Source organism: Pyrus communis, unplaced genomic scaffold (genome assembly GCF_963583255.1).
Source record: "Pyrus communis unplaced genomic scaffold, drPyrComm1.1 SCAFFOLD_19, whole genome shotgun sequence".
Lineage (NCBI taxonomy): Eukaryota > Viridiplantae > Streptophyta > Magnoliopsida > Rosales > Rosaceae > Pyrus > Pyrus communis.
Window position 1 is genome coordinate 860,460 of NW_026908883.1, and position 144,179 is coordinate 1,004,638.

Sequence of the window (144,179 nt, forward strand, 5' to 3'; positions counted from 1 at the left end):
CCCTTGCATTCATTCATTCAAGATCATCTCATTCACAACACAACACACCACAAACACTTCCATTCCTTCTCTTTGCCGTGAGTCCCCTTAGAATCCAAAACCATCTTTCCATTTCCACCACTTCCCAACCCTCCAAACCACTCCTCTACCATTTCCATAATCCCCCAAACCTCACCTTAGACCTTGTGCTACAACAACGAGGAAGATAAGAGGGCCTAAACGTTCATACAATTCAAGTTTGAGTTGTTGGAATGTTTAGGTGTTTCTTTGATTTCAAAGTTTAAATTCAATTCTCTTTGTTTTGTACGTATGAGGAATGGAAGAGAAGAGTGCCTAAACGTTCATACAATTCAAGTTTGAGTTGTTGGAATGTTTAGGTGTTTCTTTAATTTCAAAGTTATGAGGAAATAAACCCCCCCTTTAGCTAGGGGGTGATTCGAAATAAATGTTTATACTTGCATTTTGATTTGATTACCTTTCGTTGGAATTTCATAAGTTTTGAATTCAATTTGTTTAACCGTTTGATTGATAACTTATTTATGAATGTTTATTAAGAATGCGCGCTTAATTTTCATGCATAAATATGACGCTAGAATATAAGTGAATTTCACCTAATCGTTATGAACTTATATTTACAAGTAGTGGAGGTTGCTTATAAACAATCGCGTTAAACGAAGTCTTGGCATAAGTTTCATGCGTATTCCATAGTAACGAATGCCTCGTCAACACTTATAGTTTTCATAATGCTTAATGATCTTTGATTGTATCTTTATTGTGCTTTTCACGTAAAGGACTTTTGGAGAATGTGGTGAATTGCGTTGCGCTAACCCATCCAATTCATTAACTTAAGGAGAACTTGACGGTTAATTTAAGCGGACCTAATTAACCCGGGGCGTTGAGTTTCATAATTTATCGAAAGACCAACTGAGAATCAATCTTGTATGCAAGTGTAACATGTATGGAGATGAACCCCTTAGCTAGCATTCATCCATAAATTTCATATTTACATTCTGTCTAGTTTATTAACTTGTTTCGTTATTTCAATTTTCGTAAAAACCTCAATCCCCCTTTTGCTTTAATGTTCATTTTAGTTAGAATTCAATTTAGTTTGTGTTTTTAAAGCATTTTGAGTTTTTGGTTTGTCTTAATGTTTTAAACTTTAATTTTGCATTCTTTGAGTCTAGTTTAGTGTTTTAAACTTTATTTTACGTTTTTGAGTCAGTTTCCAAGAGATTTGCAAGCCCTCCTAATCCCCGGTCTAGAACGATCCCTCACTTATCCATTCTACTACAATTGTCAAACGAGGGTTTAATTTGAGTGTCAAGTAAATCACGCATCAAATTTTGGCGCCGTTGCCTGGGATTAGAAAATTTGCTAATCCCTTGGATTGTTTGTTTCTGTATTGTCTTTTAGATTTATTTTTTTTTATTTGTGTTTTGTTTGTTAAGAACAAGATGGCACTTGATAATGCTTCTCTTTTGTCACAACTCATGGAAAGGTCTCAAATGCAAAGAGTTGATATATTGAATCTTCAATCAAGGAATAACGTGTTTTCCAATACTTACAATTCGGATTGGAGTGATCATTCAAACTCTATGTGGTGGGAACCTCAAAATGCTCAACAAGGAGGATATTGGCAGCCACCACAACCTCATATTCAATATGCCCAACCAAACTTATGTTCGTCAATAAATTATAATCAAAAGCTTGATGAATTAATTTGTTTGGTGCAGGGCTTACAAAATCAAGACAATGAGGCTCAACAAGAAGGATATTGGCAGCTGTATGAGGAGTTCTATTCAACGCCTATGCAGCCACCACAACCTGCCCAAAGTAATGTAGGTAATTCAAATGATAATGATACGATTTTTCAATTACTTACTACTCTGGAAAAGCAAATTGGGCAGATAGCGGAGTTCGAAGGACAATTTTGCGACCAAGGCGAACTCCCTAGTTCAACCATTGCAAATCAGAAGGGAGAATTTGAAACCACCAATGCTATCATGTTGAGAAGTGACAAGGAGGTTGGAACGGACCCTCAACCATCAAAATCAAATCACAAGGAAGAGGAATACACCCAACCCACGGAAAGGGTGGAAACACCTTTACCGGAGGCACCTATTGCTCCTATGCCATCTAATACAGGTATGGTTGTTCCAAATTTCATTATTTTTAACCCCGTTCTAACAAGTATCCCTATTCCTTGCAGATTCATGACTTCCAAGGAAGAAGAAGGTGAAAAAGACATCTTGGAAGCCCTTTCAAAAGGTGACAAGTAGGGAATGTCATGAATTCATCATAGAGGACGTTCTTGAAACCACAAAATCCAAAGAAGTTAAATTTGATGACATTGGACAAGTCATAGCCATCACTTGCAATCTGGCCAAGTCTAATATCCCTGAAACTTTCAAAGGAGTGGTGTTTGTCATTGAGTTCTTGTCAGACAAAACAAGTAAGTCATTTTTTTCAAATTCCATTACATTTTATACTAACTTGTTGTTTTTTATGAATCAGGCACCTACATTAGAATTCAAACCAATGCCGGTTCACTTCAAGTATCACCTTCCATTCAAGGACCAATTCCATGCCGTTTGATTTTATTTATATTGAAAAAAAAAAAAAAAAAAAAAAAAAAAAAAAGATACTAAACATGGAGAAAGGTGGAGCTTCACAAAGGTTGTTTGCGTGAAGTCCCACTACGAGGCGCAGAAGCGGAAGGCGCAGAAGCGGGAGGCATAGAAGCGGGAGGCATCGAAGCGGAAGGCATCGGAGCGGGAGGCATCAGAGCGGGAGGCATCGGAGCTAGAGCATTCCAGGCCTCAATACTTGGCCAAGCGCTGGATGACCCAGGAAAAAGGTGCCTCTGGAGATAAGACGCAAGCCTTTGACGGTCATTGTGAATTCGACCCTCAGATTCTTGCAGCTCATCAAGCTTCCTCTTCATGCCCACCGAATAGTTATTTGCAAGCACATGCAAACTTCTATTCTCGTACTTAAGCTGTTTGATTTCCTGCTTAAGACTTTCCACCTCTGCCATCAACGATTCCACTTGGCGGGACCGAGCAAGCAGGCGTAGGCCCATGTTGGACACAGAGCTCGCACACTGAACACTAAGTGCGAGGGACTCTTGAACGGCCAACTCATCAGACCGTCCTGACAGCAGCCTACTATCTTTTGGAGTGAGGAGGTTCCTAGCTACTATTGTAGCTGTTGTGGCGTCCTGCATCACAGAGTCTTCACCTGAAAGAGGACCGTTAGAAGATAAAAAAGAAGGGCGCCATACATTACCTTGACGGGGCGCAACCGGATCGCTGCTGAGACTCAAATCTAAGCTAAGGTTCGATGAGTTTGCCATTTTCTTTCAAAAGTGTTCAAAGAGAAGGAGTGGATGGAGTTAAATTTCGAAGGGCCGGAGACAATTTTCAAGAATGGGAGATCTTCAGAGTGTGTATGTTGGCGGTGATCGATAGCTCTATAAAAAGCCAAGGCGACGCGTCCACCGATTCAAAGAGCCGGATTTTCCGGCGTAATTTAGGCGACGCGTTCTCGGCTTTTCAGAAGACGCGTTCAACTTTGTCAAAAGATTTCTGACAAAGCTGAAAACACGTGGAGGCCATCATCGCAACTACACATCTTTAGCCGACAAGGGCAAAGTCCGGCGACGCTTTCTCTGCTTTTCAGAAAACGCGTGCAGCTTTGTCAAAAGGAGCCGCATCTGCACTACCGCGTGTCGTTCAGAAAGCGAAGGGGCGTCGTTCAGAAATCGAAGGGGCGCCTGCTCAGAAATCGAAGAGGCGTATTCAAAGATCGAAGAGGCGCCACTATTTCAAAAAGCCGGAGTTGCGGGATCAAAACGTTTGTCGACAAAGGTAAAAAGTACCACCACTTGCTATTATCTCTATATATGTCGACCTTCGTCTTTTATGGCAGGGCAAACCTGAAGAAAATGCCCAACTCTCCCTCACCTCTGAGGGCGCACTCCCAGCAAAGCCTTTCGAAATACTCAATTCTTTCTTCTTCCCCAAAGATGATACCAGATGCCTGGAGTATAGATGACCCAGGAGGAAACAGCACAACAAATACATGTGCTGATTCATTCACCGCTTCTTCAAAAGCAAAGGTATCTCATATCATCAAGGTCAAAAGCAACAGTATCTCATATCATGCTCTTTCCCTGTCTTTTTCTTTGTCCTTGTTCTTACTCGCATGGCAAAGTAAAAGAAGCAATCAGCCGGCACTTGGAGTCAGTCTTCCGTTCTGGAGCCAACTGCCTGGAATCTATTCCTGATTGCTTACCTAGCGTTGCTCTCGAGTAGTCATCTTCAACGGTTGATACACTTCCAGAGAAGGGACCACTTCTGCAAAGGGGAGCGAGTAAGGCAAGTGAAAATGATACATTGAAGCATGTGGAGACAAACATAGGCTGAGTTATCCTCCAACCCTTTTCAATACGAATTGGAAAGATTGAACAAAGAAACAGACCAAAAGGGTAAGCTCAGACCTTCGGGGGAGACCAAAAGAACCATCCTGCTGCCCAGTTCAAGAAGTAGCACAAAGGAAAATCAACGATGGGCAGAAACCAGTTCAAGAGTAAGCCTGTGGAATCACAAAGATCAAAAGCCTCAATGCAATTACCAAGGAGAAGATGGAATTTACACTATATAACCAGATTTGCGTCTCTAAACTCTTCTCTTTGTTAATTACATTCTGCCATGTTTAGTATGTTTAAGTGCTTTTTGTGTATTTACTTATGCTTTGTGTGAATCTATGCTTAAAACATTGAGGACAATGTTTGATTTAAGTGTGGGGGGGTAACTAAGTATGTTGATGCAAATTCGTTGAATTTTATCACCCATAACTTCAAGTGTTGTTCCTTGCTGTTTTAAATGTTTTTAAGGTGTTTTTAAACTGTTTTAGCGTGTTTTGTTTTATAACTTCGAAAATCACTTAAAAATTTGAAAAACATTTTTGAAAAGCCTAAAAAGAGTGTTTTGAGTTGTTTTTTTGTGTCTTAGGGAACCTTCCAACGTTATGATGAGGATTTGGTTTGTAATTGCATGACTGTTAAAAAGAGTTATAAACATGGATGAAAGTTTGATTTACTCTTGGTATATGTTTAGTTATGGTTATAATGTATGACTTCACATGCAATCATAAAAGAAAATTTCGTTTTTGTAACATGCTTGAAGGAAGGAACTCATAATAACGCTACATCCCTGTGAGACTCGAGCCATTACCTTCTTTGGAGAGTTATATTATGTGATTCTTTGTTTTCTAAAGTTGTTGCATGATCTCATTATTCCTTGCTTGGTTGCTACTTAGAATGCAATTGTATCATGATAGAACTAAATGCTAGAACTTATATCCGTTTCATTCAAAGCATGACATTGAATTGCATAACATATATCAAGATGAAGTTGTGTAGTTGCCACCATAGCCAAATAGCCTTACTTCCCATATTTCGTATATGTTGTAAGTTTTAACCCCGTTGAGCCTTGTTTAGCCCATGTTCTTTGTTAACCCATATCATCCTCACCTAGCCTAGATTAGGACCATCCGTACCCTTGTTCTTGAAGCATAGTAAGCATGACGGATAATGAATTCCTTTTGATTAATATGTTGCAGAAAATAAGTGTGGGGGAAGGGATTTTTTTTTTTGTGTATGTATGTGCCTAAGTCTTAAAGGAGGCACGGGAAAAAGAAAAAAAAAATGTGAGAAAAAGAAGAAGAAAAGAAAGAAAAAGAGTGAAAATAAGTGAGAATGGACTCACAAGTGTGATTGTTGAAGAAAGGGCCCAAAAAAGTTGAATATGGCCCTAAGTTTTGTGACTTCCCCTTGGGTGTTCAAAGTTGACTTCTGCGTTCTAAAGGGAATTCTAAGTACCTAATTCAATACTTTGCTCACTATTGCTTTAAGAAATGTTTGTTTATCCTTCACCTTTCATTGTTAGCCAATACCCTAGCCCCGTTACAACCCTTTGACTTCTATCTTGATTGTTATGTGTTTCAATTTGTGGAGTTTGAACTTGGTATAAGCTTATGGTGTCACTGGTTCTCGCTTCTAAGTAGTAGCATTCCATTCATGAGATCATACCTAAACATGCTTATTAACTCCAGAAATTGCTCTCTTTATGATACATATATGTGAGTGTTCGTTTTCATGTTTACATCAATCTTCTCACATATGACTAGATTAGGGTGTGTAGTTAGAAAATCTGAGTAAAAATTGAGTGCATATCTTGAAAGGAATTGAGCAAATTCTCTAAGGCATGTTACTACATTCAAAACATGGTTTTAAATGCTTAATTGTGAACTAGTATATGGTGACTATGATTAAGAATGTACTTAAATGTGAAGATGACTAAAATCTGTGAGAATGATGATTTTTAACTTGTCATGTGCATTGGAAATCCCTAAGACGGTTGTTGGAAGGTTTAGGTTGTGTTTTACGTGTTTAGTGTCGTTTTGTTTATTTGTTTTTATTCTGTTTTGCTCGAGGACTAGCAAAAGCTAAGTGTGGGGGTATTTGATAGGAGCATATTCATGCGACTTAAATGGCTTGTTCTCGTGCATTTACGTTATGTTTCTCTCGTTATTTTAGTCATTTATGCTTCTTTTGTGTGTTTTCAGGTTCTAAGGGCCTAGGGAGCAAGAAAGTGCATTTTGAGGCCATTTGGAGCATTTTTGGGCATGGATTGGATAGCTTATCCATGGAGCCAAGAGGATGGACGAATTTGAAGGCCTTGTATGCACTTGAAGACACAAAACAATGGCTCTAGCTCAATCAAACACATTATGCCATACAAACCAACCTATTTTAGGCCCATTCTATGTACTTAAACCCTAGCCCTTTAAACTAATTCATTTATCACTTATCAAACCATTCACTTATCACTCACCACATATCATTCACTTATCACTTAACATATCATTCATTTATTTCACTTCCATACTCCTCTTAATTCCACATGCATTCTCACACATGCACATCATTCACTCACATTTCCACCATTCATTCTTTATTCCTTTCCAAACATCTCACATGCATTTCCACCTTCCTACTTCATCATTTCACCACATTCTCCCTCTTTAACTCACATGCATTCATCATAATTCACAACACAAAACAACTTCATTGCCGTGGGTTCCCATTTCCTTTCCAAACATCTCACATGCATTTCTTCATTATTTCCTAACCCTACATGCATTATTTATTGCATCAACACATGCACTTCCACCTTTCATCCACAATGATTCATGATTCATTCATTTTGCATCCTTTAAATCACATACTTTTCCATCATTAATTAGCCACTTGCATCTTAAACAAACAACCATATGTTCCCTCCACTACTCCTATAAATACCCTTGCATTCATTCATTCAAGATCATCTCATTCACAACACAACACACCACAAACACTTCCATTCCTTCTCTTTGCCGTGAGTCCCCTTAGAATCCAAAACCATCTTTCCATTTCCACCACTTCCCAACCCTCCAAACCACTCCTCTACCATTTCCATAATCCCCCAAACCTCACCTTAGACCTTGTGCTACAACAACGAGGAAGATAAGAGGGCCTAAACGTTCATACAATTCAAGTTTGAGTTGTTGGAATGTTTAGGTGTTTCTTTGATTTCAAAGTTTAAATTCAATTCTCTTTGTTTTGTACGTATGAGGAATGGAAGAGAAGAGTGCCTAAACGTTCATACAATTCAAGTTTGAGTTGTTGGAATGTTTAGGTGTTTCTTTAATTTCAAAGTTATGAGGAAATAAACCCCCCCTTTAGCTAGGGGGTGATTCGAAATAAATGTTTATACTTGCATTTTGATTTGATTACCTTTCGTTGGAATTTCATAAGTTTTGAATTCAATTTGTTTAACCGTTTGATTGATAACTTATTTATGAATGTTTATTAAGAATGCGCGCTTAATTTTCATGCATAAATATGACGCTAGAATATAAGTGAATTTCACCTAATCGTTATGAACTTATATTTACAAGTAGTGGAGGTTGCTTATAAACAATCGCGTTAAACGAAGTCTTGGCATAAGTTTCATGCGTATTCCATAGTAACGAATGCCTCGTCAACACTTATAGTTTTCATAATGCTTAATGATCTTTGATTGTATCTTTATTGTGCTTTTCACGTAAAGGACTTTTGGAGAATGTGGTGAATTGCGTTGCGCTAACCCATCCAATTCATTAACTTAAGGAGAACTTGACGGTTAATTTAAGCGGACCTAATTAACCCGGGGCGTTGAGTTTCATAATTTATCGAAAGACCAACTGAGAATCAATCTTGTATGCAAGTGTAACATGTATGGAGATGAACCCCTTAGCTAGCATTCATCCATAAATTTCATATTTACATTCTGTCTAGTTTATTAACTTGTTTCGTTATTTCAATTTTCGTAAAAACCTCAATCCCCCTTTTGCTTTAATGTTCATTTTAGTTAGAATTCAATTTAGTTTGTGTTTTTAAAGCATTTTGAGTTTTTGGTTTGTCTTAATGTTTTAAACTTTAATTTTGCATTCTTTGAGTCTAGTTTAGTGTTTTAAACTTTATTTTACGTTTTTGAGTCAGTTTCCAAGAGATTTGCAAGCCCTCCTAATCCCCGGTCTAGAACGATCCCTCACTTATCCATTCTACTACAATTGTCAAACGAGGGTTTAATTTGAGTGTCAAGTAAATCACGCATCACTCCACCATACATTAATAAGTAGGCCAAATGAACTAAATCAATACAAAGTGATATATCAGTCAGAGTCATCTAAAATGACTTGTACATCTTATCTATATCTCATCAATCATGGCTAGCATATAAGTCGGAGTCACCTATAGTGACCTGTACGACTTATCCATATCTCATCAATCCTGGCTAGCATATAAGTCGGAGTCACCTATAGTGACCTGTACGACTTATCCATATCTCATCAATCATGGCTAGCATATAAGTCGGAGTCACCTATACTGACATGTACGACTTATCCATATCTCGTCAATCCTGGCTAGCTAATAGCTCAATAAGTATACCTGCACACGTGTCGGAACCACCTAAAGTGGTCTGTACGACAGGACTGGGTGTAAATAAATACGCTCAAGTGCGACGATCACGTGAAGACTGGGCGAATAATCGCGGGTCACCTACGAGTCGGAACCACCTAAAGTGGTCTGTACAACAGGACTGTGCACCTACCTTGAATCCAAGGTGAGCGTAAGGTGCGGGAGGTGAACATCACGTGAAGGATTGTGCCCTGGCCACGGGCGGGAGCACTAACACCGGGGTGCAGGTTTATGAGCTCTCAATGCATCTCAATATAACATGTGCAACTCATGGCAACCAGTACGACAATATCGAAGTTGCCTAACTCATAACTGTAGTCATGCTATAACGCAATCGATTCAACTATTACCATAAACTCACCTGAACTTACCTGGGTGTCCTGAGTTCACCTTTGCACTTGAAAGCATTCCCAATAATTATATGCAAGTAATATACATATGGATATATCATGATGCAATCTACTACTTAACCATGTCGTAGCATTTTCAATTATAAACAATATGGTGTGAAGTGTACAATCAGTAACGCCCTACTCCCAAACTACTTATTTTCAGGGATAATTATCCATGACAACCCAATTAACTCTAATTTAACTAACTAATTCACAAAACTAAAACTTGCCTTTACAAATTTCCTTCGCATTACTCAATTTCCCAAGCAAGACTTTTGTCTCAAATATTTTATGGCTGCATCTAACATCTCGTTAGACTGCCTACGTACCCTAGACAGGGATCAAGCCATTCGTAGTTCATATAGTACTTCAAGCATTCACAATAAATATGTATGAAAGTAATATGCCTAATCAATTTAAAAGTGTCGATAGAACTCTCAATAATATGTACGATAAAAAGGAAAAGATGCACTCACCTGGAGTCCACGCTATGATTCTCTAGCGCACGCATCGAGGCGTCCTGAATGATTGGTCCCTGTGACCAATTATCAAATCACATCTCAGAACTCTTATCCGTAGAATATGTAATTCACATAAAACACAACCTCAACAACATTCTAAAATAGTTTGATACCCATTGACCACAAGTCAACCGTCGATCAAAGATCGACGGTAGGGTTTACAACCCTATATAACTTGACCCGGAAGATCCGCATATCAGATTTCCAATCCGCAACTCCCAACGATCCACAATATGTTTCTAGAATAACATATTAAAATTTTATTACAATCCAACGGTCAGATCTCCGCCAATTGCCTAAAATAAGTGGCCGTGAATATTTATTTTACTAACTTACAAATCCAATTCAGGAAGATCCGTAAGTCGGATTCCCGATCCGTAAATTCCTATAATCTTTAAATATTACGTATTATAATGTATCCAATTTTGGTGACGATCCAACGGTCGGATCATCGATTCACATTTTATCAAGTAACGTATCGTAACGAATTTAGGTTCCAACTATCAACCTACGTCATTCAAATGACAAAACTGAATTCAAGACATTTGACATAGCCTAAAAGTGGCATTGGCGGCCCACTGGCCACGCGCCGCCGCGGGTGGCGGTCGGCCGCCCCGACTCGCCGGAAAATTCAACTATTTCCAAAAATTCTCAAACTTCACAGAAATGAAGATCTCAGTGAGTGGAGCAACTTTCATACCTGCCACGAAGTCCAAAAATGGACGGAAGATGGTCAATTGTTCCCACGAAGCCGGGGGGTGCCTAAAACTTCCCGACATCGATTCGTCGTCTACGGTGGTCCAACGGGGTCAAGGTTGGTTGGGTTTTTCTCCTGGGATGATGGGCTACAAAGCCCAAGTGGTGGCATCGGCCATTGCTTTGCCGATTTGCCGGAAAATCGAGAAGGGTGGCCAGAGCACCATTGACTTTCGTCAACTTTCGTGGCCTCAAACCGCCTCATACCATGGTTAATCAAGGTGGTTCTTGGGTGGGTTTTGTAGAGGGGAATGAGAGCTTCAAGATGGTGGTGGTGGCATCGAAAAACTCCACCGGAGTTGGCCGGAATCGGCCTTGGAAAGTGGGTGGTTGCGAGTGGGAAAAACCCACGGGAAAGCTGGGATTTTATTTATTTTTTTTTTTTCTTTTCTTTCCTTTTTCTGATTGGGCTTCACCTTAAATAACCAATTTCTGATTGGGGATTTAATTTAATCAACACTAAACCTTGAATAACCAATTTCGAACATCCGTAACTATACCGTTATAATCCGGACTCGCAAACGGCTTTCGCCTATGCGTTCACATCCACGAGTATTACGAGAATATGTTAAAAGAATAAGTCATACGTCTCTCTAGACGATGGTTAACAGAAGTCAAAGTCCTTGCCTCTAGGGCAATTTCGTAAATTCACGCTTTTTAAATAAAATAAAAACGTAAAATTTGGAACGGGTTGTCACAATGAACCTGCAAGAAATAAGGACATTGGGTGGAATGGGGTTAGAAAGAATTAAATTTGGAGCAACCTTACCTGAATTGGATGGCATAGGAGCAATAGGTGCCTGCGACAAAGGTGTTTCCACCCTTGCCGTGGGTTGGGTGTGTTCCTCTTCCTCAAATTGCAATCTTTCATCTTCCGTGTAATTTGATTTTGATGGTTTAGGGTTTGTTCCAACCTCCTTGCCACTTCTCAAGATGATTTCCTTGGCAGTTTCAAATCCTCCCCTCAGATTTGCAATGGTTGAACTAGGGAGTTTGCCTTGGTCTCGAAATTGTCCTACGAACTCCGCTATCTGCCCAATTTGCTTTTCCAAGTGGTCCACCCTTTTGTCTTGATTTTGCATTGTTTTTTCTTGATTTTGCATCACTTTGTTTTGATTCTCTTGCCCCTGAGACAAAGTGGTGAGTAACTTAATAAGCATATCATTATACAAAGATGTACCTGAATTTGTTTGGGTAGGTTGTGGTGACTGCATAGGTGTTGTATAGAACTCCTCATATGGCTGCCAATATTCTCCTTGTTGAGCCTCCTTGGATTGATTTTGTGAGCCCTGCACCAAAGAAATTAATTCATTAAGAATTTGATTATAATCTATTGACGAACCTGAGTTTGGTTGGGCATATTGCATATGAGGTTGTGGTGGCTGCGCAGGTCTTGAATAGAACCCCACATATGGCTGCCAATATCCTTCTTGTTGAACATTTTAAGGTTCCCACCACATAGAGTTTGAATGATCACTCCAATCTAAATTGTAAGTGTTGGAAAACACGTCGTTCCTTAATTGATTATGATCTTGATAACCCCAGGTATTGATATTATCCCAACCTCCATTCTCAATTAATTGAGGATGTTGATTAGTTTGATATTCTTGCCTAGAGGATACACCAAATTTACCAACTCTTTGCGTTTGGGACCTTTCCATGAGCTGTGACAAAAGAGAAGCATTATCAAGTGCCATGTTGTGCTTCTCTAGTACCTAAAATCAACAAAACAAGACAAAACACAAATCAGAAATGAAGGTTAAAGTACATGAACAGAAACAAAGGAAAACAACGGGGGATTAGCAAAGTTGCTAATCCCCGGCAACGGTGCCAAAAATTTGATGTGATAAATAATAGCACTCAAATTAAACCCTCTTTTTGACAATTGTAGTATAGATAAAAGTAGGGATCGTTCTAGGCCGGGGATTAGGAGGGATTGCTAATCTAATGAAAACTTACTCAAAGATACAAAAATATGCTTAAAAACACTTAAACAAACTCAAAGACTCTTAACTAAACTTATATGACTCAAAACAAACTTAAAAGACTCAAAACAACACAAAACAATCCAAAAGACTCAATTTAGACTCTAGGACTTAATTTGGACGAAAATAGAATTGGTTTTGACTCAAAAGATTCAAAAACACACTTTAGGATAGATTTGAAACAAGTAAGTAAAGGGGATTGGGTTTGGGACGAAATTAATGTAAAAACAAGCAACTAAAAGACTTAAATGAGATTTGGACGAATTTGGGAAAAACTATGGATGATTAGATAGCTAACGGATACTTTTTCACACATGATACATTCAAACACAAATTGATTTCCAGTTGCTTTTCCGATAAACCATGAACCTCAACACCCCAGATTAACCGTGACATCACTAATTAATCCTCAGATTTTCCATTAGGTATTGGATTGGATGACATCATACGACAACCCAAAGCATTCTTCAAAAGTTCCCTACATGACATCATAATAGAGATACAATCAAAGATCATTACATTCTATGAAAATCCTAAGTATTGACAAAGCACTTGTAACTATGACATCATGATAATCATGCTAGGAATTTACTTAACATGATTGTGAAAACAACCTTAACTACTTGTGAATATAAGTTTGTGACGATTATGTGAAACTCCCTTATACTCTAGCACCAAATTCATGCATGCAAATTAAGTGTGCACCCTTAATCAACAAACAAGAATAAGTTATCCATCGAACGGTTAAGTAAATTGCATTCACAATTTATGAAGTCACAACTGGAATTAATCAATTCATATTGCAAATATAATCATGGTTTCAAAGTCTCCCCTAGCTAAAACAAGTTTAGCTCCTCATGTTTACAACAAAACAAAGAGAATATGAATTAAACATTGAAAACAAAGATTGAATACACCTAGAAACGCTCCAACAATCCAAGCTTGAATGGCCAAAACGTCCAAAGCTTCTCCTCTCTTCTTTCTCCTTCTTTGTTGCAGCACAAGGTTGTTTGGGTATGAATTATGGTGATGGATGGATAGGTTGGATGGTGGTAGAGGGTGGATGATGGCTGAATGAATGGAGAGAATGAGAGAGAATGCGAGAGAGCTATTTTGTGCGGCATTTTTGTGTATATATAGAGGGAGAAAGGTTAACACATTAAGTAATTAATTTGGGAAGGTTTTAAGACTTCAAATCCTCCAAGAAAAGGGCAACAAATCAGAATCCTAAGAGGAAAAGGGAAGGAAAAGGTGCGGCAGCACCTAGGGAGAAAGGGAAAGGTGTTTTCATGCAAGGAAAGGGGGAATAAGGGAATGTGGGGTGCGGCACATCTAGGAAAAGGAAGATATGTGGCAGATTTTGGAAGAAAAGGGTAAGGAGGGTACGGCAAAGACTAGGAGAAAAGGGACCTTTGGTTTGTGTCCTAAAATGCATAAGAAACCTTCAATGTTGCTGGAATTTAGGGACATTTAGGATTAGGAAAGGTTAAACCAAAATAGGAAACCTTGGCTTAACTTTCCTACTTTGATTAGGAATCCTTCTTTGACTAGGAATCCTTCTTGGATTAGGAATCCTTCTTTGATTAGGAATCCTAACATCTTTAGGTCTTCAATTTCGTCCATTCCTTTTGCTCCAAGCATATGCTATCCATTCCAAGTCCAATTTTGCTCCAAAATGCACCTTTTTGCTTCCTTAGGCATATGAACCTATAAACACACGAAAATAGCTTAAACTACTAAAATAACTATGAACTAACAACATAAATGTACGAAAACAAGCTAACTAAGTCGCCTAAATATGCTCCTATCAATATGCTATCCATTCCAAGCCGAAAACTGCTCCAAAATGCACCAAAATGCACTTTCTTGCTACTTTAGCCATTTGGACCTACAAACACACGAAAATAGCTCAAAATACTAAAATAACTATGAACTAACAACATAAATGTAAGAAAACAAGCTAACTAAGTCGCCTAAATATGCTCCTATCAAATTCCCCCACACTTAGCTTTTGATAGTCCTCGAGCAAAACAAAACAAACAAAGCACAATCTAGACCTTACAACATTTACCTCAGGGATTTCCAATGAACATGACACATTAAAGAACACTACTCCCACATATTTTAGCTCTCTTTACACTTGAGCAAACACTTAACCATAGTTACCACTTACTAGCTCACATTTAATCGATTAAAACAATTTTTTGAATGTAGTAACATGCCTTAGAGAATTCCCTCAATTCCTCACTAGATGTACTCTCAATTTTCACACAAATTTTCTGACTACACTCCCCACACTAGGTATATGTGAGAAGATTGATGTAAACATATAGACTAGCACTCACATATGTTATAACAAAGAAAGCATTTTCTGGAATTATTACAATGACATGTATATGATCTCATGAATGGAATGCTACTACTTAGAACGAGAACCAAGGATTCCATATGCTCATACCAATTTCAAACTCCACATATTGAACACATAACATCAAGATAGAAGTCAAGGGGTTATAATGAAGCTAAGGTATTGGCTAACAAAGAAAGGTAAAGGATAATCAAGGGTTCTTAAAGCAATAGGAAGCAAAGTAATGAATTTGACACTTAAATTCACTTTTGATGGCAGAGATAAACCCTAATACAAGGGGAAAGTGATAGAAGCATATTTGTGCGACTTAGTTAGCTTGGTCTTGTGCATTTGTGTTGTTACTTCTTAGTTAATATAGTATTTCAAGTCATTTTCATGTGTTTGTAGGTCCAAAGTGTTAAAGTACCAAGAAAGTGCATTTTGGAGTAGTTTGGGCACTAAATGGATAGCTTGTATATGGAGTAAGGTGGATGGACGAATTTGGAGTCAAAAGAGGCTAGGAACATGCTACAAATCAGAAAAGGAAAATTCAAGACAAAGAAGATAAGGAAAGAGCAAGAAATATGGAAACTTATCCTAACAACCTTATCTTATCCAAACCTTATCCTATCTTATCCTAACCTAATCTTGTTCCACCTTAATCCTAGCTGCAAGTGGACCTAAAAACATGATTTCTAGAAGCCTTATCTGACCCTAAAAGGGTGCCGTATCCTTCCCCCTTTTATCTCTTCTAGAAAACCCAAAATCAGCCATAAAACACCTAGTTTCTAAAAGGCCCAATTTTGGACGAATTTCCTAAACCTTTTTCCTTTTGGATTCTGATTTATTAGGCCTCATTCCTTGTGGATTTGGGTTATACAAATCCTTTTCTGAAATTAATTGGGCCAAACCCTCTCCTAAGTGGATTTAACTAATTGTGCCGAACCCTAGGGCCCTAATCCTTAAAATCTGCTAAGTTGTAACCCTAATCTAATTAACCCTAGGGTTGGCCGAACCTATATATTCATATTTTCAGCCACAAATTTGCATGAACCCCTTATGCTATTCAGAAAATCCTTGCCGCAAGCCATAGACACCATTCTCCATCATTCATTCAATCCGTTCAACCCCATACACATCCTGCCGCACCCTTTCACCCTCACTAGCCATCATTCATCATCCTAAGCAAGAAGACACCATTCAAAACCCCCAAAACCAAAAACCCACATCTTGTGCCACAGCAAGGAAGAAGAGGTGAGAGCCCTTAGATGTGCATGCTATTCGACTTGGAGTTGCTGGAGCGTTTTAGGTGTAATCTTTCTTGTGTTTTCAATGTTTAAATTCAAGAATCTTTGTTTTGTGAGTATGAGGAACTAATCCCCTCTTAGCTAGGGGGAATTTCGAAACCATGGCTATATTTGCATTATGATTTGATTACTTCCAGTTGTGATTTCATGAATTGTGAATTCAATTTAGTTATCTATTTGAATTAAAACTTGTTTGTGTATGTGGGTTGAGAGTGCACACTTAATTTGCATGCATAAATCTGATGCTAGGACATAAGGGAGCTTCACCTAATCGTTATGAACTTATATTCATAAGTAGTAAAGGTTGTTAGTCACAATCATGTTAAGTAAATTCTTGGCATAAGTATCATGCGCTTTCATAGGTACGAACGCCTCGTCAACACTTATGATTTTCATAGAAATTAATGATCTTTGATTGTTTCTCTATTATGCGCTTTCATGTAGAGAACTTTTGAGGAATAATTTGATTGCAATGCGCTAATTCCATTCAATTCAATGACTTAAGGGAAATATGAGGCTTAATTTAAGCGTACCTAATTAACTTGGGGTGTTGAGGTTCATAGTTCATTGAAAAAGCAACTGGAGATTGTTTTGTATGCAAGTATGTCATGCGTGGAGAAAGACCTCCTAGCTAGCCCATCATCCTTCTACTTCCACCAAATTCGTGCAAATTTGCCTAGTTTTTGTTTTTGTTTTGTTTACTTTAATTTCGTCCAAAACCAAATCCCCCGTTATTTTAGAGTGTCTAACTAGTTAGGATCTGTTTAGATTGTGTTTTCAAGTGTTTTGAGTCAAGTTAAAACCAAAATTTGTCCAAAATTGTGATTAGAGTCAAATCTGCCCAGTTTGTGTTTTTAGGCAGTTTTGAGTGTTTTTAGCTTAGTTTGAGTCTTGTGAACTTGTTTTGAGTCTTTTAAGTTTAGTTAAGTGTTTTAAAGCTTAGTTTTATCTATTTGAGTCAATTTAAAGTGTTTAGCAATCCCTCATAATCCCCGGTTTAAGAACGATCCCTACTTACATACCTACAATTGTCAAAAGAGGGTTTATTTTGTGTGTTAAGTTAATTTTCGCATCAGAAAGTTCATACAACACTTAGGGTCAAATTCAAACTTTTGGACCCTTTCTTCAATCAACCAGTACTTGTGAGTTCATTCTCACTTATTTCTTAACTCTTTTTCTTTCTTTCACAACTTTTCTTCTCTTTTTTCTTTTCTTTTCTTTCTTTCTTTTGTTTCTTTGTCGTGCCCTTTTAAATTCCCCCCACACTTGTTTTCTGCAATATGTAAGTCAATCATAGGAGCATATTTATGCTACTTAGTTATGTTATTTCCTTGCATTTAGTGTGCTAATTACTACTTATTATAGTGTTTTAAGCTATTTTCGTTTGTTTGTAGGTCCTAATGACAAAGTTGGCAAGAAAAGGCAATTTTGAGCCTTTTAGAGCAGTTTTGGGCTTATTTTGGATAGCTTGTATATGGAGCTAGGTGGATGGACGAATTTGGAGTCAAAAGAGGCTAGGAACATGCTACAAATCAAAAAAGGAAAGTTCAAGACAAAGAAGATAAGGAAAGAGCAAGAAATATGGAAACTTATCCTAACAACCTTATCCTAACCTAATCTTGTTCCACCTTAATCCTAGCTGCAAGTGGACTTAAAAACCTAATTTCTAGAAGCCTTATCTGACCCTAAAAGGGTGCCGCACCTTTCCCCCTTACACCCAAAATCAGCCACAAAACACTTAGTTTCTAGAAGGCCCAATTTTGGACGAATTTCCTAAACCTTTTTCTAATGGGATTCTGATTTAAATTGGCCCTTTTCCTTTTGGATTTGGATTCTATAAGTCCATATCAGAAATCAATTGGGCTAAGACTTAAATTCCAAGCAATGTATATTTAAAACTTATTTAAAACTTAAGGTGCCGCACCCCTTACACACCCTAGGCAGCCATTCATCATTCATTTCATTCATTCATTCACACCATACACCATCCATTCAGAAACATAACCTTGTGCCTCAAACCCTAGGGAGAAGAAGGAGTGCCGTGGCTTCCATAGGAGAAGGAGACCCTTGTGCCACAAGAATCTACATCCATTGGAGACTTTGGGAGTTCTTTCTTCCCTGTTTTCGTTTCCATGTTTATTTTAATTTGCTTTTCAATTGTTATGAACATGTGTAACTAAGTTTTTCTTAGTTAGAGGTGAATTCGAAGCCATGGACTTATGTTTTATATGAATTGATTTCCTCCAAATTTTGTTTCTTGAATTGTGAATGTGATTTACTTAATTGATTTATTGAGAACTTGTTCTTGTGTGTTGATTAAGGATGCATACTTAGTTTTCATGCATGAAATTGATGCTAGGATATAAGGGAATTTCACCTAATCGTTATGAACTTATATTCACAAGTAGTGAAAATCACTAGTCGTGATTGTATTAAGTAAATTCTAGGCAAGAGTATCATGCAATTCATAGTTACGAATGCCTAGTCAATGCTTAGGGTTTTCAAAAAGCTTAATGATCTTTGATTTTATCTCTATTATGCATTTCATGTAGGGAATTTGATAAGAATAATTTGATTGTCGATGGATATTCCATCCAGTTCAATGAAACTAGGAAAATCTGAAAGTTAATTTGTTCTTTTCACAATTAATTTGGGGCATTGTCATTCATGGTTTAAAGGGATAAAATCTGGAAATCAATTTGTGCTACATATGTGCATGTGTGGAGAAGCACCCTCTAACTAGCCTTTTTCCCATTCAATTCACCTAATTTAGTACCTAATCTGTTTAATTTACAATCTGTCCAATTTAATTAATTTCCCATTCAATACCCTAGTGCGGCTCAAGGCAAGACCGATGAGTTCGAATTGAAGTCAAGCTTGCTACATCATATTCCCAAATACCATGGGCTGTCCATGGAAGATCCAATCAAGCATTTGAAGGCGTTTGAAGTTGTATGCTCAAGCATGACACCCATTAACGTCGATGGGAATATTTTGAAGATGAAAGCTTTTGCATTCTCTCTTGTGGAAAAGGCTAAGGATTGGCTTTATGAATTGGCACCCGGGACCGCTACTTCTTGGGAAAGCATGAAGAGAGCATTCTTGGAGAAATTCTTCCCAACTTCAAGAGTGATTCTTTTGAGGAAGAAGATTAGCGAAATCCAACAAAATCAAGGGGAGTCTTTTCCAGCGTATTATGAGCGTTTCAAGACGTTAGTTGTATCATGCCCTCAATATCAAATGAAGGAAGAGCTCTTAATTCAATATTTCTACGAGGGACTCCTTTCAATTGAGAAGCAAATGTTAGATGCTTCAGCGAAAGGTGCTTTGGTTGACAAAACACCGGTGGCTGCCAAAGTCTTAATTGCAAACCGAGCATGGAATGCACAACAATATGAAGGTGTTGGACAAAGAGATACCCCACGGCAAAAAGTGAATGAGGTAAGTGTAATTTCTGAAATTCAATCTCAATTAGCTAACCTCACTATGCTTGTGTCTTAGGTGATCGATGGATCCAAAGTGCGAGGTGCATCCATTTGTGGAGTGTGCTCCATGCAAGGGCATCTCAATGATCAATGTTCTCAATTGATAGAGAATGGAGGATGGGAGAGTGCCCATGCCGTGGGGTACCAAAGTCCAAATCAACCAAGGAATGACCCGTACTCAAATACATACAATCCGGGATGGAGAGATCACCCAAATTTCAAGTGGACGGAGCCTCAACAACCTCAACAACAAGGATGATATAGACAGCCACCCCCTGGGCTCTATCAAAGGCCATATGTACCACCACAACTTCCAGCATAATCTACCCAACCAAATTCAGGTACGTCTTTAGACAATGATACACTTATTAAGTTACTTACCATTTTGTCTCAGGGGCAAGAGAATCAAAACAAAACGATGCAAAATTAAGACAAAAGGGTGGACCAGTTGGAGAAACAAATTGGGCAGATAGCGGAGTTTGTAGGACAATTCCAAGACCAAGGCAAACTACCTAGCTCGACCATTGTCAATCCAAAGAGAAGCTTTGAAACCGCCAAGGCTATTACGTTGAGAAGTGGTAAGGAGGTTGGAACCACCCCAAAACCGTCCAAAACAAGCCAAGAGGAGGAAAAGCTGCTGCAAGAAGAAGGAAATGGAGCAAAGGTGACAAGGGAATCCAAAACCTTGCCGCATCCCCCTAGTGCACCAAAACCATCCCAAACCACCAAGGTAAGTCCCAATTCGAATTTGTCTAGTTCTATTCCACTAAATGTGCCCTTTCCTAGTAGGTTTATGCAATCTAAGACAGAGGAGGATGAAAAAGACATCTTGGAGATGTTTAGGAAGGTGCATGTCAATATCCCGCTCCTTGATGCAATAAAGCAAATTCTGAAGTACACTAAGTTTTTGAAGAAGATTTGTACAACAAGGAAATAGATTCGGGAGAAAGAGGTGGTACATGTAAGTGAGAATGTCTCTACAATGTTGCAAAGAAAGCTGCCACCTAAATGCAAAGATCCAGGTAGTTTCACTATGCCTTGTGTAATTGGTAATACAAGGTTTGAACATGCTATGCTAGATTTAGGTGCATCAATTATTCAATTAGCCGATCGATCTAATACATACTCAAGAGGAGTTTTGGAAGATGTTTTGGTGCAGGTGACTTGATTTTTCCTACAGATTTCTATATGCCTGACATAGAGGATTCAACCCACTCTCCACCATCGCCACTCTTACTTGGATGACCTTTCATGAAAACAGCCCACACCCAGATTGACGTGGCCAAGGGATCCTTAACTATGGAATTTGGTGGTGATATGATTAACTGTAAAGTTTCTGAATCCATTGAGAATACTAATGATGTTCATTCTTGTTTTGCCATTGGTATAATTAAAAATTTAGGGCAGGAACGTTTAGTACCAATCAAGAAGGATGCATCTAGAACCACCAGCGAGGAAGGAATTGGAGTGGAGCATAAGGAGCACGCCACTACCCTAAAAACACCCAAGATGGCCGTGCCTAGTGATAAAATTGGCGAGATGGTGGTTGCCCTAGGGGCATTGCCACAACATCCTAGTAAGTCTCCAATCCCCATTCCAATTCCCATTTCAACTAATAGGTTGTTACCTTCTTTGGTGCAGGTACCCAATCAATTTCAAGTTGGTGGGAGCATTTACATGGACTTTAGGAACCAAAACACTAGAATCAGGGAGGATCACTATCCCCTCCCATTTATTGAGCCATACTATGAGCACTTTGAGCAGCATGGAGTGGAGGATATATCCCTCCATGCCGTGAGCCCTAGTGAACATTAAAAGGAGGTATCATCTGGCAGGAAGACGTTAAAGCAAGCGCTTCTTGGGAGGCAACCCATGTGTTCAAACGAGGAGACGATGGAACTCTAGCTCCATAACCAGATTTGCGTTCTTAAACCCTACTCTTTATTGCTTTTACTTTGCCATACTTGTCATGTTGTTAGTTGTGTTATTTGTTGTTTGCTTGTGAGTCTATGCTTAAAACATTGAGGACAATGTTTGGTTTAAGTGTGGGGGGGGGGGGGGGTAAACAAGTTATTTTTGCATGATTTTCATGGGATTTTATCACCTATCACTTCTAAAGTTGTTATTCACTGTTTTTAAGTGCTTTTAGTGTGTTTTGAAGTGTTTTTATGTGTCCTAAATAGAAAAGCCGAAAATTTGAAAAAAAAAAAAAATCGAAAAAAGTGTTTTGAAAAACCCAAAAAGAGTTGTTTTTAGAGTCGTTTTTGTTTCTATGTTTGTTTGTGTCTTAGGATACCTTCCAACACAATGATGAGGATTTGGTTTTTAATTCCATGACTATTAAAGAAAGTTACAAACATGGATGGAAGTTTGATATGCTCTTTGGTTTATGCTTAGTTGTAGTTGACATTTACGAATTCACATGTAATCACAAAGGAAAAAAATCAGTTTTTGTAACATGCTTGAAGGAAGGAACTCAAACTAATGCTACAACCCGGAGAGACTTGAGCCTAAACGTTCTTTGGAGAGTTATCAATCTTGATTTCTTGTTTTCTAAAGTCGTTGCATAATCTCATTATTCTTTGCTTGGTTGTTACTTAAAATGCGTTTTATCACAATAGTTCCAAATACTAGAACTCATACCCGTTTCATTCAAAGCTTGAAATTGATTAGCATAACAAATAGCAAGATGAAGTTGTTTAGTTTAAGCCCAGAGCCAAAACGCCTTACCCTTTTTTCACATGTATTGTAGGATTAGCCCTTTGAGCCTTATGTAGCCTATTCTCTTTGTTAACCACATTATCCTTACCTAGCCTAGCATAGGGATACCCATAACCTTGTTCTTAAAGGAATGTGAAGCATTACTTAGAGGGAATTCCTTTTGTTCTACAGATTGCAGAAAAACAAGTGTGGGGGAAGGGTTTATATGAAAAAAAAGAAAAAAAACAGAGAAGAAAAAGTTGAAAATAAGTGAGAATGAACTCACAAGTATTGGTTGTTGAAGAAAGGGTCCAAAAGTTTGAATCCGGCCCTAAGTGTTGTGTGAAGTTTCCCTTGGTGTTCAAAGTTGATTTCTGCATTCAAAAGTGAATTCTAAGTGTTCCATTCATTACTTTGCTTACTATTGCTTTAAGAACTTTTGCCTTTCTTTGTTAGCCAATACCTTAGCCCCGTTACAACCCTTAGACTTGTATCTTAATTGTTATGCATTTCAATATGTGGAGTTTAAAATTGGTTTAAGCATATGGTATCCCTTAGTCTCGCGTCTAAGTAGTGGCATTCCATTCATGAGATCATATACATATACATGTTAATAATTCCAGAAAGTGCTTTCTTTCATTATACATATATGAGTGCTAGTCTACATGTTTACATCAATCTTCTCACATATACCTAGTGTAAGGAGTGTTGTCAGAAAATCTGTGTGAAAATAGAGGGTATATCTTGTGAGGAATTGAGGGATTCTCTAAGGCATGTTACTACATTCAAGATCATGTTTTTATTGATGAAATGCGAGAGAGTGAGTGGTAACTATGGTTAAGTCTGTGCTCGAGGGTAGGGATAACTAAACTCTATGGGAGTGGTGATCTTTAATATGTCATGTTGCATTGGCAATCCCTGAGGTAATGTTGGAAGGTCTAGGTTGTGTTTTGTTTGTTTGTTTATTTCGTTTTGCTCGAGGACTAGCAAAAGCTAAGTGTGGGGGAATTTGATAGGAGCATATTTATGCTACTTAGTTATGTTATTTCCTTGCATTTAGTGAGCTAATTACTACTTATTATAGTGTTTTAAGCTATTTTCGTTTGTTTGTAGGTCCTAATGACAAAGTTGGCAAGAAAAGGCAATTTTGAGCCTTTTAGAGCAGTTTTGGGCTTATTTTGGATAGCTTGTATATGGAGCTAGGTGGATGGATGAATTTGGAGTCAAAAGAGGTTAGGAACATGCTACAAATCAAAAAAGGAAAGTTCAAGACAAAGAATATAAGGAAAGAGCAAGAAATATGGAAACTTATCCTAACAACCTTATCTTATCCAAACCTTATCCTATCTTATCCTAACCTAATCTTGTTCCACCTTAATCCTAGCTGCAAGTGGACTTAAAAACCTAATTTCTAGAAGCCTTATCTGACCCTAAAAGGGTGCCGCACCTTTCCCCCTTTTATGCCTTCTAGAACACCCAAAATCAGCCACAAAACACTTAGTTTCTAGAAGGCCCAATTTTGGACGAATTTCCTAAACCTTTTTCTGATGGGATTCTGATTTAAATTGGCCCTTTTCCTCTTGGATTTGGATTCTATAAGTCCATATCAGAAATCAATTGGGCTAAGACTTAAATTCCAAGCAATGTGCCGCACCCTAGGAGCCCTAATCACTTGTATCTGCTAGGTTTAACCCTAATTCTGATTCCTAGGGTTTTTGCCATGCTATATATATAAAACTTAAGATGCCGCACCCCTTACACACCCTAGGCAGCCATTCATCATTCAATTCATTCATTCATTCACACCATAGACCATCCATTCAGAAACATAACCTTGTGCCTCAAACCCTAGGGAGAAGAAGGAGTGCCGTGGCTTCCATAGGAGAAGGAGACCCTTGTGCCGCAAGAATCTACATCCATTGGAGACTTTGGGAGTTCTTTCTTCCCGCTTTTCGTTTCCATGTTTATTTTAATTTGCTTTTCAATTGTTAAGAACATGTGTAACTAAGTTTTTCTTAGTTAGAGGTGAATTCGAAGCCATGGACTTATGTTTTATATGAATTGATTTCCTCCAAATTTTGTTTCTTGAATTGTGAATGTGATTTACTTAATTGATTTATTGAGAACTTGTTCTTGTGTGTTGATTAAGGATGCATACTTAGTTTTCATGCCTGAAATTGATGCTAGGATATAAGGGAATTTCACCTACTCGTTATGAACTTATATTCACAAGTAGTGAAAATCGCTAGTCATGATTGTATTAAGTAAATTCTAGGCAAGAGTATATCATGCAATTCATAGTTACGAATGCCTAGTCAATGCTTAGGGTTTTCAAAAAGCTTAATGATCTTTGATTTTATCTCTATTATGCAATTCATGTAGGGAATTTGATAAGAATAATTTGATTGTCGATGCGTATTCCATCCAATTCAATGAAACTAGGAAAATCTGAAAGTTAATTTGTGCTTTTCACAATTAATTTGGGGCATTGTCATTCATGGTTTAAAGGGATAAAATCTGGAAATCAATTTGTGTCACATATGTGCATGTGTGGAGAAGGACCCTCTAACTAGCCTTTTTCCCATTCAATTCACCTAATTTAGTATCTAATCTGTTTAATTTACAATCTGTCCAATTTAATTAATTTTGTCCAAATCAATTCCCCTATTTTTTAAGTGTGTTTGATTAGTTAGAAAAGTGTTTGAATCTGTCCAAATTAGTGTTTTGAGTCTAAGTTAGTTAAATTTCGTCCAAATCATCCTTTATTGTCTAGTTTGAGTCTATTTGATTGTTTTGTGCTGTTTTGTGTCTTTTTAATTTGTTTTGAATCATATAGGTCTAGTTAAGTGTTTTTAAGTTTAGTTTTGTGTTTTTAAGTCAGTTTAGAGTAGATTAGCATCCCTAGGTAAGTTAATTTGTGTTTTTAAGTTAGTTTTGTGTTTTTAAGTTAATTTGTGTGTCAAGTTAATTTTCACATCAGTCAAAAGGAATTCCTTCGAAGTCATGCTTCACTATCCTTTAAGAACAAGGGTATGGATAATCCTAATCTAGGCTAGGTGAGGATAATGTGGTTAACAAAGAAAATAGGCTAGATAAGGCTCAAAAGGGTTAATCCTACAATACATATGCAAAAGGGTTAGTCTTTTTGGCTTTGGTTTAACTATCATGCTTTGAATGAAATGGGAATGAGAACACTTCAAAACAAGGCTTTGGTTTTCAAATATTTTTCAAATTCTCGTATTTTCTGTCTAAGACAATAAAAACACTTCAAAACACACTAAAATCACTTAAAAACAGTTAGAAACAAAATTATAAGTGATAGGTGATAAAATCCCACGAAAATCATGGAAAAACAGCCTGTTTACCCCCCCCCCAACACTTAAATCAAACATTGTCCTCAATGTTTCAAGCAAAGACTCACACTCAAACAAACAATATAAACTAACAAGCACAACTATCATGGCAAAGTAAAAGCAATAAAGATAAGGGTTTAGGAACGCAAATCTGGTTGTGGATTGTTGGATGATGCGAAAATTAACTTAACACACAAATTAACCCTCTTTTGACAATTGTAGCATATAAATAAGTAGGGATCGTTCTTACACCGGGGATTAGGAGGGATTGCTACACACTTTAAACTGACTCAAATAAATAAAACTAACCTTTAAAACACTTAACTCAACTTAAAAAGACTCAAAACAAGTTCACAAGACTCAAAGCAAGATAAAAACACTCAAAACTGCCTAAAAACACAAACTGGGCAGTTTTAAGCCTAAACACAAACTTGGACGAAAATTGGTTCTAACTTGACTCAAAACTCTTAAAAACACAATCTAAAACATATTTGAACCAATTAGACACTCTAAGACAATTGGGGATTTGGTTTTGGATGAAAATCAAACAAAGAAAACAATAATGTAAACTAGGCAGATTTGGACGAATTTGATGGAATTAAGTGGATAGTGGGCTAGCTAGGAGGTCTTTCTCCACACATGGCATACTTGCATACAAAACAATCTCCAATTGCTTATTAAATGAATCATGAACCTCAACACCCCAAGTTAATTAGGTACGCTTAAATTAACTCTCAGATTTCCCTTAGGTCATTGAATTGAATGGAATTAGCGCATTGCAATCAAATTATTCCTCAAAAGTTCTCTATATGAAAGCGCATAATAGAAAAACAATCAAAGATCATTAGACTCTATAAAAATCATAAGTGTTGATGAGGCATAATGATGCTTACTAAATAAGCACACAAATTAAAACCCTCTTGTGACAATTGTAGTATATGAATAAGTAGGGATCGTTCTAAACCGGGGATTAGGAGGGATTGCTAAATCACTTGGAAACTGACTCAAAAACTTAAAACAAAGGTTAAAACACTAAACTAGACTCAAAGAAAGCAAAACTAAACAATAGAACACTAAAACAAACCAAAAGACTCAAAACAGCCCCAAAACACTCAAAACTGCCTTAAAAACACTTTCTGGGCAGTTTTGAGCACTTTGACTACTTTGGACGAATTTGGGAAGTAAATTGATTCAAAACACTTAGAAACACAAACTAAGACACTTTCTAACTAAACTAGACACTAAAGTAAAGGGGGATTGAGTTTTTGACGAAATTAAATAAAATGCACAGATTGTAATTAAGGGCAGATTGTAAAGATGAATTGGATGAAAATATGGATGGAATGCTAGCTAGAAGGTTCTTCTCCACACATGTCACACTTGCATACAAGATGATTTTCAGTTGGTCTTTCGATGAATTATGAAACTCAACACCCCGGGTTAATTAGGTCCGCCTAAATTAACCTTCAGATTTCCCTAGAATCATTGAATTGGATGAATATGCATCGCAAACAAATTATTCCTAACAAGTTCTCTATATGAACAGCATGATAAAGATACAAGTTAGAATCATTACGTTCTTTGGAAATCATAAGTGTTGACGAGGCATTCGTTACTATGATGAGCATGAAACTAGTGCCAAGAATTCATTTAACGCGATTGTTTATAAGCAACCTCCACTACTTGTGAATATAAGTTCATAACTATTAGGTGAAATTCACTTATATTCTAGCGTCATATTCATGCATGAAAATTAAGCGTGCACTCTCAATAAACATACACAAATAAGTTATCAATCAAGCAGTTAAACAAATTGAATCCACAATTCATGAAATTCCAACCAAAGGTAATCAATTCATATTGCAAGCATAAACATGGTTTCGAATCACCCCCTAGCTAACTAGGGATTTAGCCTCTCATGTTTACAGAAAGAGAAATAAAATTGAATTTAAACATCAAGATTAAAAGATTGATTACACCTAGAACGCCCAACGAATCCACTTGAATTTCTGCGCGTCTAAGTCCCTCTTTCTTCTTCTCCTTGCTGCGGCAGAGAGGTTTTATGGTGTTTTTGGATGATTTTCTGGTTTAGGGATGGGGTTATGGTGATATGGTGGTGCGGCAAGGTGGTGGAGTGATGGAGGAAGGTTTGTATGGTGGCTGGAAGGGTGGGGATGGCTGCGGCAAGGTGTGGAAGTGGCTGGAATTGATGGAGGAGGCTGCGGCAAAGGTGGGAATTAGGGTGATGGAGGCTACGGCTTAGGGGGAAATTAGGGTTATGGTGGCTGAATGATGTGTAGAATGAAAAGTGAATGAAATAAGAGAAAGCTAGGGTGAATAAAATGGTGCGGCTGATATGGATTTTTGGGTTCTTAGGGTGAATGATTGGGGACTTGCGGCTGAGATGGAATTTTGAAGCTTAGGGTGAATGGATTTGCGGCTGATATATTTCATGGATCAATGGGAGGCTACGGATTCAAGGGAAGTATGGAAGGGTGGCTGCAAGATGAAAAAAATGAATAATAGAGAGCTAGGGTTTAAGAATAGGTGCGGCTAAGATGGTAAAATGTGTAGGGTTTCAGAAAATAAACCCTAGCTTATTAAAATTAAATTAAAGTTAATTCAAAGGCTGCTAGAATTAGGGAATTAAATTAGAAATATAAAAAGGGATGGCTGCAAGGTGCGACTAGGGTTAGGTTAGGAGAGGGAACTAGGGTTTAAGTGAATGACATTGGACCTAAGTATCCCCCCTTGCACGGCAAGGGAAGGAAAGAAAGGGATTGGGCACGGCAAAGGGTTTTAAGGGCCCTAGGGCCTTCGTTTTGTGTCCTAAAGTGCCTACAAGGCCTTCAAAGTAGCTAGAAAATACGGACGTTTAAGATTAGGAAAGGTTACCAAAACGGGAAACCTAGGGTTAACTTTCCTACTTCAAGTAGGAATCCTTGTTTGAGTAGGAATCCTCGTTTTGGTAGGAATTCATCGTTGGAGTAGGAATTCATCGTTTCTTCAAGTCTTCAACTCATTCATTCCTCTTTTGCTCCAAAAAGCTCCAATTTGCATCTTCTTGCACACTTTGGCCTTATAATCTGAAAATACACAAAAATGACTTTAAACACTAAAATAACTAAGGAAACACAACATAAATGCACGAGAACAAGCTAATTAAGTCGCATGAATATGCTCCTATCACATAACTATGAAAGCGCATGATACTTATGCCAAGAATTTACTTAACATGATTGCGACCAACAATCTTTACTACTTATGAATATAAGTTCCCAACGATTAGGTGAAGTTCCCTTATACCCTAGCATCAGATTTATGCATGCAAATTAAGCGTGCACTCTCAATTCATATACATAAGAAAGTTTTAATTCAAATAGATAAGTAAATTGAATTCACCATTCATGAAATCACAACTAAAAGTAATCAAATCATAATGCACATATAGCCATGGTTTCGAAATTCCCCCTAGCCAAAAGGGGATTAGTTCCTCATGCTCACAAAGCAAAGATTCTTGAATTTAAACATTGAAATCATAAGAAAGATTACACCTAAACGTTTCAACAATTCCAGGATGAATGGCATGCACAGCTAGGCTCCTCTTCCCCCTCCTTGCTGCGGCACAAGGTGTGTGTGGTGGATTTGGGGGTTTTGGATGGTGTGCTCTTGTTTAGAGGGATGGAGGATGGCTGATTATGGTGGTAGGGGTGCGACAGATGTGTATGGAGGTGTATGGAGGTGTATGGAGATTGAAGAATGGAGAATAGGGGTTGCGGCACAAGGTTTCTGAATAGCATAAAAGGTGGTACGAATTTCTGGCTGTTTTATGTTTATATAGTCCTAGGGTTAAGTAGATTAGGGTTACACTTAACAAATTTTGTGGATTAGGGCCCTAGGGTTCGGCTATAGGTGATCAAATCCACCTAGGAAGGGGTTTGGCCCACTTAGTTTCCTATAAGGCTTGTGTAACCCAAATCCAAAAGAATTAGGCCCTAGAAATCAGAATCCAAAAGGAATTAGGCCTAGGAAGGTGCGGCACAAGTGGGGGAAAGGGTGGAATGGCTTGCAAGGCAAGGCAAGGCCTTCTAGAAGGGTTTGATGCGCTAGCTTTGTAGGGTTTCTAGAAAGAATGGGTTTTGTGGCTGATTTGGACGTTCTAGAAGAGGATGCTTCTAGAAATAGGTTCTAGAATTATCTATTTAGGTCCCCTTGCAACTAGGATTAAGACATGATAAGGTTTGGATAGATAAGATAAGATAAGGTTTGGATAATGTTTTGGATAATGTTGGATAAGGTTTTAGATAAGGTTTTGGATAGGGTTTCCTCTTTTGAGCTACTTCCTTATCCACTTTGTCTTTAGCTTAGTTCCTTCCTCTTCTTATCACATTTCTAGACTCGTGAAGTCCAAATTTGTCCATCCATGTTGGCCCATATGCAAGCTATCCACATAGTGTCCAAAATTGCTCCAAAATACACCAAAATGCACTTTCTTGGTACTTTACCCCTTAGGACCTACAAACACACGAAAATGAGTTATAATACGACATTAACTAGGAAATAATAGCACAAATGCACAAGAATAAGCTAGCTAAGTCACCAAAATATGCTCCTATCATTGGAGTGCCTAAAGATTCTTTCTTTTGAGGAATGATTTGATTGTAATGCGCTAATTCCATTCAATTCAATGACTTAAGGAAAATTTGAGGGTTAATTTAAGTGTACCTAATTAACTTGGGGTGTTGAGGTTCATGGTTCATTGAATAAGCAACTGGAGATTGTTTTGTATGCAAGTATGTCATGTGTGGAGAAAGACCTTCTAGCTAGGCCATCATCCATCTAATTTCACCCAATTCGTGCAAATCTGCATAGTTTAAAGTTTTGTTTTTGTTTACTTTATTCCCATTTAGTTTAGAGTGTCTAATGATGCGAAAATTAACTTAACACACAAATTAACCCTCTTTTGACAATTGTAGCATATAAATAAGTAGGGATCGTTCTTAAACTGGGGATTAGGAGGGATTGCTAAACACTTTAAACTGACTCAAATAAATAAAACTAACCTTTAAAACACTCAACTCAACTTAAAAAAACTCAAAACAAGTTCACAAGACTCAAAATAAGCTAAAAACACTCAAAACTGCCTAAAAACACAAACTAGGCAGATTTGACTCTAAACACAAACTTGGATGAAACTTGGTTCTAACTTGACTCAAAACTCTCAAAAACACAATCTAAAACATATTTGAACTAATTAGACACTCTAAAACAAATGGGGATTTGGTTTTGGACGAAAATCAAACAAACAAAACAAGAAATTAAACTAGGCAGATTTGGACGAATTTGATGGAATTAAGTGGATGATGGGATATCTAGGAGGTTTTTCTCCACACATGGCATGCTTGCATACGACACAATCTCTAGTTGCTTATTCAATGAATTATGAACCTCATCATGCATCTTTGAAATGTGGCAGGTGCATTGCATAAACCAAATGGCATGCGACGATAAGCAAATGTACCAAAGGGGCATGTGAAAGTGGTTTTCTCTTAATCTTCCGGAGCTATCACAATTTGATTATAACCTGAATATCCATCAAGAAAACAATAAAAAGCATAACCCCCTAACCTTTCAAGCATTTGATCAATGAATGGCAAGGGAAAATGATCTTTCCTTGTAGTGGCATTGAGCTTCCTATAGTTAATACAAACCCTCCAACCTGTTTGGATTCGAGTAGGAACAAGCTCATGTTCGGCATTTGTCACCACAGTTTTTCCGGATTTCTTTGGAACACATTGAACCGGAGACACCCAACGACTATCTGAAATTGGATAGATCACTCCACAATCCAAGAGCTTGATTATCTCCTTGTTCACAACTTCCATCATTGGAAGGTTGAGTCGGCGTTGAGCCTCTCGAGATGCTTTGGACCCTTCCTCCAAAAGTATACGATGCATGCACGTGGTCGGGCTTATTCCCTTGATGTCGGCCAAGGTCTAACCAATTGCAGTTTTGTACTCCTTTAACACCCTTACTAACTTACCTTCTTCTTGTGTCGTGAGTGAGGAGGATATAATGACGGGCAAGGTCTCTTGGTCTCCCAAGAACACATACTTTAAATGGTTCGGCAATGGTTTAAGTTCAAGGGAAGGTGGCTGCACAACTGAAGGAATGGGCTTATTAATCGAAATTGGAATTGAAATTGGGTCCGAAGACTTACCAGATTGTAGTGGCAATGACTCAAGGGCAGCCACTATCTCAATCATATCAACACTAGGGGGCACGGCATGGTGTTCTCCATGCATGCCGTGGGTAGTCAATGGGCCTAATTCCTTGTCTTTGAGTTCCATTCCTCTTGTAATGACCAATTCAAGTGCATCTTCGTTCAATTGTTCAAAATGGTCCTGCGCCAACGAATCAATTACATCAATAGAAAAACATGAATGATCATCAATAGGGTACTTGATAGATTCAGAAAGATTGAAATTAATAACTTCCCCATCAAATTCCATTGTCAAAGTCCCATTAAACACATCAATCTTAGTGCGGGCAGTTTTCATGAAGGGGCGGCCAAGAAGAATTGGCAACAAAGGGGAATGGTTTGATTCTTCCATTTCCAACACGTAGAAATCCGCCAGAAAGATTAAATGATTGACCTGCACTAAAACATCTTCCAAAACACCCTTTGGGTAGGCATTAGATCTATCGGCCAATTGAATAATCACACCATCATTTTTTAACTCACCTAGGTTCATAGATGCATAAATTGAGTAAGGCACAACATTAATAGATGCACCTAAGTCTAGCATGGCATGTTCAAAACGATTATTGCCAATAACACAAGGAATTGTAAAACTACCTGGATCTTTGCATTTAGGGGGCAATTTACGTTGCATGATGGCTGAGACATTTTCACTTACCTTTACAACCTCTTTGTTCGAAATTCTCTTCCTAGTTGTGCAAAGTTCTTTTAAAAACTTAGCATACCTTGGAACTTGCTTAATTGCATCCAAAAGTGGTATATTGACTTATACTTTTCTAAATGTCTCCAAAATGTCCTTGTCAACCTCCTCCTTCTTTGTTTGCATAAATCTACGAGGAAATGGTACATTTGGAGGAATAACATTAGAAATAATCGAATTTGGAACCTCCTTACCCTTGGAAGTCGAATGGTGTAGTTTGGGTGGCTGCGGCATGGGTGGTGCTACCCTTGTCGTGGCTTGCTCTTGCTCCTCCTCCTCGAATTGCAACTTTTCATCCTCCGTTGGGGCTGATTTAGAGGGTTGTGAGACTGTTCCAACTTGTTTTCCACTTCGCAACATGATTGCTTTGGCAGATTCGAATCCTCCTTTTGGGTTGACAACGGTTGAACTAGGCAACTTACCTTGCTCTCTGAATTGGCCCATGAACTCCGCAATCTGCCCTACTTGCTTTTCTAATTGATCAACCTTTTTGTCCCTATTTTGCATTCCTGATAGGAGCATATTTAGGCGACTTACTTAGCTTGTTTTCGTGCATTTATGTTGTTAATTCATAGTTGTTTTAGTAGTTTAAGCCATTTTCGTGTGTTTTTATGTTCATATGGCTAAGGAAGCAAAAATGTGCATTTTGGAGCCTTTTGGAGCAAAATTGGGCTTGGAATGGATAGCTTATGCTTGGAGCAAAAGGAATGGATGAAATTGAAGACCTAAAAGAGTTCGGATTCCTAATCACATGAGGATTCCTAGTCAAAGAAGGTTTCCTACTTGAAGTAGGAAAGTTAAGCCAAGGTTTCCTATTTTGGTTTAACCTTTCCTAATCCTTAAAGACTCCATGTTTCAGCAACATTTACGACTTCTATCTATTCTAGGACACAAAACAAAGTTTCCTTGCAACATAAATTCCTTGCCGTGTATCCCCTTAGTGTTTCCCTTCCTTGCCGTGCAAGGGAGGGCCTTCTTTCCTATTCTAAAGCATTCAAACACATTCCTTTTTCATATCAAACTCAGCCATAACTCACATTTCCTTTTCTATTCCAAAATCCTTGCCTAAATTCAGAAATAAAGAGCATTCCCTTTCTTGCACTCCTTTGCCGCAAGTTACTTCCTTTTCCCTTTAATTTCTGACTTTGTGTTTCCTATTCTTGAAGGATTTGGAGTTAATTCTTTTCCTAAACTAAGTAATAAAGCCTTATGATTCTTTCTTCCTTATAAAAACCCCTATGCCGCACCCTTATTGAACCTAATCACCCTTCCATACAACCTGCCTTCATTCACTCAGAAAACCAACCTTTGCCGCAGCCTTCCATCCAACTTTCCACCATTCCCCTACTTCCAAACCTTCATCCAAGCCTCCATACACCACCCATAACCCTTGCCGCACCACCCTACCTTCCTAAATCCATTCAAAACCCAGAAAATCATCCACAAAACCACCCTAGACTCTTGTGCCGTGACTTAGCAAGGAAGAGGAGAAGGAAGACGAAGCCTTGGACGTTTGTGCATTCAAGTTGGAGTGTTGGAACGTTATTAGGTGTAATCTATCTTTTATTTTGAATGTTTAATTCTATTTTCCTTTGTTTTGTTATGAACATGAGAGGCTAAACTCGTTTTAGCCTAGGGATGCTTTGAAACCATGATTACGTTTATAATATGAGTTGATAAATTCCAGTTGAGATTTCATAAATTGTGAATGCAATTTACTTAACCGTTTGATGGATAACTTATTCTTGTATGTTGATTAGGGAGGCCTACTTAATTTGCATGCTTGAATTTGGTGCTAGAATATAAGGGTGTTTCACATAATCGTCACAAACTTATGTTCACAAGTAGTTAAGGTTGTTTTCACAATCATGTTAAGTAAATTCCTAGCATGAGTATCATGATGTCATAGTTACAAGTGCTTTGTCAATACTTATGATTTCCATTGAACGTAATGGTCTTTGATTGTATCTCTATTATGATGTCATGTAGGGGACTTTTGAAGAATGCTTTGGGTTGTCGTATGATGTCATCCAATCCACTAACTTAAGGGAAATCTGAGGGTTAATTAGTGATGTCACGGTTAATCTGGGGTGTTGAGGTTCATGGTTTATTGGAAAAGCAACTGGAAATCAATTTATGTTTGAATGTATCATGTGTGGAGAAGTATCCCTTGGCTATTTCATCATCCATTGGTTTTTCTTAATTTCGTCAAAATCTGTTTTAAGTTTTTAATTGACTTGTTTTTCTTTTAAATTCGTCCAAAATCAAATCCCCTTTACTTGTTCTAAATCTGTCCAAAAGTGTGTTTTTGAGTCATTTGAGTCAAAACTAATTGTATTTTCGTCCAAATGGAGTCCTAGAGTCTAAATTGAGTCTTTTTTATTGTTTTGAGTTGTTTTGAGTCTTTGAAGTTTGTTTTGAGTCATACAAGTTTAGTTAGAGTCTTTTGAGTTTGTTTAAGTGTTTTAAAGCATATTTTTACATCTTTGAGTCGATTTTCATTAGATTAGCAATCCCTCCTAATCCTCGGCCTAGAACGATCCCTACTTAAATCTATACTACAATTGTCAAAAAGAGGGTTTAATTTGAGTGCTATCTATTATCACATCAATTCCCTGCGCCATAAAAGTTAGTAATTGAAAATTTTGGTCATTATTTATGGACGAACCTAATTTGGGTTGTGTAGGTTGTGCTTGGGGTGGTGTGGGTGCATACGGCCTTTGGTAGAATCCTGGAGGTTGCTGCCTGAATGTGCTTTGTTGTTGGGGTTGTTGTGGCTCCCTCCATTTGAAATTTGGATGATCTCTCCAACCGGGATTGTATGTGTTAGAGAAAGGATCACTCCTTGGTTGGTTTTGGCTCCCATAACCCACGACATTGGCAGATTCCCACCCTCCGTTCTCAATCAATTAAGGGCACTTGTCCGTGAGATGTCCATTCATGGAGCACACGCCACAAACAGCCACACTTTGTACCTTTGGTATTTCAACCACCTGCGAAAGAAGAGAAGTAAGATTAGCCATTTGATTTTGAAGTTCGGAAATAGCACTTACCTCATTAACTTGTTGCTGCCGTGGTATGTCTCTTTAACCAACGCCTTTGTATTATTGAGCATTCAAAGCTCGGTTGGCAATGAGAGTTTTGGCGGCCATAGGTGTTTTGTCCACTAAAGCTCCACCCGCTGAGGCGTCTAGCATTTGACGTTCAATTGGTAGAAGCCCTTCGTAGAAATATTGAAGAAGAAGCTCCTCCTTCATTTGGTGCTGTGGACATGAAGCAACAAGGGTTTTAAAACGTTCATAATAAGTTGGAAATGATTCACCTTGATTTTGCTGAATGTCACTAATCCTTTTACGTAAAAGAATGACTCAAGAAGTTGGGAAAAACTTCTCCAAAAACGCCCTTTTCATACTCTCCCATGATATGACAGTTTCGGGGGCTAGTTCATACAACCAATCTTTAGCCTTTTCCAAGAGAGAAAAGGGAAAAGCCTTCATCTTCAAAATGCTCCCATCAACATTCACTGAGGTTATACTTGAGCAAACAACCTCGAACTCCTTCAAGTGTTTATTAGGATCTTCCATGGACAACCCATGGAACTTAGGAATATGGTGCAAGAAGCTGGACTTGAGTTCGAACTCGTCAGTCTTGTCTGGGGCTGCCCTTGGATATTGAATGCATAGAGGCATGGCATTATCCAATCCTGAAGCGGAAAGCTCCTTGATTGTTCGGTTGTCGGCTGCCGTAACTTGTTCTTCCTCAAAAACCCTTGCCGTGGCCTCCTCTCTCACTTGTATTTCATCCTCTTCAAGCTCAGGTGCAGGTTGAGGTGGTTGAGGCTCTTGTTGATTCTTCTTTCTTCCCAAGGCTCGCTCAAAATCGTCGTCAAAGTCTAAGATATGCGCATGAACCGGTTGAGAACTCCGAGTCATAAACTAGTGCCTAAAACAAGAAAACAAACAAGTCAGAAACTAAAACCAATAACACACGAAAATAACCAAAAAGAAATAGCAAGGGATTAGCAACGTTGCTAATCCCCGGCAACGGCGCCAAAATTTGATGCGAAAATTAACTTAACACACAAATTAACCCTCTTTTGACAATTGTAGCATATAAATAAGTAAGGATCGTTCTTAAACCGGGGATTAGGAGGGATTGCTAAACACTTTAAACTGACTCAAATAAATAAAACTAACCTTTAAAACACTTAACTCAACTTAAAAAAACTCAAAACAAGTTCACAAGACTCAAAATAAGCTAAAAACACTCAAAACTGCCTAAAAACACAAACGGGGCAGATTTTACTCTAAACACAAACTTGGACGAAACTTGGTTCTAACTTGACTCAAAACTCTTAAAAACTCAATCTAAAACATATTTGAACTAATTAGACACTCTAAAAAAATGGGGATTTGGTTTTGGACGAAAATCAAAGAAACAAAACAAGAAATTAAACTAGGCAGATTTGGACGAATTTGATGGAATTCAGTGGATGATGGAATAGCTAGGAGGTTTTTCTCCACACATGGCATGCTTGCATACGACACAATCTCCAGTTGCTTATTCAATGAATTATGAACCTCAACACCCCAAGTTAATTAGGTACACTTAAATTAACTCTCAAATTTCCCTTAGGTCATTGAATTGAATGGAATTAGCGCATTGCAATCAAATTATTCCTTAAAAGTTCTCTATATGAAAGCGCATAATAGAAAAACAATCAAATATCATTAGGTTCTATGGAAATCATAGGTGTTGATGAGGCATTCGTAACTATGAAAGCGCATGATACTTATGCCATGAATTTACTTAACATGATTGTGACCAACAATCTTAACTACTCATGAATATAAGTTCCCAACGATTAGGTGAAGTTTCCTTATACCCTAGCATCAGATTTATGCATGCAAATTAAGTGTGCACTCTCAATTCATATACATAAACAAGTTTTAATTCAAACAGATAAGTAAATTGAATTCACCATTCATGAAATCACAACTAAAAGCAATCAAATCATCATGCAAATATAGCCATGGTTTCGAAATTCCCCCTAGCCAAAAAGGGGATTAGTTCCTCATACTCGCAAAACAAAGATTATTGAATTTAAACATTGAAATCATAAGAAAGATTACACCTAAATGTTTCAGCAATTCCAGGATGAATTTGATGCACGACTAGGGCTTCTCTGCCTCCTCCTTGCTGCGGTACAAGGTGTGGGTGGTGGATTTGGGGGTTTTGAATGGTGTGTTCTTGTTTAGAGGGAAGAAGGATGGTTGATTATGGTGCTAGGGGTGCGGCAGGTGTGTATGGAGGTGTATGGAGTGGATGGAGGAAAGAGAATGGAGAATAGGGGTTGCGACAATAGGGTTTCTGAACAGCATAAAGGGTCGTGCGAATTTGTGGCTGATTTTATGTTTATATAGTCCTAGGGTTAACTAGATTAGGGTTACACTTAACAGATTTAGAGGATTAGGGCCCTAGGGTTCGGCAATAGGTGATCGAATCCACTTAGGAGGGGGTTTAGCCCACTTAGTTTCATACAAGGCTTGTGTAACCCAAATCCAAAAGGAATTAGGCCCTAGAAATCAGAATCCAAAAGGGATAGGGCCTAGAAAGGTGCGGCACACATGGGGAAAAGTGTGGAATGGCTTGCAAGGCAAGGCAAGGCCTTCTAGAAGGGATTAGGCGCCACCTTTGTTGGGTTTCTAGAAAGAATGAGCTTTGTGGCTGATTTGGGCCTTCTAGAAGAGGATGATTCTAGAAATAGGTTCTAGAATTATCTATTTAGGTCCCCTTGCAACTAGGATTAAGACATGATAAGGTTAGGATAGGATAAGATGAGATAAGGTTTGGATAATGTTTTGGATAGGGTTGGATAAGGTTTTGGATAGGGTTTCCTCTTTTGAGCTACTTCCTTATCCACATTGTCTTGAGCTTAGTTCCTTCATCTTCTCATCATATTTCTAGCCTCTTGAAGTCCAAATTTGTCCATCCATGTTGGCCCATATGCAAGCTATCCACATAGTGCCCAAAACTGCTCCAAAATGCATCAAAATGCACTTTCTTGGTACTTTAACCTTAGGACCTACAAACACACGAAATTGAGTTGAAATACGACATTAACTAAGAAATACTAGCACAAATGCACAAGAATAAGCTAGCTAAGTCGCCTAAATATGCTCCTATCATCTAACTAGTTAAAATCTGTTTTAGATTGTGTTTTCAAGTGTTTTGCATCAAGTTAGAACCAAAATTCGTCCAAATTTGTGTTTAGAGTCAAATCTGCCCAGTTTGTGTTTTTAGGCAGTTTTGAGTGTTTTTAGCTTATCTTGAGTTAAGTGTTTTGAAGTTTAGTTTAAGTTATTTGAGTCAGTTTAAAGTGTTTAGCAATCCCTCCTAATCCTCGGTTTAAGAACGATCCCTACTTACTCATATACTACAATTGTCAAAAGAGGGTTAATTTGTGTGTTAAGTTAATTTTTGCATCAAGAACGTAACTTACCGGGAAACAAACAAAGGCGAGAGTTAAAAAGTAACACTTTTTGCCCTATGTTGAAAATTTTGCTACGAATCAACTTGTCATGGAATGCCTTGGTCTTCTCCTTATAAATGCAAGCATTCTCATAAGCCTCAAGCCTAATCTCTTCAAGTTCATTAAATGGAAGCTTCCTATGAATTCCAGCCGCATCTATGTCTATGTTGAATGTTTTGATAGCCTAATGCACCTTGTGTTCTAATTCCATAGGAAGATGGCATGGTTTGCCATAGACAAGCCGAAATAGGGACATCCCAATGGATGTTTTGTAGGCCGTACGATATGCCCACAATGCATCCTCCAAACGCAAGCTCCAATCCTTTCTTGTTGGCCCAACGGTCTTGTCCAAAATCTGCTTGATTTCTTTATTAGAAACCTCGGCTTGGCCATTTGTTTGAGGGTGATAAGGTGTTTAAACCTTATGTGTGACATTATATTTCTTGAGCAGCGCCTCAATGGTGCAATTACAAAAATGAGACCCTCCATCACTTATGCGCACTCTAGGCATCCCAAATCTAGAGAAGATGTTAGTTTTGATGAAATCTGCAACCACTCTAGAATCATTAGTACAAGTGGCTTTTGCTTCCACCCATTTTGAGACATAATCAACCGCAAGCAAGATTTAAGTGAAGCCATATGAAGAAGGAAAAAGACGCATGAAATCAATGCCCCAAACATCAAAAATTTCAACATTGAACATTGGGGTTTGCGGCATTTGATCCCTTGCACCTATGTTGCCCATTCTTTGACAACGATCACAAGTCATACAAAAATTTCTAGCATCTTTAAAGATTGTAGGCCAATAAAATCCACATTCTAACACCTTAAGGGCTGTGCGTTGTGTGCCAAAATGACCCCCATATGCATAAGTGTAACAAAAAGTTAAAATTGAATTAAATTCACAATCATGCACACACCTATGAAGAATCTAATCAGAGCAATATTTCCACAAATATGGGTCATCCAACACATAAAACCGTGCATCCTTCTTGAGTTTATCACGTTGGTGTTTAGTTAGGGTGCTTGGAACTTGTTTAGACACCAAATAATTCACCAAATCTGCATACCATGGCTCACTTACCTTAATGGACAGCAATTGCTCACTAGGGAATGTCTCTTGGATGGGTAAGGCTCCTCATTGCACACTAAACGACTCAAGTGGTCAGCCACCACGTTTTCACTCCCTTTCTTGTCTCTAATTTCAATATCAAACTCTTGGAGAAGGAGCATCTAGCAACTTTGCCTTGGTTTGGCCTCCTTCTTGGTGAATAAGTACTTCAAAGCTGAATGATCAGAATAAACAACAACTTTAGTGCCAAGTAAATACGAACGAAACTTATCTAAAGCAAACATAACAGCAAGAAGTTCTTTTTCAGTGGTAGAGTAGTTCAATTGAGCGTCATTCAAGGTCTGGGATGCATAATAGATGACATGTGGTTGCTTGTTCTTCCTTTGGCCTAAAATAGCCCCTATTGCATAATCTAATGCATCATACATTAGCTCAAAAGGTATGCTCCAATCGGGTGGAACTATGATTGGTGCTGAGGTAAGCAAGTCTTTGAGGTGGTTGAATGCCTTCTCGCACTCCTTATTGAACTCGAAAAGGAGACGGCAAAAGGGTTGTGCAATCTTTGATAAATCGCCTATAGAATCCTGCATGTCCAAGAAAAGAATGAACCTGTCTCACCGAATTAGGAGAGGGTAAGTAGCGTACAAGATCTATTTTTGATTTATCAACCTCAATTCCTTTTTCAGAGATTATGTGACCCAAAACTATGCCTTGTTTTACCATGAAATGACATTTTTCCCAATTTAAAACAAGGTTAGTTTCAATGCATCTTTTCAAGATTAAAGTGAGATTATGCAAACAATCATCAAACGAGTCACCAAAAACACTAAAATCATCCATGAATACTTCAATAATCTTCTCAACATAATTGGAAAATATACTTACCATGCATCTTTGAAATGTGGTTGGTGCATTGCACAAACCAAATGGCATGCAACGATAAGCAAACGTACCAAATGGACAAGTAAAAGTAGTATTTTCTTGATCATCTGGAGCTATAACAATTTGATTATATCCCAAATAACCATCAAGAAAACAATAAAAAGAATGACCCGCTAACCTTTCAAGCATTTAATCAATGAATGGCAAAGGGAAGTGATCTTTCCTTGTGGTGGCATTAAGCTTCCTATAATCGATACAAACACTCCACACTCCAATGGCAGATTTCGAACCCTCCTTGGATGGCAGATTGCACAAGTCTTCTTCTCCTTCTGTCCTTGCTTGCGGCACTAGGGTGGTGTAGGGTGAATTGTGGTGTTTGATGGCTGAAAGTATGAATGAATGAATGAGTGAATGGATGATTTGAATGGTGCGTCATAGGGTTCTATTTATAGGACTTAAACCCTAGGGAAATCAGATTAGGGTGTGGTAGAAATTTGGTAGGAAAAGGTTTGCACAATCCTAGGGGAAAATGATTAGGATTCCACAGCAAAAATCAAGGAAGAAAGGAAAAGGATTGCAGATTCTAGGGCTTCTAGAAGAGGGAGAGGCGCCACTTTTGTAGGGATTCTAGAAACAATGTGTTTTGTGGCAGAAATTGGACTTCTAGAAGGTATAAGGGGTGCGGAACCTAATTAGGATCAGATAAGGTGTTCTAGAAAGAGTATTTAGGCAGATTTCTAGACCTAAAGGGACAAGAACACATGGCATAGGTGTAGGATATGAATTACAACTCTTAAACTTCCAAGGAATGGCATATATGCAGCACATAAGGGATTAGGCAGCACATAAGGGATTAGGCTTCTAGAATCTGTTTTATGTGTTTAAATATACATCTAATCCCATTTAAATAGCTAGAATTATGGCACAAACTGATTTGGATAAGATAAGATAGGACAGGGTAAGGTTGGATAAGATAAGGTAAGATAAGGTTGGATAAGGTTCCTTATTTCTTGCTATTTCCTTATCTTCTTTGCATTTGAACTTCTTTCTCCAGATTTGTAGCCTTTCCTAGCCTCCCTTGACTTCAATTTTGTCCATCAACTTTGCTCCATAGTTAAGTTATCCAATCCATGCCCAAAATTGCTCCAAATAGCTTCAAAATGCACTTTCTTGCTCCTTTTGCCATTAGGACCTATAAACATACGAAAGTAACTTAAAAGGCTTTAATAAGTAGTAATTAACTATCTAACTGCAAGGAAACAACATAGCTAAGTAGCATAAATATGCTTCTATCAAGGAGACGGCAAAGGGGTGATAGGAGCATATTTAGGCGACTTAGCTAGCTTATTCTTGTGCATTTGTGCTATTATTTCTTAGTTAATGTCGTATTACAACTCATTTTCGTGTGTTTGTAGGTCCAAAGGGTTAAAGTACCAAGAAAGTGCATTTTGGAGCAATTTTGGACACTATGTGGATAGCTTGCATATGGGCCAACATGGATGGATGAATTTGGAGTTCAAGAGGCTAGAAATATGATGAGAAGAGGAAGGAACTAAGCTCAAGACAAAGTGGATAAGAAAGTAGCTCAAAAGAGGAAACCCTATCCAAAACCTTATCTAAAACCTTATCCAACATTATCCAAAACCCTATCCAAAACCTTATCTCATTTTATCCTATCCTAACCTTATCATGTCTTAATCCTAGTTGCAAGGGGACCTAAATAGATATTTCTAGAACCTATTTCTAGAAGCATTCTCTTCTAGAAGCCCCAAATCAACCACAAAACTCATTCTTTCTAGAAACCCTATAAAGGTGGCACCTAATCCCTTCTAGAAGGCCTTGCCTTGCCTTGCAAGCCATTCCATCATTCCCTCCATGTGTGCCGCACCTCTCTAGGCCCTATCCCTTTTGGATTCTGATTTCTAGGGCCTCATTCCTTATGGATTTGGGTTACACAAATCCTTGTATGAAACTAAGTGGGCCAAACCCCCTCCTAGGTGGATTTGATCACCTATTGCCGAACCCTAGGGCCCTAATCCACTAAATCTGTTAAGTGTAACCCTAATCTAGTTAACCCTAGGACTATATAAACATAAAATCAGCCACAAATTCGCACCACCCCTTAGGCTATACAGAAAACACCTTGCCGCAAGCCCTATTCCCCATTCTTCATCCTCCATCCACTCCATAAACCTCCATACACAACCTGCCGCACCCTACCACCATACTCAGCCATCATTCATCATCCTAACCAAGAATACATCGTTCATAACCCCCAAAACAACCACCCACACCAAGTGCCACAGCAAGGAAGAGGAAAGGAGGCCTAGCCGTGCATGCCATTCAACCTGGAATTGCTGAAATGTTTAGGTGTAATCTTTCTTGTGTTTTCAATGTTTAATTTCAAGAATCTTTGCTTTGCGAGTATGAGGAACTAACCCCCTTTTGGCTAGGGGGAATTTCAAAACCATGGTTATATTTGCATTATGATTTGATTACTTCCAGTTATGATTTCATGAATGGTGAATTCAATTTACTTTTCTATTTGAATTAAAACTTGTTTATGTATATGAATTGAGAGTCCACGCTTAGTTTGCATGCATAAATGATGCGTGGTTTATACGCACACAAATTAAACCCTCTTTTTATCAATTGTAGTATAGGTGCAAGTAGGGATCGTTCTGGACCGGGGATTAGGAGGGATTGTTAATCACTTGGATTTGACTTAAAAACGTAAAAACATAATATAAAACACTAAACTAGACTCAAAGAATGTAAAACTAAACTTTAAAACACTAAAACAAATCAAAAGACTCAAAATGCTTTTAAAAACACAAACTAAAATGTTATACTAAACTCGAAGAATTCAAAACTAAAAATAAGAAAGATTAAGACTAAGACTTAAACGAAATATGGGGGGGATTGATTTTGGACGAATTTAAACTAAAATGGATAGATTGTAAAGAAAACAAATTGTAAATATGAAATTGACGGAAATGAATGGATGGTATGGCTAGCTAAGGGGTTCATCTCCATACATGTTACACTTGCATAATAAAATGATTTCCAATTGCACTTCAATAAACCATGAATTCTCAACACCCCGGGTTAATTAGGTCCGCTTAAATTAACCGTCAAGTTTTCCTTAAGTTAATGAATTGGATGATTGCATACGACAACCCAAAGCATTCCTCACAAGTTCCCTACATGAATTGCATAATAGAGAAACAAGCAAGAATCATTAAGCATCATGAAAACTATAAGTGTTGACGAGGCATTCGTTACTATGATTGCATGAAACTTATGCCAAGAATTCGTTTAACGCGATTGTTTATAAGCAACCTCCACTACTTGTGAATATAAGTTCATAACGATTAGGTGAAACTCACTTATATTCTAGCGTCATATTCATGCATGAAAATTAAGCGCGCATTCTTAATAAACATACATAAATAAGTTATCAATCAAACGGTTAAACAAATTGAATCCACAACTTATGAAACGCAATTAGAAGTAATCAAATCAAAATGCAAGCATAAACATATATTTCGAATCCCCCCCTAGCTAAAGGGGGGTTTAGTTCCTCATACAAAACAAAGAGAATTGAATTTAAACTTTGAAATCAAAGAAACACCTAAACATTCCAACAACTCACACTTGAATTGTATGAACGTTTAGGCCCTCTTATCTTCCTCGTTGTTGTAGCACAAGGTCTAAGGTGAGGTTTGGGGGATTATGGAAATGGATGAGGAGTGGTGTTTGGATTATAAGGGAATGGATGGGAAGCTCACGGCTAGGGAAGGGAGAATGTGTTTGTAATGTGTTGTGTATGAAATGAGATGTTTTTGAATGAATGAATGCAAGGGTATTTATAGGAGTAGTGGAGGGAACATATGGCTATGTCATTTGTAGGTGAAGTAGGTGGATGTTGTAGGTGAAGTAGGTGGATGTTGTAGGTGAAGTAAGTGGATGTTGTAGGTGAAGTAGGTGGATGTTGTAGGTGAAGTGGATGTTGTAGGTGAAGTAGGTGGATGTTGTAGGTGAAGTAGGTGGATGATATGTTAAGTGATAAGTGATAAGTGATATGATATGTGGTTATGATATGATAAGTGGTTAAGTGGTGATGATAAGTGATAAGTGATTAAGTGATATGATATGTGGTGATGATAAGTGATAAGTGCATGTGGGTTAACTAATGAAGGAAATGCATGTGCAATGACAATGTGTTAGAATGGATGTGTGTTATGCATGGCATGATTGGGATTAGGAAAGGTTTAAATGTCCTAAAACTAAAGAGAACAAGGTTCCAACACTTTGGCTCCAATTAGGTCTTCAATTTCGTCCAACACTTTGGCTTCAAGCATAAGCTATCCGTCCTTAGCCCAAAAGTGCTCCAAAAGTTTCCAAAATGCATCTTTTTGCTCCTTTAGCCCTTTGGACCTATAAACACACGAAAATAGCTTAAAGTACTAAAATAACTAAAGAAACATAACGTAAATGTACGAGAACAAGCCATTTAAGTCGCATAAATATGCTCCTATCAAATACCCCCACACTTAGCTTTTGCTAGTCCTCGAGCAAAACAGAAAAACAAAACAAAAAGAACAAAACACAACCTACACCTTCCAACAATCGTATCAGGGACTTCCAATGCACATGACAAGTTAAAAATCATTATTCTCACAGATTTGAGCCATCTTTACACTTAAGTACATTCTTAATCATAGTCACCACATACTAGTTCACAATTAAGCAATTAAAACACATTTCAAATGTAGTAACATGCCTTTAGAGAATTCCCTCAATTTCTTACTAGATGTACTCTCATTTTTCACACAGATTTTCTGACTACACACCCTACACTAGGTATATGTGAGAAGATTGATGTAAACATGTAGACGAACACTCACATATGTTATAATAAGGAAAACATTTTCTGGAGTTAATAAGCATGTTTAGATATGATCTCATGAATGGAATGCTACTACTTAGACGCGAGAACCAGTGACACCATAAGCTCATACCAAGTTCAAACTCCACAATTGAAATACATAACACTCAATATAGAAGTCAAAGGGTAGTAACGGGGCTAGGGTATTGGCTAACAATGAAAGGTGAAGGATAAAAAAACATTCTTAAAGCAATAGTGAGCAAAGTATTGAATTAGGCACTTAGAATTCCCTTAAGAACGCAGAAGTCAACTTTGAACACCCAAGGGAAAATCACACAAAACTTAGGGCCATATTCAACTTTTTGGACCCTTTCTTCAACCATCAACGCTCGTGAGTTCATTCTTACTTATCTTCAACCATCAACTTTTTTTTTTTTTTTTTTTTTTTTTTTCTTTTCTTCTTTTTCTTTTGAATCTCAAAACATACATATAAACGTAAGAACAAACTTTTACTCCCCCACACTCATTTTCTTGCATAATGTAACTCAAAAGGAATTCATTTAAGTCATGCTCACTAAACTTTAAGAACAAGGGTATAGGAAAGTCCTACTCTAAGCTAGGTAAGGGGTGATGTGGGTAAACAAGGAATAAAGGCAAAACGAGGCTCAACGGGGTTAAAACTTACAACATATACGAAGTATGGGAAGTAAGGCTATTTGGCTATGGTGGTGGTCACTACACAACTTCTTCTTGAATATGTGTTATGCAAATCAATAACATGCTTTGAATGAAATGGGCATGAGTTCTAGCATTTGGAACTATATGATGAAACGCCTTCTAAGTAGTAACCAAGCAAAGAATAATGAGATCATGCAACGACTTTAGAAAACAAGAAATCACAGATTATACTCTCCAAAGAACGTTATAGGCTCAAGTCTCTCAGGGTTGTAGCGTTTGTTTGAGTTCCTTCCTTCAAGCATGTTACAAAAACGAATTTTTTTCTTTTATGATTGCATGTGAAGTCATACATTATAACCATAACCAAGCATATACCAAGAGTAAATCAAACTTTTCTCTATGTTTATAACTCTTTCTAACCGTCATGCAATTATAAACCACATCCTTATCATTGTGTTGGAAGGTACCCTAAGACACAAACACACAAAAACGACTCTTAAAACAACTCTTTTTGGGTTTTTCAAAACAATTTTTCAAATTTTTATGGGATTTTCGAATTATAAAACAAAACACACTAAAACACTCTAAAACAACTTAAAAACACCTTAAAACAGCAAGGAACAACATTTGAAGTTATGGGTGATAAAATCCCACGAATTTGCATTAAATATACTTTAGTTACCCCCCCACACTTAAATCAAACATTGTCCTCAATGTTTTAAGCATAGATTCACACAAAACATAAGTAAACACACAAAAAGCAACTAAACATATTAAACATGGCATAATGTAATTAACAAAGAGAAGAGTTTAGGGACGCAAATCTGGTTATGGAGTGTAAATTCCATCTTCTCTTTGTTGATTGCATTGAGGCTTGATCTTGATGATTCCACAGGCTTACTCTCGAACTGGTTTCCGCCCATCATTGATTTTCCTTTGTGCTACTTCTTGAACTGGGCAGCAGGATGGTTCTTTTGGTCTCCCCCGAAGGTCTGAGCTTACCCTTTTGGTCTGTTTCTTTGTTCAATCTTTCCAATTCGTATTGAAAAGGGTTGGAGGATAACTCAGCCTATGTTTGTCTCCACATGCTTCAATGTATCATTTTCACTTGCCTTACTCGCTCCCCTTTGCAGAAGTGGTCCCTTCTCCGGAAGTGTATCAACCGTTGAAGATGACTACTCGAGAGCAACGCTAGGTAAGCAATCAGGAATAGATTCCAGGCAGTTGGCTCCAGATCGGAAGATTGACTCCAAGTGCCGGCTGATTGCTTCTTTTACTTTGCCATGCGAGTAAGAACAAGGACAAAGAAAAAGACAGGGAAAGAGCATGATATGAGATACTTTTGCTTTTGACCTTGATGATATGAGATACCTTTGCTTTGAAGAAGCGGTGAATGAATCAGCACATGCTTCAATCCGCCGTTTCCTCCTGGGTCATATGTTCTCCAGGCATCTGGTATCATCTTTGGGGAAGAAGAAAGAATTGAGTATTTTGAAAGGCTTTGCTGGGAGTGCGCCCTCAGAGGTGAGGGAGAGTTGGGCATTTTCTTCAGGTTTTCCCTGCCATAAAAGACGAAGGTCGACATATATAGAGATAATATCAAGTGGTGGTACTTTTTACCCTTGTCGACAAACGTTTTGATCCCGCAATTCCGGCTTTTTGAAATAGTGGCGCCTCTTCGATCTTTGAATACGCCTCTTCGATTTCTGAGCAGGCGCCCCTTCGATTTCTGAACGACGCCCCTTCTCTTTCTGAACGACACGTGGTAGTGCAGATGCGGCTCCTTTTGACAAAGCTGCACGCGTTTTCTGAAAAGCAGAGAAAGCGTCGCCGAACTTTGCGCTTGTCGGCTAAAGACGTGTAGTTGCAATGATGGCCTCCACGTGTTTTCAGCTTTGTCAGAAATCTTTTGACAAAGTTGAACGCGTTTTCTGAAAAGCCGAGGGAGCGTCGCCTAACTTACGCCGGAAAATCCGGCTCTTTGAATCGGTGGACGCGTCGCCTTGGCATTTATAGAGCTATCGATCACCGCCAACATACACACTCTGAAGATTTCCCATTCCTGAAACTCGACTCCGGCCCTTTGTGAAATTTTTAACTCCATCCACCCCTTCTCTTTGAACACTTTTGAAAAAAATGGCAAACTCATCGAACCTTAGCTTAGATTTGAGTCTCAGCAGCGATCCGGTTGCGCCCCGTCAAGGTAATGTATGGCGCCCTTCTTTTTTATCTTCTAACGGTCCTCTTTCAGGTGAAGACTCTGTGATGCAGGACGCCACAACAGCTACAATAGTAGCTAAAAACCTCCTCACTCCAAAAGATAGTAGGCTGCTGTCAGGACGGTCCGATGAGTTGGCCGTTCAAGAGTCCCTCGCACTTAGTGTTCAGTGTGCGAGCTCTGTGTCCAACATGGGCCTACGCCTGCTTGCCCGCTCCCGTCAGGTGGAATCGTTGATGGCAGAGGTGGAAAGACTTAAGCAAGAGATCCAGCAGCTTAAGTACGAGAATAGAAGTTTGCATGTGCTTGCAAATAACTATTCGTCGGGGATGAAGAGGAAGCTTGATGAGCTGCAAGAATCTGAGGGTCGAATTCACAGTGACCGTCAAAGGCTTGCGTCTTATCTCCAGAGGCACCTTTTTCCTGGGTCATCCAGCGCTTGGCCAAGTATTGAGGCCTGGAATGCTCTAGCTCCGATGCCTCCCGCTCCGATGCCTTCCGCTTCGATGCCTCCCGCTTCTATGCCTCCCGCTTCTGCGCCTTCCGCTTCTGCGCCTCGTAGTGGGACTTCACGCAAACAACCTTTGTGAAGCTCCACCTTTCTCCATGTTTAGTATCTTTCTTTTTTTCTTTTTCTTTTTTTTATTTTTTATTTTTTATTTTTTATTTTTTTTTATTAACATAAATAAAATCAAACGGCATGGAATTGGTCCTTGAATGGAAGGTGATACTTGAAGTGAACCGGCATTGGTTTGAATTCTAGTGTAGGTGCCTGATTCAAAAAAAATAGCAAGTTAGTATAAAATCTAATGGAATTTGGAAAAAAATACTTACTTGTTTTGTCCGACAAGAACTCAATGACAAATACCACTCCTTTGAAAGTTTCAGGGATATTGGACTTGGCCAGATTGCAAGTGATGGTTATTACTTGTCCAATGTCATCAAATTTAACTTCTTTGGATTTTGTGGTTTCAAGAACGTCCTCTTTGATGGATTCATGACATTCCCTACTTGTCACCTTTGGAAGGGCTTCCAAGATGTCTTTTTCACCTTCTTCTTCCTTGGAAGTCATGAATCTGCAAGGAATAGGGTTAAAAATAATGAAATTTGGAACAACCATACCTGTATTAGATGGCATAGGAGCAATAGGAGCCTCCGGTAAAGGTGTTTCCACCCTTTCCGTGGGTTGGGTGTATTCCTCTTCCTTGTGATTTGATTTTGATGGTTGAGGGTCCGTTCCAACCTCCTTGTCACTTCTCAACATGATTTCCTTGGCAGTTTCAAAATCTCTCTTCTGATTTGCAATGGTTGAACTAGGGAGTTCGCCTTGGTCGCAAAATTGTCCTTCGAACTCCGTTATCTGCCCGATTTGCTTTTCCAGAGTAGTAAGTAATTGAAAAATCGTATCATTATCATTTGAATTACCTACATTACTTTGGGCAGGTTGTGGTGGCTGCATAGGCGTTGAATAGAACTCCTCATACGGCTGCCAATATCCTTCTTGTTGAGCCTCATTGTCTTGATTTTGTAAGCCCTGCACCAAACAAATTAATTCATCAAGCTTTTGGTTATAATTTATTGACGAACTTAAATTTGGTTGGGCATATTGAATATGAGGTTGTGGTGGCTGCCAATATCCTCCTTGTTGAGCATTTTGAGGTTCCCACCACATAGAGTTTGAATGATCACTCCAATCCGAATTGTAAGTATTGGAAAACACGTTATTCCTTGATTGAAGATTAAATATATCAACTCTTTGCATTTGGGACCTTTCCATGAGTTGTGACAAAAGAGAAGCATTATTAAGTGCCATCTTGTTCTTAACAAACAAAACACAAATAAAAAAAAACTAAATCTAAAAGACAATACAGAAACAAACAATCCAAGGGATTAGCAAATTTTCTAATCCCCAGCAACGGCGCCAAAATTTGATGCGTGGTTTATACGCACACAAATTAAACCCTCTTTTTATCAATTGTAGTATAGGTGCAAGTAGGGATCGTTCTGGACCGGGGATTAGGAGGGATTGTTAATCACTTGGATTTGACTTAAAAACGTAAAAACATAATATAAAACACTAAACTAGACTCAAAGAATGTAAAACTAAACTTTAAAACACTAAAACAAATCAAAAGACTCAAAATGCTTTTAAAAACACAAACTAAAATGTTATACTAAACTCGAAGAATTCAAAACTAAAAATAAGAAAGATTAAGACTAAGACTTAAACGAAATATGGGGGGGATTGATTTTGGACGAATTTAAACTAAAATGGATAGATTGTAAAGAAAACAAATTGTAAATATGAAATTGACGGAAATGAATGGATGGTATGGCTAGCTAAGGGGTTCATCTCCATACATGTTACACTTGCATAATAAAATGATTTCCAATTGCACTTCAATAAACCATGAATTCTCAACACCCCGGGTTAATTAGGTCCGCTTAAATTAACCGTCAAGTTTTCCTTAAGTTAATGAATTGGATGATTGCATACGACAACCCAAAGCATTCCTCACAAGTTCCCTACATGAATTGCATAATAGAGAAACAAGCAAGAATCATTAAGCATCATGAAAACTATAAGTGTTGACGAGGCATTCGTTACTATGATTGCATGAAACTTATGCCAAGAATTCGTTTAACGCGATTGTTTATAAGCAACCTCCACTACTTGTGAATATAAGTTCATAACGATTAGGTGAAACTCACTTATATTCTAGCGTCATATTCATGCATGAAAATTAAGCGCGCATTCTTAATAAACATACATAAATAAGTTATCAATCAAACGGTTAAACAAATTGAATCCACAACTTATGAAACGCAATTAGAAGTAATCAAATCAAAATGCAAGCATAAACATATATTTCGAATCCCCCCCTAGCTAAAGGGGGGTTTAGTTCCTCATACAAAACAAAGAGAATTGAATTTAAACTTTGAAATCAAAGAAACACCTAAACATTCCAACAACTCACACTTGAATTGTATGAACGTTTAGGCCCTCTTATCTTCCTCGTTGTTGTAGCACAAGGTCTAAGGTGAGGTTTGGGGGATTATGGAAATGGATGAGGAGTGGTGTTTGGATTATAAGGGAATGGATGGGAAGCTCACGGCTAGGGAAGGGAGAATGTGTTTGTAATGTGTTGTGTATGAAATGAGATGTTTTTGAATGAATGAATGCAAGGGTATTTATAGGAGTAGTGGAGGGAACATATGGCTATGTCATTTGTAGGTGAAGTAGGTGGATGTTGTAGGTGAAGTAGGTGGATGTTGTAGGTGAAGTAAGTGGATGTTGTAGGTGAAGTAGGTGGATGTTGTAGGTGAAGTGGATGTTGTAGGTGAAGTAGGTGGATGTTGTAGGTGAAGTAGGTGGATGATATGTTAAGTGATAAGTGATAAGTGATATGATATGTGGTTATGATATGATAAGTGGTTAAGTGGTGATGATAAGTGATAAGTGATTAAGTGATATGATATGTGGTGATGATAAGTGATAAGTGCATGTGGGTTAACTAATGAAGGAAATGCATGTGCAATGACAATGTGTTAGAATGGATGTGTGTTATGCATGGCATGATTGGGATTAGGAAAGGTTTAAATGTCCTAAAACTAAAGAGAACAAGGTTCCAACACTTTGGCTCCAATTAGGTCTTCAATTTCGTCCAACACTTTGGCTTCAAGCATAAGCTATCCGTCCTTAGCCCAAAAGTGCTCCAAAAGTTTCCAAAATGCATCTTTTTGCTCCTTTAGCCCTTTGGACCTATAAACACACGAAAATAGCTTAAAGTACTAAAATAACTAAAGAAACATAACGTAAATGTACGAGAACAAGCCATTTAAGTCGCATAAATATGCTCCTATCAATAAATCTGATGCTAGGATATAAGGAAACTTCACCTAATCGTGGGGAACTGATGCGAAATATATAAGCACACAAATTAAAACCCTCTTTTGACAATTGTAGTATATGTATAAGTAGGGATCGTTCTAAACCGGGGATTAGGAGGGATTGCTAAATCACTTGAAAACTGACTCAAAAACGTAAAACAAAGGTTAAAACACTAAACTAGACTCAAAGAATGCAAAAATAAACACTAAAACACTAAAACAAACCAAAAGACTCAAAACAACAACAAAACACTCAAAACTACCTTAAAAACACAATCTGGGCAGTTTTGAACACCTAACACTAATTTGGACGAATTTGGGTTATAACTTAAATCAAAACACTTAGAAACACAAACTAAGACACTTTCTAACTAAATTGAAACAATAAAGTAAAGGGGGATGTAGTTTTGACGAAATTAAAACAAAGAAAACAGATTGTAATGAAAACAGATTGTAAAAACGAATTTGATGAAAATATGGTTGGAATGCTAGCTAGAAGGTTCTTCTCCACACATGTCACACTTGCATACAAGATGATTTTCAGTTGGTCTTTCAATGAATCATGAAACTCAACACCCCGGGTTAATTAGGTTCGCTTAAATTGACCTTCAAGTTCTCCTTAAGTTAATGAATTGGATAGGAAAGCGCATACAACAATTCAAAACATTCTCCAAAAGTCCTTTACGTGAAAAGCACAATAAAGATACAATCAAAGATCATTAAGCAACATGAAAACTATAAGTGTTGACGAGGCATTCGTTACTATGATGAGCATGAAACTAGTGCCAAGAATTCATTTAACGCGATCGTTTATAAGCGACCTCCACTACTTGTGAATATAAGTTTGTAACTATTAGGTGAAACTCCCTTATATTCTAGCATCATATTCATGCATGAAAACTAAACGTGCACTCTCAATCAAGCAGTTAAACAAATTGAATCCACAACTCATGAAATTCCAACTGAAAGTAATCAATTTATATTGCAAGCATATACATGGTTTTGAATCACCCCCTAGCTAACAAGGGGTTTAGCCTCTCATGTTCACAGAAAAAGAAACAAAATTGAAATTAAACATAGAGAACAAAAGATTGATTACACCTAGAACGCCCAACGATTCCACTTTGAATTTCTGCACGTTCAAGCTCCTCTTTCTTCTTCTCCTTGCTGCGGCACAGAGGTCTTAGGGTGATTTTGGATGTGATTTTGGTTTAGGAAGAGATTTAGGATGGTAAAGGGTTGCGGCAGAGAGGTGGAAGGTGGCTGCAATGGTGTGTAAGTGTATGGAGGTGTAGAATGGTGGCTGGAATGGATGGAAGGTTGCGGATTGAAGGTGGAAGAATGATGGTGGCTGGGGCAATGTATGGAATGATGAAAGAATGATCCTAGGGTGCGGCTTAAGTCCAAGTATTAAAAGGGTTTTCAGAAATTAAAACCCTAACTTATTTTGGTTAACTAAAATTAAGTCAAAGGCTTCTAGAATTAGGAAATCAAATTAGAAACTAAAAGGAAATTGGCTAAAATATGCGGCTAGGGTTTTATTTGAAAGGGGAATGTGTTTAAGTGTAGAAAATAGGAAATAAGGACCCCCCTTGCACGGCAAGGGAAAAGGAAAGGTTAAGAGGTGCGGCTTAATGCTTTAGGAAAGGTGAAGTGTCCTAAAACTGAAGGGAAAAGGGGTCCCTTACACGGCAAGGGATGAAGAGAAAGGGAAAGGGTGCGGCAAAGGTCCCTAAAGGGTCTAGGGCCTTTGTTTTGTGTCCTAAAGTGCATACGAGGCCTTCAAAGTGGCTGGAAAATAAGGACTTTTAAGATTAGGAAAGGTTACCAAAATGGGAAACCTTGGCTTAACTTTCCTACTTCAAGTAGGAATCCTTGTTGGAGTAGGAATCCTTGTTCTTCTAGGAATCCTCATGTGAGTAGGAATCCATCTTCAATTAGGAATTCATATTTCTTCAAGTCTTCAACTCATTCATTCCTCTTTTGCTCCAAAAGACTCCAATTTGCATCTTCTTGCACACTTTGGCTTTATAATCTGAAAACACACAAAAGTGACTTTAAACACTAAAATAACTAAGGAAACACAACATAAATGCACGAGAACAAGCCAATTAAGTCGCATAAATATGCTCCTATCAGGAACTTATATTCATAAGTAGTAAAGATTGTTGGTCACAATCATGTTAAGTAAATTCTTGGCATAAGTATCATGCGCTTTCATAGTTACGAATGCCTCGTCAACACATATGATTTCCATAGAATCTAATGATCTTTGATTGTTTTTCTAGTATGCGCTTTCATATAGAGAACTTTTGAGGAATAATTTGATTGCAATGTGCTAATTCCATTCAATTCAATGACCTAAGGGAAATCTGAGAGTTAATTTAAGCGTACCTAATTAACTTGGGGTGGTGAGGTTCATGATTCATTGAATAAGCAATTGGAGATTGTTTTGTATGCAAGTATGTCATGTGTGGAGAAAAACCTCCTAGCTAGCCCATCATCCACTTAATACCATCAAATTCGTCCAAATTTGTCTTGTTTTAAATTCTTGTTTTGTTGATTTTATTTTCGTCCAAACCCTAATCCCCCTTTATGTTAGAGTGTCTGAATAGTTAGAATATGTTCTAGATTGTGTTTCCAAGAGTTTTGAGTCAAGTTAGAACCAATTTTCGTCCAATTTTGTGTTTAGAGTCAAATCTGCCCAGGTTGTGTTTTTTAGGCAGTTTTGAGTGTTTTCAGCTTATTGTAAGTCTTGTGAACTTGTTTTGAGTCTTTTGAGTTGAGTTAAGTGTTTAAAAGCTTTGTTTTATTTATTTGAGTCAGTTTAAAGTGTTTAGCAATCCCTCCTAATCCCTGGTTTAAGAACGATCCCTACTTATTTATATGCTACAATTGTCAAAAGAGGGTTAATTTGTGTGTTAAGTTAAGGGGTTGTGCAATCTTTTATAAATCTCCTATAGAATCCTGCATGTCCAAGAAAAGAATGAACCTTTCTCATCGAAGTAGGAGAGGATAAGTAGCGTACAAGATCTATTTTTGATTTATCAACCTCAATTCCTTTTTCAGAGATTATATGACCCAAAACTATGCCTTGTTTTACCATGAATTGACATTTTTCCCAATTTAAAACAAGGTTAGTTTCAATGCATCTTTTCAAGATTAAAGTGAGATTATGCAAACAATCATCAAACGAGTCACCAAAAACACTAAAATCATCCATGAATACTTCAATAATCTTCTCAACATAATCAGAAATATGTTCTACAACATCCTTTCTAGAGGCCCTATACCTGATCCGAATGCCGCAGGTTCTTAACCTTTTCCTTCTTGGTTTCTGCCAAACCCTAGTCCTTTTCCCATTGGATTATGCAATCCTTTTCCTTCAGAAATTGTGCAAGACCTAGCCTATAAATACAAGCCTTTGCCGCAGGTTTTAATCATCCATTCATGATGTGAAAATTAACTTGAAACACAAATTAAAACCTATTTGTGACAATTGTAGTACATATGCAAGTAGGGATTGTTCTAGACCGGGGATTAACTAGGGATGCTAATCAACACAAATAAGACTCAAAAACACCAAACTAGACTCTATAGACTCAAAACTAACTTAAATACTCAAAACAGCAACACATAATCAAAAAGGCTCAATTTTAGACCTAACAAGTGATTTTGACGAAAATAAAACTTAACTTGACTCAAAAGCCTAAACGAAAACAGATTTTGACTCAAATAACAAGACTAAATGAAAGGGTGACTATTTTTGACGAATTTAAAACTTAAAACAGAAACTTTGCATAAACACTATGTAAAAACGAATTTGGGTAAATTAAATGGGTGAAAGGCTAGTTAGAGGGTCCTTCTCCACACATGACATATGCATACAAACCAATTTCCAATTATTATTCCTTTGGACTATGAATGATAATGCCCCAAATTAACCGTGATAGCACAAATTAATTTTCAGATTTTCCTTAATTCATTGAATTGGATGGGATACACATCACAACCAAAGTATCCTTCTCAAGTTCCCTAACTATGAAAAGCATGATAGAAAATCATATCAAAGGTCATTAAGTTCTTTGAAAACCATAAGCATTGACAAGGCATTTGTAACTATGAATAGCATGATACTCATACCAAGGATTTACTTAACACAATCATGACTAGTGACATCCACTACTTGTGAATATAAGTTCATAATGATTAGGTGAAACTTCCTTATACTCTAGCATCAAATTCATGCATGCAAATTAAGTGTCGACCCTCAACCAACATACATAAACAAGTTTTAATAACGCAGATAAGCAAATCACATTCAAGGCTTAAGAAACAATAACTGGATGTAATCAATTCATATAAAACATATAATCATAGCTTCGAATTCACCTCTAACTAAAAAGAAATTAGTTCCACATGTTCATCATAATTGAAAACCAAATTAACATAAAATTGAACTAAAACTAAGGATAGAAAGAACCAAGAAAATGCTCCACACTCCAATGGCATGCACGGCACTCCCTTGGATGGCAGATTGCACAAGTCCTCTTCTCCTTCCTTCCTTGCTTGCGGCACTAGGGTGATGTGGTGTGAATTATGGTGTTTGATGGCTGAATGTATGAATGAATGAATGAATGAGTGAATTGATGATTTAAAACCTGCGGCAAAGGCTTGTATTTATAGGCTAGGTCTTGCACAATTTCTGAAGGAAAAGGATTGCACAATCCTAAAGGAAAAAGGTTATGGTTTGGCAGAAACCAACGGGGAAAGGGATAAGGAATACACGGCAGGGATTTGGGGTTTCTAAAGGGAATAGGTGCGGCACCTTTTTAGGAGGAAGATAGGGCTTCTAAAAAGAATGTTTTAGAGCAGATCTCTGGACCTAAAGGAACAAGGACACACGGCATAGGTGTAGAATAGGGATTACAACTCCTAAACCCCCAAGGAATGGCATATATGCAGCGCATAAGGGATTAGGCTTCTAGAATATGATTTATGTGTTTAAATGTATAACTCATCCCTTCTAAATAGCTAAAATTAAGGCACAAACTGATTTGGATAAGATAAGATAGGATAAGGCTAGATTTAGGAAAGGATAAGGTTGGTTAGGATAAGATAAGATAAGGTTGGATAATGTTCCTTATTTCTTGCTCTTTCCTTATCTTCTTTGTATTTGAACTTGTTTCTCCAGATTTGTAGCATTTCCTAGCGTCTCTTGACTTCAATTTCATCCATCCACCTTGCTCCTGTCCTAAGCTATCCAATTGATGCCCAAAATTGCTCCAAATGGCTCCAAAAAGCACTTTCTTGCTCCTTTTGCCATTAAGACCTACAAACATACGAAAATAGCTTAAAAGACTATAATAAGTAGTAATTAACTAACTAAATGCAAGGAAACAACATAACTAAGTAGCATAAATATGCTCCTATCAAATTCCCCCGCACTTAGCTTTTGCTAGTCCTCGAGCAAAACGAAATAAACAAAACACAATCTAAACCTTCCAATAGCTACCTCAGGGATTTCCAATGCAACATGACATATTAAAGATCACCACTCACTTGGATTTTAGTTATCCCTACTCTTGAGCGTACACTTAACCGTACTCACCACTTACTAGCTCGCATTTAATCAACTAAAACAACATTTTGAATGTAGTAACATGTCTTAGAGAATCCCTCAATTCCTCACTAGATATACTCTCTATTTTCACACAGATTTTTTTACTACACTCCCTACACTAAGTATATGTGAGAAGATTGATGTAAACATGTAGACGAATACTCACATATGTATAATCAAAGAAGGCACTTTCTGGAATTATTAACATGTATTGATCTCATGAATGGAATGCCACTACTTAGACGTGAGAACCAGGGATACCATATGCTCAAACCAATTTAAAACTCTACATATTGAAACACATAACAATCAAGATAGAAGTATAATGGTTGTAACGGGGCTAAGGTATTGGCTAACAAAGAAAGGTAAGGATGAACAAAAGTTTTTAAAGCAATAGTTGGCAAAGTAATGAGATAAACACTTAGAATTCACTTTTGAATGCAGAAATCAACTTTGAACACCAAAGGAAGATTCACACAATACTTAGGGCCAGATTCAAACTTTTGGACCCTTTCTTCAACAATCAACACTTGTGAGTTCATTCTCACTTATTTTCAACTCTTTTTCTTTCTTTTTCACGTTTTTTTTTTCATGCCCTATTCTTTTTCTTTGGCACACTACATGTACAACCTCATAGAATTCCTACGAAAATCCTTCCCCCACACTTGTTTTTTCTGCAAATTTGTAGAACCAAAGGAATGCCCTCTAAGTCATGCTTTACTATTCTTTAAGAATATGGGTATGGATAGTCCTATTCTAGGCTAGGTAAGGATAATGTGGTTAACAAAGAAAATAGGCTAAGGCTCTGTTTTAACAAAACAACTTCATCTTGTTTTATGTTATGCACTCAATTTTATGCTTTGAATGAAACGAGCATGAGTTCTAGTATTTGGAACTATAGTGATGAAACGCATTCTAAGTAGCAACCAAGCAAAGAAATAATGAGATCATGCAATGACTTTAGAAAACAAGAAATCAAGATTGATAACTCTCCAAATAAAGTTTAGGCTCAAATCTCTCCGGGTTGTAGCATTGGTTTGAGTTTCTTCCTTCAAGCATGTTACAAAAACTAATTTTTTCCTTTTTGATTACATGTGAATTCGTAAATGTCAACTACAACTAAGCATAAACCAAAGAGCATATCAAACTTCCACCCATGTTTGTAACTTTCTTTAATAGTCATGCAATTAAAAACCAAATCCTCATCATTGTGTTGGAAGGTACCCTAAAACACAAACAAACAAACAAAAACAACTCTAAAACAACTATTTTTGGGTTTTTCAAAACTTTTTTTCGAATTTTTTTCAAAATTTTCATATTTTCTGTTTAAGACACATAAAAGCACTTCAAAACACACTAAAAACACTTAAAAATAGTGAGTAACAACATTAGAAGTGATAGGTGATAAAATCCCACGAAAATCAACGAAAAATCATTTGTTCCCCCCCGCCCCCCCAAAACACTTAAACCAAACATTGTCCTCCATGTTTTAAGCATAGACTTCACAAACAACCAACCAAATAACACAACTAACAGACATGACAAACATGGCAAAGTAAAAGCAATAAAGAGTAGGGTTTAGGGACGCAAATCTGGTTGTGGAGTGTTGGAGCTTCCTAGTTCTTCTTTATTTGTGTGGGTTGCCTCCCAAGAAGCACTTGCTTTAACGTCTTCCAACCGGACGATACTTCCTCTTAAGCTTCATTGGAGCCCACGGTATGGAGGGGTATCTCCTCCACTACATGCTCCTTAAAGTGGTCATAGTATGGCTTCAACCGACGTCCATTGACTTTGAATTCGTTTTTGGTCTTTAAACTATGAATTTGAACTGCACCATAAGGAAAGACATTAGTAATAACAAAAGGACCAATCCACTTAGAACGTAACTTACCGGGAAACAATCGAAGGTGAGAATTGAAGAGTAACACTTTCTGCCTAATTGAGAATGTCTTGCTACGAATCATCTTGTCATAGAATGCCTTTGTTTTCTCCTTGTAAATTCGAGCATTCTCATAATCTTCATTCCTTATTTCCTCAAGCTCATTCAATTGAAGCTTCCTATGGATTCCAGAGGCATCAATGTCTATATTGAAAGTTTTGACGGCCCAATGTGCTTTATGCTCCAATTCAACGGGAAGATGACATGGTTTCCCATAGATAAGCCGAAATAAGGACATCCCAATTGGTGTTTTGTAGGACGTACGATATACCCACAATGCATCATTCAAATGCAAGCTCCAATCCTTCCGATTTGGCCCAATGGTTTTCTCCAAAATCCGTTTGACTTCGCGATTAGAAACTTCGGCTTGCCCACTTGTTTGAGGATGATAAGGTGTTGTCACCTTATGTGTGACATTATACTTCTTGAGCAACGCCTCAATGGTTCGATTGCAAAAATGGGAGCCCCCATCACTTATAAGAACCCTTGGCATTCCAAATCTTGCAAATATGTTAGTTTTCACAAATTCTGCAACCACTTTAGAATCATTAATACAGGTGGCTTATGCTTCCACCCATTTCGAAACATAATCAACCGCAAGTAAAATATAAACAAAACCATGGGATGAAGGAAAAGGACCCATAAAATCAATACCCCAAACATCAAAAATTTCAACCACAAAGTAGGTGTCTGCGGCATTTGGTCTTTTGAACCAATGTTTCTGGTTCTTAGACAACGATCACATGTTATGCAAAAAGTTCTAGCATCCTTAAAGATAATAGGTCAATAAAAACCACATTCAAGTACTTTACGTGCAGTCATTTGAGTGCCAAAGTGACCTCCACATGCATAAGTGTGACAAAAAGTTAAAATTGAATTAAACTCTGACTCACGCACATCAGCGCAATATTTCCACAAACAAGGATCATCCCATACATAAAACTGAGCCTCCTTTTTAAGTTTATCACGTTGGTGCTTATTTAGGTTGCTTGGTACTTGTTTAGACACCAAATAATTCACTAAATCGGCATACCATGGCTCACTTACCTCGATGGACAGCAGCTGCTCATCTGGGAATGTCTCTGGGATAGGCACGGCATCTTCTTCATGCACCATACGGCTCAAGTGGTCAGCCACCACGTTTTCACTTCCTTTCTTGTCCCAGATTTCGATATCGAACTCTTGAAGAAGAAGCATCCAACGAATAAGCCTCTTTTTTGGTGAGTAAGTACTTCAACGCTGTATGATCAATGTAAATTATAACTTTAGTGCCAAGTAAATAAGAACGAAACTTATCTAAAGCAAAAACAACAGCAAGAAGTTCTTTTTCCGTTGTGGATTAGTTCAATTGGGCATCATTCAAGGTTCGGGATGCATAATAGATGACATGTGGCTGCTTGTTTTTCCTTTGGCCTAAAACAACTCCTAATGCATAATCTGAGGCATCGCACATAAGCTCAAAAGGAAGGCTCTAATCTGGTGGAACAATGATGGGGGCCGAAGTGAGCATCTCTTTGAGGTGTTTGAATGGTTTCTTACATTCCTCATCGAACTTGAATGGGACACCTTTTTGGAGAAGTTGGCAAAGGGGGTTGGAAATCTTTGAAAAGTCCTTGATGAATCGCCTATAGAATCCTGCATGTCCAAGAAAAGAACGAACCTCTCTAACCGAAGTAGGAGAGGGTAAGTATCGTACAATATCTATTTTTCATTTATCAACCTCAATACCCTTGGCTGAAATTATATGCCGTAGAACTATGCCTTGTTTTACCATGAAATGACATTTATCCCAATTTAACACAAGGTTAGTTTCAATGCATTGTTTCAAGATCAAAGTGAGATTTTGTAAACAATCATCAAACGAATCACCAAATACACAAAAATCATCCATCAAAACTTCAATAATCTTCTCCACAAAATCTGAAAATATACTTACCATGCATCTTTGAAATGTGGCAAGTGCATTGCATAAGCCGAAGGGCATGCGACGATAGGCAAAAGTACCAAAGGGACACATGAAAGTGGTCTTTTCTTGGTCATCCGGAGCTATGACAATTTGATTAAATCCCAAATAACCATCAAGAAAACAATAAAAAGAATGACCGGCTAACCTTTCAAGCATTTGATCAATGAACGGCAAAGGGAAGTGATCCTTCCTTGTGGTGACGTTGAGCTTCGTATAATCAATGCAAACTCTCCAACCTATTTGGATACGTGTTGGCTGATAGGAGCATATTTATGCTACTTAGTTATGTTGTTTCCTTGCATTTAGTTACTTAATTACTATCTATTTTAGTCTTTTAAGCTATTTTCGTATGTTTTTAGGTCCTAATGGCAAAACGAGCAAGAAAGTGCACTTTGAGGCTATTTGGAGCAGTTTTGGGCATGGATTGGATAGCTTAACTATGAAGCAATGTGGATGGACGAAATTGAAGTCAAGAAGGGCTAGGAAAGGCTACAAATCTGGAGAAAGAAGTCCAAATGCAAAGAAGATAAGGAAATAGCAAGAAATAAGGAACCTTATCAAAATTTCCTTATCTTATCCAAACCTTATCCAACCTTATCTTATCTTATCCTATCCTAATCTTTTCCTACCTTAATTCCAACTTCAAAGAGGACTCATTTTCACATTAAATCACCTAAATATCAAGTTCTAGAAGCCCTATTTTCGTGCATTAAGTTTATGCCACATGTAACCATTCTAGAAGTTCTAGAATCTGCCACAAGGACCATTCATTGTCCTCCTTGGAAACTGATTGAAAGTATCCTTGTTCTTTGGTGATTTGGAGTCCTAATTCCTCTCATTTTCAGCCCAAATTTGTGCCTTCCCTTCACCCTATAAATACATGATGCCACAACACTCAAAAACCACCACCCTCTACCACAAATTCACACCACACCATCCACCACACCTCAAGAGCCTAAATTCACACAAATCCCCATTGTTGGCAGCAAGGAAGGAAGGAGGAGCCACCTGGAGTGTTTCTAGGTGTATTCTATCTTTGTTTTTAATGTTTAAGTTTAATTATCTTTGTTTTGCGAACATGTGGAACTAATTTCTTTTTAGTTAGAGGTGAATTCGAAGCCATGATTATATGTTTTATATGAATTGATTACGTCCAGTTATTGTTTTTTAAGGCATGAATGTGATTTGCTTATCTAAGTTATTAAAACTTGTTTATGTATGTAGGTTGGGGGTCGACACTTAATTTGCATGCATGAATTTGATGCAAGAGTATAAGGGGGTCTCACGTAATAGTTATTCACTTATATTCACAAGTAGTGGAGGTTGCTAGTCACAATCGTGTTAAGTAAATCCTTGGTATGAGTTTCATGCATTTCATAGTGATGAATGCCGTGTCAATGCTTATGATTTTCATAGAACTTAATGACTTTTGACATGTATCTCTATCATGCGTTTCATATAGGGAACTTGAGAAAGATAATTTGGTTTAGATGCGTATTCCATCTAATTCAATGAAATAAGGAAAATCCAATGGTTAGTTGTGCGATGCAACTAACTTGGGGCGTTGTCATTCATAGTCTAAAGGAATAATAACAGGAAATTGGTTCATATGCATATGTGTCATGTGTGGAGAAGGACCCTCTAGCTAGCTTATTACCCATAATTTTCCCTAATTTCGTCCAAATTGTTTAGAGTCTTTATAATATGTTTGTTTTTACCTTAATTTCGTCCAAAATCCAATCCCCCTTTACTTTGTTGTGTCAAATTAGTTAGAATCTGTCCAAGTTGTGTTTTTAAGTGTTTTGAGTCAAGTTAAAAGTAATTTTCGTCCAAATCGCCTTTAGAGTCTAGTTTGAGTCTTTTTTTTTATTGTTTTGTGCTGTTTTGAGTCTTATATGTCTAGTTAAGTGTTTTTAAGTGTAGTTTTGTGTTTTTAAGTCAGTTTAGAGTAGATTAGCATCCCTTCTAATCCCCAACCTAAAACGATCCCTCCTTTCATATACTACAATCATAGGGTTTTAATTTGAGTGTTAGAATATTTCACATCAAATTTTGGCACCGTTGCCGGGGATTAGTAAAATTGCTAATCCCTCTGTTTGTTTGTTTATTTTTCTTTTCATATTTGATTTAGTTTTATTTCATTGATTTCAGGTACTAGAGAAGCAAGACATGGCAATTGCTAATCTTCAAGCTCAAATAGCGAATCTTACTTGTCAGTTATCACAGTATGCCGAAGGGTCGACAATGCAAAGTGTCCCTACATTTGGTGCTTCTTATAGGCAAGAATATCAAGCAAATCAATGTGCACAAAGAGATTGGAGTGATCATTCAAACTCTATGTTGTGCGAATTTTAACAAGTTGAACACAAAGGATATTGGCAGCCATACAACGAGTTCTATTCAACGCCTATGCAGCCACCACAACCTCATATACAAAATACCCAACCAAACTCAGGTTCGTCAATAGATTATAATCAAATTCTTAATGAATTAATTTCTTTGGTGCAGGGCTCACAAAATCAAGTCAAGGAGGCTCAACAAGGAGAATATTGGCAGCCATATGAGGAGTTCTATACAACACCTATGCAGCCACCACAACCTGCCCAAACAAATTCAGGTACGTCTTTGTATAATGATATGCTTATTAAGTTACTCACCAATTTGTCTCAGGGGCAAGAAAATCAAAACAAAGCAATGCAAAATCAAGACAAAAGGTTGGACCACTTGGAAAAGCAAATTGGGCAGATAGCAGAGTTCGTAGGACAATTTCGAGACCAAGGCAAACTCCCTAGTTCAACCATTGCAAATCCGAAGGGAGGATTTGAAACTGCCAAGGAAATCATCTTGAGAAGTAGCAAGGAGGTTGGAACAGACCCTAAACCATCAAAATCAAATTACAAGGAAGATGAAAGATTGCAACTTCAGGAAGAGGAACACACCCAACACACGGCAAGGGTGGAAACACCTTTGCCGCAGGCACCTATTGCTCCTACGCCATCCAATTCAGGTAAGGTTGTTCGAAATTTAATTATTTCTAACCCCGTTCCAAATGCCCCTATTCCTTGCAGGATCATGCAATCCAAGGAAGAAGAGGGTGAGAAAGGCATCTTCAAAACCTTTCCAAAGAATCAAGAGCAAGAAGTGGTTGGGGAATGTCTCGAATTCATTAAAGAGGATATACTTAAGACAACAATTCCCAAAGAAGTTGGATTTTATGACACGGGACAAGTCATAACTCTCAAAACACCAAATCTAGCTGAATTTTCTAGTCCTACAACTTTCGAAGGGGTGTTTATTCTTGAGTTCATGTCGGAGCACACAAGTAAGCCACCTCCCCAAATTTCAAATTTGTTTTATACTAACAGGTTGTTGATGATTCAGGCACCCAATCTTGAATTTAAACCATTACCGGATCATTTCAAGTATCACCTTCCATTCAAAGATCAATTCCATGCCGTGGGCTCCAATGAAGTTTAAAGAGAGGTATCGTCCAGCTGGAAAACATTAAAGCAAGCGCTTCTTGGGAGGCAACCCATGCATGCAAATAAAGAAAACCTAGGAATCTCCAACACTCCATAACCAGATTTGCGTTCCTAAACACTACTCTTTATTGCTTTTACTTTGCCATGATTGTCGTGTTTCTTAGTTGCGTTATTTGGTTGTTTGTTTGTGAGTCTATGCTTAAAACATTGAGGACAATGTTTGGTTTACGTGTGGGGGGGGGGGGGGTAAACAAGCTGTTTTTGCATGATTTTCATGGGATTTTATCACCTATCACTTCTAAAGTTGTTATTCACTGTTTTTAAGTGTTTTTAGTGTGTTTTGAAGTATTTTTATGTGTCTTAAACAGAAAATCCGAAAATTTGAAAAAATAAAAAATAAAAAAAGAGTGTTTTAAAAACCCAAAAAGAGTTGTTTTTAGAGTTGTTTTTTGTTTGTGTCTTAGGATACCTTCCAACACAATGATGAGGATTTGGTTTTTAATTGCATGACTATTAAAGAAAGTTACAAACATGGATGGAAGTTTGATATGCTCTTTGGTTTATGCTTAGTTGTAGTTGACATTTACGAATTCACATGTAATCACAAAGGAAAAAATCAGTTTTTGTAACATGCTTGAAGGAAGGAACTCAAACTAACGCTATAATACTGAGAGACTTGAGCCTAAACATTCTTTGGAGAGTTATTAATCTTGATGTTCTTGTTTTCTAAAGTCGTTGCATGATCTCATTATTCTTTGCTTGGTTGCTACTTAGAATGCGTTTTATCACTATAGTTCCAAATACTAGAACTCATGCCCATTTCATTCAAAGCATAAAATTGAGTGCATAACATAAAACAAGATGAAGTTGTTTAGTTAAAACCAGAGCCAAAAAGCCTTACCCTTTGCATATGTATTGTATGTTAACCCCTTTGAGCCTTTGTTAGCCTATTGTCTTTGTTAGCCCACATTACCCTTACCTAGCCTAGAATAGGACTATCCATACCCTTGTTCTTAAAATATAGTAAAGCATGACTTAGAGGGAATTCCTTTTGATCTAGAAGTATCAGAAAAATAAGTGTGGGGGAAGGATTTTCATGGGAATCTAGGGGGATGGATGATTTATGTGCCAAAGAAAAGAATAGGGCACGAAAAAAAAAAACGTGAAAAAGAGTTGAAAATAAGTGAAAATGAACTCACAAGTATTGGTTGTTGAAGAAAGGGCCCAAAAGTTTGAATTTGACCCTAAGTTATGTGAATCGTCCTTTCATGTTTAAAGTTGGTTTTTGCATTCAAAAGTGAATTCTAAGTATTTATTTCATTACTTTGCTTACTATTACTTTAAGAACTTTTGTGTATCCTTACCTTTCTTTGTTAGCCAATACCTTAGCCCCGTTACAACCCTTTGACTTGGATCTTGATTGTTATGTGTTTCAATATGTGGAGTTTAAAATTGGTTTGAGCATATGGTATCCCTGGTTCTTGCGTCTAAGTAGTGGCATTCCATTCATGAGATCATATACATGTTAATAATTCCAGAAAGTGCCTTCTTTGATTATACATATGTGACTGCTAGTCTACATGTTTACATCAATCTTCTCACATATACTTAGTGTAGGGAGTGTAGTCAGAAAATCTGTGTGAAAATAGAGTGTATCCAGTGAGGAATTGAGGGATTCTCTAAGGCATGTTACTACATTCAAAATGTTGTTTTAATTGATTAAATGGGAGCTAGTGTGTGGTAACTATGGTTAAGTATATGCTCGAGGGTAGGGATAATTAAAATCTATGTGAGTGGTAATCTTTAATATGTCATCTTTCTTCACAACTTCCATCATTGAAGGGTTGAGTCAACATTGAGCCTCTCGAGTTGGTTTAGCCCCCTCCTCTAGAAGTATGCGATGCATGCATGTTGTAGGGCTAATTCCTTTAATGTTGGCTAAGGTCCATCCTATGGCTGTTATAGCGGCGGACAATCGAACAATCAAAGAACTTTCGGCCTCAGGATTAGACAATGTCGTGCCTTTATGCATTCAATATCCAATGATAGCTCAAGGCAAGACCGATGAGTTCGAATTGAAGTCTACCTTTTTGAATCACATCCCCAAATACCATGGGCTGTCCATGGAAGATCCAAACAAGCATCTTAAAGAGTTTGAAGTGGTATGTTCAAGCATGACACCCATCAATGTCAATGGGAACATTTTGAAGATGAAGGCCTTTCCATTCTCTCTTTTGGAAAAGGCTAAAGATTGGCTATACGAATTGGCACCCGGAACTGTCACTTCTTGGGAAAGCATGAAGCGGGCATTCTTAGAGAAATTCTTCCCAACTTCAAGAGTGATTCTTTTGAGGAAGAAAATTAGTGGCATTCAACAAAACCAAGGGGAGTCTTTTCCAGCATATTATGAACGTTTTAAGACTCTAGTTGCATCATGCCCTCAACATCAAATGAAGGAAGAACTTTTAATTCAATATTTCTACGAATGACTCCTTCCAATTAAGAGACAAATGCTAGATGCCTCGGCAGGGGGTGCTTTGGTTGACAAAACACCGGTGGCTGCCAAGGTCTTAATTGCAAATCGAGTCTTGAATGCACAACAATACGAAGGTGTTGGACAAAAAGACACCCCATGGCAACAACAAGTGAATGAGGTAAGTGCAATTTCTGAAATTCAATCTCAATTAGCTAATCTCATTATGCTTGTGTCTCACATTCTTAAAGGATCCAAAGTGCAAGGAAGTACACCAAGTGTGTGTGGCGTGTGCTCTATGCAAAGGCACCTCAATGATCAATGCCCTCAATTGATAGAGAATGGAGGATGGGAAAGCACCAATGCCATAGGTTATCAAGGCCAAAATCCGTAAAGGAATGATCCATACTCAAATACATACAATTCGGGATGGAGAGATCACCCAAATTTCAAGTAGAGAGAGCCTCAACAACCTCAATAAACTCACGGCAATGGAGGAGGATTTCGTCCACCACCTCCTGGGATATATCAAAAGCCATTCACACAATCTCAACCTCAATCACAACCTACCCAACCAAATTTAGGTTTGTCAATGAATAATGATAATGTTCTTCAATTACTAACTACCTTGTCGTAGGGCTATCAAAATCAAGCCAAAGAGATGGGAGAATTGAAGAAGCAAATGGGGAAAATGGCAGAATTCATGGGCCAATTCAGAGAGGAAGGTAAATTGCCTAGTTCAAAAATCATAAATCCGAAGGGAGGTTTTGAAACCGCCAAGGCAATTACGTTGAGAAGTGGTAAGGAGGTTGGAACAACTCCAAAACCGTCCAAAACAAGCCAAGAGGAGGAAAAGCTGCTGCAAGAAGAGGATGAACAAGGAGCAAAGGCCACAGCAAGGGTGGAACAAACCTTGCCGTAGCCCCCTAATGTCCCAAAACCGTCCAACACCACCAAGGTAAGTCCAAATTCGAATTTTCCTAGTTCTATTCCACAAAATGTGCCCTTTCCTATCAGATTTAGGCAATTAAAGAAATAAGAGAATGAAAAGGACATTCTGGAAACCTTTAGGAAAGTTCAAGTTAATATCCCGCTCCTTGATGCAATCAAGCAAGTTCCTAAGTATGCCAAATTCTTGAAAGAACTTTGCACAACAAGGAAGAGGATTTTGAACAAAGAGGTGGTCCAGGTAAGTGAGAATGTTTCGGCGGTGTTACAAAGAAAACTACCACCTAAATGCAAAGATCCGGGTAGTTTTACAATTCCTTGTGTTATTGGCAATACTAAGTTTGAACATGCTATGCTAGACTTAGGAGCTTCACTTAATGTCATGCCTTACTCAATTTATGCATCTATGAACTTAGGAGAGTTTAAAAATGATGGTGTGATTATCCAATTGGCCGATCATGTTAATGCCTATCCAAAAGGAGTTTTCGAAGATGTTTTGGTGCAGGTTAACCTATTCTACACCATTGCCGATCCTACTTGGGAGACCTTTCATGAAAACAGCCCGCACCAGGATCGATGTGTTCAAAGGGACTTTAACGATGGAATTTGAGGGGGAAGTTATTGATTTCAATCTTTCTGAAACTATTAAATATCCTAAAAATGATCATTCTTGTTTCTCTATTGATATATTTGATTCATTGGCGCGGGACTTTCTTGATTCGTTGGACAAAGATCCACTTGAAACAACAATTGTCGAGGGATTGGGCTTAAAACCCAATCTGGCCGTGCATGATGATGAAGTTGGCGAAATGGTGGCTGCACTTGAATCATCACCACAATATCAAAGTAAGCCCCAATTCCAATTTCAATTCTCGTTTCTACTAACAAGTTGTTACCTTTAGTGATTCAGGCACCCATTCTTGAACTTAAACCATTGCCAAGTCATTTAAAGTATGTCTATTTGGCAGACAAAAAAACGTTGCCCGTCATTGTTTCTTCATCACTTATGGCAATGGAGGAAGAGAAATTGGTTCGAGTGTTGAAAGAGCACAAAACAGCCATAGGATGGACCTTGGCCGACATTAAAGGAATTAGCCCTACAACATGCATGCATCGCATACTTCTAGAAAAGGGGGCTAAACCAACTCGAGAGGCTCAATGTCGACTCAACCCTCCAATGATGGAAGTTGTGAAGAAGGAGATTATCAAATTACTTGACTGTGTAGTAATTTATCCTATCTCGGATAGCCGTTAGGTTTCACCAGTTCAAGTTGTGCCAAAGAAATCCGGAGTGACGGTGGTGAAGAATGCTGAGAATGAGCTTGTGCCAACATGTATCCAAACAAGTTAGAGAGTTTGCATTGATTATAGGAAGCTCATCGCAACCACTAGGAAAGATCACTTCCCTTTGCCGTTCATTGATCAAATGCTTGAAAGGTTAGCCGGTCATTCTTTTTATTGTTTTCTTGATGTTTATTCAGGATATAATCAAATTGTCATAGCTCCGAATGACCAAGAAAAGACCACTTTCACATGTCCCTTTGGTACTTTTGCCTATCGTCGCATGCCATTTGGTTTATGCAATGCTCCTGCCACCTTTCAAAGATGCATGATAAGTATATTTTCAGATTTTGTGGAGAAGATTATTGAAGTTTTCATGGATGATTTTAGTGTATTTGGTGATTCGTTTGATGCTTGTTTACATAATCTCACTTTAATCTTGGAACAATGCATTGAAACTAACCTTATGTTAAATTGGGAAAAATGTCATTTCATTGTAAAACAAGGCATAATTCTACGGCATATAATTTCGGCCAAGGGTATTGAGGTTGATAAATCAAAAATAGATCTTGCACGCTACTTACCCTCTCCTACTTCGGTTAGAGAGGTTCATTCTTTTCTTGGACATGCAGGATTCTATAGGCGATTCATCAAGGATTTTTCCAAGATTTCCAACCCCCTTTGCCGACTTCTCCAAAAAGCTGTCCCATTCAAGTTTGATGAGGAATGTGAGAAGGCCTTCAAACACCTCAAGGAGATCGTTGTTCCACCAGATTGGAGCCTTCCTTTTGAGCTTATGTGCGATTTTTTAGATTATGCATTAGGAACTGTTTTAGGCCAAAGGAAAAACAAGTAGCCAATTGTCATCTATTATGCATCCCAGACCTTGAATAATGTCCAATTGAACTACTCCACAATGGAAAAAGAACTTCTTGCTGTTGTTTTTGGTTTAGATAAGTTTCGTTCTTATTTACTTGGCACTAAAGTTATAATTTACATCGATCATGCAGTGTTGAAGTATTGACTCACCAAGAATGAGGCCAAACCAAGGCTTATTCGATGGATGCTTCTACTTCAAGAGTTCGATATCGAAATCCGGGACAAGAAAGGAAGTGAAAACGTGGTGGCTGACCACTTGAGCCATATGGTGCATGAAGAAGATGCCGTGCCTATCCCAGAGACATTCCCAGATGAGCAGCTTCTGTCCATCGAGGTAAGTGAGCCATGGTATGCCGATTTAGTGAATTATTTGGTGTTTAAACAAGTTCCAAGCAACCTAAATAAGCACCAACGCGATAAACTTAAAAATGAGGCTCATTTTTATTTGTGGGATGATCCTTATATGTGGAAATATTGCGCTGATCAAATCATTCATAAGTGTGTGCATGAATCAGAGTTTAATTCAATTTTAACTTTTTGTCACACTTATGCATGTGGAGGTCACTTTGGCACTCAAAGGACTGCACGTAAAGTACTTGAATGTGGTTTTTATTGGCCTACTATCTTTAAGGATGCTAGAACTTTTTGCATAACATGTGATTGCTTTCAAAGAACCGGAAATATAGGTCCAAAAGACCAAATGCCGCAGACACCTGGTTTTATGGGTCATTGATTTTATGGGTCCTTTTCCTTCATCTCATGGTTTCCTATATATTTTACTTACAGTTGATTATGTGTCGAAATGGGTGGAAGCAAAAGCCACCCGTACTAATGATTCCAAAGTGGTTGCAGATTTTGTCAAAACTAACATATTTGCTAGATTTGGAATGCCAAGAGTTCTTATAAGTGATGGAGGTTCCCATTTCTTCAATTGAACCATTGAAGCATTGCTCAAGAAATATAACGTCACACATAAGGTGGTAACACCTTATCATCCTCAAACAAGTGGGCAAGCTGAGGTTTCTAATCGAGAAATCAAGCAGATTTTGGAGAAGACTGTAGGGCCAAACCGGAAGGATTGGAGCTTGCATTTGAATGATGCATTGTGGGCGTATCGTACGGCTTACAAAACACCAATTGGAATGTCCTCATTTCGGCTCATCTATGGGAAACCATGTCATCTTCCTGTTGAATTGGAGCACAAAGCACATTGGGCCGTCAAAACACTCAATATGGACATTGATGCTGCTGGAATACATAGGAAGCTTCAATTGAATGAGGTTGAGGAGATAAGGCATAAAGCGTACGAGAACGCTTTTATTTACAAGGAGAAGTCAAAGGCTTTCCATGACAAGATGATTCGTAGCAAGACATTTGTTCTAGGGCAGAAAGTGCTACTCTTCAATTCCCGCCTTCGCTTGTTTCCAGGTAAGTTACGTTCTAAATGGATTGGTGATAGGAGCATATTTAGGCGACTTAGTTGGCTTGTTCTTGTGCATTTACGTTGTTATTTCTTAGTTCTTTAAGTCTTTTAAGTCATTTTCGTATGTTTTCAGGTTCTAAGGGCTAAAGGAGCAAAGAAGTGCATTTTGGAGACTTTTGGAGCATTTTTGGGCTAAGGATGGATAGCTTGTGCTTGAAGCCAAAGTGTTGGACGAAATTAAAGACCAAGTGAGCCTAGAATCGAAGGAAGAAGGAGGAATCAAGAATTGGAAACTAGTTTCCATTATGGGGAGTTTCTATTCTTGAAAGGTTTCCAATTGTGCAAGTTTCCAAATAATGTTGGTTGCCTAAATCACATGTTCTAGAAGCCCTAGACATGTCCTAAATTGTGCCGTGAGTAACCTTCCTTTTCTCTCCCAAAATCTGCAAGATTATGTCACAATCCCTTTCTTAAAAGCCTTAGCCGCACCTATACATTCCTTTTCTCCCAAAATCTGCAAGTTTAATTGCACTTTCCCTTTCTTTTCCTCCCTTTGCCGCAAGACTTAGCCCTTTTCCCCTAATTCCTGATTGCAATTACCTATTCTAAAGGGAGTTAACTTAATTCCTGATTATTAGAATTGAATTGGGGAATTAAACACATACTTATTTCCTATGCAAGCCTTGCCGTGCACTTCCCTTGACCTTACCTCTTCCTTGCCGTGCAAGGGAGATGGTTCTTTCCTTTTGTGTTTAATCCCTTTGCCGTGGGTTTTAGGTAGTTTCCTTCACTTTTCTGATTTGATTTCCTATTTCTAAAAGCTTTTGACTTAAATTCTGATTACCTAAATAACCTAGGGTTTTAATTCCTGAAATCCTATAATAAAACCTCCTTGTTGCAGCCACAAACTCATTCATTCATTCACCATTCACGCCAGAAATTCATCCCTTCCCTCTAACACATCCATACTTCACCATTCTCCATATTTTCTGCACAAAAACTTCCCTTGCCGTCCCCTACATCCATCCCAACCCTAAAATCCATCATTCCATATCATCCATAACCCCCTAAACTCACCAAAACCCTTGTGCCGCAGCAATTAGGAGAGAAATGAAGCCTTGAACGTTTCATGCTCGCAGATTGGAGTGTTCTTAGGTTTACTTCGTTCTTGTTTTCAATGTTTACTTTGTTATTACTTTCTGAGATTGCTGTAACCATGAGTGGCTAAACCCCTAATTAGTTAGGGGAAAGTTTGAAGCCATGAACATGTTTGAAATATGAATTGATTTCTTCCAATTATGATTTGTTAAGTTGTGATTGCAATTCAATTATCTATTTTATTCAAAACTTGTTTTTGTGTATGTTGATTAAGGATGCATACTTAGTTTTCATGCATGAACTTGACGCTAGTTTATAAACGAGTTTCACCTAATCGTCACAAGTTTATAAACATGAGTAGTGAAGGTTGCTAGTCACAACCGTGTTAATTGAATTCTTGGCAAGAGTCTCATGCATTCATAGTTACAATTGCCTCGTCAACACTTATGATTTTCATGGAGCATAATGATCTCTCACTGTATCTCTTCTATGCATTCATGTTGAGGACCGTTGGAGAATGATTTGAATTGTCGTATGCATCATCCAATTCAATGACTGATGCGTGATTTATACGCACACAAATTAAACCCTCTTTTCGACAATTGTAGTATAAGTATAAGTAGGGATCGTTCTGGACCGGGGATTAGGAGGGATTGTTAATCACTTGGATTTGACTCAAAAACATAAAAACAAAGTTAAAAACGTTCACAAAGACTCAAAGGACTCAAAACAAGTTCAAAAGACTCAAAACTGCCTAAAAACACTAACTAGGCAGTTTCTGACCTTAAACCCAATGTTGGACGAATTTAAGATTATGGCTTGATTCAAACGTAAAATAACAATATAAAACACTATACTAGACTCAAAGAATGCAAAACTAAACTTTAAAACACTAAAACAAACCAAAAGATTCAAAACAACACAAACACACTCAAATCTGCCTAAAAACCACTTTCTGGGCAGATTTGAGCACAAACACAAATCTGGACGAATTTGTGTAACAAAATGACTCAAAACTCTTATAAACACAAACTAAGACACTTTCTAACTAAATTAGACAATAAAGTAAAGGGGGATTTTGATAGGAGCATATTCATGCGACTTAAATGGCTTGTTCTCGTGCATTTACGTTATGTTTCTTTAGTTATTTTAGTACTTTAAGCTATTTTCGTGTGTTTATAGGTCCAAAGGGCTAAAGGAGCAAAAAGATGCATTTTGGAGACTTTTGGAGCACTTTTGGGCTAAGGATGGATAGCTTATGCTTGGAGCCAAAGTGTTGGACGAAATTGAAGACCTAATTGAAGACCAAAGTGTTGGAACCTTGTTCTCTTTAGTTTTAGGACATTTAAAACCTTTCCTAATCCCAATCATGCCATGCATAACACACATCCATTCTAACACATTGTCATTGCACATGCATTTCCTTCATTAGTTAATTCACATGCTCCATACTTATCATCACCACTCATTACTTATCACATATCATCACCACTTATCACTTATCATTCACCACTTATCATATCATACATTCATTTATCACTTATCATAATCATTCACTTATCATCACCACATATCATATCACTTATCACTTATCATCACCACTTAACCACTTATCATATCATAACCACATATCATATCACTTATCACTTATCACTTAACATATCATCCACCTACTTCACCTACAACATCCACCTACTTCACCTACAACATCCACCTACTTCACCTACAACATCCACTTCACCTACAACATCCACCTACTTCACCTACAACATCCACCTAGTTCACCTACAACATCCACCTACTTCACCTACAACATCCACCTACTTCACCTACAACATCCACTTCACCTACAACATCCACCTACTTCACCTACAACATCCACCTACTTCACCTACAAATGACATAGCCATATGTTCCCTCCACTACTCCTATAAATACCCTTGCATTCATTCATTCATGGACATCTCATTTCATACACAACACACCACAAACACTTCCATTCCTTCTCTTTGCCGTGAGTCCCCTTAGAATCCAAAACCATCTTTCCATTTCCATCACTCCTCACTCCATTCCACACTTCCATTCCCCCAAACCAACTATCCTTAGAACCATATGCTACAACAACGAGGAAGAGAAGAGGACCTAAACGTTCATACAATTCAAGTTTGAGTTGTTGGAATGTGTAGGCGATTCTTTGATTTCAATGTTTCATTTTAATTCTCTTTGTTTTGTACGTATAAGGAATGGAAGAGAAGAGTGCCTAAACGTTCATACAATTCAAGTTTGAGTTGTTGGAATGTTTAGGTGTTTCTTTAATTTCAAAGTTATGAGGAAATAAACCCCCCTTTAGCTAGGGGGTGATTCGAAATAAATGTTTATACTTGCATTTTGATTTGATTACCTTTCGTTGGAATTTCATAAGTTTTGAATTCAATTTGTTTAACCGTTTGATTGATAATTTATTTATGAATGTTTATTAAGAATGCGCGCTTAATTTTCATGCATAAATATGACGCTAGAATATAAGTGAATTTCACCTAATCGTTATGAACTTATATTCACAAGTAGTGGAGGTTGCTTATAAACAATCGCGTTAAACGAATTCTTGGCATAAGTTTCATGCAATCATAGTAACGAATGCCTCGTCAACACTTATAGTTTTCATGATGCTTAATGATTCTTGCTTGTTTCTCTATTATGCAATTCATGTAGGGAACTTGTGAGGAATGCTTTGGGTTGTCGTATGCAATCATCCAATTCATTAACTTAAGGAAAACTTGACGGTTAATTTAAGCGGACCTAATTAACCCGGGGTGTTGAGAATTCATGGTTTATTGAAGTGCAATTGGAAATCATTTTATTATGCAAGTGTAACATGTATGGAGATGAACCCCTTAGCTAGCCATACCATCCATTCATTTCCGTCAATTTCATATTTACAATTTGTTTTCTTTACAATCTATCCATTTTAGTTTAAATTCGTCCAAAATCAATCCCCCCATATTTCGTTTAAGTCTTAGTCTTAATCTTTCTTATTTTTAGTTTTGAATTCTTCGAGTTTAGTATAGCATTTTAGTTTATGTTTTTAAAAGCATTTTGAGTCTTTTGATTTGTTTTAGTGTTTTAAAGTTTAGTTTTACATTCTTTGAGTCTAATTTAGTGTTTTATATTATGTTTTTACGTTTTTAAGTCAAATCCAAGTGATTAACAATCCCTCCTAATCCCCGGTCCAGAACGATCCCTACTTGCACCTATACTACAATTGATAAAAAGAGGGTTTAATTTGTGTGCGTATAAAACACGCATCAGATTTTAATTTGACGAAAATTGAAATAACGAAACAAGTTTAATAAACTAGACAGAATGTAAATATGAATGCGATGAAAATGAATGGATGAATGCTAGCTAGAAGGTTCTTCTCCACACATGTTACACTTGCATAATAAAATGATTTCCAATTGCATTTCAATAAACCATGAATTCTCAACACCCCAAGTTAACCGTGATGCACTAATTAACCTTCAAATCTTCCTAACGTTATTGAATTGGATGGGTTAGCGCATACAACAATTCAAAACATTCCCCACAAGTCCCCTACATGATTGCATAATAGAGATACAAGCAAGAATCATTACGCTCTATGAAAATTATAAGTGTTGACGAGGCATTCGTTACTATGGAATACGCATGAAACTTATGCCAAGAATTCGTTTAACGCGATTGTTTATAAGCAACCTCCACTACTTGTGAATATAAGTTTGTAACTATTAGGTGAAACTCACTTATATTCTAGCGTCATATTCATGCATGAAAATTAAGCGTGCACTCTCAATAAACATACATAAATAAGTTATCAATCAAACGGTTAAACAAATTGAATCACAACTTATGAAACGCAATTAGAAGTAATCAAATCAAAATGCAAGCATAAACATATATTTCGAATTTCCTCATAACTTTGAAATCAAAGAAACACCTAAACATTCCAACAACTCAAACTTGAATTGTATGAACGTTTAGGCACTCTTCTCTTCCATTCCTCATACGTACAAAACAAAGAGTATTGAAATTAACATTGAAATCAAAGAAACACCTAAACATTCCAACAACTCAAACTTGAATTGTATGAACGTTTAGGCACTCTTCTCTTCCTCTTCGTTGTAGCACAAGGTCTAAGGATAGTTTGATGCTGTGAATGGTTTGGGTAGTGGTGGAGATGGAAGGATGGTGTTTGGATTGTAAGGGAATGGTGCCTCAAGGCCACGGCACCAAGGGCAGTTTGTGATGGTCTACATTCTGAAAATGGAAGGGTTTGTGTTGTGGTATGTACAATGGATGAATTTCTGAAATGGAGGAGTTTATGAATGGAATGGATGGACTTTGTGAAGGGCACGGCCCCAAGGGACCAATTTCTGTTGTGAATGAATTGTGTATGAATGAGTGTGAATGAATGAGTATTTATAGGTGAAATGGGGGGAACATGACAGCTAGGTTGCATGTGCACATGTTGGTTGAATGATTATGAGTGCATGTGGCTGAAATAACATGTGGAATGGCTGGAAATGCAAGGAGAAGGCATGTGCACGGTTTTGGGAGAGAATGGGAGTGCAAGTGGCTGAAATGTTAGAGGAACAAGTGCATGTGGCTGCATTGTGGTGCAATGATGGAGGAACAATCTGAAAATGCAAGGTATGGCTGGAATGATTGTGTTTGTTTGAATGTGCATGTGATTAAATTAAAGGATGCAAAGTAAATAAATAATGAATGCATGTGTTGAATTATGAAGATGCATGTGCAATGAAGTGGAATGACAATCTGAAATGGGATAGGTACCCACGGCAATGATGATTTCTGGTGGTGTTTTGGGTGCATGTGGAATGAATGATTTCTTGGTGAGTGGATGCATGTGTTGATTAAAGGGGGAATGCAAAGGAAAAGCTAGAAATGCATGTGGAGTGGCTGCAAGGTGAATGAATAATGAAATGGGAAAGCATGTGCAAGGTTTTGGTGTGAATGATTGAATGTGCATGTGGCTGCAATGGAGGAGGAATCCTTCAATTTCGTCCATCCTCTTGGCTCCAAGCATATGATATCCATTCCAATCTCTAATTTGCTCCAAAAGGCTCCAAAAGGCATCCTTTTGCATACTTTGCCCTTAGAACCTGAAAACACACAAAAGAAGCATAAAGGACTAAAATAACTAAAGAAACATAACGTAAATGCACGAGAACAAGCCATTTAAGTCGCATGAATATGCTCCTATCAATGACATAAGGAAATCTGAGGGTTAATTAGTGCATCACGGTTAACTTGGGGTGTTGAGCATCGTAGTTAATGAAAAGCAATTGGAGAATCGATTCATATACAAATATGTCATGTGTGGAGAATGGACCTCTAACTAATCCATCCATCATCTTATTTTCAAAATTCGTTTTACAATCTGCCTAGTTTTATAACTTGTTTTGTTATTTCAATTTTCGTCAAATCAAAACCCCCCTTTACTTTCTTGTTCTAGAGTGTTTAGAATCTGTTTAGTTTGTGTTTTAAAGTGTTTTGATTCAAACCATAACCTTAAATTCGTCCAAAATTGTATTTAAGGTCAGAAACTGCCTAGTTAGTGCTTTTAGGTAGTTTTGAGTCTTTTGAACTTGTTTTGAATCCTTTGAGTCTTCATGAACGTTTTTAACTTTGTTTTTATGTTTTTAAGTCAGTTTAGAGGTTTTACCAAGCCCTCCTAATCCCCGGTCCTGAACGATCCCTACTTGCATCCTTACTACAATTTGACAACAAGAGGGTTAATTTGTGTGCTTAACTATTTTCGCATCAATTGGCCCGTTTTTTGTTACAAATGTATTTCCTTATGGTGCAGTCCAAATTCAAAGTTTAAAGACTGGGCAGGAGTTCAAAGTGAACGGACATCATTTGAAGCCATACTATGAGAACTTTGAGGAGCATGTCGTGGATGGTGCAAGCTTCCATGCCGTGGGCTCCAATGAAGCTTAAAAGGAAGGATCGTCCGGCTAGAAGACCTTAAAGCAAGTGCTTCTTGGGAGGCAACCCATGCAAATAAAGAAGAACTAGGAAGCTCCAACACTCCATAACCAGATTTGCGTTCCTAAACCCTACTCTTTATTGCTTTTACTTTGTGTTAATTGGTTGTTTGTTTGTGAGTCTATGCTTAAAACATTGAGGACAATGTTTGGTTTAAGTGTGGGGGGGGGGGGGTAAACAAGCTGTTTTTGCATGATTTTCGTGGGATTTTATCACCTATCACTTCTTAAGTTGTTATTAACTGTTTTTAAGTGTTTATAGTATGTTTTGAAGTGTTTTTATGTGTCTTAAACAGAAAATCCGAAAATTTGAAAAAAAATCGAAAAAATAGTGTTTTAAAAACCTAAAAAGAGTTGGTTTTAGGGTCGTTTTTGTTTTTATGTTTGTTTGTGTCCTAGGATACCTTCCAACACAATGATGAGGATTTGGTTTTTAAATGCATCACTATTAAAGTAAGTTACAAACATGGATGGAAGTTTGATATGCTCTTTGGTTTATGCTTAGTTGTGGTTGACATTTACAAATTTACATGTAATCACAAAAAGGAAAAAAATCAGTTTCTGTAACATGCTTGAAGGAAGAAACTCAATCTAACGCTACAACCTTGAGAGATTTGAGCCTAAACATTCTTTAGAAAGTTATTAATGTTGATGTTTTTGTTTTCTAAAGTTGTCGCATGATCTCATTATTCTTTGCTTGGTTGCTGCTTAGAATGCGTTTTATCACTATAGTTCCAAATACTAGAACTCATGCCCATTTCATTCAAAGCTGATAGGAGCATATTTATGGTACTTAGTTATGTTGTTTCCTTGCATTTAGTGAGTTAATTACTATTTATTTCAGTCTTTTAAGTTATTTTCGCATGTTTTTAGGTCCTAATGGCAAAAGGAGCAAGAAAGGGCATTTTGGAGCTAAATGGAGCATTTTTGGGCATGGATTGGATAGCTTAACCATGGAGTAAAGAGGATGGACGAAATTGAAGTCAAGAAGGGCCAGGAAAGGCTACATATCTGGTGGAAGAAGTCCAAATGCAAAGAAGATAAGGAAGAAGCAAGAAATAAGGAACCTTATCCAACCTTATCTTATCCTATCCTAACCAACCTTATCCTTTCCTAACTCTAACATTATCCTATCCTATCCTATCCAAATTAGGTTGTGCCTTAAATCTAGCTAATTAGAAGGGATTAGGTGCATATTTAAACACTTAGAACAGTTTCTAGAAGCTTATCCATTTGTTTTGCCGCATAAACACCATTCCATATAGGTTTAGGAATTGCAATCCTTCTTGTACACCTATATCATGTGTCCTTGCCCCTTTAGGTTTAGGAATCTGCCCTAAACCATTCCTTCTAGAAACCTTATCTCATCCCTACAAAGATGCCGCACCTAACCTTCTAGAATTCCCTAAATCCTAGCCGTGCACTACCTATTCCATTTCCCATTTGGTTTCTACCTTGAACAGCCATATAAACAGCCATATGCCGCACCATTCATTCATCCACTCACTCATTCATTCATTCATACTTTCATCCATCAAACACCAGAATCCATTCTACGCCACCCTAGTGCCGCAAGCAAGGAAGCAAGGAGAGGAGGACTTGTGCAATCTGCCATCCAAGGAGAGTTCAAAATCTGCCATTGGAGTATGGAGAGTTTCTAGGTGTATTCTATCCTTAGTCTTAGTTCAATGTTTAAATTTAATTACCTTTGTTTTGCGAACATGAGGAACTAACTTCTTTTTAGTTAGAGGAGAATTTGAAGCCAATATTATATGTTTTATATGAATTGATTACGTCCGGTTATTATTTCTTAAGGCATGAATGTGATTTGCTTATCTAAGTTATTAAAACTGGTTTATGTATGTGCATTGGGGGTTAACACTTAATTTGCATGCATAAACTTGATGCTAGAGTATAGGGGGGTTTCACGTAATTGTTATTCACTTATATTCAAAAGCAATGGAGGTTGCTAGTCACAATCGCGTTAAGTAAATCCTTGGTATGAGTCTCATGCGCTTCATAGTGATGAATGCCTTGTCAATGCTTATAGTTTTCACAAAACTTAATGACTTTTGATATGTATCTTTGTTATGCATCTCATATAAAGAACTTGAAAAAGATAATTTGGTTGTAATGCGTTTTCATTCAATTCAATGAAATAAGGAAAACTTGAGGGTTAGTTGTGCGATGCAACTAATTTGGGGCATTGTCATTCATAGTGTAAAGTAGTAATAACTGGACATTGGTTCGTATGCATATATCATGTGTGGAGAAGGACCCTCTAACTAGTCTTTCACCCATTTATTTTACTTAAATTCGTTTTTCAAAAGTGTTTTCTACAAAGTTTTTGTTTTGAGTCTAAAATTCGTCAAAAACAATCCCCATTTTACTTAGTCTTCATATTTGAGTCAAAACTTGTTTTCCTTGAGTCTTTTGAGTCAAGTCAAGTCCTATTTTCGTCCAAAACCTTTATTGAGTCTAAAATTGAGTCTTTTTGAGTATTGGTTGCTGTTTTAAGTGTCTAAAGTTAGTTTTGAGTCCATAGAGTCTAGTTTAGTGTTTTTGAGTCTTATTTACATAGATTAGCATCCCTAGTTAATCCCCGCTCTATAACGATCCCTACTTACATATCTACTACAATTGTCACAAATAGGGTTTAATTTGTATGTAAGTAGGGATCGTTCTAGACCGGGGATTAACTAGGGATGCTAATCAACACAAATAAGACTCAAAAACACTTAACTAGACTCTATAGACTCAAAACTAACTTAAAACACTCAAAACAGCAACACACACTCAAAAAGACTCAATTCTAGACCTAACAAGTGATTTTGACGAAAATAAAACTAACTTGACTCAAAAGACTAAAAGAAAACAGATTTTGACTCAAATAACAAGACTAAATGAAAGGGGGACTATTTTTGACGAAATTAAAACTTAAAACAAAAACTTTGTATAAAACACTTTGTAAAACCGATTTTGGGTGAATTAAATGGATGAAAGGCTAGCTAGAAGGTGGCTCCACACATGACATATGCATACAAACCAATTTCCAGTTATTATTCCTTTAGACTATGAATGACAACGCCCCAAGTTAATTGCATCGCACAATCAACCATCAAATTTTCATTATTTCATTGAATTAGATGGAATACGCATCGCAACCAAATTATCTTTCTCAAGTTCCTTATATGAAACGCATGATAGAGATACATATCAAAAGTCATTAAGTTCTATGGAAATCATAAGCATTGACAAGGCATTCATCACTATGAAACGCATGAGACTCATACCAAGGATTTACTTAACACGATTGTGACTAGCAACCTCCACTACTTGTGAATATAAGTGAATAACTATTACGTGAAACTCCCTTATACTCTAGCATCAAATTCAAGCATGCAAATTAAGTGTGCACCCTCAACCACCATACATAAACAAGTTTTGATAACTTAGATAAGCAAATCACATTCAAGAGTCAAGAAACAATAACTGGATATAATCAATTTATATAAAACATATAATCATGGCTTCGAATTCACCTCTAACTAAAAAGAAATTAGTTCCACATGTTCATCATACTTGAAAACCAAATTAACATAACTATTGGAACTAAAAGTAAGGATAGAATACACCTAGAAACACTCCACACTCCAATGGCAGATTTCGAACCCTCCTTGGATGGCAGATTGCACAAGTCCTCTTCTCCTTCCTTCCTTGCTTGCGGCACTAGGGTGATGTGGTGTGAATTATGGTGTTTGATGGCTGAAAGTTTGAATGAATGAATGAGTGAATGGATGGATTGAATGGTGCGGCAAACACTTGTATTTATGGGGCTAGGGAATACACAATTTCTGAAGGGAAAAGGATTACACAATCCTAGGAGGAAAGGGTTAATGCTTTCAAAAACCAAGGGGGAAAGGGATAGGAAATTTGCCTGAAATTAGGGCTTCTAGAAAGTAGGTATTTTGTGGCAGAAATTAGACTTCTAGAAGGGATAAAGGGTGTGGCACCTACTTAGGAGGAGATAGGGTCTTCTAGAACCATATATTTAGGTGTTCTAATGTGGAATTAAGTTCTCTTTGCAGCTCGAATTAAGGTAGCAAAAGATTAGGATAGGATAAGATAAGATAAGGTTGGATAAGATAAGATTGGATAGGATAAGGTTGGATAATGTTCCTTATTTCTTGCTCTTTCCTTATCTTCTTTGTATTTGAACTTCTTTCTCCAGATTTGTAGCATTTCCTAGCCTCTCTTGACTTCAATTTCATCCATCCATTTTGCTCCATAGTTAAGCTATCCAATCCAATCCCAAAACTGCTCCAAATGGCTCCAAAATGCACTTTCTTGCTCCTTTTGCCATTAGGACCTACAAACATACAAAAATAACTTAAAAGACTATAATAAGTAGTAATTAACTAACTAAATTCAAGGAAACAACATAGCTAAGTAACATAAATATACTCCTATCAAATTTCCCCACACTTAGCTTTTGCTAATCCTCGAGCAAAACGAAATAAACAGAACAACAAAACATAACCTAAACCTTCCAACAATTGCCTCAGGGATTTCCAATGCAACATGACATATTAAAAATCACCACTCCCACAGAGTTTAGTTATCCCTACCCTTTAGCATATACTTAACAATAGTCACCACTCACTAGCTCGCATTTAATCAATTAAAACATGATTTTGAATGTAGTCACATGCCTTAGAGAATTCCCTCAATTTCTCACTGGATATACTCTCTATTTTCACACAGATTTTCTGACTACACTCCCTACACTAGGTATATGTGAGAAGATTGATGTAAACATGTAGACTAGCACTCACATATGTATAATCAAAGAAGGCACTTTCTGGAATTATTAACATGTATACGATCTCAAGAATGGAATGCCACTGCTTAGATGCGAGAACCAGGGATACCATATGCTCAAACCAATTTTAAACTCCATATATTGAAATGCATAACAATCAAGATAGAAGTTAAAGGGTTGTAACGGGGCTAAGGTATTGGCTAACAAAGAAAGGTAAGGATGAACAAAAGTTCTTAAAGCAATAGTAAGCAAAGTAATGAAATTGACACTTAAAATTCACTTTTGATGCAGAAATCAACTTTGAACACCAAGGGAAGATTCACACAAAACTTAGACGAGGCATTTAACCAAGATCATTAAGTTCAACGGAAATCATAAACATCGACGAGGCATTCGTTACTATGGAATACGCATGAAACTTATGCCAAGAATTCGTTTAACGCGATTGTTTATAAGCAACCTCTACTACTTGTGAATATAAGTTCATAACGATTAGGTGAAATTCACTTATATTCTAGCGTCATATTTATGCATGAAAATTAAGCTTGCAATCTCAATGAACATACATAAATAAGTTATCAATCAAACAGTTAAACGAATTGAATCCACAACTTATGAAATTCCAACCAAACGTAATCAATTCAAAATGCAAATATAAACATAGTTTCGAATCACCCCCTAGCTAAAGGGGGTTTAGTTCCTCATAACTTTGAAATCAAAGAAACACCTAAACATTCCAACAACTCAAACGTGAATTGTATGAACGTTTAGGCACTCTTCTCTTCCCTTCTCATACGTACAAAACAAAGAGAATTAAATTTAAACTTTGAAATCAAAGAAACACCTAAACATTCCAACAACTCAAACTTGAATTGTATGAACGTTTAAGCACTCTTTTCTTCCTCGTTGTTGTAGCACAAGGTCTAAGGTGAGCTTTGGGGATTATGTGAAGTGTTTTGGAGGGATGGGAAGTGGTTGGATAGTGGCTGCAATGAAGGAGAAAAACTGCACAGAAAATGGAAGTGTTTGTAACTGAAAATGTGTATGGAAGAGTGAATGAATTTTGAGGAGTGTTGGATGCTTATTTATAGGTGAAATGGGGGAACAAAAGAGGGAATATTGCAGCTAGGAGGGGATGAATGATTATGGGTGCATGTGTTTGGAATAATGAAGGGGGAATGTATGTAATAAAACAACTAGGAAAAGTTATGGAAAGTTGGAAATGGGAGTGGGAACTCACGGCATTGTTGGGTTGTTTATGGGAGAATAAATGTATGATAATGGCTAAATAATTAAAGGGAATGAATGGGAGTGACACTAGGTTGGTTATGCATGTGAATGCAAGGAGGAAAGCTGAAAATGCAAGGGAAGCTCACGGCACAATGTTGTTTTGCTTCTTGAAATGCATGTGAATGCATTTGAGTGTAATATGAAAAGAATGACTAATTAATGTATGTAGGGTTGATATGCATGTGAATTAGGTTGGAAAGAGGTGGAAGTGGAATGTTATGCAATGATAATGTCTTGTAAAGATGCTAATAAATAATGCATGTAGGGTTAGCTAGGTTGGCTTTGTTTGGGTGCATGTATGTTAATGGTGGTTTTGCATGTGAATTGATGGATTGTTTTTGATGGAATGGATGGTTCTTTGCATGGCTATAAGGGATAGAATAAGAGAGAATGGGCTAGGCCCTTTGTTTTATGTCCAAAGTGAAAATAAGGCCTTCAAATTCGTCCAAACTTTGGCTCCATGGATAAGCTATCCAATCCATGCCCAAAAATGCTCCAAATGGCCTCAAAATGCACTTTCTTGCTCCCTAAGCCCTTAGAACCTGAAAACACACAAAAGAAGCATAAAGAACTAAAATAACTAAAGAAACATAACGTAAATGTACGAGAACAAGCCATTTAAGTCGCATGAATATGCTCCTATCAAATACCCCCACACTTAGCTTTTGCTAGTCCTCGAGCAAAACAGAATAAAAACAAATAAACAAAACGACACTAAACACGTAAAACACAACCTAAACCTTCCAACAACCGTCTTAGGGATTTCCAATGCACATGACATGTTAAAAATCATCATTCTCACAGATTTTTAGTCATCTTCACACTTAAGTACATTCTTAATCATAGTCACCATATGCTAGTTCACAATTAAGCATTTAAAACCATGTTTTGAATGTAGTAACATGCCTTAGAGAATTTGCTCAATTCCTTACAAGATATGCACTCGATTTTCACTCAGAATTTCTAACTACACACCCTAATCTAGTCATATGTGAGAAGATTGATGTAAACATGAAAACGAACACTCACATATATGTATCATAAAGAGAGCAATTTCTGGAGTTAATAAGCATGTTTAGGTATGATCTCATGAATGGAATGCTACTACTTAGAATGAGAACCAGTGATTCCATAAGCTCATATCAATTTCAAACTCCGCAAATTGAAACACATAACACTCAAGATAGAAGTTGAGGGAGGTAACGGGGCTAAGGGTAATGGTTTAACAAAGAAAGGTAGAGTACACAAACGTTCTTAAAGCAATAGTGAGCAAAGTATTGAATTAGGCACTTAGAATTCCCTTTAGAACGCAGAAGTTAACTTTGAACACCCAAGGGGAAGTCACAACACTTAGGGCCATATTCAAACTTTTTGGGCCCTTTCATCAACAATCACACTTGTGAGTCCATTCTCACTTATTTTCACTCTTTTTCTTTTCTTTTCTTTTCTTTTTTTTTTTTTTTTTTTTTTTTTTTTTTTCTTTTTCCCGTGCCTCCTTTAAGACTTAGGCACATACATACACACAAAAATCCCTTCCCCCACACTTATTTTCTGCAACATATTAATAAAAAGGAATTCAATTAAGTCATGCTCACTATCCTTTAAGAACAAGGGTATAGGAAAGTCCTACTCTAGGCTAGGTAAGGGGTGATGTGGGTTAACAAAGAATAAAGGCTAAACGAGGCTCAACGGGGTTAAAACTTACAATAAATACGAAATATGGGAAGTAAGGCTATTTGGTTATGGTGGCAACTACACAACTTCATCTTGATATATGTTATGCAATTCAATGTCATGCTTTGAATGAAACGGATATAAGTTCTAGCATTTAGTTCTATCATGATACAATTGCATTCTAAGTAGTAACCAAGCAAGGAATAATGAGATCATGCAACAACTTTAGAAAACAAAGAATCACAGAAAATAACTCTCCAAAGAAGGTAATGGCTCGAGTCTCACAGGGTTGTAGCGTTTGTTTGAGTTCCTTCCTTCAAGCATGTTACAAAAACGAATTTTTCTTTTATGATTGCATGTGAAGTCATATATTATAACCATAACTAAGCATAAACCAAGAGTAAATCAAACTTTTCTCTATGTTTATAACTCTTTCTAACCGTCATGCAATTATAAACCAAATCCTTAACATTGTGTTGGAAGGTATCCTAAGACACAAACTCACAAAAACGACTCAAAACACTCTTTTTAGGCTTTTCAAAACAATTTTTCAAATTTTTATGTGCTTTTCGGAGTTATAAAACAACACACACTAAAATAGTTTTAAAACAGTGAGAAACAACATGTGAAGTGATAGGTGATAAAATCCAACGAATTTGCATCAAATATACTTAGTTACCCCCCCACACTTAAATCAAACATTGTCCTCAATGTTTTAAGCATAGATTCACACAAAGCATAAGTAAATACACAAAAAGCACTTAAACATACTAAACATGGCAAAATGTAATTAACAAAGAGAAGAGTTTAGGGACGCAAATCTGGTTATGGAGTGTAAATTCCATCTTCTCTTTGTTGATTGCAATGAGGCTTGATCTTGATGATCCACAGGCTTACTCTCGAACTGGTTTCCGCCCATCATTGATTTTCCTTTGTGCTACTGGGCTGGAGGATTCTTTTGGTCTTCCCCGAAGGTCTGAGCTTATCCCTTTTGTCTGTTTCTTTGTTCAATCTGTGCAGGAGTGGTCCCTTCTCTGGAAGTGTATCAACCGTTGAAGATGACTACTCGAGAGCAACGCTAGGTAAGCAATCAGGAATAGGTTCCAGGCAGTTGGCTCCAGATCGGAAGACTGACTCCAAGTGCCGGCTGATTGCTTCTTTCACTTTGCCATGCGAGTAAGAACAAGGACAAAGAAAAAGATAGGGAGAGAGCATGATATGAGATACTTTTGCTTTTGACCTTGATGATATGAGATACCTTTGCTTTTGAAGAAGCGGTGAAGGAATCAGCGCATGTATTTCCTCCTGGGTCATATGTACTCCAGGTATCTGGTATCATCTTTGGGGAAGAAGAAAATTTTGAGTAATTCAAAAGGCTTTGCTGGGAGTGCGCCCTCAGAGGTGAGAGAGAGTTGGGCATTTTTCTTCAGGTTTACCCTGCCATAAAAGACGAAGGTCGACATATATAGAGATAATATCAAGTGGTGGTACTTTTTACCTTCGTCAACAAACGTTTTGATCCCGCAAATCCGGCTTTTTGAAATAATGGCGCCTCTTCGATCTCTGAACACGCCTCTTCGATTTCTGAGCAGGCGCCCCTTCGAGTGCTGAACGACACGTGGTAGTGCAGATGCGGCTCCTTTTGACAAAGCTGCACGCGTCTTCTGAAAAGCTGAGAAAGTGTCGCCGAACTTTGCGCTTGTCGGCTAAAGACGTGTAATTGAGATGATGGCCTCCACGTGTTATCAGCTTTGTCAGATATCTTTTGACAAAGCTGAACGCGTTTTCTGAAAAACCGCGAAAGCGTCGTCGAAATTTGCGGAGGAAAATCCGGATCTCTGAATCGGTGGACGCGTCGCCATGGCTTTTTATGGAGCTATCGATCACCCCAACAAATACACTCTGAAGAAATCCCATTCTTGAAAAATCGACTCCGGCCCTTTGAGAATTAACTCCAACCACCCCTTCTTTCTGAACACTTTTGAAAAATGGCAAACTCATCGAACCTTAGCTTGGAATTGAGCCTTAGCAGTGATACGGGCGCGCCGCGTCAAGGTAACGTATGGCGCCCTTCTTTCTTTTCTTCTAACGGTCCTCTCACAGGTGAAGACTCCGTGATGCAGGACGCCACAACAGCTACAATAGTAGCTAGGAACCTCCTCACTCCGAAAGATAGTAGGCTGCTGTCAGGACGGTCCGATGAGCTGGCCGTTCAAGAGTCCCTCGCACTTAGTGTTCAGTGTGCGAGTTCTGTGTCCAACATGGGCCAACGCCTGCTTGCCCGCTCCCGTCAGGTGGAATCATTGATGGCAGAGGTGGAAAGTCTCAAGCAGGAGATCCAGCAGCTGAAGTATGAGAATAGAAGTTTGCACGTGCTTGCAAACAACTATTCGACGGGCATGAAGAGGAAGCTTGATGAGCTGCAAGAGTCTGAAGGTCGGATTCACAGTGACCGTCAAAGGTTCTCGTCTTTCCTCCAGAGGCAACTTTTTCCTGGCTCATCCAGCGCTTGGCCAAGTATTGAGGCCTGGAATGCTCTATCTTCGATGCCTTCTGCTCCTATGCCTTCTGTTCCAACGCCTTCTGTTCCTACGCCTTCCGCTCCGATGCCTTCTGCTCCTACGCCTTCCGCTTCAAGAGTAAAGCCACGTAGTGGGGCCTCAAGCAAACACCCTTTGTGAAGCACCATCTTTCTTTGTTTAGCAGTGCCTATCAATAAATCAAACATTTTCTCAATGTTACAATCATAGACTCACATAATTAATAAACAAACAAACAATAACAACTAAACAACCTAAGTAGCGCTAAGACACAAACAAACACCAAAATGACTCAAATGACTCTAAAAACACATATTTTTGGGTTTTTCAAAAGATCTTTTTTTTTTTTTTTTTTTTTTTTTTTTTTTTTTTTTTTTTTTTTTTTTATCAAATTTTCGAAGTTTTATACCAAGACACTATAAAACACTCTAAAAACGCTTAAAACAGCAAGAAACAACATTCTAAGTGATAGGTGAATAAATCCCACGAAATTCATGCAAATACAAATTGTTTACCCCCCCACACTTAAATCAAACCTTGTCCTCAATGTTTTAAGCAGAAAGTCACAACAGAGCAAGCAAATAAACAAATACGAGAAAGAAAGCAAAGTAAGGCAGTAAAGAAAAAGAAAGGAATAAAAATAAGTCTCTTAAAGGGGTTTTCCAAGTTCTTCTCTATTCGGATGCATGGGTTGCCTCCCAAGTAGCGCTTTCTTTTACGTCTTGCAGCCGGACGGTACCTCCGTTTAAGCTTGACTAGGTTCCACGGCATGGAGGGGTACCTCCTCCACGACATGCTCCTCAAACATCTCGTAATAGGGCTTCAATCGATGCCCATTCACTTTGAATTCTTGCTGCGTCCTTGAACTTTTGATTTGCACTGCACCATGAGGGAAAACATTAGTAACAACAAACGGGCCAATCCATTTAGAACGCAACTTACCAGGAAACAACCGTAGGCGAGAGTTGAAAAGTAACACTTTCTGCCCAACTGTGAAGGTCTTGGTTCGAATCATTTTATCATGGAATGCTTTGGTCTTGGTTTTGTACATCCGGGCATTCTCATAGGCTTCATTCCGAATCTCCTCAAGTTCATTCAATTGGAGCTTCCTATGAACTCCCGCTGCATCTATGTCCATGTTGAAAATCTTCACGGCCCAATGTGCCTTGTGCTCTAACTCTACGGGCAAATGACATGGCTTACCATAGACGAGCCGAAAAGGTGACATCCCAATGGGTGTTTTGTATGCCGTACGATATGCCCACAGTGCATCATCTAAACGTAAGCTCCAATCCCTCCTTGTTGGTCCAACGGTCTTCTCCAAAATTTGTTTGATTTCTCGGTTAGACACCTCGGCTTGGCCATTTGTTTGAGGATGGTAAGGTGTGGAGACCTTATGGTTGACATGGTACTTTCTTAGCAACGCCTCAATGGTCCGATTGCAAAAGTGAGACCCTCCATCACTTATGATTACTCTCGGCATTCCAAACCTAGCAAAAATGTTAGTTTTCACGAAATCTGCAACCACCTTAGAATTGTTAGTACGGGTGGCTTTTGCTTCCACCCATTTTGAAACATAATCAACGGCTAGCAAGATATAAGTGAAACCATAAGATAGAGGAAAAGGCCCCATGAAATCAATGCCCCAAACATCAAAAATTTCAACATTAAAGACAGGGCTTTGCATCATTTGGTCCTTGGTACCTATGTTACCCATTCGTTGGCAACGATCACAAGACATACAAAAGGTTCTAGCATCCCCAAATATAGTCGGCCAATAAAAACCACACTCTAGAACCTTGAGGGCAGTGCGTTGTGTGCCAAAATGACCACCACATGCATATGTGTGACAAAAGTTTAGAATAGAGTGAAATTCAGAATCATGCACACATCTACGTACAATTTGATCTGAGCAATACTTCCACAAATAAGGGTCATCCCAAACATAGAAACGTGCATCATTTTTAAGCTTATCACGTTGGTGCTTGTTTAGTTCATTTGGAATTTGTTTAGCCACCAAGTAATTCACTAAATCTGCATACCATGGTTCACTTACCTCAATGGATAGCAGCTGCTCATCGGGAAAAGTTTCAGGGATAGGCACGGTATGTTCATGCTCCTCGTGGATCATTCGGCTTAAATGGTCAGCCACTACATTCTCGCTTCCTTTCTTATCCCGGATTTCAATATCAAATTCTTGAAGAAGAAGAATCCAACGGATAAGCCTCGGCTTTGCTTCTTTTTTTGTGAGCAAGTACCTCAAAGCTGCATGATCAGAATAAACGATTACTTTAGTACCAATTAAATATGAACGGAATTTATCTAAAGCAAAAACCACAGCTAGAAGTTCTTTTTCCGTCGTGGAGTAGTTCAATTGGGCATCATTGAGAGTCCGAGAGGCATAGTATATGACATGCGGCCGCTTGTCTCTTCTTTGTCCTAGAACAGCTCCTAATGCATAGTCGGATGCATCGCACATGAGCTCGAACGGAAGGCTCCAATCTGGAGGTACAATAATGGGGGCCGAGACTAGCTTCTCCTTGAGTTGGTTAAATGCCGAATTACACTCTTCATCAAACTTGAATGGCACATCTTTTTGAAGCAATCGGCAAAGAAGGTTGGACATCTTGGAGAAGTCTTTGATAAAACGCCTATAGAACCCTGCATGGCCAAGAAACGAACGTACCTCTCTAACCGAAGTAGGAGAGGGTAAGTGACGTACAAGGTCTATTTTCGATTTATCTACTGCAATTCCTTTTTCTGAAACAATATGTCCTAAAACTATACCTTGTTTCACCATAAAGTGACATTTCTCCCAATTCAAGACAAGGTTAGTTTCAACACATCGTTTCAAAATTAAGGTCAGATTATCCAAGCAATTATCAAATGAACTCCCAAATACACTGAAATCATCCATGAAAACCTCAATGATCTTTTCAACAAAATCGGAAAATATACTTACCATACACCTTTGGAAAGTGGCCGGTGCGTTGCATAAGCCAAATGGCATGCGACGATAAGCAAATGTTCCAAAGGGACATGTGAATGTGGTCTTCTCTTGATCATCCGGGGCTATCACAATTTGGTTATATCCAGAGTATCCATCAAGAAAACAGTAAAAGGCATGACCGGCTAACCTTTCGAGCATCTGGTCGATGAATGGCAAAGGAAAGTGATCTTTCCTAGTCATGGCATTTAGCTTCCGGTAATCGATACATACTCGCCATCCAGTCTGAATGCGTGTAGGCACGAGCTCATTCTCATCATTCTTGATAACAGTTACTCCGGACTTCTTGGGAACGACTTGAACTGGAGAGACCCAACGGCTATCGGAGATAGGGTAGATCACTCCGCAATCCAAAAGCTTGATTATTTCCTTCTTCACCACTTCCATCATCGGAGGGTTGAGACGGCGTTGAGCCTCTCGGGATGGCTTAGTCCCCTCCTCAAGAAGTATACGGTGCATGCATGTGGTAGGGCTTATTCCTTTAATGTCGGCCAAAGTCCACCCTATGGCCGTTTTGTGCTCTCGCAGCACCCTCACAAGCTTCTCCTCCTCCATTGCCGTGAGACTTGATGAAATGATGACGGGCAATGTTTCGCCTTCTCCCAAAAACACATACTTCAAATGGTCCGGCAACGGCTTAAGTTCAAGCGATGGTGCCTGAACAACAGAAGGTAGCATCTTAGTGGAAACTGAATTTGAAAGTGAGAGTGGAACCTTACCATATTGTTGTGGCAATGACTCAAGGGCTGCCACAACCTCAATTATTTCTTCACTAGAACCCATTGCAAAAAATTCCTCCTCCTTGCCGTGGCCTTGCATTGGCCCAAATCCTTCATTTTTGCGCTCTATGGCCTTAGTGATGGTTGTTTCCAGGGCGTCCTCGTTCAATTCTTCAAGGTATACCTGCGCCAAAGAATCGATAACATCAATGGAAAAACAAGAATGGTCATCAACGGGATATCTCATAGTTTCAGAAATATTAAAATCAATCACTTCCCCATCGAATTCCATTGTCAAGGTGCCTTTGTATACATCAATCTTCGTTCGGGCCGTCTTCATGAATGGCCTACCAAGGAGAATCGGCAAAGATGTAGAATGGGCTGAATCCTCCATGTCTAGGACGTAGAAATCAGCCGGAAAAATTAAATGGTTCACCTGCACAAGCACATCTTCCAAAACTCCTTTTGGATACGCGTTAGAACGATCGGCCAATTGTATAATTACACCATCTTGTTTTAATTCACCCAAATTCATAGATGCATAAATCGAATAAGGCATGACATTTATGGATGCACCTAAATCAAGCATGGCATGTTCAAAACGATTATGTCCAATCACACAAGGAATCGTGAAACTACCGGGGTCTTTGCACTTGGTAGGCAGTTTACGTTGCAAAACAGCGGACACATTCTCGCTTACCTTCACTACCTCTTTGTTTGCCCTTCTTCTCTTTGTATTGCATAGGTCCTTGAGGAATTTAGCATACTTTGGAACCTGTTTGATTGCATCGAGAAGTGGTATGTTCACTTGCACCTTCCGGAACGTTTCAAGAATGTCCTTCTCGCTTTCTTCCTTTTTTTCTTGCATGAACCTACGAGGAAAAGGTACATTGGGCAGATTAGGACGTGAAGTACATGAATTTGAACTTAAATTACCTGATTTGGCCGAGTTAGGGTGATCTGCCTCAGGTTGTGTCTTCTCTTCATCTACTTTCTGGGCAGATGTGGGATTGTTTGGCTCGGTCCCAACTTCTTTTCCACCCCTTAGGGTGATGGCCTTGGCGGATTCGAATCCTCCCTTTGGATTGACTGTGGTTGAGCTAGGAAGCTTTCCTTGCTCTCTAATCTGTCCAAGGAACTCAGAAATCTGCCCTATTTGTTTCTTCATATCCATCATCTCCTTCTCGTTATTTTCTATCCGGTTGTTTTGATTTTGCAACCCCTGCGAAATAGAGGTTAGTAATTGCATAGCTTGATTACTTTCCAAAGACGTACCTGAATGAGATGATGCCGAAGGTTGTTGGGATTGTTGGGGTGCATACGGCTTGGAATAAAAACCAGGGGGGTTTGGCCTAAAGCCTCCTTGTTGGGCAGCTTGTTGTGGCTCCCTCCATTTGAAGTTTGGATGGTCCCTCCATCCGGCATTGTAAGTGTTCGAGTATGGGTTGTTTTGATTTTGTCCTTGGAAACCAATTGCATTGGCAGATTCCCAACCACCATTCTCGATTAGTTGAGGGCACTTGTCGGATGGATGCCCTTGAATTGAGCACACGCCACAAACTTGGTGTTCTTGTGCTTTTGGACCAATCACAACCTGAGAAACAAGAGAATTAAGATTAGCAAGTTGTGATTGAATTTCAGAAATAGCACTCACCTCATTTATACTTTGTTGCCGTGGGGCTTCCCTTTGGCCCACTCCTTCATATTGTTGAGCGTTGAGCGCTCGGTTGGCTATGAGAATCTTGGCATCCCTTGGTGTTTTGTCCACCAATGCTCCTCCCGCTGATGCATCAAGCATTTGACGTTCGATAGGAAGGAGGCCCTCATAGAAATATTGAAGGAGAAGTTCCTCCTTCATTTGATGTTGAGGACATGAAGCTACAAGGCCCTTGAAGCGCTCATAATAAGCCGGGAATGTCTCACCATGATTCTGTTGAATACCACTAATTTTCTTCCGTAGGAGAATCACTCTCGAAGTAGGGAAGAATTTCTCCAAGAAAGCACGCTTCATACTCTCCCACGAAGTCACAGTTCCCGGGGCTAGTTCGTAGAGCCAATCTTTGGCCTTGTCCATAAGTGAAAATGGAAAGGCCTTCATCTTCAATATACTCCCATCCACATTGACGGGGGTCATGCTCGAACAAACCACCTCGAACTCCTTCAAGTGTTTGTTGGGGTCTTCCATAGACAAGCCATGGAACTTCGGAATATGGTGTAACAAACTGGACTTGAGTTCAAATTCCTCAGTCTTTCCCTCTGCAGCCGTGGGGTATTGGATACAAAGAGGCAATGCATTATCCAAACCCGAGGCCGAAAGCTCCTTGATGGTTCTATTATCTGCTGCCATGGCTTGTTCTTCTTCAAAAATCTGATCCGTGGGCTTTTCTTCTACACCTACTTCTTCTTCTTCAAGCCCAGGTTGTGGTGGAGGTTGTGGTGGCTCTTGTTGACTCCTCGTTCTCCTCAAAGTGCGTTCAAAATCACCGTCAAAGTCGGAGATGTTCTCTATAATAGGCCGAGAGCTACGAGTCATACACAGTACCTAAAAAACAAGGAAACAAACAAACTAAGAATCTGAAATAAGAATGCACGAAAAACAAAATATAAAAATAAAGACAAAGGATTAGCAAAGTTGCTAATCCCCGGCAACGGCGCCAAAATTTGATGCGAGAATTACTTGACACTCAAATTAAACCCTCGTTTGACAATTGTAGTAGAATGGATAAGTGAGGGATCGTTCTAGACCGGGGATTAGGAGGGCTTGCTAAAACCTTCTAAATTGACTTAAAAACATAAAAACTAAATTAAAATACTCTTAACAAGACTACTATGACTCAGAATGGCTTTGAAAAACTCAAATTGTCTAAAACAATCAAATTGACTCAAATAGAAGCTAGAACTTGATTTAGACGAATTTGCAATTGTTTATGACTCCAAAAGCTTAAAGATACAAAAATAAAACAAATACGAATGATTAAGACTTAACAAAATAGGGGGGGAATTGTGGTTGGACGATATTAAATTAAAAAGACAGAATATAATTAAAGGCAAAATGTAAATATGAATGTGATAAAAATATGGATGATGGAATAGCCAAGGGGTTCTTCTCCACACATGTTACACTTGCAAACAAAATTGATTCTCAGTTGGTCTTTCGATAAGTTGTGAAACTCAATGCTCCAAGTTAATTAGATCCGCTTAGATTAACTTTCAGATTTCCCTAAATTCGTTGGATTGAATGGAATACGCATTACAACCAAATTATTCTTAATCAAAGTCCCTAACTATGGAATACGCATGATAGAGACATTTAACCAAGATCATTAAGTTCAATGGAAATCATAAACATCGACGAGGCATTCGTTACTATGGAATACGCATGAAACTTATGCCAAGAATTCGTTTAACGCGATTGTTTATAAGCAACCTCTACTACTTGTGAATATAAGTTCATAACGATTAGGTGAAATTCACTTATATTCTAGCGTCATATTTATGCATGAAAATTAAGCTTGCAATCTCAATGAACATACATAAATAAGTTATCAATCAAACAGTTAAACGAATTGAATCCACAACTTATGAAATTCCAACCAAACGTAATCAATTCAAAATGCAAATATAAACATAGTTTCGAATCACCCCCTAGCTAAAGGGGGTTTAGTTCCTCATAACTTTGAAATCAAAGAAACACCTAAACATTCCAACAACTCAAACGTGAATTGTATGAACGTTTAGGCACTCTTCTCTTCCCTTCTCATACGTACAAAACAAAGAGAATTAAATTTAAACTTTGAAATCAAAGAAACACCTAAACATTCCAACAACTCAAACTTGAATTGTATGAACGTTTAAGCACTCTTTTCTTCCTCGTTGTTGTAGCACAAGGTCTAAGGTGAGCTTTGGGGATTATGTGAAGTGTTTTGGAGGGATGGGAAGTGGTTGGATAGTGGCTGCAATGAAGGAGAAAAACTGCACAGAAAATGGAAGTGTTTGTAACTGAAAATGTGTATGGAAGAGTGAATGAATTTTGAGGAGTGTTGGATGCTTATTTATAGGTGAAATGGGGGAACAAAAGAGGGAATATTGCAGCTAGGAGGGGATGAATGATTATGGGTGCATGTGTTTGGAATAATGAAGGGGGAATGTATGTAATAAAACAACTAGGAAAAGTTATGGAAAGTTGGAAATGGGAGTGGGAACTCACGGCATTGTTGGGTTGTTTATGGGAGAATAAATGTATGATAATGGCTAAATAATTAAAGGGAATGAATGGGAGTGACACTAGGTTGGTTATGCATGTGAATGCAAGGAGGAAAGCTGAAAATGCAAGGGAAGCTCACGGCACAATGTTGTTTTGCTTCTTGAAATGCATGTGAATGCATTTGAGTGTAATATGAAAAGAATGACTAATTAATGTATGTAGGGTTGATATGCATGTGAATTAGGTTGGAAAGAGGTGGAAGTGGAATGTTATGCAATGATAATGTCTTGTAAAGATGCTAATAAATAATGCATGTAGGGTTAGCTAGGTTGGCTTTGTTTGGGTGCATGTATGTTAATGGTGGTTTTGCATGTGAATTGATGGATTGTTTTTGATGGAATGGATGGTTCTTTGCATGGCTATAAGGGATAGAATAAGAGAGAATGGGCTAGGCCCTTTGTTTTATGTCCAAAGTGAAAATAAGGCCTTCAAATTCGTCCAAACTTTGGCTCCATGGATAAGCTATCCAATCCATGCCCAAAAATGCTCCAAATGGCCTCAAAATGCACTTTCTTGCTCCCTAAGCCCTTAGAACCTGAAAACACACAAAAGAAGCATAAAGAACTAAAATAACTAAAGAAACATAACGTAAATGTACGAGAACAAGCCATTTAAGTCGCATGAATATGCTCCTATCAGATATACTCTCTATTTTCACACAGATTTTCTGACTACACTCCCTACACTAGGTATATGTGAGAAGATTGATGTAAACATGTAGACTAGCACTCACATATGTATAATCAAAGAAGGCACTTTCTGGAATTATTAACATGTATACGATCTCAAGAATGGAATGCCACTGCTTAGATGCGAGAACCAGGGATACCATATGCTCAAACCAATTTTAAACTCCATATATTGAAATGCATAACAATCAAGATAGAAGTTAAAGGGTTGTAACGGGGCTAAGGTATTGGCTAACAAAGAAAGGTAAGGATGAACAAAAGTTCTTAAAGCAATAGTAAGCAAAGTAATGAAATTGACACTTAAAATTCACTTTTGATGCAGAAATCAACTTTGAACACCAAGGGAAGATTCACACAAAACTTAGGGCCATATTCAAACTTTTGGACCCTTTTTTCAACAACCAATACTTGTGAGTTCAATCTCACTTATTTCTCAACTCTTTTTCTTTCTTTTCTCTAATTTTTCTTCTTTTTTCTTTCTTTTTCACGTTTTTTTTTTCTTCTTTTTTTCCATGCCCTATTCTTTCTTTGGCACACAAATCATACATTCTCCTAGATTCTCATGAAAAATCCTTCCCCCACACTTGTTTTTCTGCAATTTTTTAGATCAAAAGGAATTCCCTCTAAGTCATGCTCCACTATTCTATAAGAACAAGGGTATGGATGGTCCTACTCTAGGCTAGGTAAGTATAATGTGGTTAACAAAGAAAATAGGCTAAATAAGGTTCAAAAGGGGTTAAACCTACAATACATATGCAAGGGGTAAGGCTTTTTGGCCCTGGTTTAACTAAACAACTTCATCTTATTATTTGTTATGCTAATCAATTTTATGCTTTGAATGAAATGGGCATGAGTTCTAGTATTTGGAACTATAGTGATGAAAACGCATTTTAAGTAGCAACCAAGCAAATAATAATGAGATCATGTAACGACTTTAGAAAACAAAAATTCAAGATTAATAACTCTCCAAATAAAGTTTAGGCTCAGGTCTCTCAGGGTTGTAGCGTTAGTTTGAGTTTCTTCCTTCAAGCATGTTACAAAAACTGATTTTTTTTCCTTTGTGATTACATGTGAATTCGTAAATGTCAACTACAACTAAGCATAAACCAAAGAGCATATCAAACTTCAATTCATGTTTGTAACTTTCTTTAATAGTCATGCAATTAAAAACCAAATCCTCATCATTGTGTTGGAAGGTATCCTAAGGCACAAACAAACATAAAAACAAAAACGACTCTAAAAACAACTCTTTTTGGGTTTTTAAAACACTCTTTTTCGATTTTGTTTTTCAATTTTCGGATTTTCGGTTTAAGACACATAAAAACACTTCAAAACACACTAAAACACTTCAAAACAGTGAATAACAACTTTAGAAGTGATAGGTAATAAAATCCCACGAAAATCATGCAAACATAGCTTGTTTACCCCCCCCCCAAACACTTAAACCAAACATTGTCCTCAATGTTCTAAGCATAGACTCACAAACAAACAAACAAATAACACAACTAACAAACATGACAATCATGGCAAAGTAAAAGCAATAAAGAGTTTAGGAACGCAAATCTGGTTATGGAGTGTTGGGGATTCCTAGGTCTTCTTTATTTGCGTGCAAGGGTTGCCTCCCAAGAAGCGCTTGCTTTAACGTCTTCCAGCCAGACGAGACCTCCTTTTAGGCTTCATTGGAGCCCATGGCATGGAGAGGTATATCCTCCACTACATGCTCCTCAAAGTTCTCATAGTATGGCTCAATGAATGGGAAGGGATAGTGATCCTCCCTGATTGTGGTGTTTTGGTTCCTAAAGTCCATGTAAATGCTCCCACCCCCTTGAAATCAATTTGCAACCTGCACCAAAGAATGTAACAACCTATTATTAGTTGAAATGGGAATTGGAATTGGGATTGGAGACTTACTAGGATGTTGTGGCAATGCCCCTAAGGCAGCCACCATCTCGGCAATTTTATCATTAGGCACGGCCAGATTGGGTGTTTTTAGGGTAGTGACGTGCTCCTTGTGCTATACTCCAATTCGTTCCTCGATGGTGGTTTTAGATGCATCCTTCTTGATTGGTGTTGAACGTTCCTAACTTATATTTTTAATTATAGCAATGGCAAAACAAGAATGAACATCATTAGGATTCTCAATGGATTCAAAAACTTTAAAGTTAATCATATCACCACCAAACTCCATAGTTAAGGCTCCCTTGGCCACGTCAATCTTGGTGTGGGCTGTTTTAATGAAAGGTCGTCCAAGTAAGATTGGTGATTGTGAAGAGTGGGTTGAATCCTCCATGTTAAGCACATAGAAATCTGCAGGAAAAATCAAGTGGTCTACCTGTACCAAAACATCTTCCAAACCTCCTCTCGGGTATGCATTAGATCAATCGGCTAATTGAATTATAACACCATCATTTTTAAGCTCTCCTAGATTCATAGATGCATAAACAGAGTATGGCATGACATTAATTGATGCACCTAAATCTAGCATAGCATGTTCAAACCTTGTATTACCAATTACACAAGGGATAGTGAAACTACCTAGATCTTTGCATTTAGGTGGCAGCTTCCTCTGCAACATTGCAGAGACATTTTCACTGACATGTACCACCTCATTCTCCCGAATCCGTTTCCTTGTTGTACAAAGCTTTTTCAAAAACTTAGCGTACTTCGGGATTTGCTTCATAGCATCAAGGAGCGGGATATTGACGTGCACCTTCCTAAACGTCTCCATAATGTCTTTTTCATCCTCCTCCATCTTAGATTGCATAAAACTACTAGGAAAGGGCACATTTAGTGGAATAGAACTAGAAAAATTCAAATTTAGACTTACCTTGGTGGTTTGGGGTGGCTTAGGTGCACTAGGGGGCTACAACAAGGTTTTGGCTTCCCTTGCCGTGGCCTTTGCTCCCTGTTCTTCTTCTTGCAGCAGCTTTTCCTCCTCATTAAGGCATTGTTTGGATGGTTTTGGATGATTTCCAAGCTTCTTACCACTTCTCAACGTAATGGCCTTGGCGGTTTCAAAGCTTCCTTTTGGATTCACAACAATTGAACTAGGAAGTTTGCCTTGTTCTCTAAACTGCCCAAGGAACTCTGAAATCTGCCCTATTTGATTCTTCATGTCACTCATCCCCTTTTCTTGGTTCGCTATTCTATTATTTTGATTTTGTAATCCCTGCGATATAGAGGTTAGTAATTGAATAGTTTGATCATTATCAATTAGCGAACCTAAGTTTTGTTGGGCAGTTTGTGATTGAGGTTGAGATTGTGCAAATAGGCTTTGATATATCCCAGGGGGTGGCTGTTGAATTCCTCCTTGTTGTTGAGGTTGTTGAGGCTCACTCCACTTGAAATTTGGGTGATCTCTCCATCCCGGATTGTATGTATTTGAATATGGATCATTCCTTAGTTGATTTTGACTTTGGTACCCCATGGCATGGACACTCTCCCATCTTCCATTCTCTATCAATTGAGGACATTGATCATTGAGATGTCCTTGCATAGAGCACACTCCACATATGGCCGCACCTTGCATTTTGGATCCTTCAACAACCTAAGACACAAGCATAGTGAGATTAGCTAATTGAGATTGAATTTCAGAAATTGCACTTACCTCATTCACTTGTTGTTGTCGTGGGGGTTCTCTTTGTCCAACTCCCTCATATTGTTGTGCATTCAAGGCTCGATTTGCAATTAGGACCTTGGCAGCCACTGGTGTTTTGTCAACCAAAGCACCTCCTGTCGAGGCATCTAGCATTTGTCTCTCAATTGGAAGGAGTCCTTCGTAAAAGTATTGAATTAGAAGCTCTTCCTTCATTTGGTGTTGTGGGCAAGATGCAAAAAGGGCTTTGAAACGCTCATAATATGCTGGAAAGGATTCTCCTTGGTTTTGTTGAATTCCACTAATATTCTTCCTCAAAAGAATTACTTTTGAAGTTGGGAAGAATTTCTCCAAGAACGCTCGTTTCATACTTTCCCAAGAAGTAACGGTTCCGGGTGCCAATTCGTATAGCCAATCTTTAGCCTTTTCCAAAAGAGAGAATGGAAAGGCTTTCATCTTCAAATATTCCCATCCACGTTAATGGGTGTCATGCTTGAGCATACAACTTCAAACTCCTTCAAATGCTTGTTTGGATCTTCCATGGACAACCCATGGTATTTGGGAATATGATGCAGCAAGCTTGACTTTAATTCAAACTCATCGGTCTTGTCCGGGGCTGCCCTAGGGTATTGAATGCAAATAGGCACGGCATTGTGAGAGGAGCATATTTAGGCGACTTACTTAGCTTGTTTTCGTGCATCTATGTTGTTAATTCATAGTTGTTTTAGTAGTTTAAGCCATTTTCGTGTGTTTTTAGGTTCATATGGCTAAGGAAGCAAAAAAATGCATTTTGGAGCATTTTGGAGCAAAATTGGGCTTGGAATGGATAGCATATGCTTGGAGCCAAAGTGTTGGACGAATTTGAAAGCCTTGTATGCACTTTGGACATAAAACAAAGGGCCTAGCCCAATCAAACAATCCTTTGAGCCATGCAAAACCTCTAGCCCAATCAACAACCCTTAGCCACATGCATTCACACACACATGCACTTACTCTTTCATCATTGCACCACCATTCACACACACATGCACTTACTCTTTCATCATTGCACCACCAATTCAACACATGCATTTCCACCTTCCTACTTCATCATTTCAACCACATATTCACCCACATGCACTCTAATCATTCAACACATGCATTCACACACCAACAACCTAGCTCTTTTTCCATCATTATTTCATCCACATGCACTCTCAATCATAACAACCACATTCACTCTTAAACAATCACCCACTTATTCTCCCATTCCCCCTATAAAAACCCATGCATTCATACACAAAAAAACACATCTCATTTTCATACACAAGACACCACAAACACATCCAATCTTTCCCTTTTGCCGCAAATCCCCTTCCATTTCTACACAATCTCTTCTCGGCTTCATTCCATTCCATACACTCTCCCATTCGCAGAAACCATTCAACCTTAGCCGCTCCACCTTCATTTACAACACACTTGGAGCACCAACACCGAAGGCAACTCTTAAGGGATTTCGACATCAGTTTTGCTTCAAGGGTTCTTTCTTCTTAATCCTATGTTCACTCATGTTATATATTTTTATGTCAAACCTTTTGTAAACATGAAGTGTAACTAATCTCTCTCTAGGGATTCGATGTAGCCTTGCAAGATTGCCATGTAGTTAATTCAGAATTCTCATTTAATCTATCTATTTCTTGTTTCATTCTCCGATTTAATTGTGACTTAGTGTGTTGATTTTAATGCTTGATCATCATTTGAATTAACCACAGGTTGTTTAGCCAAGATTAAAGCACACATCATGCATAATCTTGGTGGATATGTGAATGAATGAAGGGAATGTTTTGCAAACATCCTGCCGAGTGTTCCCTTTGGTTTTGTGAAAGTTTCTTGTGCACTACATATTCTTGATTAGGAACCAAAGTTGCACATCACAATTAGGCTCATGATTAGAGACATTTGATCAAATCCACACATCATATGGTTGATCATATCTAAGTGAAACAAACTCAAGAAATAGGTAGATGGATGAGTATAATCTGATTCAACAAGCATGGCCTTGGGTTAGCAATGGTAAAATCGAATCCCTAGCTTCATCTCCATTGGTACTATCTCATTTTATTAGTTGTTGATTCATTCATTTTGTGTTTACTTCATTTCTTTATGCTTTCAAGGTACAACAACAAATCTGCCTACATTGATTAGTTTTATTTCTCTAGTAAAGAGTTCTTGCAAAACAAGTGATTATATAGGTCCAATTAGTCCCTGTGGATTCGACACCCTTACTTGTGCCATTATACTAAACATATTCTAGCATGAAGAAGGAAAATATCAATCAAAAATGGCGCCGTTGCCGGGGACTGATTTCAGTCCCTTATAATTGCTTGTTTTGATATTAAACCTTGTTCTTTTCATTTTAAGTAGATTTCTGATTTTTATTCAAACTTGTTTTATCTTGTTTCAGGTAGTATATGTCAAATAGACTTGCTGAATTAGGCCAAAGAATTGAACGGTTAAAGGGCAACACTTTGGAAAGCTTTGTGCCAACAAGTTCCTCCATTGTCCGTGAAGAAGAGGAAGGGAAACCGTCTAGTCCAATAAGTGAAGGATCTGAGCACTTTAATTGGGAAAGAGAAGAAGAGATGGCGGGGAACCAAGATGATCTTCGAGCTTTGGAGGATTTTGCTCAACCAATCATACCAAATTCACCTTCATGCATCTTGCTGCCCACAGAAGCTAGAAACTATGATCTTAAATCTTCACATTTCCATATGTTTCCTTCTTTTTATGGCTTACCTAATGAAGATCCTTTAGCTCATATTAAAGAATTTTACAATGTTGTGAGTGGGTTACCTTTACAGGGAGTAAGTGAAGCAAATCTGAGGATGAGAGTGTTCCCTTACACCTTGAAAGATAGGGCCAAGGGTTGGTTAATGACTCTAGTACCTGGTTCACTCACCACATGGGATGCCGTGGCTAAGAAGTTTTTGGAAAAGTTCTTTTCCACTCAAAAGACAGCCACATTAAGGGGACAAATCTTCAACTTCAAACAAGATGATGGAGAACGTTTCAATGAGTGTTGGGAGCGCTTTAAAGGCCTTTTGTTGCAATGTCCACACCATGGGTTACCTCTTCACTTACAAATGCAAATTTTCTATGATGGACTAACCCAAACATGTCAATCAACAGTTGATAATGCAGCAGGTGGAGCTTTGAAGAAAAAGAATGCTCAAGAGTCATATAACATTTATGAGATGTTGGGATCTAATGCTCAACACAAAGATGTAAGGGGTAAGAGAGTTGGAGTATATGAAACAAGCTCTAATCATGATCTTTCTTTGCAGGTAGCTAACCTAGAAAAGAAGCTTGAATCCGTGCTCAATATGGTGCCAAAAGCAAGTGAAGTGTGTGCCATTTGCAACATACCAAGCCACCTTACTCATCAATGTCCATCTAGGGAGGCTTACCCCGAGTATGTCCAAGAGCAAGTGAACCTCATGAATTCTTACAATCAAAGGCCAAGGAATGATGTGTATTCCAATACATATAACCCAAGTTGGAGAGATCATCCCAATCTTTCGTGGAAGAACAACAATCAATTCCAAAACTTCCAACCAAAACCTACTCTTGAGGATACGGTTAAATTGTGAGCCCAAAATACCTTGCAATTCCAACAAACCAATAGCACTCTCCAACAACATTCGGCGGCTCTAACCAAAATGGAGACACAATTGGGGTAGATTGCAGATGCCTTGAGCCAAAGAGAGGTTGGAAAGTTTCCAAGCCAACCCGTGATACTCCAAAGGAACCAAGAGCAAGCCAAAGCAATCACTACACTTAAAAGTGGTAAGGTTATCAATAATAGAGTTGGCAATGAAGTTACTAATGAATCTGATCATGTGAATGCAGGGGTTACTCAAGGAGAAAATGAGAAACCAAATGAGGAACCAAGCCATGCTACTCCCTCGTTTGAAGCACCTAATCTTCACAAGGCCGAGAAACCTTACACTCCACCAATACCATTCCCTGGAAGACTTGCCAAGAGCAAGCAGGATAAGTCATTTAAGGAGATTTTTGATATTCTAAGTAAGGTAAATGTTAACTTACCTTTGCTTGATGTCATTAGGAACATGCCAGCTTATGGGAAGTTCTTCAAAGAGTTAAACAACTACAAAAGGAAGTATGGACCACATGAGAACGTAGTGGTGTCCGAGAATGTAAGTGCCGTGTTGCAAAGAAAACTTCCACCAAAGCTCAAGGATCCAGGAAGTTTTTCTATCAACATCACCATAGGGGACAAGAAGGTAGAGAAGGCGATGCTTGACTTAAGTGCTAGCATCAACTTAATGCCTTATTCCGTGTACCTTCAACTAGGTTTGGGGGAATTGAAAGCCACCACCATCTCATTACAACTTGCGAACAGATCCGTGAAATATCCAAGAGGTATAGTCGAGGATATTCTAGTTCAAATTGATAAACTAATCTTGCCTGCGGATTTTGTAGTGTTGGACATGGAAGAAGCTCCTATACATGACCGAGAGTTGCCTATTTTGCTTGGGAGACCGTTTATGGCCACGGCCAAGACCATCATTGATGTGCAAAATGGACTCCTCACTATGACAGTGCTAGGAGAGACCGTTCAATTCAAAGTGTTTGAGTCTCTTTCACATCCTTCTTCATCTCTTGATTGTTATGCCATTGATGTGCTTGATTCGCTTGTTTTCTCTAAGTTCTTGCAGGCACAATCTAATGAACCATTACAAACTGTTTTGAGTCAATCTCAAGATGAGTTTGATGAAGAAGATGCACTCATGGAAGAGGTAGCTGCCTTGGAAGCATTGGCACCGTATCCTTTGAATATTTTACCTCTTTTAGAGCCTTTAGAACCATCGAGGTCACATTTAACCCCTTCCACTGTTAAGGCACCAAAACTTGAACTTAAACCACTTCCACCACATCTAAAGTATGCATATCTAGCTGAATTTGAAACTCTTCCAGTTATCATAACTTCTGACCTCACCCCAAATGAAGAAGATAAACTAATTAGGGTGTTAAAAGAGTTCAAATCAGTTATTGGTTGGTCTATTGCAGATATCAAGGGAATAAGCCCTACCATGTGCATGCATAGGATTCTTTTGGAAGAGGGAGCAAAGTCAACCCGTGAACCACAAAGGAGGCTCAATCCACACATGAAGGAAGTTGTGAGGAATAAAGTGTTGAAGTTGTTAGATGTGGGGATCATATATCCCATTTCTGATAGCAAATGGGTGAGTGCTATTCAGGTGGTACCTAAGAAGGTGGGAATCACGGTGATGAAGAATGAAAACAAAGAGCTTGTGCCCACAAAGCCCACGGCTAGTTGGCGTGTTTGCACCGATTATAGGAAGTTGAATTCTAGCACTAGAAAAGATTACTTTCCTATGCCTTTCATAGATCAAATGCTTGAGAGATTGGCAGGTTACTCACACTATTGTTTTCTTGATGGTTACTCAGGTTACAATCAAATTGCAATTGCTCCGGAGGATCAAGAGAAAACTACCTTTACTTGCCCATTTGGCACATTTGCATATAGGAGAATGCCTTTTGGACTTTGCAATGCTCCAGCAACATTCCAATGATGCATGTTGGCAATCTTTTCTGACATGGTAGAAAGATTCATTAAGGTATTTATGGATGACTTTTCAGTGTTTGGTTCCTCTTTTGATGAATGTCTTAACCATATCTCTTTAGTACTTCAAAGATGTCAGGAAACAAATTTGGTTCTCAATTGGGAAAAGTGCCAATTTATGGTGAAACAAGGAATTGTGTTGGGGCATGTAATCTCTAGCCAAGGAATGGAGGTGGACAAAGCCAAAATTGACATCATCACCAATATGGCAGCTCCCACAACCGTGAAGGGAGTAAGAAGTTTTTTGGGACATGCGGGTTTTTATCGTCGTTTCATTAAGAACTTTTCAATGATCACTCGTCCATTATGCAATCTGTTAGCTAAAGATGTTGTATTTCATTTTGATAAAGCTTGTATGGATGCATTCAATACTTTGAAACATGAATTAACCTCAACCCCTATTATTATGGCACCAGATTGGTCTTTACCTTTTGAATTAATGTGTGATGCCTCTGACTATGCTATTGGTGCAGTTTTAGGGCAAAGGGTGAACAAGCTCCCACACGTGATCTACTATGCAAGCCGGACTCTAAATGATGCTCAACTTAACTATTCCACAACTGAAAAGGAGTTGCTTGCTATTGTTTTTGCCTTAGAGAAGTTTCGGTCATATCTTGTTGGATCTAAAGTTATTGTGTTTTCTGATCATGCAGCCCTTAGGTACTTGATGACAAAAAAGGATGCTAAGCCACGCTTAATTAGATGGATACTCTTACTACAAGAGTTTGACTTGGAAATTCGAGATAAGAAGGGAAGTGATAATGTTGTGGCTGACCATTTGTCACGGCTCAATGAAAACCATGGAGTTGGACAACCTTTGCCTCTAAATGAATCATTTCCTGATGAACAACTCCTTGTTATTCAAGAAAAAGAACCATGGTATGCTGATTTTGTTAATTATCTTGTTTGTGGTATAATTAGAAATGACCTTTCTTTTCAGGAAAGAAAGAAGTTCCTTGCCATGGTAAAGCACTACGTTTGGGACGAACCATATTTGTTTAAATATTGCCCTGACCAAATCATTAAGAGGTGTGTCCCAGAGAGTGAGCAACAAAGCATTCTAACGTTCAGCCATACATTGGCATGTGTAGGACATTTTGGTGCCAAAAAGACATCTCTAAAGGTTTTACAATCTGGTTTCTTTTGGCCTACTTTATTCAAAGATGCTTTTGATTTTTGTTCTAAGTGTGATAGGTGCCAGAAAATGGGGAACATTAGCCGAAGAAATGAGATGCCATTGAACAACATTTTGGTGGTGGAGCTCTTTGATGTTTGGGGAATCGATTTCATGGGACCATTTCCATCCTCTTTTGGTTACTTATACATATTAGTGGCAGTAGATTATGTATCCAAATGGGTTGAAGCCATTGCTACAATAACTAATGATCATAAGGTTGTTTTGAATTTTCTTAAAGATGTGATTTTTTGTAGGTTTGGAACCCCAAGAGCTATTATTAGTGATGGTGGCAGCCATTTCTGCAACAAACCCTTTGAATCCTTGATGAAGAAATACAACATCAACCACAAAGTGGCAACCCCGTACCATCCTCAAACCTCAGGACAAGTGGAGATTAGCAATAGGGAGATCAAGAACATTTTGATAAAGACCGTAAGCCCTACAAGGAAGGATTGGTCACTGAGGTTGAATGATGCACTATGGGCATATAGAACAGCATATAAGACCCCCATTGGCATGAGCCCTTATCGCCTTGTGTTTGGGAAAGCTTGTCATTTGCCAATGGAGCTTGAACACCGTGCATATTGGGCCATCAAGAAGTTCAACTTTGATTACAAGGATGCTGGAATAGCAAGGAAGCTCCAACTTAATGAGTTGGAAGAACTCAGAAATGAAGCATATGAGAATGCCAAAATCTACAAGGAACGGACTAAGCTCTATCATGACAAGGCCATCCTACGGAAGGAGTTTCACCAAGGTATGAAAGTACTGTTGTATGACTCACGTTTGAGACTTTTTTTCAGGTAAATTGAAGTCTAGGTGGGTGGGACCATTTAAGGTGCTGCAAACATTTCCCCACGGAGCTGTGGAAATAGAGAACATGAAGAATGGCACCTCTTTTAAAGTCAATGGGCAGCGATTGAAACCATATTTGGAGAAAGTGGAGGAAGAGCAAGTTTATCAAGTTGTAGATTTTCTTGAGTTTACAACACCGTGAACAAGCTACCATGTCTTGCCTAGACATTAAATAAAGCGCTTACTAGGAGGCAACCTAGTGTGGTTTGTGTTCTTTCCTCATTTTGTGTTTATGTTGTCACCATTCCATATTCTTTGCCTACTTGCATTACATACAATTTTAAGCATCGAGGACAATGCTTTGGTTAGGTTTGGGTGTGGGATGGTGGGATGGAAGGTTTGTGTTTTTTTTGAAGGTTTGTGTTTTTTTGTGTTAGTTGTGTTAGTTTTGGTTAAGTGTGTTTTTGCTTACTAAGTGTGTTTTTGCTTACTAATACGAATGTATATGAGGGCTATGTTTGTAGACAAACTATTGGGTTGCCATGAAAAAGGGTTTTATGACACGGGACATGTCATAACTTTCGAAGGGGTGTTTATTTTTAAGTTCATGTCGGAGCTCAAAGGTAAGCCGCCTTCCCGAATTTCAATTTTCTTTTATACTAATATGTTGTTAATGATTCAGGCATCCACTCTAGAATTTAAACCATTACCGGATCATTTCAAGTATCACCCTCCATTCAAAGATCAATTCCATGCCGGTTGATTTGATTAAAAAAAAAAAAAAAAAAAAAAAAAAAAAGAATAAAAATAAACATGGCAGAAAGATGAGCCTTCACAAAGGATGTTTACGTGAAGCCCCACTACGAGGCGTTGGAGCAGAAGGCGTCGGAGCAGAAGGCATCGGAGCGGGAGCATTCTAGGCCTCAATACTTGGCCAAACGCTGGATGACCCAGGAAAAAGGTGCCTCTGGAGATAAGCCGCAAGCCTTTGACGGTCACTGTGAATTCGACCCTCAGATTCTTGCAGTTCATCAAGCTTCCTCTTCATGCCCGACGAATAGTTATTTGCAAGCACATGCAAACTTCTATTCTCGTACTTAAGCTGTTTGATCTCCTGCTTAAGACTTTCCACCTCTGCCATCAACGATTCCACTTGGCGGGACCGAGCAAGCAGGCGTTGGCCCATGTTGGACACAGAGCCTGCACATTGAACGCTGAGAGCGAGAGACTCTTGAACGGCCAACTCATCGGACCGTCCTGAAAGCAGCCTACTTTCCTTAGGAGTAAGGAGGTTCCTAGCTACTATCGTAGCTGTTGTTGCATCGGTCATCATGGAGTCTTCACCTGAAAGAGGACCATTAGAAGATAAAAAAGAAGGGCGCCATACATTACCTTGACGGGGCGCAACCGGATCGCTGCTGAGACTCAAATCTAAGCTAAGGTTCGATGAGTTAGTCATTTTTCAAAAGTGTTCAATGAGAAGGGGTGGATGGAGTTAAATTTCGAAGGGCCGGGGACGATTTTCAAGAATGGGAAATCTTCAGAGTGTGTATGTTGACAGTGATCGATAGCTCTATAAAAAGCCAAAGCGACGCGTCCACCGATTCAAAGAGCCGGATTTTCCAGCGTAAGTTAGGCGACGCTCCCTCAGCTTTTCAGAAAACGCGTTCAACTTTGTCAAAAGATTTCTGACAAAGCTGAAAACACGTGGAGGCCATCATCCCAACTACACATCTTTAGCCGACAAGCGCAAAGTTCGGCGACGCTTTCTCTGCTTTTCAGAAGACGCGTGCAGCTTTGTCAAAAGGAGCCGCATCTGCACTACCACGTGTCATTCAGAAAGCGAAGGGGCGTCGTTCAGAAATCGAAGGGGCGCCTGCTCAGAAATCGAAGAGGCGTCTTCAAAGATCGAAGAGGCGCCAATATTTCAAAAAGCCGGATTTGCGGGATCAAAACGTCTATCGACAAGGGTAAAAGAATGGTACCACCACTTGTTATTATCTCTATATATGTCGACCTTCATCTTTTATGGCAAGGAAAACCTGAAGAAAATGCCCAACTCTCCCTCACCTCTGAGGGCGCACTCCCAGCAAAGCCTTTCGAAATACTCAATTCTTTCTTCTTCCCCAAAGATGATACCAGATGCCTGGAGTACAGCTGACCCATGAGGAAACGACGGATTGAAGTGTGCTGATTCATTCATCGCTTCTTCAAAAGCAAAGGTATCTCATATCATCAAGGTCAAAAGCAAAAGTATCTCATATCATGCTCTTTCCCTGTCTTTTTCTTTGTCCTTGTTCTTACTCGCATGGCAAAGTGAAAGAAGCAATCAGCCAGCACTTGGAGTCAGTCTTCTGTTCTGGAGCCAACTGCCTGGAATCTATTCCTGATTGCTTACCTAGCATTGCTCTCGAGTAGTCATCTTCAACGGTTGATACACTTCCAGAGAAGGGACCACTCCTGCAAAGATTGAACAAAGAAACAGATAAAAGGGGTAAGCTCAGACCTTCGGGGAAGACCAAAAGAATCCTGCTGCCCAGTTCAAGATTATGTAGCACAAAGGAAAATCAACGATGGGCGGAAACCAGTTCAAGAGTAAGCCTGTGGAATCACAAAGATAAAAGCCTCAATGCAATCACCAAGGAGAAGAGGGAATTTACACTCCATAACCAGATTTGCGTCCCTAAACTCTTCTCTTTGTTAATTACATTTTGCCATGTTTAGTATGTTTAAGTGCTTTTTGTGTGTTTACTTATGTTTTGTGTGAATCTATGCTTAAAACATTGAGGACAATGTTTGATTTAAGTGTGGGGGGGGGGGGGGGGGGGGTAACTAATGTTGTTAATGCAAATTCGTGGGATTTTATCACCCATAACTTCAAATGTTGTTCCTTGCTGTTTTAAGGTGTTTTTAAATTGTTTTAGAGTGTTTTAGTGTGTTTTGTTTTATAACTCCGAAAATCACATAAAAATTTGAAAAAAAATGTTTTGAAAAGCCTAAAAAGAGTGTTTTAAGTGCTTTTTGTGTGTTTGTGTCTTAGGGTACCTTCCAACACAATGATAAGGATTTGGTTTGTAATTGCATGACGGTTAAAAAGAGTTATAAACATGGATGAAAGTTTGATTTACTCTTGGTATATGCTTGGTTATGGTTATAATGTATGACTTCACATGCAATCATAAAAGAAAAATTCGTTTTTGTAACATGCTTGAAGGAAGGAACTCAAACAAACGCTACAACCCTGTGAGACTCGAGCCATTACCTTCTTTGGAGAGTTATTTTCTGTGATTCTTTGTTTTCTAAAGTTGTTGCATGATCTCATTATTCCTTGCTTGGTTGCTACTTAGAATGCAATTGTATCATGATAGAACTAAATGCTAGAACTTATATCCATTTCATTCAAAGCATGACATTGAATTGCATAACATATATCAAGATAAAGTTGTGTAGTTGCCACCATAGCCAAATAGCCTTACTTCCCATATTTCGTATTTGTTGTAAGTTTTAACCCCTTTTGAGCCTTGTTTAGCCTATGTTCTTTGTTAACCCATGTTATCCTTACCTAGCCTAGAATAGGACCATCCATGCCTTTGTTCTTAAAGCATAGTAAGCATGACGGAAAATGAATTCCTTTTTGATTAATATGTTGCAGAAAATAAGTGTGGGGGAAGGATTATTGATGAGAGTTGTTGTGCCATAGGCACGGCTAAAAAAAAAAAAAAAAAAAAAAGAAGAAAAAAAATTTGAAAAAAAAAATGAAAAAGAAAAGAAAAATAAGAGTTGTTTGAATTTCCCCTATTAGTCTAAAAGTTGTTTTTCGCACTCTAAAGGGAATTCTAAGTGCCTAATTCAATACTTTGCTCACTATTGCTTTAAGAATGTTTGTTTATCCTTCACCTTTCATTGTTAACCAATACCCTAGCCCCGTTACACCCCTTTGACTTCTATCTTGATCGTTATGTGTTCAATAATGTGGAGTTTGGATTTGATATGAGCTTATGGAATCACTGGTTCTCATTCTAAGTAGTAGCATTCCATTCATGAGATCATATTCATGTCATTATCGTAAATCCAGAAAATGCTTTCTGTGTTATAACATATGTGAGATACTAGTCTTTCATGTTTACATCAATCTCTCACATATAACTAGTGTAGGGTGTGTAGTCAGAAAATCTGTGTGAAAATAGAGTGCATTCTAGTAAGGAATTGAGTAAATTCTCTAAAGCATGTTACTACATTTGAAATGTGTTTTAATTGCTTAATTGTGAACTAGTATGTGGTGACTATGATTAAGAATGTACTTAAGTGTAAAGATGGCTAAAATCTGTGAGAATAATGATTTTTAACTTGTCATGTGCATTGGAAATCCCTAAGACGGTTGTTGGAAGGTTTAGGTTGTGTTTCACTTGTTTAGTGTCGTTTTGTTTATTTGTTATTATTTTGTTTTGCTCGAGGACTAGCAAAAGCTAAGTGTGGGGGAATTTGATAGGAGCATATTTAGGCGACTTACTTAGCTTGTTTTCGTGCATCTATGTTGTTAATTCATAGTTGTTTTAGTAGTTTAAGCCATTTTCGTGTGTTTTTAGGTTCATATGGCTAAGGAAGCAAAAAGATGCATTTTGGAGTATTTTGGAGCATTTTGGAGCAAAATTGGGCTTGGAATGGATAGCATATGCTTGGAGCCAAAGTGTTGGACGAATTTGAAAGCCTTGTATGCACTTTGGACATAAAACAAAGGGCCTAGCCCAATCAAACAATCCTTTGAGCCATGCAAAACCTCTAGCCCAATCAACAACCCTTAGCCACATGCATTCACATACACATGCACTTACTCTTTCATCATTGCACCACCATTCACCATGCACTTACTCTTTCATCATTGCACCACCATTCACACACACATGCACTTACTCTTTCATCATTGCACCACCAATTCAACACATGCATTTCCACCTTCCTACTTCATCATTTCAACCACATATTCACCCACATGCACTCTAATCATTCAACACATGAATTCACACACCAACAACCTAGCTCTTTTTCCATCATTATTTCATCCACATGCACTCTCAATCATAACAACCACATTCACTCTTAAACAATCACCCACTTATTCTCCCATTCCCCCTATAAAAACCCATGCATTCATACACAAAAAAACACATCTCATTTTCATACACAAGACACCACAAACACATCCAATCTTTCCCTTTTGCCGTAAATCCCCTTCCATTTCTACACAATCTCTTCTCGGCTTCATTCCATTCCATACACTCTCCCATTCGCAGAAACCATTCAACCTTAGCCGCTCCACCTTCATTTACAACACACTTGGAGCACCAACACCGAAGGCAACTCTTAAGGGATTTCGACATCAGTTTTGCTTCAAGGGTTCTTTCTTCTTAATCCTATGTTCACTCATGTTATATATTTTTATGTCAAACCTTTTGTAAACATGAAGTGTAACTAATCTCTCTCTAGGGATTCGATGTAGCCTTGCAAGATTGCCATGTAGTTAATTCAGAATTCTCATTTAATCTATCTATTTCTTGTTTCATTCTCCGATTTAATTGTGACTTAGTGTGTTGATTTTAATGCTTGATCATCATTTGAATTAACCACAGGTTGTTTAGCCAAGATTAAAGCACACATCATGCATAATCTTGGTGGATATGTGAATGAATGAAGGGAATGTTTTGCAAACATCCTGCCGAGTGTTCCCTTTGGTTTTGTGAAAGTTTCTTGTGCACTACATATTCTTGATTAGGAACCAAAGTTGCACATCACAATTAGGCTCATGATTAAAGACATTTGATCAAATCCACACATCATATGGTTGATCATATCTAAGTGAAACAAACTCAAGAAATAGGTAGATGGATGAGTATAATCTGATTCAACAAGCATGGCCTTGGGTTAGTGATAGGAGCATATTTAGGCGACTTACTTAGCTTGTTTTCGTGCATTTATATTGTTAATTCATAGTTGTTTTTGGCGTTTAAGCCATTTTCGTGTGTTTTTAGGTTCATGTGGCTAAGGAAGCAAAAAGATGCATTTTGGAGCAAAATTGGACTTGGAAGGGATAACTTATACTTGGAGCAAAAGGAATGGACGAAATTGAAGAGTTGATGTCACAAGGATTCCTACTTGAAGTAGCCACACACCTTCCACATTTCAGCCACATGCACTTGTTCCTCCATCATTGCACCAACAACAACATTGCACATGCACTCCCTTTAATTAATTAACCCACATACACCCTTTATTCTTTCATCATTCCAGCCACTCCACATCCCTCACCAAGAAATCATTCAACACATGCATCCATAATCATTTCTCCACACCAAAACCGTGCACATGCATTCCCCTTGTACAATTCCATCATTCCACACCTCCATGGCAGCCACCAACCAACCTAGCTGTCATGTTTCCCCTTTAATCATTCAAACATTCACCCACATGCATTTCTAACCCACATGCACCCTAGATTCTAATCAGCCATTCACATTTAATCATTCATTCCCATCAGATTTCTAGCATATTCACATGCATTCCATCCTTTAAAACATTGCACATGCACTCCACATGCATTCATCCTAGCTGTCATGTTTCCCCTTTCATCATTCCCTCACATTCTTTAAATCAGCCAACACATGCATCCACCTTTCTCCCATCAGATTTCCAACATTGCACATGCATTCCCCTTACAATTTCAGCCATCCTAGCTGTTTTGCACATGCATTCACTTAACCTAGCTGTCATGTTCCCTCTCCCATCCATTCATCTCCCTATAAAAACCATTCACACTCATTCACACTCATTCATTCTCATTCACTCTTCCATATTCCAGAAATTCGTCAAAACCTCTCCACACCCTTGCAGCAGCCACCAAAACACTTTTCTCCTCCATTGCAGCCACTCCAACCACTCCCCAAACCATTCACACCATTAAACTATCCTTAGACCTTGTGCTACAACGAAGAGGAAGATAAGAGGGCCTAAACGTTCATACAATTCAAGTTTGAGTTGTTGGAATGTTTAGGTGTTTCTTTGATTTCAATGTTTAATTTCAATACTCTTTGTTTTGTACGAATGAGGAATGGAAGAGAAGAGGGCCTAAACGTTCATACAATTCAAGTTTGAGTTGTTGGAATGTTTAGGTGTTTCTTTGATTCCAATGTTTAAATTCAACTAAACCCCCCTTGGCTAGGGGGGATTCGAAATATATGTTTATGCTTGCATTTTGATTTGATTACTTCTAATTGCGTTTCATAAGTTGTGTATTCAATTTGTTTAACTGTTTGATTGATAACTTATTTATGTATGTTTATTGAGAGTGCACGCTTAATTTTCATGCATGAATATGACGCTAGAATATAAGTGAGTTTCACCTAATAGTTATGAACTTATATTCACAAGTAGTGGAGGTTGCTTATAAACAATCGCGTTAAATAAATTCTTGGCATAAGTTTCATGCAATCATAGTAACGAATGCCTTGTCAATACTTATAATCTTCATAGAGCGTAATGATTCTTGCTTGTATCTCTATTATGCAATCATGTAGGGGACTTGTGGGGAATGTTTTGGGTTGTCGTATGCAATCATCCAATTCAATAACGTTAGGAAGATTTGAAAGTTAATTTAAGCGGATCTAATTAACTTGGGGTGTTGAGAATTCATGGTTTATTGCAATGCAATTGGAAATCGTTTTATTATGCAAGTATAACATATATGGAGATGAACCCCTTAGCTAGCATTCATCCATACTTTCATCATATTCATATTTACATTCTGTCTAGTTTATTAACTTGTTTCATTATTTCAATTTTCGTCAAATCCTAAATCCCCCTTTACTTTAATGTCCAATTTAGTTAGAAAGTGTATTAGTTTGTGTTTATAAGAGTTTTAATTCAATTTGTTACACAATTTCGTCCAAATTCACCAAAGTGCTCAAAACTGCCCAGAAAGTGTTTTTAAGGCAGTTTTGAGTGTTTTGGGTGATGTTTGAGTCTTTTGGTTTGTTTTAGTGTTTTAAGTGTTTAGCTTCGCATTCTTTGAGTTTAGTTTAGTGTTTTAAACTTTATTTTACGTTTTTGAGTCAGTTTCCAAGTGATTTGCAATCCCTCCTAGTCCCCGGTCCAGAACGATCCCTACTTACATACTTACTACAAATTGACAAAAAGAGGGTTTAATTTGTGTGCGTATAAATCTCGCATCAAATTTTGGCGCCGTTGCCGGGGATTAGTAAATTTGCTAATCTCTTGGATTGTTCGTTTCTGTTATGTATTTTAGTTTTAGTTTTTTATTTGTGTTTTGTTTGATTGATTTTAAGTACTAGAGAAGCACAACATGGCACTTGATAATGCTTCTCTTTTGTCACAGCTCATGGAAAGGTCCCAAATGCAAAACGTTGGTACATTTGATCTTCAATCAAGGAATAATATGTTTTCCAATACTTACAATTCGGATTGGAGTGATCATTCAACTTCTATGTGGTGGGAACCTCAAAATGTTCAACAAGAAGGATATTGGCAGCCACCTCATATTCAATATGCCCAACCAAATTCAAGTTCGTCAATAGATTATAATCAAAAGCTTAATGAATTAATTTGTTTGGTGCAGGGCTCACAAAATCAAGAGAATGAGGCTCAACAAGAAGGATATTGGCAGCCATATGAGGAGTTTTATTCAACGCCTATGCAGACACCACAAAGGTTTGACCTCTTGGAAAAGCAAATTGGGCAGATCGCGGAGTTCGTAGGACAGTTTCGAGACCAAGGCGAACTCCCTAGTTCAACCATTGAAAAATCGAAGGAAGATTTTGAAATCCATAATGCTATCACTTTGGGAAGTGCTATGGAGGTTGGAGCTGACCTAAAAATGTCCAAACATAGCCTAGAAGTGGATGAGGAGTTGCAATTTGAGGAAGAGGAATACACCCAACCCACGGCAAGGGTGGAAACACCTTTGCCGGAGGCACCTATTGCTCCTACGCCATCTAATTCAAGTAAGGTTGTTCCAAATTTAATTAATTCTAACCCCATTCCACCTAATATCCCTATTCCTTGCAGGTTCATGAATTCCAAGGAAGAAGAAAGTGAAAAAGACATCTTGGAAGCCCTTCCAAAGGTGCAAAGTAGGGAATATAATGAATTCATCAAAGAGGACGTTCTTGAGGCAAACAATCCCAAAGAAGTTGAATTTTATGACACAAGACAAGGACCAATCCTCACATCAAATCTGTCCAAGGGCAAAGTTCCTGAAATGTTCAAAGAAGATGTGTTTATCCTTGAGTTCATGTCGGAGCACATAAGTAAGCCACCTCCTCCAATTTCAATTTTCTTTTATACTAACATGTTGTTAATGATTCAGGCATCCAATCTTGAATTTAAACCATTACCGGATCATTTCAAGTATCACCGCCCATTCAAAGATAAATTCCATGCCGATTGATTTGATAAAAAAAAAAAAAAAAAAAAAAAAAGAAAAAATAAAATAAAATAAAATAAAGCAGATGTAGCCTTCACAGAGGTTGTTTGCTTGAGGCCCCACTACGTGGCTTTACTCTTGAAGCGGAAGGCATCGGAATGGAAGGCATCGGAGCAGAAGACATAGGAGCGGAAGGCATCGGAGCTAGAGCATTCCAGGCCTCAATACTTGGCCAAACGCTGGATGACCCAGGAAAAAGGTGCCTCTGGAGATAAGCCGAAAACCTCTGATGGTCGCTTTGAATCCGACCTTCAGACTCTTGCAGCTCATCAAGCTTCCTCTTCATGCCCGTCGAATAGTTGTTTGCAAGCACGTGCAAACTTCTATTCTCATACTTCAGTTGCTGGATCTCCTGCTTGAGACTTTCCACCTCTGCCATCAATGATTCCACCTGATGGGAGCGGGCAAGCAGGCGTTGGCCCATGTTGGACACAGAACTCGTACACTGAACACTAAGTGCGAGGGACTCTTGAACGGCCAACTCATCGGACTGTCCTGACAGCAGCCTACTATCTTTTGGAGTGAGGAGGTTCCTAGCTACTATTGTAGCTGTTGTGGCGTCCTGCATCACAGAGTCTTCACCTGTGAGAGGACCGTTAGAAGATAAGAAAGAAGGGCGCCATACGTTACCTTGACGCGGCGTGCCCGTATCACTGCTGAGACTCAATTCTAAGCTAAGGTTCGATGGGTTTGCCATTTTTCAAAAGTGTTCAAAGAGAAGGGGTGGATGGAGTTAATTCTCAAAGGGCCGGAGTCGATTTTCAAGAATGGGAAATCTTCAGAGTGTGTTTGTTGTGGTGATCGATAGCTCTATAAAAAGCCAAGGCGACGCGTCCACCGATTCAAAAAGCCAGAATTTCCGGCGTAATTTAGGCTACGCTTTCTCGGCTTTTCAGAAGACGCGTTCAACTTTGTCAAAAGATTTCTTCTTTTCAGACAACACGTGGAGGCCATCATCGCAACTACACATCTTTAGCCGACAAGCGCAAAGTTCGGCGACGCTTTCTCTGCTTTTCAGAAAACGCGTGTAGCTTTGTCAAAAGGAGCCGCATCCGCACTACTATGTGTCGTTCAGAAAGCGAAGGGACGCCTGCTCAGAAATCGAAGAGGCGTCTTCAAAGATCGAAGAGGCACCACTATTTCAAAAAGCCGGATTCGCGGGATCAAAACGTTTGTCGACGAGGGTAAAAGAACAATACCACCACTTGATATTATCTCTATATATGTCGACCTTCGTCTTTTATGGCAAGGCAAACCTGAAGAAAAATGCCCAACTCTTCCTCACCTCTGAGGCCGCAAAGCCTTTCGAAATACTCATTTTTTTCTTCTTCCCCAAAGATGATACCAGATGCCTGGAGTACAGATGACCCAGGAGGAAACAGCACAACAAATACATGTGCTGATTCATTCACCGCTTCTTCAAAAGCAAAGGTATCTCATATCATCAAGGTCAAAAGCAAAAGTATCTCATATCATGCTTTTTCCCTGTCTTTTTCTTTGTCCTTGTTCTTACTCGCATGGCAAAGTGAAAGAAGCAATCAGCCGGCACTTGGAGTCAGTCTTTCGATCTGGAGCCAACTGCCTGGAATCTATTCCTGGTTGCTTACCTAGCGTTGCTCTCGAGTAGTCATCTTCAACGGTTGATACACTTCCGGAGAAGGGACCACTTCTGCAAAGGGGAGCGAGTAAGGCAAGTGAAAATGATACATTGAAGCATGTGGAGACAAACATAGGCTGAGTTATCCTCCAACCCTTTTCAATACGAATTGGAAAGATTGAACAAAGAAACAGACCAAAGGGGTAAGCTCAGACCTTCGGGGAAGACCAAAAGAATCCTCCAGCCCAGTAGCACAAAGGAAAATCAACAAGTGGAGGAGACCAAAAGAATCATGCAGCCCAGTTCAAGAGTATGCCTGTGGAATCACCAAGATCAATGCCTCAATGCAATCACCAAGGAGAAGAGGGAATTTACACTCCATAACCAGATTTGCGTCCCTAAACTCTTCTCTTTGTTAATTACATTCTGCCATGTTTAGTATGTTTAAGTGTTTTTTGTGTTTACTTATGTTTTGTGTGAATCTATGTTTAAAACATTGAGGACAATGTTTGATTTAAGTGTGGGGGGGGGGGGGGGGGGTAACTAAGTATATTTGATGCAAATTCGTGGGATTTTATCACCCATAACTTCAAATGTTGTTCCTTGCTGTTTTAAGGTGTTTTTAAGTTGTTTTAGAGTGTTTTAGTATGTTTTGTTTTTATAACTCCGAAAATCACATAAAAATTTGAAAAACATGTTTTAAAAAGCCTAAAAAGAGTGTTTTGAGTCGTTTTTGTGTGTTTGTGTCTTAGGGTACCTTCCAACACAATGATAAGGATTTGGTTTGTAATTGCATGACTATTAAAAAGAGTTATAAACATAGAGAAAAGTTTGATTTACTCTTGGTATATGCTTGGTTATGGTTATAATGTATGACTTCACATGCAATCATAAAAGAAAAAATTCGTTTTTGTAACATGCTTGAAGGAAAGAACTCAAACAAACGCTACAACCCTGTGAGACTCGAGCCATTACCTTCTTTGGAGAGTTATTTTCTGTGATTCTTTGTTTTCTAAAGTTGTTGCATGATCTCATTATTCCTTGCTTGGTTGCTACTTAGAATGCAATTGTATCATGATAGAACTAAATGCTAGAACTTATATCCGTTTCATTCAAAGCATGACATTGAATTGCATAACATATATCAAGATGAAGTTGTGTAGTTGCCATCATAACCAAATAGCCTTACTTCCCATATTTCGTATTTGTTGTAAGTTTTAACCCCGTTGAGCCTCGTTTAGCCTTTATTCTTTGTTAACCCACATCACCCCTTACCTAGCCTAGAGTAGGACTTTCCTATACCCTTGTTCTTAAAGTATAGTGAGCATGACTTAAATGAATTCCTTTTGAGTTACATTATGCAAGAAAATGAGTGTGGGGGAGTAAAAGTTTGTTCTTACATTTATATGTATGTTTTGAGATTCAAAAGAAAAAGAAGAAGAAAAGAAAAAAAAAAGGAGTGAAAATAAGTAAGAATGAACTCACAAGCGTTGATGGTTGAAGAAAGGGTCCAAAAAGTTGAATATGGCCCTAAGTTTTGTGTGACTTTCCCTTGGGTGTTCAAAGTTGACTTCTGCGTTCTTAAGGGAATTCTAAGTGCCTAATTCAATACTTTGCTCACTATTGCTTTAAGAATGTTTGTTTATCCTTCACCTTTCATTGTTAGCCAATACCCTAGCCCCGTTACAACCCTTTGACTTCTATCTTGAGTGTTATGTGTTTCAAAATGTGGAGTTTCGAATTGATATGAGCTTATGGTGTCACTGGTTCTCGCATCTAAGTAGTAGCATTCCATTCATGAGATCATATCTAAACATGCTTATTAACTGCAGAAATTACTTCCTTTGAAATACATATATGTGAGTGTTCGTTTTTATGTTTACATCAATCTTCTCACATATAACTAGTTTAGGGTGTGTAGTCAGAAAATCTGAGTGAAAATTGAGTGCATATCTTGTAAGGAATTGAGCAAATTCTCTAAGGCATGTTACTACATTCAAAATATAGTTTTAAATGCTTAATTGTGAATTAGTATGTGGTGACTATGATTAAGTATGTACTTAAGTGTAAAGATAACCAAAATCTGTGGGAATAATGATTTTTAACATGTCATGTGCATTGGAAATCCCTGAGACGATTGTTGGAAGGTGTAGGTTGTGTTTTGTTCGTTTTTTTTTGTTTTTTTGTTTCTTTTGTTTTGTTTTGCTCGAGGACTAGCAAAAGCTAAGTGTGGGGGAATTTGATAGGAGCATATTTAGGCGACTTACTTAGCTTGTTTTCGTGCATTTATATTGTTAATTCATAGTTGTTTTTGGCGTTTAAGCCATTTTCGTGTGTTTTTAGGTTCATGTGGCTAAGGAAGCAAAAAGATGCATTTTGGAGCATTTTGGAGCAAAATTGGACTTGGAAGGGATAACTTATACTTGGAGCAAAAGGAATGGACGAAATTGAAGAGTTAATGTCACAAGGATTCCTACTTGAAGTAGCCACACACCTTCCACATTTCAGCCACATGCACTTGTTCCTCCATCATTGCACCAACAACAACATTGCACATGCACTCCCTTTAATTAATTAACCCACATGCACCCTTTATTCTTTCATCATTCCAGCCACTCCACATCCCTCACCAAGAAATCATTCAACACATGCATCCATAATCATTTCTCCACACCAAAACCGTGCACATGCATTCCCCTTGTGCAATTCCATCATTCCACACCTCCATGGCAGCCACCAACCAACCTAGCTGTCATGTTTCCCCTTTAATCATTCAAACATTCACCCACATGCATTTCTAACCCACATGCACCCTAGATTCTAATCAGCCATTCACATTTAATCATTCATTCCCATCAGATTTCTAGCATATTCACATGCATTCCATCCTTTAAAACATTGCACATGCACTCCACATGCATTCATCCTAGCTGTCATGTTTCCCCTTTCATCATTCCCTCACATTCTTTAAATCAGCCAACACATGCATCCACCTTTCTCCCATCAGATTTCCAACATTGCACATGCATTCCCCTTACAATTTCAGCCATCCTAGCTGTTTTGCACATGCATTCACTTAACCTAGCTGTCATGTTCCCTCTCCCATCCATTCATCTCCCTATAAAAACCATTCACACTCATTCACACTCATTCATTCTCATTCACTCTTCCATATTCCAGAAATTCGTCAAAACCTCTCCACACCCTTGCAGCAGCCACCAAAACACTTTTCTCCTCCATTGCAGCCACTCCAACCACTCCCCAAACCATTCACACCATCAAACTATCCTTAGACCTTGTGCTACAACGAGGAGGAAGATAAGAGGGCCTAAACGTTCATACAATTCAAGTTTGAGTTGTTAGAATGTTTAGGTGTTTCTTTGATTTCAATGTTTAATTTCAATACTCTTTGTTTTGTATGAATGAGGAATGGAAGAGAAGAGGGCCTAAACGTTCATACAATTCAAGTTTGAGTTGTTGGAATGTTTAGGTGTTTCTTTGATTCCAATGTTTAAATTCAACTAAACCCCCCTTGGCTAGGGGGGATTCGAAATATATGTTTATGCTTGCATTTTGATTTGATTACTTCTAATTGCGTTTCATAAGTTGTGTATTCAATTTGTTTAACTGTTTGATTGATAACTTATTTATGTATGTTTATTGAGAGTGCACGCTTAATTTTCATGCATGAATATGACGCTAGAATATAAGTGAGTTTCACCTAATAGTTATGAACTTATATTCACAAGTAGTGGAGGTTGCTTATAAACAATCGCGTTAAATAAATTCTTGGCATAAGTTTCATGCAATCATAGTAACGAATGCCTCGTCAATACTTATAATCTTCATAGAGCGTAATGATTCTTGCTTGTATCTCTATTATGCAATCATGTAGGGGACTTGTGGGGAATGTTTTGGGTTGTCGTATGCAATCATCCAATTCAATAACGTTAGGAAGATTTGAAAGTTAATTTAAGCGGATCTAATTAACTTGGGGTGTTGAGAATTCATGGTTTATTGCAATGCAATTGGAAATCGTTTTATTATGCAAGTATAACATATATGGAGATGAACCCCTTAGCTAGCATTCATCCATACTTTCATCATATTCATATTTACATTCTGTCTAGTTTATTAACTTGTTTCATTATTTCAATTTTCGTCAAATCCTAAATCCCCCTTTACTTTAATGTCCAATTTAGTTAGAAAGTGTATTAGTTTGTGTTTATAAGAGTTTTAATTCAATTTGTTACACAATTTCGTCCAAATTCACCAAAGTGCTCAAAACTGCCCAGAAAGTGTTTTTAAGGCAGTTTTGAGTGTTTTGGGTGATGTTTGAGTCTTTTGGTTTGTTTTAGTGTTTTAAGCGTTTAGCTTCGCATTCTTTGAGTTTAGTTTAGTGTTTTAAACTTTATTTTACGTTTTTGAGTCAGTTTCCAAGTGATTTGCAATCCCTCCTAATCCCCGGTCCAGAACGATCCCTACTTACATACTTACTACAAATTGACAAAAAGAGGGTTTAATTTGTGTGCGTATAAATCTCGCATCAAATTTTGGCGCCGTTGCCGGGGATTAGTAAATTTGCTAATCTCTTGGATTGTTCGTTTCTGTTATGTATTTTAGTTTTAGTTTTTGATTTGTGTTTTGTTTGATTGATTTTAAGTACTAGAGAAGCACAACATGGCACTTGATAATGCTTCTCTTTTGTCACAGCTCATGGAAAGGTCCCAAATGCAAAACGTTGGTACATTTGATCTTCAATCAAGGAATAATATGTTTTCCAATACTTACAATTCGGATTGGAGTGATCATTCAACTTCTATGTGGTGGGAACCTCAAAATGTTCAACAAGAAGGATATTGGCAGCCACCTCATATTCAATATGCCCAACCAAATTCAAGTTCGTCAATAGATTATAATCAAAAGCTTAATGAATTAATTTGTTTGGTGCAGGGCTCACAAAATCAAGAGAATGAGGCTCAACAAGAAGGATATTGGCAGCCATATGAGGAGTTTTATTCAACGCCTATGCAGACACCACAAAGGTTTGACCTCTTGGTAAAGCAAATTGGGCAGATCGCGGAGTTCGTAGGACAGTTTCGAGACCAAGGCGAACTCCCTAGTTCAACCATTGAAAACTCGAAGGAAGATTTTGAAATCCATAATGCTATCACTTTGGGAAGTGCTATGGAGGTTGGAGCTGACCTAAAAATGTCCAAACATAGCCTAGAAGTGGATGAGGAGTTGCAATTTGAGGAAGAGGAATACACCCAACCCACGGCAAGGGTGGAAACACCTTTGCCGGAGGCACCTATTGCTCCTACGCCATCTAATTCAAGCAAGGTTGTTCCAAATTTAATTAATTCTAACCCCATTCCACCTAATATCCCTATTCCTTGCAGGTTCACGAATTCCAAGGAAGAAGAAAGTGAAAAAGACATCTTGGAAGCCCTTCCAATGGCAGATTTCGAACCCTCCTTGGATGGCAGATTGCACAAGTCCTCTTCTCCTTCCTTCCTTGCTTGCGGCACTAGGGTGATGTAGTGTGAATTATGGTGTTTGATGGCTGAAAGTTTGAATGAATGAATGAGTGAATGGATGGATTGAATGGTGCGGTAAACACTTGTATTTATAGGGTTAGGGAATACACAATATCTGAAGAGAAAAGGATTGCACAATCCTAGGAGGAAAGGGTTAATGCATTCAGAAACCAAGGGGGAAAGGGATAGGAAATTCGCTAGAAATTAGGGCTTCTAGAAACTAGGTATTTTGTGGTAGAAATTAGACTTCTAGAAGGGATAAAGGGTGTGACACCTGCTTAGGAGGAGATAGGGTCTTCTAGAACCATATATTTAGGTGTTCTAATGTGAAATTAAGTCCTCTTTGCAGCTCGAATTAAGGTAGCAAAAGATTAGGATAGGATAAGATAAGATAAGGTAAGATAAGATAAGATTGGATAGGATAAGGTTGGATAATGTTCCTTATTTCTTGCTCTTTCCTTATCTTCTTTGTATTTGAACTTCTTTCTTAGATTTGTAGCATTTCCTAGCCTCTCTTGACTTCAATTTTGTCCATCCATTTTGCTCCATAGTTAAGCTATCCAATCCATGCCCAAAACTGCTCCAAATGGCTCCAAAATGCAGTTTCTTGCTCCTTTTGCCATTAGGACCTACAAACACACGAAGATAACTTAAAAGACTATAATAAGTAGTAATTAACTAACTAAATGCAAGGAAACAACATAGCTAAGTAGCATAAATATGCTCCTATCAATTACCTATATATAGGATATATATAATTCTAAGACAATACGATTGTCAATTAGAAGATCTTCCAAAATTTTCATGATTCCATAGGATGTAGTTGGAAAGAAAGACAAGTCTTAATCATGTTAAGATTTGGGGTTGTGTGGTAATACGCAGTATTTGTTTGAGAACAATCTTGTGGGATATCCTTAAATTAACCTTTGGATATCACTTCTATAAACCAACTAACAAATGTTATTTGTTGGGTAGTTCATTGTAATCCTACAATAGGATTTGACTAAGATAGAGCAAATGAACGAGGGATAGAACTTAAAGAATGGGTTCTTTGAGAGAGAATATGATAATCAACAAACATAACAACCTAGTTCCTACACCACTAGCTCCAAGGTAATTGAGAAGGATCTATAAACTGTCTTAGTTGAATGGTTTGAACTTTGTGAGTATGTCATAGAGTTAGACCTCTTAATTCAAAAGAAATAAGAATGAAAATCTTTACGACTACATTAAGTGTATATGTGTCATATACTCAAGGAAATGGTATAGTACCATTTGACCCGAAATAGTGAAACCTTCATAGCTAATTGGTAGCTTAAAGTGACTACAATCAACGAGATTGGTTGACTTGGAAGAAACCATCTTTGACGTAGTCTTGGTTTCTGTTAATTCAAAGATTGCTAGCTACAACTAAACGGTGATTCAATGTTTGGACATAATATGGGTTTCTGAAACCATTATCAAGATAATCTTGATAATATATGTCTAAGACTAGGAATCACAAGACGTGTAAGTTGTACAGATCCATCATGAATCTTAGCATGCTAGTGGGAGCTATAAGCATCTTATGAGAGAAAGATCAAATCGTTTGATTTCTCATAAACATGTAAATGAATCTTTTGTTTACTTGGTTTACAAAAGATTAGTGGGAATTAATTATATTCCTAAATTTGAACATATATGATATATTAATTTTGGAAATGAAAGGAATTCTTCTTTGTTAAAGTTACGACTTTAAACATTCTATAATAGTAGAATGTATATGGGGGACAAAGTCCATATACATGGGATGGAAATCTATCATTATAATTGGATTATCTCAATCCCTATTGATAGACGATAGATGTAGGAAGTTTCTCGAATGATAAACTTCAAATGAAAGGACAATTCCAATCAGACCGGGAAATTGCTCTTCTAAAAGGGAATGTACCCTTTTGACTCCCAAAGAAGCATAATGCGTAAATAGAATCCTTTATGCATACGCAGAAAGATGATTTACGTATTTCATATTGTATGAAAAATGTTGATGTGAGTTGTACCAAGATAGGCACAAGACGATATCAGTGCAAGCCCAGGATCGGAACCATGGCAACTGTCAAGTCCTGCCACAGACAAGAGAGAGAAATCTAGAGGATATTTGTACCCCCATCCCTAGCAATCTTTTACACTTTCTTGTGCAAAGAACCTTCTTTCGTTGCTTTCTTCGTCTTCTCCACGCCGTACCGAGGTAAGAAAAAATTAATTTTCCATGTCTTCTTCTTAGATAGTGCTGTCGCGGGGTAGCTGTCGGGGTGGTGCGGCACATCAGCTGCCAGGTGTTGGAAATGTGCCCTAAAGCCAATCATATGATGATACTTTGCGGACATTTGACATGTTAAACTAATCTAGTTTAATATAAAGGGCAAAGATTATTATTTAAAGTCGTCTCATATAAATGTTATATGCTTAAACGATAAGTCCAAGGAATATGTAATTGGGAAAATGTGATCTAAAGAAGTTAGAAACATGAGACCGTTCTTTTTCGTATACATATCCTAAACGTTCCTGATCATAGGATTGTCAATTGGGTATTGACAGTCCGTTAAGATCAGTACGTGCTATGTCTTCTTTTAGAGAAAGTGACTGGTCTCGAGTCATTGGTGTGACTGACACCAGGACAAGCATGTAGGTGCTCAATAGAGTGAGTCTACTGAACGTGATCAACAACGAGTTCTCATACTCATGTCACATGAAAACTCGTGGTTGGGACAATGTAAATTAGTCCTTTGACCTGAGGCGTCATAGTTGTCTTATGGTTAGGTCCTTGATCTTTGACTAGATCAAAGTCACTCCGTCAAAGGGTGTCCATGACATAGTTGGCGTTAAGCCACTTATCCATAGAGGCAAGTGAATGCACAACAAGGGATCTCTAACCTTCAAACCGTTTGAGGGAGAATACTCTATGATATGATTAAGAATCTCTAGCCAGAGTAATAATGTGATATAGGATTTCGTTCCAAATCATATTCAAGGTAATCATATAAGTAAGAGAATCACATTGGATAGTAGACATGAATAAACTATCAAATCAAACAATGTGGTCAAGAGTATTGATAGGAGCATATTTATGCGACTTAGTTAGCTTGTTTTCTAGCATTTATGTTGTTAGTTCTTAGTTATTTTAGTATGTTGAGTTATTTTCGTGTGTTTGCAGGTCCAATTGGTTAAAGTGGCAAGAAAGTGCAATTTGGAGCATTTTGGAGCAATTTTGGGCTTGGAATGGTTAGCACATGCTTGGAGCAAGGTGGATGGACGAAATTGAAGACCAAAGGAGGCTAAGAATCTGCTTAAGAGATGGAAGAAATTAATTTAAGACTTTGAAGAAAAGGAATCAACCACAAAGAAGGAAACATGAGTCAAACTTCCTTGTTTTGACTTAGTCAATCCTAATCTTTTCCTACTTAGGTTCCAGCTACATAGGGGGTTCCTAATTGATTTGAGACACTTAAATATAAGTTCTAGAAGCCTTAATCCCAGCCAAAGGGGGATGCCGCACCACCTTACCCTTTCTCCCTTCCTTGTCGTGCAAGGCATCCTCATTACTTTTCCTATTTTCCTTGCCGCAAGTTCCTATCCCTTTTCCCTTGGGATTTTGACTTTATTCTCCTTTTCCTTGTGGATTTGGGGTCTACTTCTTTCCCAAAAACATTTAATTACAGCTAGGATCCTTTCCCTAAAATATATACCCTTTGCCGCACCTATACACACATCCATTCATTCATATACACAATTTCAACCATCATTCATACCTCTCTTCACCCATAGCCACATCCTTCCATTCAAACATCACCCATACACACTTCCACACCCTATCATTCATCAATCCTTCACCATAACACACCAAACCCAATTTCACACCCTTACACCTTTGTGCCGTAGCTTAGCCAGGAACAAGGAAATGAGAGGCAGCCTTGGACGTTTTTGGCTATTCAAGTTGGATTGTTGGAACATTTTTAGGTGTAATCTATCTTTTGTTTTCAATGTTTAATTTAAATTCTCTTTGTTTTGTTGTTAACATGAGAGGCTAAAATTGTTTTAGCTAGAAGAGACTTTGAAACCATGACTATATTTGTGATATGAATTGATTAATTCCAGTTGTGATTTCATAAATTGTGAATGCAATTTACTTAACCGTTTGATTAAGAACTTATTCTTGTATGTTGATTAAGGCCTACTTAGTTTGCATGCTTGAATTTGATGCTAGAATATAAGGGAGTTTCACATAATCGTTACAAACTTATATTCACAAGTAGTAAAGGTCGCTGGTCACAATCATGTTAAGTTAAATTCCTGGCATGAGTATCATGATGTCATAGTTACGAATGCCTTGTCAATGCTTATGATTTTCACGAAACTTAATGATCTTTGATCTTGTCTCTATTATGCAGTTAACGTAGGGAACTTGGGAAGAATAATTTGGTTGCCGATGCGTTGTCCATCCAATTCAATGACTTAAGGAAAATCTGAGGGTTAATTAGTGATGTCACGGTTAATCTGGGGTGTTGAGGTTCATGGTTTATTGAAAAAGCAACTGGAAATCAATTTGTATGCAAGTGTGTCATGTGTGGAAAAGGACCCTCTAGCTAGCTAATCATCCATCCATTTACCCAATTTCGTGCCAAACTTTATTTAAGTCTTTAAGTTACTTGTTTTTACTTTAAATTCGTCAAAAAACCAATCCCCTTTACTTTGTTGTGACAAATTAGCTAGAATCTGTCTTATTGTGTGTTTTTAAGTGTTTTGAGTCAAAACCAATTCAATTTTCATCCAAAGTAAGTCCTAGAGTCTGTTCTGAGTCTATTTGATTGTTTTGTGTTGTTTTGAGTCTTTTTAGTTTGTTTTAAGTCATATAAGTCTAGTTAAGAGTCTTTGAGTTTATGTAAGTGTTTTTAAGCCTAGTTTTGTATCTTTGAGTCAATTTTTAGTAGATTAGCAATCCCTCCTAATCCCCGGCCTAGAACGATCCCTACTTACATCTTTACTACAATTGTCAATAAGAGGGTTTAATTTGACTGCTATCTTTTATCACATCAAAATTTTGGCGCCGTTGTCGAGGATTAGCAACTTTGCTAATCCCCCGTTGTTTCTTTTTGTTTCTTTTTTGTATGTTTTGTTTTAGTTACTAACCTTGTTTTCTTTTCTTGTTTTTAGGTACTAGTTTATGACTCGAAGCTCTCAACATGTTCGTACAAATATCTTGGACTTTGACGATGATTTTTAGCGGACTTTGAGAAGGAAGAGGAAGGAGCCAGAACTTAATCCACCTAGTTCAAGCTCACAATCTGATTTTGAGGAGGAAGAAGAGGCCACGACAAGAAAGGAAGAAGAAGTTCAAGTCATGGCAGCTGATAGGATCATATTTATGCTGCTTAGTTATGTTGTTTCCTTGCATTTAGTTAGTTAATTACTACTTATTATAGTCTTTTAAGCTATTTTCGTATGTTTTTAGGTCCTAATGGCAAAAGGAGCAAGAAAGTGCATTTTGGAGCCATTTGGAACAGTTTTGGGCATGGATTGGATAGCTTATCTATGGAGCAAAACGGATGGACGAAATTGAAGTCAAGAGGGGCTAGGAAATGCTACAAATCTGGAAAAATAAGATCAAATACAAAGAAGATAAGGAAAGAGCAAGAAATAAGGAACCTTATCCAACCTTATCTTATCCTATCCTAACCAACCTTATCCTTTCCTAAATCTAACATTATCTTATCTCAAACATTTAGAAGGGATTAGTTACTTAGAAGGGATTAGTTATCTTATCTTAAACATTATCTTACCCTATCCTAACCAACCTTATCCTTTCCCAAATCAGGTTGTGCCTTAAATCTAGCTATTTAGAAGGGATTAGTTATATATTTAAACACCTATTTCGGATTCTAGAAGCCTAATCCCTTTGTATGCCGCATGTAGACCATTCTTTGTAGGTTTAGGAGGGTTTAGGGATTAGGGTTTAGGATAGATGATCCCCGGCAACGGCACCAAAAATTTGATGTGATAAATACTAGCACACAAATTAAACCCGCTTTTTGACAATTGTAGTATAGATATAAGTAGGGATCATTCTAGGCCGGGGATTAGGAGGGATTGCTAATCTAATGAAAACTGACTCAAAGATACAAAAATATGCTTAAAAACACTTAAACAAACTCAAAGACTCTTAACTAAATTTATATGACTCAAAACAAACTTAGAAGACTCAAAACAACACAAAACAATAAAAAAGACTCAATTTATACTCTAGGACTTGATTTGGACGAAAATAGAATTGGTTTTGACTCAAAAACACACTTTAGGACAGATTTGAAACAAGTAAGTAAAAGGGATTGGGTTTTGGACGAATTTAAGAGAAAAACAAGTATTTAAAAGACTTAAAAGAGATTTTGACGAATTTGGGAAAACCAATGGATGATTAGATAGCTAGAGGATACTTTTCCACACATGATACATTCAAACACAAATTGATTTTCAGTTGCTTTTTCGATAAACCATGAACCTCAACACCCCAGATTAACCGTGACATCACTAATTAACCCTCAGATTTTCCTTAAGTTATTGGATTGGATGACATCATATGACAACCCAAAGCATTCTTCAAAAGTTCCCTACATGACATCATAATAGAGATACAAGCAAAGATCATTACGTTCAATGAAAATCATAAGTATTGACAAAGCACTTGTAACTATGACATCATGATACTCATGCTAGGAATTTACTTAACATGATTGTGAAAACAACCTTAACTACTTGTGCATATAAGTTTGTGACGATTATGTGAAACTCCCTTATATTCTAGCACCAAATTCAAGGATGCAAATTAAGTAGGCCTCCCTAATCAACATACAAGAATAAGTTATCCATCAAATGGTTAAGTAAATTGCATTCACAATTTATGAAATCACAACTGGACTTAATCAATTCATATCATAAATATAATCATGGTTTCAAAGCCTCCCCTAGCTAAAACGAGTTTAGCCTCTCATGTTCACAACAAAACAAAGGAAAATTGAATTAAACATTGAAAACAAAAGATAGATTACACCTAAAAACATTCCAACACTCCAACTTGAATGCACAAACGTCCAAGGCTTCTTCTTCTTCTCTTCTTCCTTGCAAGGCTGCGGCACAAGAGTTCTTGGGTCAGTTTGGATGGATTTCTGGGTTATGAATGGATTTAGGTTGGTAGGGTGGTGCGGCAAAGGTTGGGGATGGTGTATGGATGTTTGGGTGAAGGTATGGAAATAGGAGAATGGTGGAAAAATGGGTTGAAGGTTGCGGCAAAGGTAGGGAGAAAGGATGAAGGATGGCAGGTTGTGTGGGTGAGTGATTAGGGTTGAATGAGGGGTGCGTCTTTGGTATTTATTTGGGAGAAAGAATCCTAAGGTTTATTACATAGTTTAGGAAAGGATTGGACCCCCAAATCCCTAAGGAAAAGGAGATATGAAATCAGAAATCAAAGGGAAAAGGGAAGGTAACTTGTGGCATTGAATTGTAAGAAAAGGAATGTGTTTTAAGGCTGAAATTAGGCAAGGATTTAGGATAGAAAAGGTATGTAAGGCGTGGCTGAGATTGAGGTGAAAAGGAATGTAATTTAATGACATAGAATAAGTAACCAGGACCTCCCTTGCACGGTAAGGAAGGGAAACACTTATGGAATGCACGACAAGGGCAATTAGGTTACAAGGAAGGCTTGATTTGTGTCCTAAAATGCATAGGAGTCTTCAATGTTGCTGAAACATGAGGTCTTTTAGGATTAGGAAAGATTAAACCAAAATAGGAAACCTTGGCTTAACTTTCCTACTTCAAGTAGGAAACCTTCTTTGACTAGGATTCCTCTTTTGATTAGGAATCCTCTTGTGATTAGGAATCCTCTTTTGATTAGGAATCCTCTTGTGATTAGGAATCCTAACATCTTTAGGTCGTCAATTTCATCCATTCCTTTTGCTCCAAGCATATGCTATCCATTCCAAGTCCAATTTTGCTCCAAAATGCTCCAAAATGCACTTTTTTGCTTCCTTAGCCATATGAACCTATAAACACGCGAAAATAGCTTAAACTACTAAAATAACTATGAACTAACAACATAAATGCACGAAAACAAGCTAACTAAGTCGCCTAAATATGCTCCTATCAATGCCGCATGTAGACCATTCCTTGTAGGTTTAGGAGTTGTAATCCTTCCTCTATACCTATGTCATGAGTCCTTGTCCATTTAGGTCTAGAAATCTATCTCAAACATCCTTTCTAGAAGCCTTATCTTCCTCATAAAAATGTGCCGCACCTATCCTTCTAGAAACCCCAAAAACCATGCCGTGTATCTCCTATCCCATTCCCTTTTTGTTTCTGCCAAATCTAGTCCTTTTCCCCTAGGATTGTGTAAGCCTTTTCCCACCTAATTTCTACCATACCCTAATCTGATTTCCCTAGGGTTTAAGCCCTATAAATACAACCCTATGCCGCACCATTCCAATCATCCATTCACTCATTCATTCATTCAAACTTTCAGCCATCAAACACCACAATTCACACCACATCACCCTAGTGCCGCAAGCAAGGAAGGAAGGAGAGGAGGACTTGTGCAATCTGCCATCCAAGGGAGTGCCGTGCATGCCATTGGAGTGTGGAGCGTTTCTTGGTTCTTTCTATCCTTAGTTTTAGTTCAATGTTTATGTTAATTTGGTTTTCAATTATGATGAACATGTGGAACTAATTTCTTTTTAGTTGCAGGTGAATTCGAAGCCATGATTATATGTTTTATATGAATTGATAACTTCCAATTATTGTTTCTTAAGTCTTGAATGTGATTTGCTTATCTAAGTTATCAAAACTTGTTTATGTATGTGGTTGAGGGTCGACACCATTTGCATGCATGGATTTGATGCTAGAGTATAAGGGAGTTTCACGTAATAGTTATTCACTTATATTCACAAGTAGTGGAGGTTGCTAGTCACAATCGTGTTAAGTAAATCCTTGGTATGAGTCTCATGCGTTTCATAGTGATGAATGCCTTGTCAATTCTTATGGTTTTCACAAAACTTAATGACTTTTGATATGTATCTTTATTATGCGTTTCATATAAAGAACTTGAAAAAGATAATTTGGTTGTATTGCGTATTCATTCACTTCAATGAAATAAGGAAAATCTGATGGTTAGTTGTGCAATGCAACTAATTTGGGGTGTTGTCATTCGTAGTCTAAAGGAATAATAACTAGAAATTGGTTTATATGCATATGTCATGTGTGGAGAATGACCCTCTAACTAGCCTTTCACCCATTTATTTCACACAAATTCGTTTTTACAAAGTGTTTTCTACAAAGTCTTTGTTTTAAGTTTTAAATTCGTCAAAAACAATCCCCCTTTCATTTAGTCTTGTTATTTGAGTAAAAATCTGTTTTCTTTGAGTCTTTTGAGTCAAGTTAAGGTTTATTTTCGTCCAAAACACTTGTTAGGTCTAAAATTGACTCTTTTTGAGTGTTTGTTGCTGTTTTAAGTGTCTCAAGTTAGTTTTGAGTCTATAGAGTCTAGTTTAGTGTTTTGAGTCTTATTTGTATTGATTAGCATCCCTAGTTAATCCCCGGTCTAGAACAATCCCTACTTACATATCTACTACAATTGTCACAAATAGGGTTTAATTTGTGTGTCACGTTAATTTTCACATCAGCAGCAGATAATCGAACCATCAAGGAACTTTCAGCCTCGGGAATGGACAATGCCGCACCCTTTTGCATTCAATATCCTAAGGCAGCTCAAGACAAGACCGATGAGTTCGAATTGAAGTCTAGCTTGTTGCACCACATTCCAAAGTACCATGGGCTATCCATAGAGGATCCAAACAAGCATCTGAAGGAATTTGAAGTGGTTTGTTCAAGCATGACTCCAATCAATGTAGATGCCAACATTTTGAAGATGAAAGCTTTTCCATTCTCTCTTTTGGAAAAAGCTAAGGATTGGTTGCATGAATTAGCACCTGGCACCGTCACATCTTAGGAAAGCATGAAGGGAGCATTCTTAGAAAAATTCTTCCCTACTTCGAGAGTCATTCTCTTGAGGAAGAAGATTAGTGGAATTCAACAACATCAAGGGGAGTCCTTTCCAGCCTATTATGAGCGTTTCAAGACTCTTGTTGCATCATGTCCTCAACATCAAATGAAAGAAGAGCTTCTAATTCAATATTTCTACGAATGACTTCTTCCAATTGAGAGACAAATGCTAGATGCATCAGCGGGAGGAGCTTTGGTTGACAAAACACCAATTGATGCCAAGACTTTGATTGCAAACCAAGCCTTGAATGCACAACAATACGAAGGAGTTGGGCAGAGAGACATACCACTGATAAGAGCATATTTATGCAACTTTGTTAGCTTGTTTCTTTCCATTCAGTAAGTTTGTTTCTATTTATTATAGTGTTTTAAGCTTTTTTCGTGTGTTTGTAGGTTTAAATGACAAAGTTGGCAAGAAAGTGCAATTCGGTGCTATTTGGAGTAGTTTTGGGCTTGGAATGGATTGCATATGCATGAAGCAAGGTGGATGGACGAAATTGAAGATCAAAAGAGGCTAGGAATGTGCTTAACATCTGAAAGAATTAAATCAAAGACTTGGAGGATAAGGAATCAGCCATGAAGAAGGAAACATATCCAAATTACCTTATCTTATCCAAACCTTATCCAACCTTATCTTATCTTATCCTAACCTAATCTTTTCCTACCTTAATTCCAGCTGCAAAGAGGACTCCTTTCACATTAAATTACCTAAATATCAGGTTCTAGAAGCCCTATTTTCGTGCCCTAAGTTTATGTCTCATGTAACCCTTCTAGAAGTTTTAGAATCTGCCACAAGGACCATTCCTTGTCCTCCTTGGAATTTGATTGTGATGTGATAAATAATAACACACAAATTAAATCCTCTTGTTGACAATTGTAGTAAAGATGTAAGTAGAGATCGTTCTAGGCCGAGGATTAGGAGGGATTGCTAATCTACTCTAAACTGACTCAAAAACATAAAACTAAACTTAAAAACACTTAAATAGACTCAAAGACTCTTAACTAGACTTATATGACTCAAAACAAACAAAAAAGACTCAAAACAGCATAAAATAATCAAATAAACTCAAACTAGACTCTAGGACTTACTTTGGACGAAAATTGAAATAGTTTTGACTCAAAACACTTAAAAACACACACTAGGACAGATTCTAGCTAATTTGACACAACAAAGTAAAGGGGATTGGATTTTTGACGAATTTAAAGTAAAAACAAGTAACTTAAAGACTTAAACAAAGTTTAGACGAATTTGGGGAAACTATGGGTGATAAGCTAGCTAGAGGGTCCTTCTCCACACATGACACACTTGCATACAAATTGATTTCCAGTTCCTTTTTCAATAAACCATGAACCTCAACACCCCAAATTAACCGTGACATCACTAATTAACCCTCAGATTTTCCTTAAGTCATTGAATTGGATGGGATACGCATCGTCAACCAAATTATTCTTCAAAAGTTCCCTACATGAAAAGCATAATAGAGATACAATCAAAGATCATTAAGCTTTGTGAAAACCATAAGCATTGACAAGGCACTCGTAACTATGACATCATGATACTCCTACCAGGAATTTACTTAACGCGATCATTTATAAGCGACCTCCACTACTTGTGAATATAAGTTCATAACGATTATGTGAAACTCCCTTATATTCTAGCATCAAATTCATGCATGCAAACTAAGTGTGCACCCTTAATCAACATACAAGAATAAGTTCTTAATCCAAACAGTTAAGCAAATTGCATTCACAATTTATGAAATCACAACTGGAAGTAATCAATTCATTTTGCAAATATAATCATGGTTTTGAAGTCTCCTCTAGCTAAAACAAGTTTAGCTCCTCATGTTCACAGTAAAACAAAGAAAACTTAAATTAAACATTAAAAACTAAGATAGATTACACCTAAAAACACTCCAACAATCCAAGCTTGAATGACCAAAACGTCCAAGGCTTCTCCTCTCTTCTTTCTCCTTCTTTGCTGCAGCACAAGGGTGTTTGGGTATGAATTATGGTGATGGATGGATAGGTTGGATGGTGGTAGGGGGTGGATGATGGCTGAATGAATGGAGAGTGATGAATAGCTTTATTTTGTGCTGCAGATTGTGTATATATAAGGGGAGAAAGGTTAAGGCATTAATTAATTAATTTGGGAAGGTTTTAAGACTCCAAATCCTCCAAGAAAAGGGTAACAAAATCAGAATCCCAAGAGAAAAGGAAAGGAAAGGGTGCGCAGCACCTAGGGAGAAAGGGAATGTGTTTCCCTTGCATGCCAAGGAAGAAAGAAAGGGCACTTAGGTGTGGCATCCCTCTTTGGCTGGGATTAAGGCTTCTAGAACTTATATTTAGGTGTCCTAAATTGATTAGGAACCCCTTTTGATAGTTGGAAATTAAGTAGGAAAGATTAGGATTGACTAAGTCAAAATAAGGAAGTTTGACTCAATTTTCCTTCTTTGTAGTTGATTCCTTTTCTTCCAAGTCTTGAATTAATTTCTTCCATCTCCTTAGCAGATTCCTAGCCTCCTTTGGTCTTCAATTTCGTCCATCCACCTTGCTCCAAGCATATGTTATCCATTCCAAGCCCAAAACTGCTCCAAAATGCACTTTCTTGCTACTTTAGCCATTTGGACCTACAAACACACGCAAATAGCTCAAAATACTAAAATAACTATGAACTAACAATATAAATGTAAGTAAACAAGCTAACTAAGTTGCCTAAATATGCTCTTATCAGATTGAAGTGTCCTTGTTCTTTGGTGATTTGGAGTCTTAATTCCTCTCATTTTCAGCCCAATTTCATGCCTTCCCTTCACCCTATAAATACATGATGCCGCAACACTCATAAACCACCACCCTCTACCACAATTTCACATCACATCATCCACCACACCTTAAGAGCCTAAATTCACACAAATCCCCATTGTGAACAGCAAGGAAGGAATGATGAGCCACCTGGAGTGTTTCTAGGTGTATTCTATCTTTGTTTTTAATATTTAAGTTTAATTATCTTTGTTTTGTGAACATGAGGAGCTAAACTTGTTTTAGCTAGATGAGACTTTGAAACCATGATTATATTTGCAATATGAATTGATTACTTAACTGTTTGATTAAGAACTTATTCTTGTGTGTTGATTAAGAGGGCCCGCTTAGTTTGCATGCATGAATTTGATGCTAAAATATAAGGGAGTTTCACCTAATCGTTATGAACTTATATTTATAAGTAGTGCAGGTTGCTAGTCACGATCGTGTTAAGTAAATTCCTAGCAAGAGTATCATGCTTTTCATAGTTACAAATGCCTTGTCAATGCTTATGATTTTCACAAAGCTTAATGATCTTTGATTGTATCTCTATTATGATGTTCATGTAGGGAACTATTGAAGAATAATTTGGTTGCCGATGCGTATTCCATCCAATTCAATGACTTAAGGAAAATCTGAGGGTTAATTAGTGCTGTTCACGGTTAATCTGGGGTGTTGAGATTCATGGTTTATTGGAAAAGCAACTGGAAATCAATTTGTATGCAAGTGTGTCATGTGTGAAGAAGGACCCTCTAGCTAGCTTATCACCCATATTTTTCCCTAATTTCGTCCAAAGTTATTTAAGTCTTTAAATCTGTTTGTTTTTACCTTAATTTCGTGCAAAATCCAATCCCCCTTTACTTGGTTGTGTCTTTTAGTTAGAATTTGTCCAAACTTGTGTTTTTAAGTGTTTTCAGTCAAGTTAAAAGTAATTTTCGTCCAAATCATCCTTCAGTGTCTAGTTTGAGTCTATTTGATTATTTTGTGCTATTTTGAGTCTTTTTAGTTTGTTTTGAGTTGTTAGAGTCTAGTTTTCTGTTTTTGAGTCTAGTTTAGTGTTTTAGAGTTTAATTTGGGTAGATTAGCATCCCTTTTAATCCCCAACCTAGAACGATCACTACTTACACATACTACAATCATAGGGTTTTAATTTAAGTGTTAGAATATTTCACACCAACCATGGCAGCAACATGTGAATGAGGTAAGTGCAATATCTGAAATTCAATCCCAATTGGCTAATCTCACTCTTCTTGTGTCACAAGTTGTTGAAAAACCCAAAATGCAAGAAAACACAATCTGTGGTGTATGCTCTATATGTAGACACCAATATGAAAAATGCCCTCAATTGATTGAGAATGGTGGATGGGAGAGTGTCAATGTCGTGGGCTACCAAGAACAAAATCAGCCAAGGCATGATCCATACTCCAATACTTACAATCCAGGATGAAGAGATCACCCAAACATCAGGTGAAGAGAGCCTCAACAACCTCAACAACAAAGAGGATTTCGTCCAACAGCCCCTGGGATATATCAAAAGCCGTTCACACCCATGCAACCTCAACCACCTCCGGTTCAATCAAATTCAGGTACATCTTTGGACAATGATAAGGTTATTCAATTATTAACCACTTTGACGCAAGGGGTACAAAATCAAGCTAAGGAGGTGGATGATTTGAAGAAGCAAATAGGGCAAATGGTGGAATTCATGGGACAATTTAGAGACCAAGGCAAATTACCTAGTTCAACCATTGTTAACCCGAAGGGAGGATTCGAATCCGCCAAAGCCATCACATTGAGAAGTGGTAAAAAAGTTGGCACTGACCCAAATCAAGTCAAAAAGAGGATGGGAAGCTACAATTTGAGGAAGAGGGACAAGACCAAGCCACGGCAAGGGTAGATACACCCTTGCCACAACCACTTAAAGACCTCAATTCATCCAATTCGTCCAATATAGGTAAGTTGGGTTCAAGTTCCATTAATTCTAACCTTATTCCACCCAATGTACCTTTCCCTTGCAGATTTATGCAATCAAAGAAGGAAGAGAATGACAAGGACATTCTTGAGACATTTCGAAAGGTGCAAGTCAACATTCCACTCCTTGATGCAATCAAACAAGTTCCAAAGTATGCCAAATTCTTGAAGGAGCTGTGCACAACAAGGAAGAGGGTTTCGAATAAAGAAGTGGTAAGGGTAATTGAAAATGTTTCCACTGTTTTACAAAGGAAATTACCTCCTAAATGCAAAGATCCAAGTAGTTTCACACTCCCTTGTGTTATTGGCCAAACTAAGTTTGAACATGCTATGTTAGACGTAGGAGCTTCAATTAATGTCATGTCATACTCTATTTATGCATCTATGAACTTAGGGGAGTTGAAAAGTGATGGAGTTATTATTTAATTAGCTGATCGTTCTAATGCATATCCAAAAAGAGTGTTGGAAGATGTTTTGGTGCAGGTTAATAACTTGATATTCTTGGCTGATTTCTATGTGCTTGAGATGGAAGATACAGCCCATTCCACACCCTTGCCGATCCTACTTGGGCGACCATTCATGAAAACAGCCCGCACCAAGATCAATGTGTTAAAAGGGACTTTAACGATGGAATTTGATGGGGAAGTTATTGATTTTAATATATCTGAAACTATGAGATATCCTAATGATGATCAGTCATGTTTTCCTATTGATATTATTGATTCATTGGTGCAGGAACATCTTGAACAATTACACGAGGATGCACTTGAAACGGTCATTACAAGTGGAATAGGACTCAAAAACCAAGAAGCAGCACTAAACAACACCCACGGCACCAATCTGGAATTCCATGCCGTGCCCCCTTGTGAAGAAATAATTGAGGTGGTGGCTGCCCTAGAGTCATTGCCACAACAATATGGTAAGTCTTCAATCCCAATTTCATATTCTGTTTCTACTAATAAGTCTTCAAACCACTTGAAGTATGTTTTCTTGGGAGGACAAGAAACTTTGGCCGTCATTGTGGCTTCCTTACTTATGGCATAAGAAGAAGACAAGTTAGTGAGGGTGCTAAATGAGTACAAAACAGCAATTGGATGGACATTGGCTGATATCAAGGGAATAAGCCCTACTACATGCATGCACCGTATACTCTTGGAGGAAGCTCAACTTCGACTCAACCCTCCAATGATGGAAGTTGTGAAAAAGGAAATTATCAAGCTACTTGATTGTGGAATGATCTGTCCAATCTCTGATAGTTGTTGGGTTTCGCCGATCTAAGTTGTCCCAAAGAAATCCAGAGTCACTGTGGTGAAGAATGAAGAGAATGAACTTATGCCCACACATATCCAAACAGGTTGGAAAGTTTGTTTCGATTATAGGAAGCTCAACGCCACCACAAGGAAAGATCACTTCCCTTTGCCATTCATTGATCAAATGTTTGAAAGGTTAGCCGACCATTCTTTTTATTGTTTTCTTGATGGTTATTCGGGATATAATCAAATTGTTATAGCTCCAGATGATCAAGAAAATACCACTTTTACTTGTCCATTTGGTACTTTTGCTTATTGTCGAATGCCATTTGGTTTGTGCAATGCACCAGCCACATTTCAAAGATGCATGGTAAGTATATTTTCTGATTATATTGAGAAGATCATTGAGGTATTCATGGATGATTTTAGTGGTTTTGGTGAATCATTTGATGCTTGTTTACATAATTTCACTTTAATCTTGAAATGATGCGTTGAAACTAACCTTGTTTTGAATTGGGAAAAATGTCATATTATGGTAAAACAAGGTATAGTTTTGGGTCACATAATTTCTGAAAAAGGAATTGAGGTTGATAAATCAAAAATAGATCTTGTACGCCACTTATCCTTTCCCACTTCAGTGAGAAAGGTTCGTTCTTTTCTTAGACATGCAGGATTCTATAAGCGATTTTGATGCGTGATTTACTTGACACTCAAATTAAACCCTCGTTTGACAATTGTAGTAGAATGGATAAGTGAGGGATCGTTCTAGACCGGGGATTAGGAGGGCTTGCAAATCTCTTGGAAACTGACTCAAAAACGTAAAATAAAGTTTAAAACACTAAACTAGACTCAAAGAATGCAAAATTAAAGTTTAAAACATTAAGACAAACCAAAAACTCAAAATGCTTTAAAAACACAAACTAAATTGAATTCTAACTAAAATGAACATTAAAGCAAAAGGGGGATTGAGGTTTTTACGAAAATTGAAATAACGAAATAAGTTAATAAACTAGACAGAATGTAAATATG

At 38.0% G+C, this 144,179-nt stretch overlaps 1 protein-coding gene, 1 non-coding gene and 1 pseudogene across 2 annotated transcripts; all 3 read right to left on the bottom strand.

The window, feature by feature from the left end:
- Positions 1-36,243: 36,243 nt before the first annotated feature.
- LOC137724084 (uncharacterized) lies at positions 36,244-92,766 on the bottom strand (annotated as a pseudogene).
- A 1,680-nt stretch (positions 92,767-94,446) lies between these two features.
- On the bottom strand, positions 94,447-96,483 carry LOC137724085 (uncharacterized; the record flags this gene model as incomplete). Its single annotated transcript, XM_068463020.1, has 2 exons — positions 94,447-95,400; positions 95,992-96,483. Coding segments are annotated over 2 exons (1,446 nt in total), but the record flags the coding sequence as incomplete, so codon positions are not given.
- A 9,313-nt stretch (positions 96,484-105,796) lies between these two features.
- LOC137724092 (small nucleolar RNA R71) lies at positions 105,797-105,907 on the bottom strand. The gene has a single exon (XR_011067172.1). It is a non-coding gene; the product is annotated as a small nucleolar RNA R71 (small nucleolar RNA).
- Between the last annotated feature and the right edge of the window lie 38,272 nt (positions 105,908-144,179).